The following is a 144179-nucleotide window of genomic DNA, read 5'->3' as shown; positions in this document are numbered from 1 at the left end:
CAAAGGCAAATTCAACCATTTTTATAGAGAGACCGGGGGATGAGAGGGGACAGTGGTCAGCATGGGCATGACATCAGATCCAGGAAAACCCAGCTGGCAGGATACCAGTAGAATGCTGGCAGGCAAGTCCCACTGTGTGCTGGAGATCTCCCCTCCCAATGGACATATGGTAGCCCTAATTTCTACAGTGGATTCATTGCACAGAGGGTAAGCTCTGTCCTTTCTAGCCTATATGAAATATAGTCGAGAGTGCAGGGGCATAGAAACAGTGATTAGGGATACATGCCAATATAAGTCCATAATAAAGCCAACTTTTATTCTTTTCCTTTCAAAGTAGTATTTCCCATTCTAAAACTCTCTATTGGGAATAGTAAATAAACCAGGCATTTTCAATCATCTTCAGGTTAGATATTTGCCCACAAGTTGTGAGCCTCGAAGGGATTTCTTGTTGTTGTTTGGGTCTTATTAAAATAAAATGTGAATGAAATAGGTTTGGCTGGCCTTTTTGTGGCTTAGGAAGAGCCAAAAACAATTTTGTACTGGCCAGCTCTTGGAACCATTTTTTTAAAAAAATATCTGCGTGAAAAGAAGAAGAAAATCCAATCCTCTTCTAAAATGATAAATATCACTATTTTGAAAGAATATTTGAGTGAAATCACCAGTGCTACAGGCCACATTCTTACTAATTTCCATTTTACCATCACTCTATTGTGATAGAATCAATATAAGAAAAGATCCAAACCGCAGTTCTTGCTGTTAAATTAAATAGGAACTATCAGGGGTTGTTTTGTAGAAAAATAGGTGATGGAGCTCATCAGCATAACTCATTAGTATATGCCACCCCCTGGATCTCTAGCCAGCCAAAGCAACCCAATACAAGGAAGAAGAGCCCTGGGCAAGCGAGGTCTGCTTGGGTTGGCTAGAGATCCAGCCAGCCCAAGCAGGCCTTGCTCTCCTGGGCCACCGCCACTGCCACCGCCACCCCCACACAGTCAAAAGGCCAGCAAGATCACATAAGAAGTGGAGAAAGGGTGGTGTGGGCTTCTCCAGGCTGCTGGGGGCATGGCAAGGTTCCTGGGGGCTGGCTGGGTGCCTGCTCTCCTAATCCAGGGATTGTTATGCAGCTGCACTTACTATTCAATGGACAAAATAGGTGGGGAGGAGGAGGGGGAACCCTCAGAAAGGTTCAGGAGCTGTGCTCCTGTGAGCTCCCGCTGAATCTGAGGCCTGGGAACTGCTGTAAAATTAGTGTAGGTTTCAAATAATATGTCACACTGAAGTTGATAGCAATATAAGTTCTTTAAAAACCCTCTGAAGAGTATTTGTTCTAAAGTTTCTTTCATGCTTATTATGATGGCACAGACTGAGAGATGTCTATGTGATCCAGGGATCCCTGATCTTTTGAATTCTGACACAAAACAAAACAGAATTCTGATGCAAACATGGCTGCTGTGAGAGGTGGAGCCAACCACAAAATGGTTGTTGCAGGAAATGGAGCCATCCTCTCAAAGGAGTCCAAGGGCAGGCGAGAAGAAGGGTAGTTTTAAAAATACACTGGGAAAGAGAAGGGAGAGAGACAATAAAACCTACACTGTGCCAACTGCCATTAAACAATATTTTAATCTGCACAGTCAATCAGATCTCTAATGGCTAATCAGAGGTCATGCTCAGCAGTTGCCTACCTGATCCCACCTACTTTCTTGCCAGGAACCCGGTAATGTGTCGGTGGGTGTCATGGCACTCATGGGCACCACATTGGGGACCCTTTATATAATATATGCCTATTGATTCACGATCTATGGAACAGGAGATTTGATTTCATCCTTCTTCAGAATCAGATCAAATTCTATGTAGTTTACTTTGAAACCTTCCATATATGATCTTCACTTTGGTGCAAACTTTCTGAAATGCTTCCATCTGTACTAAATCTGTGGTTGTCTTGCAGATTGGTTTGGGATACAATGAATATCGTATCTCAACAATTCCTTCCTGTCTCAATAGTCTGTGGGAACCACAGAAGGAAAGCATTTAAATATTAGAATGAGATGGAGGAGAAAGCAATTTCTGCAAACCAAGGATGAGTATCTGAAATTGCTTTCTTTGTGACATTGAACACTGTAAAAGACTGAAAAAAGGAAATCTATTCTGCCAGAGTGTGAAGTCCAATGATACAACCAAAAGTTCACATAAGAAATAGCAAGCAAGGTTTGCTGGAAGAATGAAAGTCCCAGTGCAGGTTGAACTCATTACCGAAATTCAAGACCAGACTTCATGTGGATTTTACTAGAAGATGGCTACAAAATTGGCAATGGTGGTAGGACAGCAGTTGTGTGAATCCACCTGAAATACATAGCACACTCTGTGGACTATATTGTGAAGCTAGGGATAAATCAAACACAGATAATGTAAAAGTTGGCAGGTTCATAAAGGTTGGATCAGGTAGATTACTAGGACTTGAATCAAGGTACATAGAAAGTGCACAGAAAACCTGGTCTGGTCTGGGTTGCCAAGTCTCCAGCGTTGCCCGGTGGGGGACTTTTGTGCATGCACAGAGCATGTACGCAATGCAATGATGCCCCTGGAAGTGATGTCATCATGCTGGTGATGTCGCTCATGGCTGCTCTAGGCATTTCTGGGAAAACTCTGTGGTTTCCCCGGATGCTCTAGCCATTTGGGAGGGGAAAACTCTATGGTACCTATTGTACCATAGAGTTTTCCCTCCCAAATGGCTAGAGCATCCAGAAAAAACAGTGTTTCCCCAGAAACACCTAGAGTGGCCACCATGCAACATCATCGGCACGATGACATCACTTCCGGGTGACATCATCATGCCAACGATGTTGGGGGAGGTTCCCTCCACCAGCCCAATGCAGCCCTAGTCCAGAATCAAACTACATTAGGTCTTGAATCCAAAACCTTTTCCTCCAAACTTAAGTTAAAAAAATTAATGGGCATAGTAGTCAAGATACTACCCAAACGCTATGACAATTCCCTTTCCAAATCATTCCCAAATCCCAAATCATTCATATTCCAACATTTTGAATTTTTAAGGGTATATAATATCCTTATTAGTCTTTGAACTGCAAAATGAAACAAAGCAAATCAGAAATTAGAATCAGACATTCTTGGAAACCCTCTACATAATTCGCTTTGTATATAAGAATGTTTCCATAGTCCAACCAGTCTATTGGCTTCTAATCCATCAGATAAAATTCAAATAAGCAAAAGTTATGAATTCTAATTTCCACACAAAATAATACTTTTATTAGAAATGTAATAATATTTTATTAAGCAATAAAACAAATTGTACTTTTGTTATTTCTTTACTTATCTTTTTGAACTATCTTCTCCTTCTCATATTTTATTCTTCTGTAACAACAGGCCACTGAATGTGTCGTTTAAGCATAAATTAAAATTTTAAAATGAAATTAGACAGTGAACCAGTGATTATTTCCTGAATTTGCAACATTTGCCCTTACATTGCATAAGCAATGTCCTACTTTTGGAGTTTTCTAGGCTCAGGTTGATAAAAGAATCTACCATGTATTAGATCAGTTCATAATGCAAACATCTCCATGGTATTTCTCCTGCCAAATTTACAATTAATATCTTTCATTTGCATGGTTAATTAATTCAGACACCATAAAAGATCAAGTATACCATTAAAGTTGTTCCTCAATGAAGTTGTCACAGTTATGCTTGACATTCAAGAAGCAACCGTTTTGAAAAGGCCTGAGCACAACTATACTATAAATCTGTTAAATGTGTTCCAATAAGTAATTGTAGTCAATAGAGTGATATGAAGAGGCAAAGGTTCTGTAAGAAAGGTCTCAGCACTCTTACTAATCTGTAATTTCTGAAGTGCTTTGGAAGAATTTTAAACAAGATCAGAATCGCCATCATAGATGTTGTTGCCTCTTCATATCACTCTATTACTATATATTTTGAGATATTTTTAGAGGCAATAGAGGCCTCCTTAAATTTATCTTTGTCAGCAAGCCAAAAATGTTTTAGAAATAAAAATAATTATTTGATTTTATGTAAAAGTAATAAATTTGTTGTTTTATTTGTATGGGGATTATCATTTCCAGAGAAATTATAAATTTCACTTTTCCTTTAATTTTTTTCTCATATGTGATGTTCTCTGTTGTGATCTCATTCCATTTTATTATTCCTGCTGGAGATAGGCAAACTTCATACTTGACATTAAGGTTGTCAACTCCAGGTTGGAAATACCTGGAGATCTGGAGGTGGAAATTGGTGATGGTGAGGTTTGGGGAAGGGAGGAATCTCAGCAAGCATAATGTCATAGAGTCCACCATCCAAATGAGCTTTTCCCTCAAGGAAACTGATTCCTGTGGTCTAGAGATCAGAGTTCTGGGAGATCACCAGGTCCCACCTGGAGGTTGGCAACCCTACCCAGCACCCTTAGTAAGTAGAGTTTAATTAAGAAAATTTAGTGTCAACTTTGATATTTCTGTTTAGTATTGCTTTCTGTAAATCCTGTACAGCACTGCTCCAAAAAAGAAATCAGTCTGGTAAAGGGCCGCAGAGTGATGACATAGCAGTGCTGCTACTGCATTGTCATAACCTCATCAGAGCATGCTTCACCAGTACATCATGTATTGTTTACAAGATATGGTTGCCATTTCAGACTTCATAGCCAACATGGTATACTGGTTAGAGAATTTGACTCCACCATGGGAGTACGCTGGATGACCTCCTTGGGCCTGTTACACACACTAAGCCTAATCTGCATCTCAGTGTTAGGGATGCCAGTCCCCAGATGGAGGCTGGGGATCCTCCAATTTTGGGGCTCCAGCCTGCTGCCCACCAGCTGGTCAGTGAGGAAGGCTTCACCCCGCAAGGCCCTCTCTCAAGAGTGACCAATGGGAGCCACCCCTCTCCCTATCCTCCTGTGAGATACTTGCAGGAGAGGGAGAGAGGCAGCCATTGGCTGCACACCTGAACTCCAAATAGCACTGCTGAAATTCAGGTTTGTGTGCCCGCCACTACTTGCAAGCTGCATTTAAAAGGTCCCTTTGAATGCTGCTTGCAAGAAGTTGGAAGGAAGGCAAGTGCCTGAACTCCAAACAGCAAATTAGCCACCAGAGTTCAGGCATGTGTGGCCCCTGCTTCTTGCAAATAGCATTTAAAGAGACCCTTAGAATTTAAAGAGACCCTTAAAGAGACAAGAAGCAGGGGCCAAGCAAGCCTGAACTCCAGTGGTGAATTCACTGTTTGGAGTTCAGGCATGTTGGGCACCAGTCTCCAATGTGATGATGTCACTTCTGTGTTATGTCATCACATTGCGGGCATCCTGCTCCCTTCAGGGAGGAGAAAGGACCTGGCAACCCTACTCAGCAGCCCCATAACCAAGATTTTAAAAATGGGGGGGGGGGGCTGTAAATTTTTCAGGGTCCTCACAGTGGCCTTATCTTTTGCTCCCTCCCACCCAGAAAGGGGGGGGGGATGAGGCAGCAGTGACTGTGGCTCTCAAGCAGCTGTTCTCTTTTCTGTTCTCTTGGCCACTCTCCCCTCTACTGCCTCCTCCCCCATAATTGAAATTGTACAGGCAGGGTGGTGGAGCAGCTGCTAACATCCCGTGCTATATAAAGGCCCCACCAATCAGCTGATCGTGGGCCCTTAAAACTGGACAGGAAGCTGGCGGCTGTTCCACCACACCTTACACGCAGTTTCAATCATGGGGGAGAGGGCAGCAGGGGAGAGTGGCCACTTGAGAGCCACAGGTGCTGCTACTGCCTCCTGCCATGAAATTGTGCTGCGGAAAGGGTGGTGGAGCAGCCGCCAGCATCCCACGCTATTTAAAGGCCCTGCTAATCGGCGGGGCCTTTAAATAGTGTAGGACGCTGGCGGCTGCTCCACCACCCTTCCTGTGCAATTTCAATCACAGGGGAGGGAGGAGAATGGGCAAAGCCACAGTGGGCAGGGAAAGGCCTGCTGCGGTCCTCCAGCTGCAGCAGCTGCAGCCAGGGGCCCTGAGTCGGGGGACAGGGCCCCCACAGCCCCCCCATGTCTACAGGCCTGATATTCAGTGTTGTTATGAGGATAACATGGAAACAGGCAGAATGTTATATACCATTTTTGGTCTCCACTGAGGAGAAAAGTGGGGTATAAGTGAAATACATAAATAAAATTATGGAAATGTTTCAATAACACAATCGCATAGAATGTGTTTAATTAGTTAGAAAATAATATATGCTGCTTCTGTAGAGACCTGCTCAAGGCAGGTCACAAATAAAACATGATATAATAAAACCATAAAAAGAACAATATGAAATTTATCATCAATAAAACAAGCTACAAAAACAAACCATAAAAACAAACTATAAAGCCAAGCTTGGGGCACAAAAAAGCAGCATAAAACAACATTCAGCATTTGGGTTGCCATTCTAAGCAAGGCATCCATCAGGAGGTTGGGAACATGGTTTAGGGGGCCAACATCAATGACATCACTTCCAGATAATGGCAGTAGCTCTAGAAACCAACATAAAGTTTCCACAGAATTTTTGGCAACTCCTAGATCTACCATTTGCTGACATCATCTCACAAGACATCAAGTGAGTTTTTAAGAATTTTTTGTTTTATTTTAATTTTTAAGATCCCTTCCTCCTGTGAGGTGCTTTCACTAAAAAAGCCAATTCTCTGGTTAACTACCCATCCTAACCGTGCAAGTGGGGTTACAGAGAATAGGGCTTGAGCACAGGATCTTAACTGGCAGTCTGGAGAGTTCTGTAGGAGATGGTACTTCCAGTATCCCAGTCTTTAAAGTAAGAATTATGCCTGGAAACAAATGGGCAGCCAGTACAGATCTTTCAGCACCAGGGGTGATGTGAACCACACATTTGGCTCTCTAGAATGGCCTGAGTACCATATTTTGGACCAATTAAAGTTTCTGAGATCCCTTCCAACTCTATGATTCTGGGCAGTAATCTGAATGTAATCTGTCCATAGATCACAATGACCAGATCACATGGAACAACAGAGTATGTGGAGGTTCTGACATCAAAACTGGTAGTGTATAGCGGAGGCTGATACTGACACAGGAACTTCCCAAGCAATTTGTCTATTCCATGTGGTTGCATAGTTTAAATATTTCTGTATCTGGCATCAGGGAAGAAAGTTTACCAGTAATATATACAGTACCCAAATATGTTTAAAATAGGATGAGAAGTGTCAATTCAAGGCCAGCATTGCAATACAACATAAGCCTTACAGTTAATTTGCTGCATGATTTGATAAATGATAATGTTGATGGGACATGTATCAGTCCCACTGGGTATTCCAAAAATGGTAACATTTAAGCAGCACACAACTCTATGTCAAACAATATGTTTGCCACAGAAATATACACCAGGTAACCAGCAGTACTCTAAACTCTCTGCAGCCATCTTTGTGGTAGTATAGCAATTTACAATGGGTGTGTTCACACTACACTAAATAATGCATTTTGTTACTGGATATTTACTGTGTAAAAATAGCAAAAATCCAGTTGCAAAACACATTATTTAGTTTAGTGTAGTGTGAATGCACCCAATGTCAGACTAAGGGCACTTCATCTCCCAATTTTATCCCATTGCTTCTTTGGCTTTTTCTGAAGAGACATGGGATTGGGGATTTCAGACAGCCCTTAAGAGAGATACAGTGAAAGAGTCCTGGGTTGGCCTGCACAAGCAAAGCAGTCCCTTCATACAGCTAATTTGTTAGGAGACAAGATCTGCAACAAAGACTCAGGTTTGTAGAGGCAATGCCATGTAAAAGAACAGTCTGGGCAGTCAGCCAACAAATATATTGAGTAACATAGAAACATTGCATCAAAGGTGGCTTGGAAAACCACAGGAAAAAAAGAGGGAGGAAAGGATGAAATGGATTAGACAATTTGTGCTAGAAAAGTACCAAAAAACCCCACCTGTTCACTTTGCTAGTGAAACTGAGGCAAAAAGCCTGTTTGAAAGCACCCTAGGACAAAGGAGAAATCTAGGTTCAAATCTTCACTGAGCCATGAAACTCTCTTGAAGATTTTGAGCCAGCCACTCAGTCACTCAGCCTAATCTACTCCCTGAGATTAACATGGGAATAAAATAGAGGGAAAACCCTGAGCTCTTGAGAGGAAGAATGGAATAAAAATATGACAGTTTCCCATTCACAGAGCACACAAGGTTTAAAAAAGTATACACATGCTTCAAGTGTTCTGATTTTACCAGATACACAGTGCAGATTTAGAATGTTTACCTGTCAAAACCTAATCTGTGAAGGGGTTTTAGTTTTTGCATTGTGCCTCACAGACCTCCATGTTTTCTGTCCTGTATGGAATCCTTCTGCCTATACAACTTTATCTATAAAAAAAGCTTATTGATTGCTTCCCACGAGAACAGCAATTAATGCTGAGTCATTACATTAAAACATTCTAATCTAAAAAAGAAAACAACCTTTCAACATCTTCTGAATTAACTTTTCCCCTTTCCTTTGTTAATACATGTTTGAGGCAGAACTCACTATACCCCGCCTCTCTTTTGGCAAGGCTACTCTGATGGCGTAAATTAACTTCCCATGAATTACACCAATTTAGAATTAATAATAATGGCAAACATTCTACCACCAACAATGTCTCCTCCTTTTACTCTCATTTGCTTACCAAGTTCCATCAGACAAGACTGAGAAGCACATCTCAGATGGTGGTACTTGTAAATAAAACAATTATTTTTGCTGTTGTGTTTGTCTCTTCAGCCTGCTCATGGGAAAAGAGTTAAATTATAGAATCATAGAGTTGGAAGGGACCTCCAGGGTCACCTAGCCCAACCCCCTGCACAGTGCAGGAAACTCACAAACACCTCCTCCTAAATTCACAGGATCTTCATTGCTTTCAGATGACCATCTAGCATCTGTTTAAAAACCTCCAAGGAAGGAGAACCCACCACCTCCCATGAAAGCCTGTTTCACTGAGGAATCATTCTAACTGTCAGAAATTTCTTCCTAATGTTGAGTCGGAAACTCTTTTGATTTAATTTCAACCCAGTGGTTCTGGTCCTACCTTCTGGTGCCACAGAAAACAATTCCACACCATCCTCTATACGACAGCCATTCAAGTACTTGAAGATGGTGATCATATCATATCAATGTCTGCCAAGAGAACCAAAAAGAATATTTGTAAGCTTGGGACAAGGAAAACCATTATCAATCGGTATATTATAGAAAAATGAGCTGTAGATAGTGGCCATGGAAGCAAATGTAGGACCTGGTGGATTCTAATACCCTTAAAGGAGAATTCAAGGTCAATGTTAACATTGGTTCCCTATATGTGCTGGGAAAAACACATGATAAGGCAACAGTGGGTCTTTTGATCTTATGCAGGATATAGTCTATGCTTGTTTGAGACCTGCATCTGCTAGGCAGAGGAAAAGATTTTGCTTGCACCAATAGGGCAGCCAAGCAGACTGTGGGAAGGGCAGAGACTACTGCATTTCCACAAAAGAAAGACTGTCAAAAGATCAGTGGAAAATCAGGGTTCAGTGATCCAAGATAATTTTACTCAGATTCCTTACAAATATATTAATCAATGCCCTTTCAAATGATTCAGACCTTCCTTCAATTTCAGATTTTCCTCAACTGATTTTCCCTTGAATCCTGAAATGAATATCCTGCTATGATACTCCCTATCCACTCCCCCCCCCCTCAGGGGGCAAGAATTTCCCTCTGCTTCTCTGTCCTCTCACTTACTGAGCAGTGCTGGTAATGTATTTTCTTTTCCCTTGAAGAAACTTTGGTTGTCCCACCTTGTCAGTAAAATATATTTTGGCTATTTGCTCAGTTCAGGAACCTAAGGGAAGAAATAGGATCACCCTTTAACATAAAGCCTTGAAAATGGCATGTGAGATGTTTTAAAATTCAAAAATAACAAAAGGTTTTATTTAACATTGAAGGGAAAGGTCAGGTGAAATCAACGGTTGAAATTACTGAGGTAGAACTAGTACAAACACAGACTTTGAATCGTATATATCAGGCTAATCCGAGCTTCTTAAACTTTTTACAGTGACTTAAATCTTTATATTGAGAGGTTTTTGTTCCAATGTTTCCCCAAACACTCTACTATACTTTATTTAATTGCTTACTCTTTTGGTACCTAGAAGGCTGGTAACCTCTTTCTAGTACCAAAACGCCTTCTCTTGGAACACCAGTATTCTTCTTGAGTTGTTTACTGATTTTTAAGGTCTCTACAGGCAATTTCTGTTCATGCCAGACCAGGAAATTCTTTACTCCTCAGAAATAACTCTCCCTTTTTGACCAGGTAGAGAATCTTCTTTTCTCTCTTGAAATCTATCTCCTTTCCTTTGGCCTGAATGGGTGTCTTCTCTGCTACCCAAACTTCCTTGCCAAACTTTCCCCCAGTTCTGTCTGTGTTCAAACTGCTCTCAGCAAATGTTGGATTCAGACTGCATTCAGTCAAGGCTGAAATCTGTCTCTGTCAGCATTAAACCCCTTTTCTGTCAGGGTTAGCCTTAAGTGATTTCAGTACTTGTATTTTCTTGGTTAAGGCAGAAATCTGATAATCTTCCTAGTATCCAGCTCTCTTAAGACTTTTATTTGCTTAGCTGATGCTAACCAATCAGATTGCTTACAGCAATCTGTCATTCATGGCTGTTTGGCTCTGCAAAGAATTAACTCTTCACAGTCCTTTAGTTGGGCAGTTTTAATCCCCTTAAAAAGTGCAGTCCATCACACCTGCTTTCCTTACCAATATTTAAAAAACAGGCAGATAACAATGCAGCTTCTCACTGCATTAATGAAATCTCTAGGATGAATATAAAAGGAAGGTGGTGGCCTCCCACTGCAAGGAGCAGAATGTTCTTCTAATTAGAGAAAGAGAAACTGGCCAATCAGCCATTCAACAGTGAGTGCCACTAATGGTCAGTGCCACTCATGCCTTCTACATCCTCCTGTGTCATGCTCCAAAACAGTTTGCAGAGGCAGGAAATAAGCAAATCCTGTATAGTGCATTTGTGACCCTGAGTGGGCACCTTTGTACTGAAGCCTCATGATTACAACCATCATTTTGAGGGGAAATAAAACTCATTTCATGTGGATTTTTATGGTGGGTATCATCTTTCATTTTTTTCCCCTTTGGTTTGGTTTTGTGGGTAGAATAGTAGTGTAGCACACTAGAAGTAAAGGCTGTAACCAATAGACACACCAGTTCTTTGGAATGTAAGTGCTGGACTCCTGCTGCACATCTAAATGAGAGCATGCATTATGAATTCACATTGCCTTAAAGCTCTTATTTATGTTCAAGTAAAGAGTTATATAACCCTTTCTGATTTCAGCTGCCACTTTCATTAATGCAATAATCTAGAACACCATTATTTATTTCCTTTTGGCTTCTGCCCAGCTGAAACTATGACTCCAGTGCTATATATCCTGCTTAACAGAAAATTCTGGCTTTAGAGTTTATACATCCTGTTTGCATTCTTTCACTTTGTCCATAGCTCTTCTGTTTGCTTAAATAATATACCTTCCTTTTCTATGAAATGTGACCAACAAACACCAGGTGTTGATGAAATTCCATGGTCTGTGGGGGAGAAAAGTCAGTTCTTAATGATATAAAAGTAACACAAAGCAGTTTTGCAGGATATATGACGTGCAATGCTAGCAAAGTCCGTTGTACAAAATGTACAGAATTAAAGCCACATTTTCTTGTGGAAGCAAGCCAGGAAGAAATGTACAGTACTGTAAAAACTTTAATATTGCCTTGCATTATCTCAATAAATATGAAGTCAGGTCATGTTAGAAAAGCACAGTTGCTCTCTTTCCTAGAATGTCTCTGAATAACTCACAGCTGAGGATTTATACCAATAAAAAGGGGGGCAAAGAATTCAGACTCAGTAGGATGAACCTACAATGGTTCTTCTCATTTTTTTTAAAGAACAAGATGGTTCTCTTTCAAGGAACAATTTTTGAATGTAAACAGGAATTCTTAAATCCAGATCATCTGTACTGATGGCCTACATGCCCATTTGGATCTGAAACCCACTTTAATGTAGCTAAATTTAGACCACAGCTGCCTATATGCACTAGAAAGATGGGGAAGAATATCCTTCAGAGGTCCAACCTCCATAGACCTGATGGTTTCCTACTGGTTTGGGTCCCCTGCCCCCACAAACGGCATGGCTATCAGTCCTGCTAAAGCCTAGTTGATAAGAAATGTTACTTCACCATTTCCCTTTGATTTGCTCAATGCCCCTTCTGCAGGACTGCTATAAGTAGGTAAAGAATAGCTTTTACTTCCCATTGTGATGGTTTCAAGTTCCACACTCCAGGATCCTCAGACAATCATTTTTGAATGGTGAACCAGAATGCTGAAAAGAATAAGAAACAGTTCAGTATTTTCACAGCTGGCCAACAGACAGAAAATAATGAAGACTTGAAATGACTACTGATGAAAGTTAAAGTAGAAAGTGCCAAAGCAGGATTACAGTTGAACATCAAGAAGACAAAAGTAATGACTACTGGTGAATTATACATTTTCAAGGTGGACAATGAAGAAATTGAAAATATCGAAGATTTTCTATCACTTGGCTCCATTAACCAAAAGAGACCCTGCAACCAAGAAATCAGAAGGACATTGAGACTGGGAAATGCAGCCATGAAGGAGCTAGAAAGGATTCTTAAATGTAGGGATGTGTCACTGATGCCTAAGATGAAGTTAATTCACGCCTTGGTATTCCCCACTAGTATGTATGGGTGTGAAAAGCTGGACAATGAAGAAAGCTGACAGGAAGAAAGTTGATTCATTTGAAATGTGTTATTGGATGAGAGTTTTACAGAGACTGTGGACCTCCAAAAAGGTAAATAAGTGGGTTCTAGATCAAATCAAGCCTGAACACCCCTTAGAAGCAAAAAGGACTAAATTGAGGCTGTGGTAGATAGGCTGGTAGACGGTGCTGTGGAGGAGCCAGTGATTGTGGGCCATGTTGGCACCAATGATGTGGGGAAATGTAGTGGTGTGGCCCTGAAGGAAAAAGTTAGGTTGCTAGGCAGGATACCCAAGGCCAGGACATCCGAAGGTAGCCTTCTCAGAAGTGCTGCCTGTTCCAGGAAAAAAAGTAGGAGTCTCAGTGCATGGATGAGACAATGATATATTGAGAAAGGGTTTAAGTTTGTTAGGTACTGGGATGCTTTTTGGAACAAGCAGGACCTGTATAAAACAGATGACCTCCACTTGTCCCAAAAAGGAACCAGGCTGCTGGTGCTTAAAATCAAAAAGGTGACAGAGCAGTTGTTAAACTAAATATTGGGGAAAGCCAACAGATTTAATGTCTCTGGTTTGGAATGGCTCATCTCTAAGAGATGAAGTGGTAACTGTTACTGTTCTAGAGGGAAATTGATTAGGACTGGCCCCTGAGAGGGTGACAAACAATATTGACTGCCTGACAAGGTCTAGAGGCCACAGGAGGATGGTTACAGGCCTAACATGTCTTGGGAAATTATAGATGTTTATATACAAATGCTCGAAGTGTCCAAAGTAAAATGTGGGACCTGGAATGCTTAGTGTCGGAGGAGAGCATAGATACTGTAAGCACTTCAGAAACTTGGTGGGATGAGGATAATCAGTGGAATAAAATGATCACTGGATATAAATTATACCAGAAGGATAGGGAGGGAAAGGTCAGAGAGTGGCTCTGCATGTCAGAGAGGGTATACAGTCCAGTAAAATTGAGAGAGTAGGAGAAAATGCTAAGGGTAAAAATAGTATTTTCAAATGGAAGCTTAACTCTGGGAGTTTGTTATTGCCCACCAGATCAATCGGTAGTGGATGATTTAAATACAGAAAAAAGAATTAAGGTGATTTTAACTACCCACTTATTGAATGGGTCAATATGTTTTCAAGTCAGGAGAAAGAGATTGGGTTTCTAGATACTCTCAATGACTGTGCCATGGAGCAGATGGTCACTGAACCTACCAGGGGGAGGCAATCCTGGACTTGGTCCTAAGTAATGCCCAAGACCAGATAAAAGATGTAAATATGAAAGCACTGGTTGGGGACAGTGGCCATAATGTGATTAAGTTTAACCTTTTTTGTAAATAGGGAGTTGTCCAAAAAGATGAACACTATCACTTTTAACTTTAGAAGAGATAAGTTCTTTCAAATAAGCGGGTTTCTGAAAATAAAATGAAAAGAAAGCTAAGGAGGGTCAAATCCCTTTGGGAAGCTTGGATACTATTTAAAACTACAATCCTGGAAGCTCAGATATAATATATACCACAGGTTAGGAAAGGTACAAATAGGTATTAAAAAGGTCTGCATGGTTAAAGAACAAAGTAATGGAAGCAGTAAAAGGTAAGGATTCCTGTAAGTGGTGGAACGCTAGTCCAAGCAAGCTAAATAAAAGGGAGCACAAGCTTTGACAAAAAAAAATGCAAGTCAGTGATCAGTCAGGACTTTGAGGAACATATTGTAAAAAACATAGACTAATAATAAAATCTTCTTCAAATACATTAGCAGCAGGAAACCAGCTGGGGTGGCAGTGGGTCCCTTGATAAAATGATTACTAAAGAATAATAGGGAAATGGCAGAGAAACTGAATGCTTTTTCCCCTCTGGCTGTTTCCACACTTAACAGAAGATAAAAGGAATACTTCTTCATCCAAAGGGTGATTAACATGTGGAATTCACTGCCACAGGACATGGTGGCGGCTACAAGCATAGCCAGCTTCAAGAGGGGTTTGGATAAAAATATGGAGCAGAGGTCCATCAGTGGCTATTAGCCACAGCATATTGGGTCTGGGGCAGCGATGCTCTGTATTCTTGGTGCTGGGGGGGGGGGTAAAGTGGAAGGGCTTCTAGCCCCACTTGTGAACTTCCTTTTCTTTGGCCACTGTGTGACACTGGATGGGCCATTGGCCTGATCCAACATAGCTTCTCTTATGATCTTATGTTCTCAGCGCGCATTTAAAATGTTTGTCTACATTGCACACCATTGTCACTTCTGTCTTGATTGCATTATCTTAAGTCATCTACACTCATTTTCTTGAATTGGCATCAAAAGTGGTTTCACCCCAGAGTTGCTCCTCATTTTACAAGAGTTCTTTTGAACAGGAGATTTCTGCAGGTGGATTCAATGCTCATAACCTGAAATCTTTGATAGTAGAGACTGAAATGACAAATTCTGCCTCACAAACATGGCCTATTGTCCAGATCCAGTAGGTTCTACAGCACTGGGATGGAATAAAAGGGGGGAGGCCGATAACAAGTGACGTCCCCTTCCATCCCTTCTCAGGCTCCAAGAAAGATAGAAGCATTCACAGTGCAGGAGGATGAAGATAGTACCTGAAACTCCCTGGTTTTGCCATCTGAAAGCATCTGTAGCCTGCCTGTGTCTCTTTATTCTCCACTACACAAAATTTCAAGGACATTTGAAATAAAGAAGACAGAATACCTCTCTATAGTACAGAATGTAGGTATTATGGAAGAAGCTGGAACAATTTCACCACATCTCAAGAGAATATTTAATATCAACTTCAGCCCATTGCAATTTCTGAATCCTGACATTATGGTTTTTATGGTGGGAAAGCTTCCTCAAAGGAGTCATATGATGCAAGGATCACAGCTGGAGTCACCACCGGTAGAAGCATCTTCCCAGCTTGAGCTGCCTCCTTCTTCTTTGGCTTTCTTGAGTATATACAAGGCAGAGAAAATCATTATGTATGGCTGTATTCCAAGTGCTAAGATTTTTTTTACAAGAAGACCTCACAGAATAAGTCATCCATTTTCTGTCATGATGACTGTGGTGGAGGCTCAGTTGGGAGAATGGAATGCAGAAGCCCATCAAACCAGGAGAGAAAAAGTTGAGTGCCAGCAGCTGCCACCAAACCTACATTTCTCCCAGAAGCAGGCGTTCAGATGCTGAGTTTCATCAGAGCCTCAAGGCTTTGTTGGCAACCTGTTAGAGCTAACAGTAGGAGAAACCAGGGCTTTCTTTTAGCAGGAATGCAGTTCCGGCTGGCTTGGCATTGGGGTGGGCCTAATATGCAAATGAGTTCCTGCTGGGCTATTTCTACCAAAAAAAGCCCTGTGTGAAACAATGGTGAAGTCAGAGCTGTGTGGTCTAATATGCAAATGAGTTCCTGCTGGGTTTTTCTACAAAAAAAAAGCCCTGGGAGAAATTATGGGCAAAATCTTGCTTTGCCCTCAGGGTATATTTGATAAACCTTTTCCATGTTTACTGTTCAGGGGGCGGAAATGCTGTAACCATTTGTTTCACTTAGAAAAGAAAAAAGTGCACAATAATAATGAATGAAGTGTACAAAAGAGAGGAAAAGGAATGGAGTTTGGAATGAGTAACAGAGGAACATGATGATTCTCCTAATTTTAAGATGTCAGGATACTTCCGCTCATTGACAAGACCTGGTTTTAGGACACTTTCACTATATGTGTGTATCAGCCTTTTAATCAAAGAACCTCAGGAAAGAAACAAAACTTTATAATTGCTTGTAAATCATTTGCCAGAAGGTTACATATCCCCCCAAAAAATTCCAAACCATCCCCAAAACTCCAAATTGTAGTTTGGGTTTCCAACTGCTTGGATTATGAATGAGAACGCAGGAGGGTATTAATAAAATACTCTGGTATCCTTGCTATCTTCCCTCCCTCAGAGGCAAGATTCTCCTTCCATTTTTCTTTCCCATTACTGACTGAGCTGACCTAGTAATGTGTTTTCTTCTTTGCTGAAGAACTTTGGCTGTCCCACCCTGTCAGTGTACAAGATTCTGGCTGTTAACTCAACCCAAGAACCTGAGGGAAGGATCGGGAGCCCGCTTTAATTTAAATAACGCCTGAGGAATTTTGAAATTCAAAAATAACAAAATATTTTATTTAACATTGAGGAGAAAGGGTAGATGAAATCAGGGGTTGAAAATTCTGAGGAAATACCATGCACAGACTTTAATTCTTATGTTTCAGGCTACTGAGCGTATTAATGCTTGTTCTTGAGTTTCAGGCTACTGAGAGTATTAATGCTTCAGACTCCCCTCCCCCCAGGAGCAGTTGATGTTGAGGTGGTAGTGGTAAAGGCAATCCCAGCTCAACCTTCCTCTGACATATTCAACCCCACAAGGAACTTTTTGCAGACAGTGTGGTCCCCCTGCTTATACCCATTCCACCACTAGAACTATGGTAAATAAAGAAGTACCTAGCCACTTCCTTGAGGAATTTGAGCTGGAAACAACAGAGCCTTTGGCACAAAACTTAGCTGACAATCCCCCAATCTGAGTGTTTCCCTTTAAAAGCAGGTATATTTTTGTAGACTGAAACAGGGACTTGGACAGATTAACAGTTATATTTGTTCCCTTGGAACCTCATGGGGTGTGGGAACAAACTCCATGATTCTGATTATTTTCCCTGTGACATTGTTTTCATATTCTATGTTTGTAGGAAACAGGGTCCCAGGAGTCCAGTCACCCTTTACGCTTCAGGGATATCATGCCTTTGTAGTACTGGCTGTCAAAACTTGTGCCAAAGGACAAGGAAATGGGAGTCTGGTAATGTTCATTTTTGTTGACAACAGTCAGAAATGTGTTTGGGAATCTTATGCCCTTTTCAGTCAAACTGTGAACTGCACTGAAACTGATAACCTCCTAGTCCTGGTTCACTGTTCAGAAAGGAGAAAAGTCTAGGTTCTCCTGTTCCAAAATACAACCGCCAGACTTTCAGCTATAACTCTTTCCCCATTTGTCCTCACAGTACTTGTGAGAAATGAGAACGGGAAAGGACACAGGCCCACTAATGCTGGCTTCACCCAACAAAACTTTCTTCAAGGAAGGAGCATGAACTGAGATGTACAATGGAAGGCACAGGATGGCAGTGTTGCACACTGGACTGTTGCTTTCACTAATCAAAATGCCCTTGATCAATGGAGTTTCCACAACAATCTCTCTCTTCTCCACACAGAGAAAAACAACTTTCATAGGGACCTCATCTTGTCACTGTATTCTGCCACACCCTGAATTCTGGAAAGAAATGTCCTGGAATTAGTATACTGCATTCATGCCCCATTCAGGATCATCATAAAACCAAGAAAAAAACTTGGTGTCAGAATTTCTGTTAGGGCAGGAGATGTTCACTTCCACCTTTCCCCAGCAAGGACTAGAGAAGCCAAATCTGGCTTGGGAAATTACTGGAGATTTGGGAGTGGTGCCTAGGAACAGGAAGGTTTGGGAAAGGAAGGGAGCTCAGTAAGGATGTAATGCCATTGAGTTCATCATTCAAAGCTGCCATTCCTTCCAGGGGGACTGATCTCTACAGTCTGGACTTCAGTCGTTATTCCAGGAGTACTCCAGCCTCCATCTCAAGACTGGTAACCCTGGCAGGAGCTCCAGCCCAACTAAACAGAATCCACTTCTCTTCTGTGTAGTTCCTGATGGCCATTTGAGTTGAGTTTCCCCCAAGCATTTTCTGTTCAGTCCAGCTGGAATTCAAGAATGTGCACTGCTCCCTTAGGTTTAAAAAAAAAATAAAATCCTGACACTGCCCCATATAGAAGGGAAGATTTAAAGCAGTCAGTGAGGAGGAACTTTCCACTTGCCTTTGGCTAGTATGTTCTACATTCAGAGAGATAATAGATTCAGGGACAGGTGGGAATAAGGCTCTTTTAAAAACAATTGAAATGAAAATTTCCAGAGCACATTACTGAGTTCATATCAACCAAAATTTATTTTCTTTGGCCCCTAGGTCATTAAAAAACCATAATTTGTTTACCAATATAGTAGCCTAAGTACAGAATTGTGCCTATTATAGCATTATCCCATGAGAACTTTAAAAAGTCAAACAAAATTATAAAATCTCCACAGCACAGCATGACTTGAGGGAATTTGCTATATTCCAGACAAACAAAGTCTTCAAATTTGTGCATGCTTATTTGAGAATATCCAACTGAACTCAGCAAAGATGCAAACAGGCAGTAGAGATAAAATAATTTATTTTGATGGAGTAAAAGATGAAAGAAGGAACTAATGTTTGAAAGGTCAGCTTTTAGCAAGAAGTCCTTTAAAATAGAAAAAGCATCAGAGACATTTTTAAAGGCATCCTCCATGGGGAACCTGATATAGTACATGATATATTTACTGTAGGATGTGAAAGTTTGAGGCTATAGGGATGTAATAGGGAGACCACTTCTCCCTCACCACTACTATAATATTTCAAACAGTGGATTATAATTTTTGGATGATGTTCAAAATGTACAAAATTCAAAGACTGATGACATAAGTCCTCTTCATCTATGGTTTCACTTAATAGGTCTTGGCTGCATTACCTTATTTTTTAACTATGTTATTTGCCTTCTTATTACTCAGCTTGGTAGTCAGTGCCTTTATAGAAATCTATCCCATTAGCAGTTCCATGACTTTATGATAAAGCTGTTATGCTTGCTGATGTTGTGTGTGTATATATATCATAGAACTCATTGTTTGCCGTTTTTAATTAGCCACATGCTTACCTAAAGGGAAAAAAGAACACTCATGCAAAGTGCTCAGTATTTGAGATGTTTTCTTGAATGCCATGAAATAAAATAGGATGATTTATAGCTGCAGTGATCAAGAAATCTGTTCTGAAAGCATTATATCACATTTGTTGACATTGTATGCATTAACCCTGTAGAGCAGTGGTTCATAGATTTTAAAAGTCTGTCAGTCCAAAACCTTACACATGAAAGAACATCAGGAAGAATATTAGAAGAGGGCCACTTTTTCTATCACAGCAGAACAGATTTAAAGACTATTCCTCCTTATAACTTGGACTAAAAGATTAAGATTGCATGGTAAATCTAAGGGCTTCTTTTCCATCTTTTCCATCCCATCCCATGGGTAATAGTTACTTCAGGGAAGAATTTCACTTATCTCCAATGAACTGTAATGATACTGAACACAAAGCAAGGCATCAAAAATGGGGGACTTCCAACTTGGGTCACAGCATTAAACCTCTAAAGAATCCTTTGAAAGCAATTAGAATGCTAATTGAGATCTGGGCTTGTGATAAGTCTTGGTTAATAAGTCTTAGCCAAGCACATGAGTATTGCAGGCATTTTCTTGCATATTATAGGCAGGGGGAAAACTCAACAAAGATGGGAAAGTCAACAAAGATGAGAAAATAGCAGTCTTGTGGCATCTTTAGACTAACATGCTTTGTTAAGGATTTTTTACATGTAGTTACACTGCCTGTTATTTTTATAATGGCCTTTAAATTGTGAGCCTATATTGGCTTGATCCTCCCTAACCACCATCCCCCACTGTAAAACTGTTCTTTGACCTGCTGATCGCTAAGCAACCTTATCTCAGTCAATGGTTTGTTCCATCCCTATCTCCCATGGAATATATATAGAGGGTATATTTTCTTTTTCTTCCTTGAAGGAATGCAAGAGGTACTTTGAAAGGAGGATAAAAGTGAAATATGTTTGATGGAATTGATGGACTTTCTTTTGGTATTCTAGACCCTGAACTTTGTCTATTTTATCCTATAAAAGAAGAACTTTGAATCTTGTTTGGAATGCCAACTTGCTGTCTTCTCAGCATCAGGATGATCATCAAAACTGCATGCTCTGGTAGCCTAAAGCCTTGAGTTAATCTTTTTCTCTCCCAGATAGAACTTGGGGGGGGGGATCATATTAGGATTTTGAAAACTACCCTAACATGTTTATTTGGCATAAGCTTTCATGAACCAGTGCTCTGTTCTTCAGAGGTTATACCCAGGGCTATGAACAGCATAAAAGTAGCAGAGAAAGAAGCGTTATTACAAAGAGAGGCCAGAAGATGCATTGTTCCAGGACAAAGTATACAACTACATTGTCCAAAGATAGGAAAGAGACCCATGCAGTTCTTGGGACAAACAGCTGGCAGATCAGAGGAAGGGGACTCAGAGGGGAAAGTCCTTGAAACATAAGGTGTTGCTCTATTGTCCTTGTAGCCTTATTTAAATGTGAAAGGGGAATGGAGTCATTTACAGCTCTCTCAAATACTGCTTTCCAAAATGAGAAGTGGCCTCGAAAAAGTGGAACAATATAGAACACATGACCTTGAATTGTGGAATGCTGTAAGCAAGGCAAATGTTTTCTATTAACTTGTATTCAGTGCCACCTTTAGCAAACTTTCTTTTTTCATAAAAATGTTAATGTTTTGAGTACAAATACATGGCACAGAGTGGTAAAGCTGCAGTACTGCAGTCAGAACCCTCTGCTCATGACCTGAGTTCGATCCCAGCAGAAGCTGGTTCAGGTAGCCGGCTCCATGTTGACTCAGCCTTCCATCCTTCTGAGGTCAGTAAAATGAGTACCTAGCCTTGCTGGGGGAAAAGTGTAGATGACTGGGGAAGGCAATGGCAAAACACCCCATAAAAAGTCTGCCGTGAAAACATTGCAACAGTAACATCACCCCAGAGTCAAAAACAACTGGTGCTTGCACAGGGGTGCAACAACTGGTGCTTGCACCTTTACCTTTTTACCAACCAAAATTTTTTCACAAGACCACACTGTATCAGTAAAGAAAAAGAAGAGAAGGGAAATGATAGAAATACTAGGGGTGGGGGTGCTTATTTCTAACCTTCTCCTTATATCAAGGAACTCTGATCTCCGTACCATGCACCACTGTAGTAAAAAGTATGTACAATATTTGTTGGCTCTCTGAAAAACAGAAACAAGAAGTCAGGTGAAGAAGAGCCATGCTAGGTCACTTAAAAAGCCAATGCCCAATTACCTAAGTGTAGAATCATAGGATATGATTGTTCATCACTGACAATATTTACAAACAAATGTAGTTCATGCTGCTTCTCAATTAGAGAAATTTCTAACTGCACAACTTTATTCATTGCTTATGAATATGAAAGTTCCAGTTTGGTGTAGTGGTTAAAGTGTGCAGACTCTTATCTGGGAGAACTGGGTTTGATTCCCCACTCCTCCACTTGCAATTGCTGGAATGGCCTTGGGTTAGCCATAGCTCTCATAGGAATTGTCCTTGAAAGGGCAGCTGCTGAAAGAGCTCTCACAGGCCCACCTACCCCACAGGGTGTCTGTTGTGGGTCGGGGAGGGGGGGAGGTAAAGGAGATTGTGACCACTCTGAGACTCTGAGATTCAGACTATAGGGCGGGATATAAATTCAATATCATCATCATGTAACTATCATGGCTAATTAAACAACTAGTGAAGTTACCATGTTCTCTGTTTGCACTAGGAGGGACAAATAGGCTGCAAGGGGGAGGGAAGGAGGCAAAACTGAAGATGAAAGACAGACAAAGGTACAAATACCAACCAGACAAAAGGAAGCAGAAAAGGGGAAGAAGCTATGGGGAAAAAACTAGTAAAGGAGGGAGGGAATAATATTCCCCACTTGTTGAAGTATATTTTTGCATCTCTGCTTCCTGCCTTAAAAACAGTATGGGGTGTTCCTCAGTGTTCAACTCTGAAACACCATCTCAAAATAGATGAGAGACTGCAAGACCTGTGATCATATATTTTAAAGTTTTATCACAGCTGCACAGAGCTCCAGTTCAGATTTGAGCCTTGTGGGCAAATGGTTTAACTCTTTCATACCAGTGTGTTTTTGCAAAGTGAAACCACCTCCACTGGTGCAGCCATTTTAAAAAAAGAAAGCAGGGAAAAGACAAATCACTTGTTCTTTTTTTCCTTTAAAAGGCTAACACCTGTAGGTGCAGCAGGGAGGGTAATTTTAACTATTAATGAAACCATCCATGAGTATAAAAGTTAAACCCTCTCTCCTTTCCATATGTGGCCCTGATCCAACTCATAGCACCAAGCATCTGATATTTAACTGTGAAATCCACCACATCTAGACTAACCCATAGAATTGCATTAAGAATATTTGTTCCAAAGTTCACTCTGATATCTCAGTGTTCAAGAGAGGTATTGCAGTACAACAAACAAGCGATATGCCAAACAGACAAGTGTAACACAGCCAGCTTTCAGCCAACAAAACACACACACTAGAAACCTCTGTGTCTTGCTGGTTGTTTGTTTTCTATGTGCATACTCAGGAGAGAGATATCCCCCTACAAGGATATCCTGCACAAAGCATCTGACTGTTCCTATAATCACACACCCCAAACCTGCCCTTGATTTCACCCACTGAGCACATGTCATTAATCAGAGCATAAGGAAGACCACAGAATCTCTTTGGCTGCAAACATGAGTGGCACGTCTTGTCTGTGCCTCTGAAAGGAATGTAAATTCTTGGCATTGCTGATGCCTGCCTTCTTTCTTATCAGGAGGCAGCATACTACAATGCCTGAACTGGTGACATGGCACGGTAAAGACGGAGACTCCGAGCTGGGGAAACACGCTCTTTTCCCAGGCCCTGGGTAAAGGGAGGTGGAAGTTTCCAAAGAGCTATTTGATTGGGGGTGGGATGATGGGGGCACATTAAGAAACAGATGCTCTCCGTCTCCCAAGCAAAGCTGCTATAATCAGCATACAACATTCTGCTAGACAATCCACAGCCCAGCAGAAGGCGGGGGAGCAGGGAATCTTTTAGTTCAGTGCATCAATGTAAGAGGATTGTCAGACTGGGTTTGCAGTAGTCTATCAGGCTAAAAATATTCTATGAGTTTAAAGTAAAGCATTGTTTAGATCTTAATGAAGGCAACCGAATTTCAACAACAGAAGTTCTGTTCATCCTCCCCTTCCCCTTCCCCCATTCCATTCCTCTAGCCCTGCACCTGCTTCCAGTTTTGGCTTCTTGGCAGCGGTGTTTAGAGAGACATCAGCTGGCAGTAGCAAACAGTTAAAAGCTCCCCTGCAATGCATCGTTGCTAGTGCCAGCCATTTATCCCCTGGCACATGCCAGCTTAACGCAAGGACTCTCTCCCTATCTCTTAGCATATCTCTGGTTTCCCTTCAAAAATGACAATACAGGATTCTAGAAGTGGCTTAGCTTAAGATGTGGTCATTTCTGTTTACTGGAACTTTAATGGGCAGGTTTTTCCTCTGAGCCAAATGGCATTACTAGCGTACATAAAACTATTATGCCACTTCTTCTTGATAGCTATTAGATGACTCTCTCTCTCTCTCTCTCTCTCTCTCTCTCTCTCTCTCTCTCTCTCTCTCTCTCAGCAGATGGTAGGATAAGTGAAGCTTTCAGTATTAACAGTGCTTCCATTTTCCATTTAGAGCCTCTGGAAGCTGGGCACTCACAATACTAAAAGGGAACATGGCTTTTTTCCCTGCTGTATTCAGAGACATTCAAGTGAGCTTTTCAATTGCTTACCATCACAATTTCTTTAAGTCTACATTTTTATGTCAGGATGGGAGCTGAACTACCTTTAAAAGCAGGTGTTGACATGAAATACTTAGGTACGTGAACAAGGAAGGCTCCCTTTGGCAAGGAGCACTTAATCCTAAAAAGAAGGGTTCTAACAAAAACAAAGGACCTGACATGCTGGATCAAGAGCACCATTCTGTCTCTGAGAAGAAAATGGTCAGCCATATGCTCCAGAAAGCTAACCAGTAAGACATGGCGGTGATGAGCACCGCCATGTTGTCCTCAGCATTTACACATGACCACAGAGCCCAAAGCAGACAACTGAACAGACCCCTGCTCCTAGTAGATACCAGTCTTGAGCCTGTAAGAGATGGTCAAGGTTCTCAAGAACATAGCACTGGAGCCTTCCTCTTTGGCACTAGACTGTGTATCATGTCCTCTTATGTTGTTAATGATTTGATTTACAGAGAACTGATAAAGATTATAATTTCCAACTTTCCAGCTAGCAAAACAGCAAAGTGATAAATTACAAAATGTTAATTCAGCCTACAATGAAAACCATTGCCAAATGAAAGGTGTCATATTCTGAGCACAGCTTCATTAGGATAGCCTGAATAGAGGAGCAAAATACTTCCAGGCATGTAAAAAAAGCATGCCAATGTCAGGTACCTACTTTTCAAAATACAGGGAGATAGTGGAAACTCCAACTTTCCCAAGCCAGTAAATTTTTCATTCTCATCCTTTTGCAGACCATGCCAAGTCCTTCAGAACTGTTGAGCCATAGCCCAACTTTCCAATCATGTGTGTGAGGAGAAACACAGCATATTTCCCATCAGCGTCCATGAAAAAAGTTTTATCCTTGTCTTGCCCACTTTTCATATCAAGCAACTGACACACCAAAGGAAAATACATTTGCCATAAACAGAAGTGTTAACAGCTGCTATATTCTGAAAACAACAGCAATGTTCTGAAAGTTGTTGAATATTTTGAAATTCATAGTTGCATGTCAGGCTTTTTAAAAATAATGATTTGGGCTCACTCTTCATCCTCAAAATAATCAAAAAGAGAAATTTTCAGTTGAAAGACAGCATAATAATACCCAGTCACTTTGGAAAGGAAGACCCATCTTGCTTCTGCAGATGTTGGGAGAGAGGACAGTTGAATCCCCTTTTCATTGTTCTAGAGAAGCATCTTCACATTGTCTTCCACTGCTGGGGATAGTCTCCAATGGAAACGAGAAGGGTGCATGTTACAGACCTCCAGACCCAGCTTTTAGACGTTGGGAAATATCTTTTGACCACGCAATATTGCACTGTAGTGTTGAGGAGTCTCTCTCATTTGCAAATAATCTCTTCTTCCCTGCCTTCCTTACTATTTAGGCTTCCAGCACATCTGCATGCCGGATCCCTCTTGTATATGGAAAAGTAATGTGAGAACTACAATGCATGTGTCACCAATTGGCATCTCCATAAACAACAAGGATTTTATTTTAAAAAAAAAAAGTATCCATTTTGCTGGTCTTCCAAAGGATTCTCATGTTACTTTTTGCATATCTTCAGATGAGTCTGTACTGATTTTTAAAAGTAACTGAGAGACAGCCCTTGATTAGGCACTTAAGTTAAGATGGAAAGAATATATATAAATTAGATTCATTTATTTGCAGTTTGCATTAGCTGGAAATTCTGGAAGACACAGTGAACCTTAATTCTTCATCACTCTGTTTGGCTATAAAAGAGAGCAGATCAGCTTGAGACAATGCAGTCTTCCAGAGTAACATATTGATCTCCCAAAGTGCTTTGGAGAAAGAGGGAATCTATAATAACTTAGCACTTACCGCACATAGTGTTCTACATCTTCAAGGCACTGCACAAATAGATGGCATTTAGAGATATAAAAATGAACATAAGCACTCTCAGTATATTAATTTGTACTCAAAGCTAGCTGCATGGCTAAATAGCCTTTATGTAGAGAAGTAATTGAGTAAGGATATTAAAGAATGTAGAGGTTTCATACATGCAGGAATTGAGAACAAAGTGCAATTGATAGCATCCGGAATCAGTATATTACACAAACATTGTTCCAAACACCAAGCCTTTTACACTGTATAACCCAAAAGAATCTGCAGAACTTCAGTGTAGAGCCATGCATTAGACTTAAGCCAAAATCCTTTTCTGAATTGTTTAAGTTCAGATGTCTAACATTCCACTGTGGAGGGCACATACCATGTATTTTACCACCAAAGATATACTTGTTTCTCTCCAGTGGAAAGAAATGGCACATCTTTTTCAAAAAGCTTATAGTGGCATGATAGATGCATTGTTGCTGTGAATTCATGTACATGCTTATTTCAACATAGCCTTTCTGAATAGTTTTTTATTGCATCAAAAATCTGCAAAACTCATTGAAGCAGAGATGAAACTGGGATTACACCCTGTGGAAAATAATGCCTCTGTATGTCTCCATCTCTTTTCAAAACTATTGCCTTCTTTATGATACAGCCACTTTGAATGGTTTGGTAATTGCAAGCTTTGGCTTTGATTGATAGATACACTCAAGCCTGGTCCACATGCAAACCATTTCCTGTGCAAATGCTCTTCACCACCAAACCACATTTAAACTCTACAGAATATAAGAAGTGGTTTGCAGCTGAGTGGCCAAAAAAAAGTGGCGGAGAGGGGTTGGAAGAACTTCAGAACTTACTTGTGTGCTTCTGCTTGCACCTGCATTAACCACCATACTGAATCATGATCAGAGCTCGTAAGACAAGCATGTATTTTGAGGATAGCAGACACAACATATTAGATCCCTGTCCAGATTGGAAAAGGATCCCATAGACACTGATTCTCATCAAGCCAGTTTGGTGTAGTGGCTAAGAGCAGTGGACTCTAATCTGGAGAACTGGATTTGATTCTCCACATGCAGCTAATGGGTGACCTTCGGTCAGTCACAATTCTCTCAGAGGTGTTCTCTCAAGAGCAATTATCTCAGAACTCTCTCAGCCCCACCTACCTCACAGAGTGTCTGTTGTAGGAAGGGAAGGGGACTGTAAACTGCTCTAAGATTTTGAGTGAAGGGTGGGGTATAAATCCAATCTGTTCTTTCTTCATTTCTCATATTCTCCCACACACATTTTCACAAAAAAAGGAGCATAGCTGTATTTCATGCTCATAGTGCACATTGCAATCACCACCAGATATTCCACCAAAATGGACTTTCTGTGGAAAGTAATACCTGGTGGATTTACATACCAGGTGGATCTCCACTATCATTTCCCCATGTCAGTGCCCAGAAGCAACATGCAATAGGGAGTGTGTGACCTTATAATATGGTGGCAGATATCCATGGTGAATGTCATGGTCAAAGCAAGGGTCAGTACCAGTTGTATTTCAACTTTTTTATTAGTTGTGTGCCCCATTTTATTAGTTGTATGTCCCCTTATTGTGTGCCCCCCTTTTAAGTGCATTTTCCCACTTTTCACTAGATCAGAATAGTTCTGTCCAAATGCCATTATAATTATTCTTCTGGTTTAGCACACTAAAGAGATTCTTGTTTTCACATAAGTGCAGAAGTGATTCAAATCTATTTTTCTAGAAAACAGGGTTTTAAAATTGCAAAACCAGAGAGATCCAGAAGGATGTTGGGAGGAGAAAATATTTTTAGTAACTTCACTATTTGCACACCACCACCATATAGTGTATGTAACACCAAATGCCAGAACACCTTATTTCACCTTATTATCTCCAGACTAAATGCCAGAACACCTTGTTTTAAAAGAGTACAGATACTGTATCTAGCATTTTAAAAGTTAGACAGTTTGCTGCAATGGTCTCTGTGAAACCTCACTTAGCACATGGTTAGAAGAAACTCAAGATAGTTTCATTTTCCTTCTAGCACTTCTAATCCCCCTTCCAGCAGGAAGTCCACAGAGGCTGCAATCTGCTAACTTTGTGGTGCGTTAACATTTTTAGAGGAAATGTAGTGAGCTGCTTTAGTCTGATGTTTTGAGGACAATGATCTTCTTTCGTAAATCATTTGTCAGATACTGAGTCATTAAAAAATGACAACATTGTGATCTCAACAGCCTTATGCTATAGAACATCCTGAAACAACATTCTTTATCAAGCATCATATGCATCAAAGACCAAGTTAACTGGCTAATGGGAGTGTCATGAGCCATCTTGCAAATGAAACATTTTTCAGTGCCATCCTTATACTCGGAAGCAAAGCCTTTGGACTTGTTCTGTTGCCCCCCCAGTCGGAATGAAGAGGCTGACACAATATGTTGGATAAACCGGGCCGCTTTATTAAATATAACTTAAACAACTAGAACGACAAGGGGTATAGGCCTAACAGGAAAAGCCCTGGGGTCAAACGCAGGACCCTGCCTTGTCCTTAGAGGGCGAGCCACCCTGCCCCCAGCACGAGCCCAATATTCTGGCTGGTGCTGAGCGGCCATGCCCAAACTCCACTTCCACCTAGGCCAGCATCAATCCCTCTGGAAAAGATCTGCCCCGGTGAGGCTTTGCTGTGATCTGTACTCCCAGCATTGAGCCATACAGCCCATCTGAAGTTCATACAGACCACCTGCAGCTACTGGTACAGGGCCATAAGTGCTCCCCTGAACAAATACTGTGGTCCATACCTCATCCTGCCACCGCCAATGCCAAGCCTCTGCTTAGGTATTAGCGCCCACCGGACGGCCCAGAGCCGACCGCAACCCCTGCCTAAGCTCTTCCAAAAAGGCCCGGTTACCAAGCTCCAATAAATGTACCCCATCTGGCCTATACAAGTCGGCATTCTCTACTCGAATAGCCGGATGGGGCAAAAATATCCCTAATCCCTCCTCCATGAACTTCTGCAAGGCCCAATTGGCCTTGCGCCTGGCGCGTTCAATCCCTGCAGGGGATAAAGCACACCGCCAGACTCTGTGTGGCAGAATTGCTGACCACACCAAAAGAACTCCTGGCCATCTCCGCTTAATAGCCCGCAAATCCTCACTCGCCTGCAATGAAAGGGCCTTTCCCTTCATAAAGCCAAGGTCATTACCACTGAGGTGGATAACCAGGATGTGTGGGGGAGGCACCTGCCTCCCCCGGAACAACAGTGGCATGATCCCTGGCCAACGCAGGCCACGACGACCCAGCCACTCCACTGTTGCCCACTCACTGAGCCCCAGCTGAGTACCCACTGGCGATCACCTGGCCTGGTGGGCTGCCCAGAAAATCATACTGTGCCCACAGATGAGGATTCGATGCCTCTCACTACAAGCCACAGCACCTGAAAAACAGAAAAGAGTCACAACCCAGAAACACATGCCAACAGGCAACGAATGTAACATGCTCTCCCCTCCCACAGCCTTACTGAAATACCAGCGGACGCACATATGACTTGTAGGCAGCTGACCGCCAATGGCCCATCCACTGTATGGCCAGAGGGGTGTATCCCATAACTGCCACAGTGGATGCGGCACCAATTCAGAATGAACGCGTGGCGAATTTAACCCTCCCTAACCCCAACTTCACCAGTGCTCTACCAGTCACTGTCCAGAATTGATATTTCGTTGCGGGGGGGCCTCACTATGGCGAAACAAGGGGCCATCGCCCTTTCCCCTGAGCAGTATATACTGCTCCAATGCAGTGACGGGGCACAGCTCCGGCAATCCACACCGACCAATTGTGATGACTGAGCCTTTCTGATGCTGGTCCGTCTTGGACTGCCGGACTGTCAGCCGCACCTGTCCCCCTTCAAATTTGACGTCAGAGGTATCCTTTTTCAACTGTACTACCAACTCACTAATCCGCAGTGCGCCGAAAAAGGCCACTAGAGAAGCAGCATGAAAAAGAGCGACTTCGTAGGAAGATGAACATATGTCAGGCCAAACCCTGAAAAGCCCCCTCAACACTGGAGATATGGGCTGCCGAGCATCCACCCACGGCCCCCGTTCCCTTGCCCAACCCTCCAGCATCTTCCTGACTCTAAAATCACCAGTGCCCTCTGCAAGGCCCTGTGATTTACTTATAAATGAAAGGGCGGCCAATTGTCCCTTAATAGACTTAAGCCCCAACCCTTTGCCCTTCTGATGAACGCAGAATTGCAATATATGCGCCACCGGGACCGGCCAGCTGTTCGGAAGCCCGGCCTCACACCTAACCGCCCGATCATAAGCTTTCCGGGTGCTAGGTGCCAAAGCTAATCGAATTGCCCTACCGGCTTCAGCTTCCCAAGCTGCCAAAGATCCAGTGGCATTCGCACTGGCTGCAGATCCGCTTCCGGAGCAAGCTGGCGAAAGCGCTTGATCTGTTGATGAGATAGAGCGTCCGCCACCCCATTCCACACTCCCAGAACATGCTTTGCCAGAAATAAAATGTTCAAACGGAGGCATCGCAATGTGAATGCCCGCACCAAGCTCATAACTACTGTGGACTTGGATGACAAGGAGTTGATAACATGTACCACAGCCAAGTTATCACACCAGAAATGGACAGTATGGTTGGCCAGCTGCTCCCCCCAGATCCAAACTGCCACTACAATGGGAAAGAACTCTAAAAAGGTGAGGTCACGACATAGACCCCTGTCCACCCACGCAGTGGGCCACTGCTCAGCACGCCAGTGGCCCCGGAAATATATTCCGAAGCCAGTGGCGCCCACCGCATCAGAGGAAATTTGAAGCTCAGCCTCTATCTTCAAGTCCTCCTGTCAAAATGAAATTCCGTTCAAGGATTTCAAAAATTCCTCCCACACCCCCAAGTCCTTGCACATACCTGTGGTCATCCAAACTCTGTGATGAGGAAGCCGCAAAGACCCCATTGCGTCACATAGACGCCGCAGGAAGGCTTTCCCCGGCGCCACAACCTTGCATGCAAAGTTGACGTGCCCTACCAACTGTTGCAGCTCCAAAAGCAACACCTTGTGCTGCCTTTTAAGGGAAGCTAAACGATCCCTCAGCCCCTCAACTTTATCCGCAGGCAGCCGTGAAGCTTGCCGCATGGTGTCCAGCTCGATGCCTAAAAAGATCATCACCGAGCTGGGCCCCTCCATTTTTTCATGTGCCAACGGAACCCCGAGCTCACTTGCCAGGTCCTCAAATAACTGCAACAACCTGGCACATTGCCCAGACCCAACAGGGCCCACAAACAGTAGTCATCTAGATAATGAACCTCAGTGTTCAATCCAGACTTGGTCCGAAGTGCCCATTCCATGAAGGAACTAAACCGCTCAAAAGCGGCACAGGACACTGAGCATCCCATGGGTAGGGTCCTATCCATGTAATACTTTCCTTCGAAGGCGAAGCCCAGAAGATCAAAATCTTCAAGGTGTACTGGCAACAAGCGAAATGCTGACTTAATGTCGCATTTTGCCATTTCAGCTCCCACACCACAAGCCCTCACCACCTTAACCGTTTGGTCAAAGGTAGTATACTTGACAGAACAGAGAATGTCCGGAATGGAATCGTTCACTGAACCACCCTTGGGGTATGTGGAGAAACGCCATCTTAGTCAATGTTGGCGCTTCATTGGGAGGGATCATTAAATTACTAAAGTAGGCTTTGGCCTAGCCTCCCTCCAACCTCTCCTCCCTTCCAGAGTTAAACCAGCGCCTCTAGGGGGAAAGCCTCCTAGAGCGGCAGGAAGTTCTTTTGTTCTTTGTATTTGAGGTAGGCAGGAAGAGAGGCAGTCTGCAGCTGGCCTTCGAAGGAAGAGGTTGTGAGTCTGTGGGCTCCTGACTGTGGGAGAGGCCTACTCAGGATGAGGAGGACCCCAGGCAGTCAGACCACATAAGTCATCCACAAGGCAGGGCACGTTTAGACCAGGGACAGTAGGATGCGTTTAAAACCACTTTTTATTTGTCATGCTGTTTGCTGTGCGGGTGCTGTGTGGTGCTAACCTTTTACATGCAACTGTTTTTGTTTTGTTCTTCTTTTCTTTTCTTTTTCTCTTTTAATTAAATATTTTTACTGTTTTGAATGCTGGCAGTCAAATTCTGTACCACATAGATCCCCAACCGCGTTAGACCACACTGCTTTAAGAAGGGGGCCCCGGGGAAGGCATGCAGTTGGGTAAGGTGCCAATCCTCCAGGGGTTCCCCGAAGAAGTGCTGTGGTCTCTGTGACACCCAAGTATAGGGTGGCAGAGGACCTTGAGGCCTGGCCTCATAGCTGGAGAGGGGGATTGGGAGTCCTGTTCCTCTCAATCTGAACCCCTAGACTGAGCAGGTGGTGGCAGCGAGCCCAAGTGGCCGGAGGAGAAATAGCTCCCTCCAGGAGTTGGCGACTCAATAGGGAGTTGACGGGACCGGGTCTGAAGGCAGAATCAGGCCAGTTCCATCACAGGGTAGGACAGGTGGTGGATCAAACGGTATTCTCTGGGCGCCTTTTTAGGCACCACCCCTAAGGGAGACACCTGTAAATTAGGTACTGGTGGAGAGTCAAAGGGGCCAAGGACCCTCCCCTCCTTACACTCCTTCGCTATTTTTGCCCTAACCATGTGCTCCATCCCAGCAACTGAACGAAGGTTAGAAGCCATACCAGGAACTCTAGGTCCCTGATACGGAATCCTAAATCCGAAACTAAAACCCTCCAGTAAATAGGCCCTATCGGCCACCAAGGGGTACTCAGCCAGCAACTGCCTAAGTACCCTCAGACATATGGGGCTGGGTCCCTTTTCCAGGCGGTTGCTGATTGCTCCCACCTCCAGGGCACTTGGCAGTACCCTTGGTTTTTGACCTACTGCAGGCTGAAAAGGCATGTAGCGGGCACTCATGTTTAAATTTACAGGCTTTTCTAGCACATACGCCCTTGGATGTAAATTTCCAGCATAGCAGCCGGGGTTAAACCGACTGGCCCGCCGTGTGTGGGCACCTGCAGTATTCTGCTGCCTATGGACCAAATGCCCACTATCAGCCCTATCACCTGAGTTGGGCTTTGCCGGGGACATCAACTGCAGCCAGAGCTGCTGATTAATTTGATCCCAGGGCAGACTGGGGTTGACCGCAGCCCTCATTCTGAAGGCCTCATCATATTGCATCCATGCAGCCCCAGCAAAGTCCGTATATGCCCGGTGCACTATGTCACAATATTGAAAAAGGGCTGCGGCCCGTAAAGGCTGTGCCCTTGCTATCACCCCAGCATAAATCAGGAAACGTGGCAGCCAATTGGACCAAGTCCTGTCTACCCTTCTATGTTTCAGCTTCTCCTTTTCTTTATCGTCTAACTCCTCCTTGTCCTTTTTCTCCAATTCTCTAAAGAGGAGACTGAAGAAGTCTACATATTCGCCCCTCAATATTTTATCTTGGGTGGCCACTGCCAAATGATCACCCAGAGGCAATGCGGTGTCACCGTAGGGCAGGATGGGAAATGGTAAAGACCCATAAGGATTCGGGGGATAATGCCACATACCCCACTGATGACCCAGCCACACCCCCTGTTGCTACAACTGCTGCTGCCTGCCCCATGACAGCACGCCAGGCGCTGACTGTGAAGTAGAGGCGCCTTGCAGTGATGGCGTTGCCGCTACCTGCAAAGGGGGCTGCAAGGCCGGAACAACCGTATTGGGGCTCTGCATCGATGCACAAGGTGCGCTCCAAGCCCAGGAAGGCCCCGCCTGACTATATTGCCCAAAAGGGTGCGACTGCACAGGCAGTGAAACCGCCATACCTGGTACATTGTAGGGAACCGACGGCTGAGGGGGGCTCCACGGCCAAGCTGGAAGCTGATGTTGCAATGGAGACTTACCTGCTACCCCTGAGGGGGTAACAGCAACCGCCGGGGCTGTCTCCACCACTGCCCCACTTCACTGGAATCAACGGGCTCCCTGCCGGGGGCCTCTCTCGTATCCACCTCAGTTTCGTGATCTGATTCCTGCTGCATGTCCGAGCCAATGGCACCGCCCTGTAATGCAGAAAGGCGAGCCAGAACCTCCTTTTCAAACGTTAATCTTGATGACCAGCCCGTCGCCCTATGTCGCCCCTCCCATGTAGGAGCCCCCACAGCACCTCGCTGTTGTTCTAAGACGCCTAGCTGGCTAATGATGGCCTGCCGTAACTGGGCCTCCTCACCCAAGTCACCAGGTGACCTGGATTGCTGCACCCTCTTTTTCATGGGCTGCTTTCCATTAGAGGGGCCCTGACCCTTCTTGGGAGCCATCGCCTAACCTATCCACACCCCTATTAAACACAGCCACACACGGTAACTTATCTCCCCCTGTTTTGTTCCTCCACCACATGGGGGCTGTAATATATGCTATGCGTGTTGGGGGGGAGGGGGCGAGTGGAGAGTTTCCAGCCACCAAGCCGAAACACTCACCACCTGCTTAACAGACAGGTAGGGGTGTGTGTATGTGAAGCAAACTTCGGCACCCACAAACAAAAAAGGGGGGGTAAATAGGCCACCGGCCTGGCCCCTGTGTCCTACGAGCCCCACTTATACCCTTCTCAGCTTCACCACTCCCTCTAATCAACTGACAGAAACCCCGGCACCCGCAGCCACTTGCGCAAAGGGGTGTGTGTGGGGGGGGGGGATAAGGCCAACTCAGGCACCCACAGAAACAGGGGGGGTGGAGGGATGACTGGACACCGGCCTGGCTCCTGCATTCCATGAGCGCCCCTTCTCCCCTTCTTAACTTCACCCCTCGCTTTACTGAAAAACCACAAGAAAACCAAACGCAACCGCCGCTTGCGCGAAGGAGCCAATGACACCTCGCTAAGCATGCCTCGCCATTGCCCCTCACACGCACCGCCGTGCCTGGCCAAAGCGCAAGATCCCCGGAGCTCCGCAGATGCTCTCCTCCCGAGAGCCGAAGGCAAGTGCGACACATTGGGTGGGGCCGGGGCCTTTATAGCCCCAACGCCACGCCCAACGAGCCTTCCCAGCTGCCATATGAGGCGGGGCCAGCCTTCCCTCCTTCCGGGAGGGCAACAGCAGCCCCCAGCCTCTAGCCGGCGATGCCGGCGCAGCTGGGAAGGGGCCGATCTTGCATTCACAATTATATTAAAAATGCTAAATAGAAGATATTCTTCATCTTACTCCTCCCGCATACGCATAGAATTGCCCTAACCTGCTAAATTGTGGAAGATGATGATGATTCAAGATATAGGACAGATTTAAACTGATACGCACAGTACAGGTTGAAACTGATTTAAATTGATTAATAACCATTGTTCCTTACTAGAGAATATAATTTCCTGTGGTAGGACAGAAAGGATAACACACAGTTCTCAGCTCTTTCACCAAAACTTCAGTTCAAAGGAAGTTTTACAGTTAACCATGACACTTAGGCTGTGATCACACACACTAAATAACACACTTTCAATCCACTTTCAGTGCCCTTTCCAACTGGATTTTGCCAGTTCACACACTTGGAAAGTGCAGTGATAGTGGATTGAAAGTGCATTATTTAGTGTGTGTGTTTGTAGTCTTAATATACTTTCATAGCACTAATATACTCTTTGGAGGGGGGTGGGGAATAGCGCTCATGAGGTCTGGAAGCTGTTACCATAGGTTAAATATTCAGAGTTTCCTTTCCCCTTATTGAACAGTGTGGGTTGCAGAATCTGACTCAACATTCACTAAATTCTGTAAGCCAAAGTGCTTTAAAACAATTGGCCCTTTAAAACAATTGGTCCCACCTAAACCCTGTGGAAAGCAATTTGACAAGTTAATCTGGTCTAACTTGTACTGGTGATTTCATTGACAATTACAGTATGACTAACTTTGGACAGATGTTTGCTAGTTGGTTTGTTTTTAGGATTAGAGAGCTGGTGCTGCACAAACATGCCCCTTTCATTTTTGTGTGTGTGTGTCTTTATTGTGCATTGTCATTACCAGTGCTCTTGAATACTCTGGCTTTTTTAATGGCATCTTTGTATCATTTTTATGGTATTTTTACATTGCATGTCAGTTATATGCCACGATAACAAAAGTTTGATTTTTTTAAAATTTTAACAGGGGAGAAATCAATACAAGTTAACAAAAATGGTACTCCTAAAAACCCTATGTCCTGAGCTGGATACCCCAGGCTAGACTAACCTCATCAGATTTCAGAAACTAAACAAGGCCAACTCTGGCTAGTAGTTGGATGGGAGACCTCCAAGGAATGCCAGGGTCATGACACAGAGGCAGACTCTGAATGCGTCTTGACTTGAAAACTCCATGGGGTCACCATGAATCAGCTGTGACTTGATGGCAAAAACAATTACAGGATCAATTAAAAAAAATATTACAGGGAGAAATAGAGATTTTTGAGCTGATATGGTAGAACTATGAAATTCAAAAGCATCCACTATTGTGCAATGGACAGGACAGTTGTTTTAAACATAGGAAAGTTATCCCTCCAGCCATAAAGCTTATTTAGTGGCCTTGAAGAAGTCATTGTTAGTCTTCCTAATCAACTGGAGTATTGTGACTTAAAAATGGCTTTCTAGAGTCCTTGGATAAAGAGTATATGTGATGAGCATATAGATTAAATAAATTTAAGCATCATGGTACCCTAATCTGAATGTCCCAGCTAGTCCAGTCTTATCAGGTTTTGGAAGCTAAACTGGTTTAGCCGTGGTTAATACCTGGATGGTATTAAGTTCCGGGTCACTGTGCAGAGGCTGGCAATGGCAAACCACCTCTGAATATCTCTTGCCTCATGGGGTCTCTCTAAGTCACCTGCAACTTGATGGCATTTTCCACCACTACCAAGCATCATAGCTATGAGACTTATACTGATTTTTCACTAGCATTGCTCTACCCCCAGGCTTCTGTTTTTCTCAGTGCAAGCAAATGATTTCCCACCAATTGTTCCGTGGGTACATTTTGAAGCACTGCTCCCTCCAGTTACCCTTGTGGTTTCTTAATCCTTAAAAGACAGCATCACAAAGCCATGAGGGGAACTAGAGGGAGCTGTGCTTCAAAATGCACCCATGGAGCAACTGGTAGGAAATTGATCGCTTGCACCAGGGGAAACAGAAGCCTGGGAATGGAGCAATACTAGTGAGAAATCAGTCTGAGATTCACACTGTACATTGATGTCAGAAACTTAATATGGGATATTATTTAAAGGCCAACACAGTAAAAGTTATTTGTTACACCACAGCCTTTCTACTGGAAAATGTGCTCTATGTAAATGATCCTTATTATCCCTTATTAATTGGGATAAAGGAAATATTATGAATTGACGTACACTAGGATAAAACGTATACCGTCATTTAACCCCATTATTCTTCCAGAACTGTTAAATCAACATTGCTATATGAACTACAAATGCATAAAAATTTGTTACAAGCACCTTTGACAAACTAGTACTGGGAAACTTTGACTTGTGGAAATCTGTCAGGTCATTTCCCCACTAGCTGTTTAGTACAGAAATGCCATAGAATCATAGAGTTGGAAGGGACCTCCAGGGTCATCTAGTCCAACCTCCTGCACAATGCAGGAAACTCACAAATACCTCCCCCTACATTCACAGGATCTTCATTGCTGTCAGATGGCAGTCTAGCCTCTGTTTAAAAATCTCCAAGGAAGGAGAGCCTACCACCTCCCAAGGAAGCCTGTTCCACTGAGAAATTGCTCTAACGGTCAGGAAGTTCTTCCTAATGTTGAGCTGGAAACTTTTTTGATATAATTTCAACCCATTGGTTCTGGTCCTAACTTCTTGGGCCACAGAAAACAATTTCACACAATCCTCTAGATGACAGTCCTTCAAGTACTTGAAGATGGTGATCATATCACCTCTCAGCCACCTTCTCTCCAGGCTAAACATCCCCAGCTCCTTCAACCTTTCCTCATAGGACTTGGTCTCCAGACCCCTCACCATCTTCGTCGCCCTCCTGCAGCTTGTCTATGTCCTTCTTAAAATGTGGTGCCCAAAACTGAACACAACACTCCAGGTGAGGTCTTACCAGAGCAGAGTAAAGCGATACCATCACATCACGTGATCTGGACACTATACTTCTGTTGATACAGCCCAAAATTGCATTTGCCTTTTTAGCCACCACATCACACTGTTGACTCATGTTCAGCGTATGATCCACTAAGACCCCAAGATCCTTTTTGCAACTACTACTGCTAAGACGAGTCTCCCCCATCCTATAACCATGCATTGGATTTTTCCTACCTAAATGTAGAATTTTACATTTATCCCTGTTAAAATTCATTTTATTGGTTTTAGCCCAGTTTTCCAGCCTGTCAAAGTCATCCTGTATCCTGTTTCTGTCTTCTACTGTATTTGCAACCCCTCCCAATTTAGTATCACCAGCAAATTTAATAAGCATTCCCTCTATTCCTTCATCCAAATCATTTATAAAGATATTGAACAAAACAGGTCCCAGGACAGATCCTTGAGGCACTCCACGTCACTCCTCTCCAAGAGGGTGAGGAACCATTCACAAGCACTCTTTGAGTGTGATCTGTCAACTAGTTACAGATCCACCTAACCGTAACAGGATCCAAACCACATTTTACCAACTTGTCAACATCATTCATTCTGTTTTAATAGAGTATCTAATTGACATAGCATTCCATTGTTTGCCATATTGTCTTCCTGCCTCTTCTCCAGTTCAGCACTAATTGTTAAACATACAATGCCATTGCAGTGCCACATTAACCAGTGTGAATAGTCAAAATGCTATAGAGATGCTTCATGACTACTGTCTCTTTAAATTTTCTTCTTTGCCTTCTTCACCCAACCTTATTTACTGTGTCCTGTTTCCTTTTTGAGTCTCCACTGCTGACCACAGAATTCCTGAATCAATGGATAATCAGTGGTTTTTGGAGAGAGAGTGATTATTAAATATTCCTTTTGTCTCTGCAGTTACTTTCTTCTCTCCAGATGGCTGAATTTCTGTGGAGAATAAAAAATTACAAGTGTCAACCTATAAGAACTTTGCAGGGGAGGGGATTCTGGATTGTGACAGCATCTTGCTGCTGCCCCCATTCTCTTAACCTCCCTCCAACAGGGAGGCCACACACCACCTCCCCGTCTTTCCTCCCCTCAGGCCACACACCACCTCCCCGTCTTTCCTCCTCCAGCATTGCATCTTTGGTGATGGAAAAGGGACAACAGGGGGCAGCAGAGGCTCCCACTCCTCCTTGTCCCTTGTCAACTGCAGCAAAAGGAGTGGCAGTGGTGGCTTTCATCACACCTGCTTTGTTGTCTTCCTGCCTCACCTACCTGCAGAGTCATGGAGGGACAAGCCACAATTCCTGTTCCTTCTTTCCTCCTTTTTCCCATCTGGGGGCAGTATGCAACCCTTGTACCTCTGCACCTTAACCGCCTCAACAGCAGGATGGATGGTAGCAGAGAGTGGTCAGGGGCCCCCTCCTCTTCCCACTGCCAGGACCCTTGCTCACACCTCCCTTTCTTTCCCTACTCATGTACCCCACATCTGCCGGTGCATCTTTGTGCTGCTTACTCACAGCACCTCCCATGCCCATTCCTCTGTGATATTGTGTGTGACTGGGAGTGACATTACTGTGACCATTATGAGCACTGCTTGAACCATCCACATTCTCTTCCTTCGGCACCCTATGTAGCCATGAGCATAGAGGCAGGTGGCAGAGAAGGTATGCACGTTGACAGGCCCGAAGCCCTGGGCACTGGCAGAAGCCCACCTCAAAGCATACTGATGCCAACCCTGTTTGGGGGCAATGATGCAATTGATGGGAGTGTTGTGCAGTGGCTTTGGTCATTTTGGGAGCAATGTTGCTTTTGTGTCTGTTGTTCTGTGTGCTGCTAGGTTGCTCTCAAGTGAGGATACTGGCAATCTTGCACATGCACATACTAGCATAGCAGCAGCCATCTTAACAATAATGGAATTGAAGTGTCCAGAATTCTCTCCTCTTATCAAATAATCCTAATGGGGGGGGGGGTGAAAATTGAGATAGATAAACAATTGCATTAGTCTGAACAATAAAAGCTTGCATTAAACATTATGTAACATATGTTATCACATCAGCACCCAGCTGTAGTGCAATTATCTGTGAATGCCTCCACATTGTTCCTGAACAAGGACTTCCTTGGGGAGAAAAAAATGAAATTCATTGTGAAACATGATCATGATGAAAGCTATCAGTGAGCTGGGAGAGAGGAAGGTGCTGGGTGGAAGGGAGTTTTGGAAAGGAGGGAGCTGTCCAGGCGAGGTGAGGCAAGGACACTGTACAGGCTGACTAGTTCATTAGCAACATTTGGAAGGATGCCAGGGCATTCCAGAGCAACACGTTTGCCTTTAGGTACTTCTTGGTTTTAACATTTTCCCTGCTCTCTCCTGGCTTTCTTTTCTTTTAGCTGAAAGAGTTATAATCCTTCCCCCACCCCCGTTTAATTATCTTTGTAAAGGAGGGGAGGTATGTTCAGTACTGCACATACATGCACAAATGCAAGGTCAGCTTAAGCCCCCCGGCCCCACCCCCCAGAAATAACTTTCCATTTTATCCTCTTGCATTTCTGTTTCTATATCCAATATTCCATTTGCAGTCTGCGTGGTCATTGTACTGGTTTCCTTCCTTCCTTGTTTTTAAAAGACAAAAAAGAAAAGTCCTGCACTCCGGAAGATTGCTAGCACTAGTAAAGCAGATACTTATCCTTGTCTTTTCCCCAAGAGTTGTTCAGTGAAGTTTATCTGTGGGAGGTAATTTTGTAAACAAGAGCTTTCCCCTTGGCCTGAACAGGTAGTGCATGATGTTTTTTCCTTCTTCAGTATACCTCTCCCTCTCCTTGCTCCTTCTGTGTTTCCCACAGTCAAAAAACTGCCTCCAGGACTCTCTAAGTCCATGTTGGCAGGACTTCTTGTTTGTGGTGCAGGTGTGCCGGAGACCTCCTCCGTGTCGTCGCCACAGCAACCTGCCTGTCTAATCTGTTGAATATAAAAAAGAAGAAGCAGATAGACAAAAGCCATCCACCCCCTTCTGCTCCATCCATGAGCCCCAAAGAGGGCGATCGTCTCCGAGCATTCCTCATAATCCCCCAGTCATTGCCTGGGCAACAGGCACAGGGAACTGGTGGGCCCAGACTATGCCATGAAAGCTCTCCCTGTCTGAAGTTTGTTTCACCAACAACACTTACTCCATCACTGTGTTGCTTTGCTTCCACAGCTGTACCTCAGGCTCTTTAGCCTCAAGCCCTCCTTGCCCCAGATTCAGGCACCGAACAAGTGAACACAATGAGATATGAATTAGGGTGACCCACCCTGAGATTCACTAGTCTAACTTTTCACATTTGGTTTCAGCTGGCCACAAAAGTCATAGTTATTCTAATGTTTATACTATCTGATTACTCAGACGAGGAAAATGTATTCAGATATTGGACCCACAAGTAAGCTTCTGAGTTTAATTCAACCCCTATAAAAGCTAACCATAAAAGAGTACCTGCCTGCATTGAAGCCTGTGCAGAGTCCCTTTCCCTCACCTCTGGCAAACTGCAACCAGCCACCCACACCACATCTGGTCTCAAGAGCAGAGCACTGGATTTCTTAACAAAGTTTCAGCTCTGGCACATCTCCTTTTAGAACATCAGCACTAGGGCTGTGCAAAAAAAAAATTTCAGTAGTACACAGATTTGAAAATATACCGGGGGGGGGGGGGGGATACGGAATCCCGTATATTTCTGAATTCCGTAGTCGGAATAGTCGATATATGGTAGATGCACGGCTATTTCCGAATATACGTCCCCATTATACTTTATGGGCCATTGAAATCAATGGCAAATAGGGTATATTTGAAGCCACCTGGAGGGGAGGTGGTTTGAGGGAGAGCCCCCAAATTTGCAGGGGACCTGCAGGGGACTCTCCCCTACAAACCCCCCAAGTCCCAAAAAGATTGAGCCAGGGGGTCCAATTCCTGGGGCACCCAAAGCCAAACCTAACTTCACACCAGAGAATCTCTAAAGGACCCAAATGCACTATATACATCTATCTGCTCTATGAACCCTGCCACACAAAACACAATCTGCTCAAGGTCTGCTCTGCAGACCTGGCTGCAGCAAACCCAGATGCCAGCTCTCCAGCCCTGCCCCAAAGACCGCGGGGAGAGCTGGCCAAGCACAACAAGCATGCTGGCTCTGGGTCTCTCACCCAGGTGCCAACTTCCCTGCCACAGAACACACAATCTACAGATGCCAGCTCTCCAGCCCTGCCCCAAACAACATGGGGAGAGCTGGCCAAGCACAACAAGCATGCTGGTTCTGGGTCTCTCACCCAGGTGCCAGCTTCCCTGCCACAGAACACACAATCTACAGATGCCAGCACTCCAGCCCTGCCCCAAACAACACGGGGAGAGCTGGCCAAGCACAACAAGCCTGCTGGTTCTGGGTCTCTCACCCAGGTGCCAGCTTCCCTGCCACTGAACACATAATCTACAGATGCCAGCTCTCCAGCCCTCCCCAAACAACATGCGGAGGGCTGGCCAAGCACAACAAGCCTGCTGGTTCTGGGTCTCTCACCCAGGTGCCAGCTCCTCCCCCCCCCAAAACCAGAACCAAGAAAAGGGACAACAGGAGAAGGCCAAGAAACTCAACTGTTAAAAAAGTGGCCTTTTAAACAATGAAAATTAGGCCAAACAGCCAAACAGCCGTCCCCCCAAGAACCAGAAGAGAAAAGGAACAACAGCAGCACAACACAGCAGCAACAAATCAAACACAGAATCCTTTTAAAACAGTAAAAAACTTAACTTTTAACAATACAGGAACTTTACCAACCCCTCCCCCCCAAAAAAACCCTTCACCCTAATCCCAAGAAATCCAAGCTACCCAAATCAGGAAAATTAAAAGGACACTGCACTTTTAAAAGTCCTCTCACTAAATTAAGATATGGGCAAATTGGCAAAAAAACACCCCACCCCAGCCCCCCTCCCCCAGCACAACTCCCTAACCCTAACCCCAAATAAGCTACCCACCACCCAAATCTGGATAAGTAAAGGGACTCTGAGTCTTATAAAGTCCTGTTACCAACTAAAATAAAAACAAGAACCCTAAGACTGTCTTATCTTAGACGTCTTCTCTACTCCAGGCAAGTCTGGTAAGGCTGAGAGAGAGCAGCAGCAGCTGAGGCCAAGTTCCAGCACAACACAATCTCTCTCTCAAGCCAACACACACCAACACAGCAACAATGGAGGAGTTCAGCCAGGCAGACTCCTTAAAAAGGTTCTCTGGCCCTACAGAGAGCAGTTTCAAAAAATAGCACTGCTTTGTGATTGGCCAGACAACAGTGCTTGCTTAGATACCCAAGTAAGCAAAAGATCAAAAGAACAACAATGTTGCTGATGGCTGGGGAATCAGCTACACAACAGCCCTGCAAAGCATGCATTTGCAATGCATTTTGCAAATGCATGCTTTGGATAGGCTGCTGGGGCTCCTCTTCCCCCTCCCTCCCTCCCTGATCCCAGGGAGGCTATAGGAGAGGCGGGAAAAGGCTACCAAAGGCGGGAAAGGAGGCAAGCAGCTCCCCTGAGGCTGCAGAAGCCCCTTTCCCACCTTTTCCATTGATTTCCGTATACTTCCAAATATCTATACTCGGCTCCCGCATAATGGGCCCCAATTGGATTTGGCTGTATGCGATTCCGTATACAGCCGAATCACGGGTGATTCGGTTCAGCTGAACCGAATGCACACACCTAATCAGCACTGCAAAAGGTGAAATAAGAAGATGGCATAACAGGCACTCTAAGAAATAATCATCCTGAATGAAGATGAACAAGAGAGAGCGACTGAAAGTGAGTCATGTCTTCAGCTACCTCCATAAGCTATATGTTGTTACCAGTATGTTTATATGATAAAAGAAAGGGCTGGTGGGAGAATTCTCCTTATCAAAGGAAGTTGCTTAAAAATCAGTCCCTGACAGTTACAGTTATGACAGCTGTTTTGGGAATATGAAGGTTTTCAGAGCTGTGAGCTCTCTTTCCCCCATATCCAGCAGTGAAAGCTCTCATTTGTCTTCCAGCCATCATGTTGATGCAGCTGGGGTTGACACTGCTTACTTCAGCACTTTTTTTTTTTTTGTTAAAAGACAGAAGGCTTCCTTGTGATCCCAGCCTTTTCCTATCAAATGACACTCAACCAGAGGTTTGGTGACTTATTTACTGGCACCAGACCAGCAAAAACAACCCCCCCCCCCCAAATTAACGTTCACATCTAATAAATTTTCAAGCATAGATAACTTCAGTTATGCTGGTAGGGTTACCTCAAAACATTCAGGCTGATACCAAAGGACTCCAATGGGACCTGGGATCTCATTAATTTGGGAAGCTTCTTTTGCCATTTTGGTATACCACCCTAGTTCCTTACAACCACACTGTACTTTAATCATGCCATATATTTCATGATGTGTTGACATTCACACAGCTGTTGATATCACCAACCCCTAACCATACACCAGTACTCTTCTTCTGTTAAATTTTGGCATCCCTGTGACTCTTCTATAATCCTTTTGCATTGTCTAACAAATATATTCAAAAGAAGGGCAAGAGTAACGGGGGGGTGGGGGTGGGGAACACAGCTTGTTCCACTCCACTAACAGACACTGTTTTATAGAGGATATCACACCAAGTAAATTTGCCTAACTGTACTGAAAGTTGCACAGTACACAGCACTGGATATTGTCACCAATCACTTCCCACAGCAGGAGAATTCCCTGATAATTTTACATGGTATTACATCACTTCCTGCTTGCCATGTAATATGTATACTGAACAAAAGGTTAATAGTTCCACTGGAATTAGTGGGGATGGGTAGGCATTTCTGCAGTCTATGAAGTCCCATGAGTTTTCCCCCCACTCCCCGCATAGTATTTTGAGTTGTGAGGATGCCCCCAACCAATGCAAAACTAATCTTTTTAAATTGCAACCATACTTTATTTCTCAGAAATTTAGCAGGATACAAGGTAGATCTTTCATAGTATACTGGTCTTTAAAACCAATGTAATTTTTGAAGATGGGTTATCCTGGTTATGTGCTAAATATTGTAGATTCTAACATGCTCATGTGCCTGAAACAAATTCTAAGTAGGGATGGGCATAAACTGGGAATATAGTCATCCATTTCAGTTCGTGGTCTATTTGGTTGCCCAATTTGTTGGTTCATGTTAGTTCATTTTTTCTGATTTCCCAAACTGATTTGGTTTGGGAGGGGTAGAATGGCTCCCAAGAAGCCAAATTTGTGGCAAACTCTTTAGTGGGCTCTCCTCTACCTATTCCCCAAGTCTGGTGAGAATTGGATTTCAGGGGGCTGAGTTAGAGCCTCCAAAGCAGGTGCCCCTAGCACAGTGCACATCTGCCTTCAAGCATTCTTAGAGCCATCCAAATCACAACAGATTTCCATGGGACACACCTCTGCCTGCCCTCTAGGTTGTGGGTAGATTGGCTTCCCAAGGAGGGGGAGATTCCAGGGTACATAAAAGTGCAAATGGGAGAGTGTGCTGAATACCCAGAAAAGCAGGTGGAGTGGAGTAAAATACCTGGCAGAACAAAAAAAAAAAAAAAACAGAGCAGGGGTACCACAGCTGGCCCTGACAGAGGTTTGCAATTGCTTTTGAACTAGTCAGTTTTGGTAACCTGATAGAAAACAAACATTAAAACAAAAATGTTATGATTTAATAATAAAGGCGATACAGCCCAGTCAAGGAAAATGTTTCCCAGAATGGCTCAGCAAGTTGGATTTGAACGTCAAAAAATAAAACAGCCTCATTAGCACAAGCAGAATGACAACCCCCTGCAGAATCACTAAATTTTGAAAAATGAAAGGTAAAGGAAGAAGGTAAAGGAAGACAACAAACACGAACCTCTGTAGCTCAGGTCCCTGAACACCACAGAGGCACAAGGAAATTGGTTTGCTCTCTGTGATTAAAAGAAATCAAAGCCCACCAAAATAACAATTTAGGATGTGAAATTAAATGGTAAAAGTAAGGCAAGAAATAGAGGGGGCACAATATGGCACAAACTACAGCAATAACAAATAAGTTTGGGGGGGGGGGGAATAAAAAAACACACACACACAATCGGCTTCCCCTTGAGGCTAAGGTTCCTTAAACTGCATAGGAGCAATTGGCAACACCTTTCCAGGAGAGGTGTTTAAAATTGTCCCACAATGTGAGGCTGGAGGACAAAGGAAAAGGAAAGGTCCCCTGTGCAAGCACCAGTCATTTCCAACTCTGGGGTGATGTTGCTTTCACAACATTTTCATGGCAGACTTTTTACAGGGTGGTTTACCATTGCCTTCCACAGTCTTTTACACTTTTCCTTCAGCAAGATGGGTACTCATTTTACCAACCTCGGAAGGATGAAAGGCTGAGTCAACCTTGGGCCGGCTACCTGAATCCAGCTTCCACCGGAATCAAACTCAGGTCATGAGCAGAGAGTTCAGACCACAATACTGCAATACTGCTGCTGCCACGGGGCCACTGGAGGACAAAAGGAGTCCCTAAACCCAAGCATAAAACAACAGCCAAATTAACAGGCACACAATGTGATTAATTCAATCTGCAGTGGATTGCAAAATGAAATCAGCTGATTCTGGTTGTGGCAATAAATACCATCTGCTCCCATGGAGCAGAATAGAAGCTCTGTGATGGGCCAATCAAGCTATGGAAAACTGCTGTGGGTCTTTCTAGGGCTCCCAAAAATACACCTCCAGTGTTGCCTAGTAATTGATTGCATCATCTCCAAGCTGTCTGGAAAAATGAACCAATAACGACCCAAGCAAACCACCTAGGAAAACAGCCAGTTTATTTTCCAGTCTGAGCATGATGCAAAGTGAACCAGTTCGAAATGAACCATGAATTGGCCGATTCTGAGTGCAAATCATGATTCACTGTTCATTTCATACCCATGTCTAATTCTGAGTAATTTAGAAATGTAGCACCTACAGTCATTCTAAGTTGTTGGTCTAATAACTACTATTACACTGATACTACTACATTGACACTATTACATTGACATAACTGCCGTTACACTGACCTTATATATTTCTGATTATGGGTTAAGATGATTACAGGCTAAGAGGAGTTAGTAGATATTCCTTATCACTTCTGTAGACTACTCACCCTTATTTGTGTGCTGAATACAGTTGTCAGACTCCCAGTCCAGGCAGGAGTTCCCCCACTTTTATGAGCCTCTTTCCACAAACCCCATCCACAAATGTCCCCAAACATTTTGTAATGCCATCACCCAGAAGTGCTTTAATTGCATTGCCAGTGTTGGGGGGCGGGGGTGACACTCTAGCTTATTGGCAAACTCTATGGTAAAATTGGGCTCAAACCATAAAGTTTTCCCCCCAAAATAGAGCATCATCCCCCTCATGAAGGCAATGTGATGATGTAACTTCTGGGTGATGCCATTGCAGTGCATGTGCAAAATACACATGCCTGATGATCCCAGAACGGACTTTGGACTGCCCCTACTGGCAGCCCCTACTGGCAGCCAGATAGGACCTGCCCCTACTGCCCCTACTGGCAGCCAGATAGGACCTGGCAACACTAATTGCTGCATGAAAATAACTTCCTGGCAGTAAGAACCAACCAGCAAGGTCACCTCTCACACAGGATTCCTTCACTAGCCAAGGTTGTATTTGGACATCCCTTTTATTTAATTTCTATGTTAATTCAGTGGTCCAAGCACATAAGAACATAAGAGAAGGACAGTTCATCAATTAGGGGAGGGATGGTGGCTCAGTGGTAGAGCATCTGCTTGGTGAACAGAAGGTCACAGGTTCAATCCCTGGCATCTCCAACAGAAAAGGGTCCAGGCAAATAGGCCTGAAAAACCTCAGCTTGAGACCCTGGAGAGCCGCTGCCAGTCTGAGTAGACAATACTGACTTTGATGGACCGAGGGTCTGATTCAGTATAAGGAAGCTTCATGTGTTCATGAGAAGCCATTCTGAATCAGGCCAGTGGCCCATCCAGTCCAACACTCTGTGTCACAAAGTGGCCAATATATATATATATATATATATATATATATATATATATATATATATATATATATATATATATATATATATATATATATATACACACACACACACACACACACACACAACGTGGCTAATAGCCACTGATGGACCTCTGCTCCATATTTTTATCTAACCCCCTCTTGAAGCTGGCTATGCTTGCAGCCACCACCTCCTCCTGTGGCAGTGAATTTCACATGTTAATCACCCTTTGGGTGAAGAAGTACTTCCTTCTATCCATTTTAACCTGACTGCTCAGCAATTTCATTAAATGCCCACAAGTTCCTGTATTGTGAGAAAGGAAGAAAAGTACTTCTTTCTCTTCTTTCTTCATCCCATGCATAATCTTGTAAACTTCTATCATGTCACTCCGCAGTCGATGTTTCTCCAAGCTAAAGAGCCCCAAGCGTTTTAACCTTTCTTCATAGGGAAAGTGTTCCAAACCTTTAATCATTTTAGTTGCCCTTTTCTGGACTTTTTCCAATGCTATAATATCCTTTTTGAGGTGCGGTGACCAGAATTGTACACAGTATTCCAAATGAGACCACACCATCAATTTATACAGGGGCATTATGATACTGGCTGATTTGTTTTCAATTCCCTTCCTAATAATTCCCAGCATGGCGTTGGCCTATTTTATTGCAATCGCACACTGCCTTGACATTTTCATTGAGTTATCTACCACGACCCCAAGATCTCTCTCTTGGTCAGTCTCTGCCAGTTCACACCCCATCAACTTGTATTTGTAGCTGGGATTCTTGGCCCCAATGTGAATTACTTTGCACTTGGCCACATTGAACCTCATCTGCCACGTTGATGCCCACTCACCCAGCCTCAACAGATCCCTTTGGAGTGCCTCACAATCCTCTCTGGTTCTCACCACCCTGAACAATTTAGTGTCATCTGCAAACTTGGCCACTTCACTGCTTACTCCCAACTCCAAATCATTTCTGAACAAGTTAAGGAGCATGGGACCCAATACTGAGCCCAGCGACACCCCACTGCTTACCACTGCAAAGATTGCCCATTTATACTGCAAAGACTGCCCATTTATACTCACTCTCTGCTTCCTATTAATTAGCCAGTTTTTGATCCACAAGAGGACCTGTCCTTTTACTCCATGACTCTCGAGCTTACTAAGGAGCCTTTGATGAGGAACTTTATCAAAATCTTTCTGGAAGACAAGGTAAACAACATCTATTGGGTCTCCTTTGTCCACGTTTGTTCACCCCCTCAAAGAACTGTAACAGGTTAGTGAGGCAAGATCTTCCCTTACAGAACCCATGCTGAGTCTTCCTCAATAACTTGTGTTCATCAATGTGCCTACTCATTCTGTCCTTGATAATGGTTTCTACCAACTTTCCCAGTATTGAAGTCAGACTGACTGGCCTGTAATTTCCCAGATCTCCTCTGGAACCCTTTTTAAAGATGGGGGTGACATTTGCTACTTTCCAGTCCTCAGGAACGGAGGCAGATTTCAATGAAAGATTACAGAGTTTTGTTGGAAGATCCACAAGTTCAACTTTGAGTTCTTTCAGAACTCTTGGATGTATGCCATCCGGACCTGGTGACTTATTAGTTTTTAATTCATCTATCAGTTGTAGGACCTCCTCTCTTGTCACCTCAATCTGACTCAGGTCTTTCAACACCCCTTCCAAAATAAGTCGTTCTGGAGCGGGCAAACACTTCTCATCTTCCACAGTGAAGATGGAGGCAAAAAATGCATTCAGCTTCTCAGGCATTTCCCTATCCTCCTTCAGTAATCCTTTTACCCCTTGGTCATCCAAGGGCCCCACTGCCTCCCTGGCTGGTTTCCTGCTTCTAATATATTTGAAGAAATTTTTATTGTTGGTCTTTATGTTTTTTGCAATATGCTCCTCATAGTCCCTTTTTGCCAGCCTGATCACAGTCTTACATTTGATTTGCCACAGCCTGTGTTCCCTTTTATTAAACTCACTTGGACTAGCTTTCCACCGCTTAAAGGAGTTCTTCTTACCTTTTACAACTTCCATTACTTTGTTTGTTAACCATGCAGGCCTTTTCTTATACCTGCTTGTGCCTTTCCTAACTTGTGGTATATATTTTATCTGAACTTCTAGGATTGTAGTTTTAAATAGCCTCCAAGCTTCCCCAAGGGTTTTGACTGTATTTACCTTTCCTTTCAGTTTCCTCTTCACATGCCTCCTCATCTTAGAGAATTTACCCCTTTTAAAGTTAAACGTGGTTGTGCTGTGCTCCCTATTTATACAAATGGTGAAATCAATAAGATTATGGTCACTGCTCCCAAGCAGTGCAATCACTTTTACATCTCTCACCAAGTCTTGGGCATTACCTAGGACCAAATCCAGGATCGCCCAACCCCTGGTAGGTTCTGTGACCATCTGCTCCATAGCACAGTCATTGAGAGCATCTAGAAACTCAATCTCTTTCTCTCGACCTGAACACATATTGACGCAATCAATCTGCGAGTAGTTAAAATCACCTATTACGACACAGTTTTTACATTTAGCGGTCCAGAAAAAGATGAGGTGATAGATAGGATATTTCAAGCCGCAGAAATGGATATTTTATCTAATCTAATGAGAGGGGTGCCGAAAACAGATGCGGATAAAAGATGGCGAAAATTTTATATTTGGTAAAATAAAAATTATTTAGCGGGTTAAGAGAATTATTTTTCTTTGTATCTTATATATATAAATACTACTGTTGAATATAGAATGTAAAACTTTAATATTTGAATGTTGAAGGATTTCTAAAAGCTTTGTTTCAGCCATGATCTTCCTCTTTTAGCACGAATTGCAAGATTTCTGTTGATGTATTGTCTTTTCTCTGTTCTTTTTTTTTCTTTTATTAAGATGTAAGATGTAAGTTATTGGAAATTATAATGGATGTAATAAAACACACACACACACACACACACACACACACACATATATATATATATATATATATATATATATATATATATATATATATATATATATATATATATATATATATATATATAAAAGAAAAGTAACAGCTAACCCTTCATCTCTTTGAGATGAGTCCTCCCAAACCAGAGACATTTCATCTCCTGTTGGCTTTCTCCCAAGATTTAGTTTAAAAACTGCTCTGCCACCTTTTTGCTTTTAAGCGCTAGCAGCTTGGTTCCATCTGGGGACAAGTGGAGACCGTCTCTTTTGTACAGCTCCCACTTGTTCCAGAAAGCATCCCAGTGCCTAGCAAACTTAAACCCTTCCTCCCTACACCATTGTCTCATCCACACATTGAGACTTCTAATTTGTGCCTGTCTCTCCAGCCCTGCACGTGGAACAGGTAGCACTTCTGAGAAGGCTACCTTGGAGGTCCTGGCCTTAAGTCTCCTGCCTAGCAGCCTAAATTTTACCTCCAGGACCTCACAACTGCATTTCCTCACATCGTTGGTGCCAACATGCACCACGACCACTGGCTCCGCCCCAGCACTGTCTATCAGCCTATCTACTACATGTGTAATGTCCGCTACCTTTGTACCAGGCAGGCAAGTCACCTGGGCCAAGGGAGGCCAGATTGAAGGCCACCCGGGATCGGGCCTTCTCTGTCGCAGCTCCACTACTGTGGAATCAACTCCCTGAGGAGGTGAGGGCCCTACGATGCTTAGATCAATTCCGTAGGGCCTGTAAGACTCACCTCTTCAAGATGGCCTTCAACTAGTGATAAAGCTAGGAATACTGCTGAAAATGCTTTTTATTTACTGAATCCCATTGAAGATCTAATGTTTATAACGCCATATTGTTAATGTTAATTTTAATAATCTATAATTTGTTTTAACCATGTTTTTATAAGTATAACTGATGTATTGTGTATTTTATGTTGTGAGCCGCCCTGAGCCTGCTCCGGCGGGGAGGGCGGGATAGAAATAAAAGATTATTATTATTATTATACGGTCAGTACGCGGTTTTGCCACCCAGCTGTCTACTTGCCTAAGGATCGAATCACCAACTACCAAGACCCCTTCTCTCTCCCTGCCCAGGGATGATTCCTTGGTGTAAAAGGATACCCACTCACCAACTGAAGAAGAGGTCCCTTCTGAGGGTGTATTCCCCTTATCCTCAGCATGCTGCCCTGTTCCCTCTCGACCCTCATGCTCCCTGGCAGCAACGGGGTTGCCACATTCAGAGTGGGGCTCATCTAATATGTCCCCGAGTCTTCTCCGAGTGCCTAACTGACTGTCTCTGCTTCTCCAGGTCAGTCACCTCAGCCTCAAGGGTACGAACTCATTCCCTGAAGACCAGGAGCTCCTTGCATCGAGCACACACCCAAGACTTCTGCCCTGTGGGCAGATAGTCATACATTTGACACTCAGTGCAAAACACTGGAAAGCCCCCACCCACCTGCTGGCATTCTACCTTCATGATAGCTTTTTTAAAATATACAGTCCCCTTTTAATTCCTGTTTGTTTATGTGGCTGTCCTTCTGGAGGGTCTATTTACCTTATTGGGAACACAAGGAAAATAAGGATCTGGGTTCCTGATCCTTACACAGCCCCCAGGCTAAGAGCCACAGGCCAAGGCACAGCTTAATAATGCAAAGAGGGTGGGGAACACAGTCACTCCTAATCAATCAGCAACAATCACCCTCAATCACCTTCAGCCCACTCAAACCAAACAGACAGCAGTTCCCCAGCAACCACAAACTCAGAATTTTCAGTAGTCACACAAACTCAGAAATTCTCAGCAACTTCCCCAGCTGCTTAGAAAGCCAAAACCTCACCCTTCTATCACTTATTCTCTGCTCTCTCTCAGAGCTCTCTGAAATGTGCTCAGCCTCTGGCAAGGCGCAGCTTAATAATGCAAAGAATGTGGGGAACACAGCCACTCCCAATCAATCAGCAACAATCACCTTCAATCACCTTCAGCCAACTCAAACCAAACAGACAGCAATTCCCCAGCAACCACAAACTCAGAATTTTCAGCAGTCACACAAACTCAGAAATTCTCAACAGCTTCCCCAGCTGCTTAGAAAGCCAAAACCTCACCCTTATATCACTTATTCTCTGCTCTCTCTCAGAGCTCTCTGAAATGTCAGAACAAATTCAAATGAGGTCATTTTTTTTGATCACACTGTTTTCTTGCATGGGTTGGGAAGCATTCTGCTGTCCTCCATCCAAACTGATTGCCTGGTCACTTTAAAAATAAAAGTGCTACTTTTGCAATGTTATTTATTTATTGCATTTATCTAAAACATTGATTAGCCACCTTTGTCCCTTACAGAACTCATAAAGAAAATACATAAAATATATAAACAAAAAAATTAAACTCACAGACACGGTCCTAAATAAAACCATCTTCATGTATCTTCTAAAGATCAAAAGTGAAGGATCCAGGTGCGCCTCCCTGGGAGGTTGTTCCAGAACTGTGGGGCTGCCACTGAAAAGGCCCTCTTCTGTGTATTCACCAAATGAAGTTCTTTAATTGATGGGACAGGCAGGAAGCACTCTCCTTGTGATTTTAATTCCCAGGCAGGAACATATGGGAGAAGACAGTCCTTCAGATGCCCCTTCCAAGCCAAGTAGGACTTTGATGGCCAAAAACAACACCTTAAAGCAGGGCCAGGAGTAGATCTGTAGCCAGTGTAATTGCTGAAATATCAAGGTCATATTCTCCCAGTAGCTGACCCTGACCAATAGTCTAGCTAGAGTGTTCTGCACAGGGCTATTTTTGTAGAAAAGCCGAGCAGGAACTCATTTGCATATTACGCCACACACCCCTGACATCACCATTGTTTCACACAGGACTTTTTTGTAGAAAAAGCCCAGTAGGGATTCATTTGCATATTAGGCCAGACCCCCTTACACCAAGCCAGCTGGAACTGTGTTCCTATGCGTTCCTGCTCAAAAAGAAAGCACTGGTTCTGCATTACCTGCAGGCTTCCAACACCCTCCAAGCGTAGCCCCATTTAAAACATCTTGCAGTAGTCTAGATATAACTGAGGCATGGTTCACTGTAGCTAGATCTGACTTACCCAGGACTGGGTGCAGTTGAGGCTCTATTATACCATTATGGGATAATCCCAAATGGTATGGTTAAATAGCACTATTCAACTCAAATTTTAAAATATGGATCAGACTTCCCAGTTGTTGCTTAAGCACAGTAGGAAATTTCCCAGTTGTTGCTCAAGCCCCATCTCTCACCTTCTAGAAATTGAGGAGCAGAAGACAATATAATAACACTCTAAGAATTTTCCTTAGTCTCTGTGGGGTTTACCATATAGATTAGGAGAAATTCCTACAGCATCATCCAAATGTGACATCACATCCTCCCCAAACTCCCCCCTCCCCAAGCACATCCTCTTAAAATCTCCCAGCATTTGGCTATGCAGTGGTGGGAATTATATTATGGAAATATACTTTACTGATGAAAGTAAAAAGAAAGGCAAAGATTATTAAGACTTCCAGTATAGGGGGGGTTTTTTTTGCAGAAACTGTCCCTATCTATATGAAGCCCACTAATAATAATAATAAATTGTTCAGATGAATGTTTAATTCACATCCCAATTCTTCAGTATATATGCGACAATATCTTGCCAGCAGCAAATTCAAGCAAGTTACACACATCTTAAATTTATAGCTAGTGTTCCAGCCCTCTTTTCCACATCTGTATACTTTCACAAATTTGTACTTCCCAACAAACATTGAATCCAATCTACTCTTGAGATACCTTAAATGCAGGCAGCAGCAACCTCAATTACATAATTCAAGATGCTGAAGTGCTTGCTGGTGCAGGACGTGACTTAGAATTCAAATCCAGTATCTAAAGTTAGCAAAGGTCAATGAAATGTCCGCACTGCCTGGAAGCCATGCTTACTATCAATCACTGAATGACAGAAAAACTGCTGCCGTTGATCTGGAATTGCTTATTCAGCATGAACCAGAGTACACTGTGAACTGCACATAAAAGGAATCATTCAGAGAATTCAGTGAAAGGAAACAAATTTCCTAAATGGACTTGAACTGACAGAACTTAACATCAGTTTTAAGTGATCAACTGCTAAAGCAGCAAGATCAATCCTAACCCTCCTGCATATCCTCCTATGTTTAGAAAAGGTTAACACAGAAAGAAATAGATCCAGGATGTCCAGGCAGCCAGTCAAAAATGTGTGCCCTATTATTGCGGCAGTGTTAGGATTCCTTTGCAGCTGGACTGGTAGGAGCAATCACCATAGTATCTCATTGCATTCTCTGCAGTTTAATTAAAGCAGAACAGGTAATCCATCTCTGGAAAGGGGTTTATGAACACAGAGAGGAGGGGTTTTGAAAATATTCTTTTCTTAGCTGCTTTTAGCCTTGCAAATTAAAGGAGGCCATGAGGCTGTCTTGTTTTTCAACAAGTAGGGAGAAGGTTATTCATCTTCATTCCGTGTACAGGGGCTTCTGTTATACAAATTAGACCATTTTCAGTCAGTTTATATAGTCAGCAGAATCAAATTGCAATCCCTAGATTGTATCAAACTGGACTGTATGTAGTCTGTAAGAGACAGTGTAGTATAGTGGTCAGAGTCTCAGACTAGGATCTGGGAGACCTAGGGTTCAAATCCCCCACTCTGCCATGGAAGCTTGCTGGGGGATCTTGGGCCAGCCACATTGGGTGCCCATTGGGTAGACAGACAGGGTATAAAGGAAGTAAAACAAATCAATATGTTCCCCCATGTAAAAAGAAAAATTGCCTATTGTTCAGGGAGAAATTTTTGGCTTAGCCTTCTCCCTGAAATACTATCTTTCTAAGTTTGGGAAGCATATTTCATGGAAGGGAATATTCAAACATTCCATTCACTTGTTTGGAGTAATATAGTCCAGGAAAGCTGCACTACTTTAGTATGCCTATTGAATAACTGCTACCTGGATGGAAAGGATATGCATAAGAACAGTTTCCACAGAATCTCTTATGCACTGGGTTGAAGCAGGAATATGAGATTTGCACATATTTTCAAATGTCTACTTGTGAAATTTTTTGCATGTACCTCTTAGCATGTAATGTGTAATCATTGATACATGTAATCATTGATAAATCTGTGCTTTGAATCACGTCACACGTCCAGATGTGAGGATGATCCATGAGCAGCTGCTTCTTCATAAAAGTCAAACTGAGTGTGCAAGAGAGCCTCTGAAAACTCCTCTCACACATTCCTTTTCTCTTCAAAGTAGCACTTTTTAGTTGTCCCTGGCTAGGTACAGACAGGAAGCTTGGGGCAGCAGTCTCCTGTCTTAGAAGAAAGCCGGTTTAGTGGAAAGCACCCCAGGAGTGGTCAGACAGAGCATGGCCCACTGCTGGAACATGGACAGGCTGTGTGTCCCCCAGAGGAGCAGTCACACCACTCAAGCGTATGAACAACGCTTCCTTGGTGCCCCCTGGCCATTCAGATAGCAAGGAAAGGTGCCCAGGAAACACTTTGGTGGTTTGCTACCACTTACTACCTGGTAGCTCTTTGAAGTGGCAGAGTGATGGCAGAGGACAAGGTAAGGGTGGGAATGAGGCGGGACCCAGATGTGCATGTTTGAACATGCTATTTAAATCTGGACATGGGCCATTCCTGTGTCAGCCCAAATTGGCTGTCTGAATTCAGCCCCTGGTTCTTTTGAAACAGCTGTCTCTCTGGATTTTACTAAGAACCAGTTTATACAGATGGCAGAGTCAATGCATACACACAGGGGTATCATAAGTAGCTTCTGAATTTATGACTCCTGAAGCCTGATATGCAAATAGGAGTGACTGGAGAGCCACAGCATTACAACAAAGACGTGTAGCAGCTGGAGGTAAGCAGATCTCTCCACAGTGGTGTCTTCCTTTGCTGTGGTAATGATAAAGATTCCAGAACCTCCACCCAATGAATGCTGGGTTTGATTTCCGCTCCAAGCACTTATTCACTGATTGTTTTTGTATTATAATTTTTATTATTATATATTACAATTATACATTGTATATAGAACTGTATGAGTTTTAAAGTATATACCTGAAAGTATAAAGTATGCATGGTTTTTGGGGGTGGGGAGATGCATTATACATTGCACCACATAATGTAAAAAGTGGGGGACCCATTACACACACAGCCTCTATTGCATAGGTAAACTGTGTGACACAAATGATTTCAAGTTACAGTTTTGAAGTGCTAAGAGGCCCGAACATAGACTAAAGCTATTTGTAGCTCCAAAATGGAGGGAGGGAGAGAATATTAGGATCCTGTGAAGATATATTGCTTTAAGGCAGTCAAAATGATCCTAGACTGCCAATATATAAAAGACTGATAACTTCTAAGCTGTTTGACATTCAACTCAGCATCTGGAGGGGAAAAAATATGTATATGAGCCGAAACTAAAGGCAAGTTTGGATCCTGGGATTCAAATCCAGCCCTCCTCAGAAGTTCAAAGAAGCCTGGAATTCAAAGTTCTGGTGGCAGTCCAACTCACGTTTAAGCAAAGTTTTTGCAAGCATGATTTCAACCCTAATGGGGATGGGATCTTTCATTCCAGTCTGAAAGTTTCTAATTTCATTTTATGCCTTGCCCCCGGCTTTCCCTCTGCTCCTTTTTACCCTGAGTTATGCTTCCTCTTGATCACCAGAAATGGAGCTGAAATAATAAATCTACGTTAAGGAATCAGATGAAACAAAACAACAAAAAAGTGCAGTGACTAATAAAATAACCAAGAGCAGCAGCCTTCATTAATAAGAAGTCAATGTGGACACCAGTAAATCACATAGCAAAGAGGGAATGCTAGATAAATGGAACCAATCTCACCTGTCCTTTGTAACACAATATGCTATTACCAAAAGAGAGAATATATGTATATAGAGAGACATGTTTGTACATTTCTCATTCCTCTGACAAAACAAATCTTGCGTTAGTAACAAGCTTCTGCATCTGCTAGTCATATATTGCTACTAAAACACAAATCTCACTTCATTGTATTTCCATTTTTAATTCATTTCTTAGGACAAAGGTGTAAGACTGCCCCAAAAGTAGTGTAATTAGTTGATGTGGTGTGATCAAAACATTATATAGAAATCTTCTTTTGAGAGTTATCAGTAAGTCACTAATGCCAGAGATATGGGGAGTTTGGAGATTGCTTTCCTGCGGAGACCTTGACAACATTTGGAATCTGGCTTGGCATATTCAATTTAAAGTTAACACTTGGCAGATTTTGCTGGAGTCAAGTTTGGCAGGCTGAGCATAATAAACAAAGGGGCATTAGCTTTAATTATATTTTAAAATATAGCTCCCTGCAGCTTAAAGGGCTCGGTGTGGAGAGAGGCCCAATGTTTGTTTGCCCACTTTTTCTGGGAGGAGGGAAAAGGGGAGACCAGTTTACACAAACGAGCTTTGTTTTAATTAGTGAAGCAGCAGCCCCCTCTTTCTAACTCAGTTGTCTACAAACCCAGTCAGCTAAAACTGTCCCTTAGAAGAAAATTCCACAGAGATGCAAAGAAAAGGCCTAGCAAATGAGTCCACTTTGAATAGGTCCCCCCACCCTGCCCTGCAGACAGACTCTGCAAAGCCTTCCACAAAAAGTGAGTTGTTGAGCTATTATTACTTGAATGGTTTTTGGATCCAGTGTGATGTCCCTTCCAAGGTTAACAAGATAGGTCAGTTTAAAAATAACATGATATAAGGGGGGCGTAGAGGGTGAGAAGAAGAAATCCAACATTTCAATAACATCAACAATCTGGCTTAAACATGACAAAAGCCAGGAAATTCAAAGTTAAGTCTAAAGCTCCATCCCCAGATCATGGGCATTGTTGTAGGGGGAATGAAAAGCATAATGGGGTGAGTGAAGAATGAAGTACCAGCCAGGACTGTGAATTTCCTGAGTTTTGTCCAGCTGAGCCAGGCCCTACACATTATTTAAGCAGAGGGCAGTTTAATAAAAAGCAGTACTAAGTGAGCTTACTATTCAAGCCCTCTGTAGGTACATACATAGCAATACAAATAAATGTTCCATTATATCTGATTTTTCAACAGTAATTCAGTTGTAAAGCTAGTAGCGTTTCTGACCCTTTCCGCCAAATCATTGCACACTCCCTCTAAACACCTAGATTTCTTGACCCTTGAAAATATACCTGTTGTTTACTTCTCCTGCTGTGTTCCAAAGCACTTGCAGAGCTCCAGTGTTTGACTGGTGCTCCATGAAGTGGTTCCCTTCAGTGTTAGGAAGCACCTACCCATTGCACACGTGGTGTTCTGGGTGATACTCAGGGCTTCTTTTGAGCAGGAACACACAAGGATGCAGTTCTGGCTGGCTTGGCATCAGGGGGTATGGCCTAATATGCAAATGAGTTCCTGCTGGGCTTTTTCTAAAAAAAAACACTTCTGTGTGAAATAATAGTGTGTCCTAATATGCAAATGAGTTCCTGCTGGGCTTTTTCTACCCAAAAAGCCCTGCTGAACATAATGGGCCAGCTAGTGCTATATTGCCATGTTTAACTAGAGAATATTTATTATTTACAAAGAACGTCTAATATCCAGAGCAATCCTTAAGGCCAAATAAGATGTAATGTTGAAGCTCTGGTGTTTCCAAAAGGGAAATAACAGGCATATGAGTCCTTGACTCTGGGGCTGCAGTACAGCAGAGAGCTTTAAATCCCTCCCTCCTACACAATTGTACCAACTGACAATTCTATGTTTTGTCATTTGCAATCATGTAAGGGGGAAAGTCAGGCGTTTTAAGAACTAACAGCCACCTAGGTGAGATGGAGCTAGTTTTTGCTCTATTCCTGTTCATAATATCCAGGGATGCTTAATTCCTCACTAATTCACTCACGTCCTGCTTGTGAAACTGGGACATTTGAAGGACTGTTCATCATCATCCAAACAGTTCAAATGTGGGGAAAACAGAACTGAGCAATTGTGATTCCGTGCTGCTGCCCCCTCCCCCTCCCCGGTCTCTGTGCACCTAATGACAATGGCTGTTGAGCTGTCCAGGTCCAGACTAACTCATTAACTAACATTTTTATTTATTTGTTTTTCCTCCCCCTGCATCTGTAAACCCCCCCCCCCTTTTTAAACTTTAAAGCTTCTTAAACTTTCAGGATTTGTTGCAATTAAGTGTTTCTGCCATGTGGGGCCCACACTGACAATTAAAATTAAAAAGAAAAGCAGCTGAACTGTCAAAAGTGGGAATAAATTTGCACAAAGAGGAAGCAAACTGTGAGTGATCTGTGCTTGAAAAGCAGACCATTTAAATGACCAAACCATGGCTCCAAAACATGCCTGCCATCTTCTCCAGTCATTGAGAAAACTGACTTCACTGTGTTTAAAAAAAAATATCAGCACATTACAACAATTAAATATGTCTACCAAGGAATAACTAATTTTATTTATTTTATTTTATTGGATTTATATCCCACCCTCCCCGTTGAAGCAGGCTCAGGTCAGCTCACAAAATGTAACTTACAATAAAAACATTTATGTTAAAAAAATGGGATGCCCCCGTTGAGTGGATGGATTGCAGCCAAGGCAAGGGTGTCGTCCAGTAACTTGCTTGTTGTCACCTGCTCTTTTTGTTCTTTTTGAGATTTAATTAAAGTTTATTGGATATAACAAAAAGAAAACCAAATAACAAATAAAAACACTTGACAAAAAGACAAAACAAGACTAATAATAAACTAACACAACATATAACAAAAAAAGGAGCTTAAGGTTTGTGACAATATGTAAATCATTTTCCATCATTTCAGTTATTATACACTTTTGCCCAATCATATAACGGTTTCCAGGTTTCTTTATATTTCTCTATATTCCTTTCTCTCAGTTTAGTCGTTAAAAAGTCCATTTCTGCTACTTCATATAACTTTTGCAAAAATTCCTCCTTCCCTGGTACTTGCTGAGTTTTCCAATATCTAGCATATATTAATCTAGCCAAAGTTACTATACATAATAGAAGTTTTCTAGTTATTTTGGGGATAATGTTCTTACATATATTTAACAAATATAGTCCAGGTGTATGTTGTATGGTTATTTTCAATATTTTTTGGGCCCATGCGTGAATCTGGCCCCAGTATTTTTTGGCTTTTTCACATTGCCACCAACAATGATATAGAGTTCCCTTTGTCCTATTACATTTCCAGCATTTGTTAGAAGAATTAGAGTAAATTTTAGCTAGTTTCTCAGGTGTGAAGTACCAATGATATACCATCTTGTAGATGTTTTCTTTAAATATGACCGATTTAGTTAATTTAAGATTCTCTTTCCAAATGTTTTCCCATTCCACTAATTCTATGTTATAGCCAAAGTCCTGCATCCATCTTACCCAGGTTTCTTTAACTACTTCATCCTGCATTCTTACCTCTAAAAGCCAATTATAGATTTTGGAGATCAGCTTTTGATCAGTACTTAAAATTAAAGTATCAAATTCGTTAAGTTTCTTAAGAAAACCTATTTCTTTGTCTGCTTTATATCTTGATCTAATTTGTAATTTAATCCACCAATCTAGGGATTTTTCATCAAGTTGTAAATTACCTTTATCATCTAATAAGGTCCCATAATTAAGATAATGTTCCCACTGAAAGAGGTTCGGATGAGTTCATGCTTCTACCGGAGATAGCCATACAGGCGTGTACTTGTAGAATTGGGATTTTACTCCTATCCAAAATTTATAGATTGACTTTCTTATTTCGTGTCTAAAGAATACACTATTCTTCTGGGGGGGTTGGTACCAGATATATAAGTGCCACCCCCTTATAAGATCTGCCCCTTCTAATATCAGCAATCTCTTATTCTTTAATAAAAGCCAATCCTTAGCCCAAGTTAAAACACATGCCTTGTAATATGTTTGCCAGTCTGGCAATGCAAACCCCCCTCTTAGCTTACTATTTTGTAGTACCTTCAGTTTTATTCTGGGCCTCTTATTTTGCCATACAAACTTACTTATTGTCTTGTTCAATTGTCGAAAATAAAATGTTGGGATTACAATCGGAATCATTTGAAATAGGAAGAGAATTCGGGGTAGCACATTCATTCTAATCGACGCGATCCTTCCTAATAGGGAAATTTGCCGATCATTCCATCTTTCTAAATCAAATTTTATTTCCTTCATGATCTTATCAAAATTGTCATGTTTCAAGTTTTTCAATTCTGCTGTCAAGTAAATGCCTAAGTATTTTACTCTTTTTTTCCTGTCCAATACCCGATTTTTCTTCCAATTCGCTAATTTGCTTTTGTGACATATTTTTCTCAAGGAACTTAGTTTTTTGATAATTTATTTTGAGGCCTGCTACATCCCCATATTGTTCCAATCTCTTTTTAAATTTTTCAATTGAGTGTATGGGATCTTCTAGGATGAATAACATGTCATCTGCAAAGGCTTGTATTTTAAAGCTTTCACCCTTTATACTTGCACCTCTGATCTCTTGGTCTTCTCGTATCGTGTTGATCAGAAACTCCAATGCTAAAACAAAGAGGAGAGGTGAAAGCGGGCAAACTTGTCTGGTACCTTCTTCAATATGTATAGGTTCTGAAAGATTCCCATTAATATTTATTTTAGCCTTTTGAGTAAAATAAATAGCCTTTACTAATTTACTAAAATTTTCTCCACATCCGATAGCGTTTAGGGATTTTAGGATAAAGTTCCAGTTCACGTTATCAAAAGCTTTCTCAGCATCTAACCTTATACCTGCCATTTGCTTTCCAGGATGTTCTTGATAGTATTCCAATATGCTCAATATATATCTTATATTCTGGCTCATTTGTCACTTCGGTATAAAACCAGTTTGGTCTTCGTGTACAACATCTGATATAATTTTCTTCAGTCTATTCGACAGGATAGTCGCAAAAAATTTATAATCTGTATTTAGGAGAGAAATTGGTCTGTAATTTTTAATCTCTGTTGGTTCTGACCCTTCTTTATGTATTAATGAAATTAAAGCATCATTCCAAGAGTCTGGAGCTTTAGATGTTTCTTTTATCACTTCTATCACTCTCTTGTATGGATCCAGTAAAATGTCTTCAAAACATTTGTAGAATTCTGCCGGTATACTATCCGGTCCTGGCGTTTTCCCACTCTTTTGAATTCTTATCCCATCTACAATTTCTTGCATTGTTATTGGACCATCTAGGATTTTTTGTTGTTCCCTTGAAGTTTGCTTTATATTGGCATATTTAATATACTTATCTTGTTGTGCTTCCGATTTTTCCTGTTTCTTATACAGCTTTTGATAGAACTGTCTAATAATTCCCTCAATTTGTGGTCTTTGGGTAACTTCCTCTTGATTTTCATTCTTTAACGATCTAATTATTTTCCTTTCTCTTTCTTTTCTTAATTTGAACGCCAGCCATTTGCTAGTTTGATTTGCATTTTCAAAGTAGTTTTGCTTTGCCCACTTCAGTTTTTTCTCTAATTCTTCGTTCAATAATAGGTTTATCTGATGTTGAGTATTTTTAACTTTCATTCTAATTTCCTTTGTATCTTTCACTTTTAACATATTCTCTTGTTTGCTTAGTTTTTCTATCAGTTGATTATACCTTTCTGTTCTTTCTCTCTTCTTTCTTGAGGAGTATCTTATTGCAATACCTCTAAAAACAGCTTTAAAAGCATCCCAGATTGTTTGCATGGGTGTATCTTTTTCCAAATTATACTTAAAAAACATTTTTATTTCTTTTTGTTTGTTTGTTTCTTCTATAAATGCTTCTTCTTTCAAGATCTGCAAATTTAAAGTCCATCGAGGCCTATTTATCCTACTCTGTAATACAATTTGTATTGGACTATGATCTGCAAACGTTCTTGGTAGTAGTAGTTCTTTATTCACGGTCATCCGACCAGCTTAATACAAACAAAAACAAAATCATAAAAACAAACCCATCACCAATTCCTGACTCCTACTATTCCACATATTGTTAAAACTCATAACCAAGATTTACATTCTCAATTTCCCTCCTTTCCAACTGAGCAGCATAACAGAAATGGTAGTATACTTGGTAGTATACTTGCTTCTCCCAGTGGCAGCGCTAATGATGTGAAATCTATGCCATATCTATCCTAGACCAAGATTTATGCATATCTGAATAAAAGGTGAAATCTTTGGTTTGGGGATTTTTCATTCTCCATGCAGCAATTAGATTTAACTCATCTGCCATTCTGCAAAAAGTTCTAGGAAGTTGGCTATGTGATTTTTTGGCGTTCTTTTTCCCAAATTTCTTATCTTTTTCCAAGTAAAAAAACGGCATTGTAGTCACCAACAATACAATAACTTTGGTAGTCAAATTCAACAACTTTCTGGTGAGGAGTTTTGTAAATTTTTTCCTGGTTTTTGTTAGGCACATATATGTTCCCAAGCAACATTTTTTCCCCATTATGACCTATTTTGTTCTACCAGAATCATCATTATACAGCAACTTTGCTTCTATCTGTTCTTTAACATATATCCCAACTCCTCTCTTCTTCTGGTCCACCGAGATAAAAAGTTGACCCAGTCTCTTATTTTGAAGTAGTTTAATATCTTTTTTTTTTACATGAGTCTCTTGCAAGCATATTATGTCAGAATGTAATTTTTTAAGTAGATGAAAAATCTTCCTTCTTTTTTGTGATACATTTAGGCCGTTGATGTTTATTGAGGTGATTTGGAGTCCTGCTTTCCCCATTATTTCATCAGTATGTTACTATCTGTTATCCTCTCTTGATCCTTCCATGTTTGTAGCCTTGTCTTCATTCTTTCTTTCTTTTTTCCCCTGATAATCTCTTCCCCACCTGTACATAAATTAACTTCTACTTCCTCACCCTCTTCCATCTCAGATTCTTGACTATCTGCTTCAACAAATTTGTCCCAGAATTCTTGCAGCTTTGTTAATGAAGTTATGTTAAATCTTCTACTTTGATACGTGAAAAAGATGCCCTCTGGCACCAGTCATCTGAATTGAATCAATTGTTCCACCAGCCAAGAGGACAGTTTCTTGTATCCATTTCTTTTTTGTCTTACACTCCAAGGTACATCTTTCAATATTTTTATTTTATTAGTCTCTCATTTTAATTCTATTTCTCTGGCTACTTTCAGAATTGTTTCACAAGTAGAGACCTTCATAAATTTAACGTGTATTTCTCTTGGAAGGTTGAATTTCTTTGTATATGGAGACCCTTCTGACCCAATCTCTTTCTTGTCTTATATCTTTTATCAATTCTTCTTCATCCGATAAAAAAACATAATTAATTTTCTTGTATAGGTCTTCTCCCCTTTCTTCAGGAATATTTTGGAATCTTAGAATGTATGCAGCTTTATCCATTTCCATTTTGGCCATTCTATCCTCTAAATCCAGACACTTGGTTCTATATTCTTGCACTGTATCAGTCAATACATTCCCTTTATCTTCTAATATATCCACTTTGGCTGATAATTTCTGTGTTTGTTGACTGTTGACTAAAAGTTGCTTCTGGAATTCCTCAAATTTATCATTCATCTTTCTAATTTCCTCCTTAAGTTCTATTTTAATTTCCTCTAAGGCTTCCTGATTTTGCTTAAACCCAGCCATCATTATGTTTTGAAGTTTTTCTATAGCATCTTGGTTCAACATTGAAGTTACAGACTTAATCATTCTTGGTGAACCCCCTTGACCTGGCTTCTTTATCTTTGCATCCATTATTTCTGAAAACCAATAATCCCTATTGTCTTATTATCAATATTGATTATCCCCTCCCCCTCCTTTCCCCCCCTCTGATGAACCTAGTTAACACTTGCAGATCAACCCTTAATTAACACACATTATCTCAGAAGCTATTATCTAGTCTACATCACAAAACAAAACAAATTAACTTAAGTCTGTTAAATTCATCAATACAGCTCAATTATTCAATTAGGATATATCTTAAATACATTCAAAATAGTTAGCATTAATTCAGTTTAAATTCATCAACACAGTTCAGTTATTCAGTTATTATATGTCTTAAATTCATTCAAAATAGTTCAATATAATTATCATTAATTTAATTTATCAGAGCAAATCCAAGCCATTAGGGTAAGTTATAGCATCCAATGTCCACGTTGCTACCAATCCACGCTGTCTCTGCCTTACACCCACTCTTCAAGAAAGAGGTAGCCGCACTATGCTAAAAACCACCTCTCTCTCTTTTCAGCAGTTAGAGTTGGCAGTTCAAGTCCTTCTCAAAATCTTCGAATAAGAATTATTTTCCCCCTCCTTCCTTGCCCTGCCCTTCTTCTTCGCAGTAGGCTTTGCAACACCATTCAGAGGTAATCCCTCTGTGCCATTTTAACTAGACTTAAACTAAACTTTACTATGGAAAAACGGTAGAAGAAAAGTTTACAATAAACACAATAAAGACATTATTTCGCATCTGTATCAAAGTTACTTATCCACAAACTTCCTTTCTGGGCTTCCATTTCACGCCGCTTCAGCCTCGAATATCCACCCTCGGATCTGCATATTTCCTTTCCTCTCTTGTTTTCCTCCACTCCATTCTATCTCTCCCTTGGGGCTCGAATTACCACCTCTTTTTCGACAGTTTCAATCCCCCTCCTTGCATTCTCCTGCACTTCGCTTACTTTACTTACTTCCCGTCTCCTTCGTTCGACTTCACTCATACCTTCCATTCACCACCTCCACTTCGTCTGCGTCTGTTCTTCTCCGGCACTATCCAGGATGCTTCAGTAAGTCAATTTATCCTCCTCTCCCTTTGTCCGTTATTGTATTTAGTTGTAATTAATTTCCTCATTATATGCAGACGGATGGAGCATTCTGGTGTCCTTTTGGCTCCTTAATCCCGGCGACCCAGTTAAAACACACAAGGCATTTACAAGCTTCAGAATGGGGAAGGCAGAAATCTGGAAAGGAAGCCTCCGCTCCTCTCCCAAAAAAAATTTCTACCAGCTCCCTTTGCTGTGGAGTGTCTAACAGACACTCTTTTAAGAGGTGCCTTCTCAGGAAGACCCCCTCTAAAGCTTGTAAATTGGGGTGCCTTCCAAGAGCACTTGGTTAAGCCCTCCGCTTCACTACGCCATCTTACCGGAAGTTGTCGTCACCTGCTCTTAAAGCCCTTTTGTATTCCAGGCCAGCACTATTTACCCTCCTCATTCACCCCCTGCCACTTCCTCCTTGCAGAGGCGACGTCAAGCCAGTCAGAAAGCCCAGTGCTGCCCGCTATCCGACCCAGACGGCCAGCCAGGAGGGGGCTCAGACCGGTGCCCACCCGCCTACCAACGCCGGTCAGGGCTGGAGATCGCACTTCTTCCCCTCCGCCACCCGGCCCGGTTGCCCAATGCCACGGGGGCAGCCGCCACCTTAATGCCCAATGGCCGGGCTCTCTCAGTGGGGAACTGCACCCCTTTCCTCTTCTTCTCAAAGTTCAAGAGCGCTGACCGCGCAGTGCTCACAGGCCTGGAGATGGCAGTGCTGGGGCTGATCTTCCTGCTGGCACTGGCAGCCAATGCATACGTCATTGCCCTGCTGGCCCGCCGCAAGAGCTGCCTGCACGCCTCGGCCTGCCTGGTGCTCAACCTCTTCTGCGCCAATGTGTTCTTCAGCAGCGCCATCCCCGTCATCCTGGTGGTACGCTGGACCAAGAGCTGGATGCTGGGCGAGGCCACCTGCCACCTCCTCTTCTACGCCATGAGCCTCAGTGGCAGCATCACCATCCTCTCGCTGGCCGCCATCATCCTGGAGTGCATGGTCAACAGGATGCGCCTCCGGCCCTTGCAGCCCTGCCGGAGTCAGGTGGTGGCTGCCGTCCTCCTCACCATCTAGGCCTTCTCGGCTCTGGCCACCCTCTCGCTCTGCCTCTTTTTCACCGTCATGCCCGTGCACCACAATGGCCAGGTAGGAGAAGGACAGAGGAATCGGGAGGGCCACCAGGCCCAAAGCAGCTTCCTTCTCAAGCCAACTTCACATGGTGGGGCCTGCTCTCCTCCATGAAGCCTTCTTTGAATCAGTAGGAAGCAGAAGTCCTTTTGGCCATCAACTTTTGGTGACCCCGGGAGGTTTTTCAAAGCAGGAGACCAACAAGAGGTCAGCGGAGAGCTTTCAGGGCAGGTGAGAGGCGGAGATGGTTTGCCATTGCCTGCCTCTGCCTTGGAACCCTGGACTCATCTGGTGGCTTCCTATTCAAATACTCACCAAGGCCAGTCCTGTTTAGCTTCCATGATGGGGCTAGTCTGAGTTATCCAATCAAGGCCAATATGAGGGGGGGACACAGTGGAAGGGCTTCTAGCCCCACTGGTGGACCTCTTGATGGCACCTTGTTTTTTGGCCACTGTGTGACACAGAGTGTTGGACTGGATGGGCCATTGGTCTGATCCAACATGGCTTCTCTTATGTTCTAAAATATTAAACCGTTTAAAATAATTTGTTGCTAATTTCAATACAGATTTAAGATGGTGTTCAATTATCTTAGCATCCATTGTGTCAAGCATCTTGGTGGTAGTCAGCATTTCAGTTAAATGCTAACTGAAATAGTGTCTCTTACAAGCCTTGAGGAACTGGGCAAAGTCCCACAAAACTCTGACCTCCTCAGGCAGTTGGTTCCACCAATGAAGGGCGGCAATTGAGAAGGCTCTTTCTCGTGTTGCTTTCAGTCTTGCCTCCCTCAGCCCATAACAAGTTTTGTGTTCCCAATCGAAGTACCCTCTGGGGAACATGTGGGGAGAGTCAGCCCCTAAGGTAAGCAGGTCCTCAGCCATAAAGAGCTTTAAAGGTAATAACCAGCATCTTGTAGCACATCCAGTATACCACTGGCAGCCAGTGCAGCATCTGCAGCCTAGGCTGTATGTGCTCACACATATAGACAGCCCCAAGAGCAGCCTGGCAGCCACATTCTGCACCAGCTTCAGTTTTCAGATTCAGGACAAGGGCAGCCCCATGTAGAGGGCATTACAGTAGTCCAGTCTCAAGGTGACTGTAGCATGGATCACAATTGCCAAGTCACTGCACTCGAGGGAGGGAATCAACTACCTATTTAAGGTGTAATGTGGATTTGGCAGTAGCTGCTATTTGGGCCTTCACCATTAGGGAAGGCTCCAGTAGCACTCCCAGGCTTCTAATCCTGGGTACTGTTGTAAGTGGCACTCCGTCAAAAGCTGGTAAGGAGATTTCCCTGCCAGGACTGCCACAACTCAGGCAAAAGACATCTGTCTTCGCCAGATTCAGCCTTAGTCAACTCAGCCTAAGCCATCCTGCCACAGCTTGCAACGCCAGGTCCAGATTTTCTGGGACACAGTCAGACCAGCCGTTCATCAGTAGATAGAGCTGGATGTCATCTGCCTACTGATGGCAACCCAACCCATAACTCTGGGCAATCTGGGCATGGGGGTGCATGTAGATGTTAAACAACATTGGGGAGAGCACTGCTCCCTGAGGCACACTGCAATTAAACAGGTGTCTCTGGGATGACTCTCCTCCAATTGCCACCCTTTGTCCCCAACCTTGAAGGAAAGAGGAAAGCCATTGTAGAGCTTATCCCTGAATCCCTGCATTGGCAAGGCAGTGGGTCAGTAGCTGATGGCTGACTGTATCAAATGCAGCTGACATGTCTAGCAACATCAGCACTGCAGAACCATCCCGATCCAGATGCCGTTATGAGGCCGACCAGTACTGGGTGGAAGCCGAACTGATAGGGATCTAGGATGGAAGCATCCTCCAGAAAGCTCTGCAACTGTAGCGCCACTCCCCTCTCAATAATCTTACCCAGGAAGGGTAAGTTTGACACCAACCAGTAGTTTGCCAATTCGGCCAGGTCCAATGGTTTTTTCAAGAGAGGGTAGACCTTTGCCTCTTTAGAAGGCAATGGAAAAAGCCCTTCAGGGAGGGATCTATTTACAATAACTATGTGACCTTGTCGCACAAATGTCTGCTACACAGGCATAAAGCTACTCATCATGATGTTTTAGACATCAAACGGTAATGCCAAAGCAATCAAGGGGAGTGGCTTGACTTCTGCATAAGTGAAACATTCTGTCAAGGTGTGTTCATCTGCCAGTCCCAATGTTTGCATTGATGCTTTCAGTATCCCTGGCAGGGTTTGTTTTTGTTTGTTTGGTGTTTTTTTTGGGGGGGAGGGGTTTAGAAAAAGCCCAGCAGAAATTCATTTTCATATTAGGCCACACCTCCTGACATCAAGCCAGCCGGAACTGCATTCCTGTGCATTCCTGCTCAAAAAAAGTCCCAATCTCTGGTAAAATCCCCATAGCCAGACTTCTCCTCAATGAATATAATGGGAAATAGCCATTAGCTTCAATAGATTAAAAAAACCCCAGCAAATTCATTTCTGGTGAGGATTAATAATAATAAATTTTATTTATAATAATAATGTGCAGAACTGAGGCCATGGAGGGTCCCTTGGTTATCCCATGAGCAACTTCTAGAGACAGTAAACTGTTAATTGTTGTTTGTGAACCCTAATGCTGACCCAGAACTGCAGCAGTTCATATTTTCTGAAAAGCATTTTGAATAATGGAGCCCAGATTTACAAACCTCAAAACCTATAAGAATGGATAATGATAACTATTTTGATTTGTGGTTCCTATTCGTTGCCAATAGTTCTCTCACATTCAATCATATCCAATGAAACTGAGGAAATCCACTGTGGATCTGTGCCTTACATATAACTATAGATACATTCTAATTTTCTGAAAAGAAAGCTCTATTCATTTCAACCAAATGTACTTCCAAGTCATTGTGCTTAGGATTGCAATCATACATCCAGGTCTTATTTGGAAGAAATCCCACCGAATTCAATGGAACTTATTCCCAATTAAGTATGGACTGCAGCCAAAGACTCTATTCCCTGGACCACACTTGCTCTTGGAAATGCTAATCCTTGCATGCAAGTTTAAATATATTATTAAAAAATATTGCTTTTACAATAAAATGTTTAAAAGGGAGATTTAAGTAATTATTTCTTTGCCTAAAATTAGTTCCCTATGGCTAAAGTATAATCTTTGGATATAAGGCATTTGTAAGAGAAATAACAAGCTTGCAGGCAAATTGGAGCTGGTTTTTTAAAGAGAAAAAAACCCCTGTTCTGGCTTTAACCTTTGCAATATCTTTTTAGAATTCACTCTCAAAATACATCAAACCTGGTCCACATTTATGTATTCAACATAAAGGATACAAGAGGGTTGCAAGCTCCAGATCTCTCGTGCAGTTCTAGAATGGGAATGATGTGTTGTGTGACCTTGGTCAAGTCACTGTAGTCATTCCCTTCACTGTAAAATCACATTTTTAAATGGCTCTGTGGTTTATTAATGTGGACACAAGTAGTCATTGGCATACATTGCCTTTGGTGCTGAAGACAATTTTAGAAAAAAAAATCAGACACACTTTTGGTGATGGAAAGTGCTGCCACATCACAGCCAATTTATGATAACTCCATGGGGTTTTGAAGGCACAAGGCGTTCAGAAGTGGCCTGTCCCTGCATAGCTACCCTGGGCTTCCTTTGTGGTCTCCTATCTAAACACTAATTAGGGCCAACCCTGCTTAGTTTCAAGGATCTGCCAAGATAGGGCTAGCCTGGGCCATCCAGGTCAGGTGACTCACTTTTAGTTGGATTACTTTGCAACTCCCTGGATTCAGTTTGGGTCAATTTGTGCATTCCTGCAATCTGTTTTGCATCAATTTGTCCACCCCTGTGATTTAACAGAGATCAATTAACATAACTCCTGCAATTTAGTTGTGCATGTAAGAAGTGCTCCACCGGCAAGGAACTATACAGAAGTATAGGTATCTCAAAATTAAATGTGACTGGTTATGGAAAAGTCTGCAAGAAGAAGAAAAGACACTGGATTTACATTCCACCCTCCACTCTGAATCTGAGTCTCAGAGCAGCTCACAATTTCCTTTATCTTCCTCCCCCACAACAAACACCCTGTGAGGCAGGTGGGTCTGAGAGGGCTCTCACAGAAGCTGCCCTTTTAAGGACAAGCTCTGCAAGAGCTATGGCTGACCCAAGGCCATTCCAGCAGTTGCAAGTGAATGACTGGGGAATCAAATCCAGTTCTCCTAGATAAGAGTCTGCACACTTAACCACTGCACCAAACTGGGTCAAGAGATTACAGTTAGGATCTCTACCAAAGAGAAATCTCTCACTATGGTTCCAAGCACTTAAACGAGCACACAACTAATTCACTATCACATATTACACATATATTGTGGGACCATATTACATATATATGGTGGGAACATTGTAACCTCATGTAGGAGTTTTATAAGAACATAAGACAAGCCATGTTAGATCAGGCCAATGGCCCATCCAGTCCAACATTCTGTGTCACACAGCGGCCAAATATATATATATATATATATATATATATATATATATATATATATATATATATATATATATATATATATATATATATATATATATATATATATATATATACACACACACACACACTGTGGCTAATAGCCACTGATGGACCTCTGCTCCATATTTTTATCTAACCTCCTCTTGAAGGTGGCTATGCTTGTGGCCGCCACCACCTCCTGTGGCAGTGAATTCCACATGTTAATCACCCTTTGGGTGAAGAAGTACTTCCTTTTATCCATTTTAACCTTTCTGCTCAGCAATTTCATCGAATGCCCACGAGTTCTTGTATTGTGAGAAAGGGAGAAAAGTATTTCTTTCTCTACTTTCTCCATCCCATGCATTATCTTGTAAACCTCTATCATGTCACCCCGCAGTCGACGTTTCTCCAAGCTAAAGAGCCCTAAGCGTTTCAACCTTTCTTCATAGGGAAAGTGTTCCAGCTCTTTAATCATTCTAGTTGCCCTTTTCGGGACTTTCTCCAATGCTATAATATCTTTTTTGAGGTGCGCCGACCAGAACTGCACACAGTACTCCAAATGAGACCGCACCATTGATTTATACAGGGGCATTATGATACTGGCTGATTTGTTTTCAATTCCCTTCCTAATAATTCCCAGCATGGCGTTGGCCTTTTCTATTGCAAACGCACACTGTCTTGACATTTTCAGTGAATTATCTACCACGACCCCAAGATCTTTCTCATGGTCAGTCTCTGCCAGTTCACACCCCATCAACTTGTATTTGTAGCTGGGATTCTTGGCCCCAATGTGCATTACTTTGCACTTGGCCACATTGAACCGCATCTGCCACGTTGACACCCACTCACCCAGCCTCAACAGATCCCTTTGGAGTTCCTCACAATCCTCTCTGGTTCTCACCACCCTGAACAATTTTGTGTCATCCACAAACTTGGCCACTTCACTGCTCACTCTCAACTCTAAATCATTTATGAACAAATTAAAGAGCATGGGACCCAGTACCGAGCCCTGCGGCACCCCACTGCTTACCGTCCTCCACTGCGAAGACTGCCCATTTATACTCACCCTCTGCTTCCTATTACTCAGCCAGTTTTTGATCCACAAGAGGACCTGTCCTTTTACTCTGCTATAAAGATCCACAAGAGGACCTGTCCTTTTACTCTGCTATAACTGCTATAAAGACATAAGGGTTGTACCTCAGTGGCAAATTCCCCCACAGACTGTAGCCAAACATGAGTAGAAAGCACTGCAACAAAAATATACCAACTACCTTCATCATTAGAGTCACTGATTTGGATTACATCTTCCATGCTGATCATATTAGTCCTTTTGAATTCTCAGATATCAGAATGAGTATCAGAATGGTGTGGGTGTCAGGTGCACCAATTTAGCACACCGAGTACTTTTAAACTCATCTGTCTCAAATACCATAGCAAACAAATTCTTATCATAAAGCAAAACATATCCCTGAGACTCATATTATCCTTGCACGCAAGTTCTTGCATAATACATGTGCTTGTGTAAACTTGCTACATATGTTTGGTACACAGGCATATGATTATACTGAGGGGGGCATGTTTAGCCATAATTAAAGGTTAGTTCCTTTGTGGCATTGTACATTGTGGATTACACTGCACATTGTGGAGGTTTTATGTACATGATGTCTCTAAATGGCATGAAAATGTGAAGATAAAAGGCTGTTTTATTTTCAACAGCTGTTCCACCACTATAGCCATAACCTATGTCTATGCCATTATGAACTAATCAAAGATGTCAGTGCTACTGTAGCCACAATAAGCAGCCGGTACTGAAATGCATGGTGCAAATGAGTTGAACCAACCAATCATACAGCACAGAACTAGACATAGAAGGAGTAGTTGTGGGAGGATAAGAAAGGTGAGAGCTGGAGTGAGTCACTTAAATGCTGGGGCTATTTCAGCAACAACAGATATAACTGCATTGCTGCAACCCTGCTATTTAATATGCAGACAACACAATAAAATATAAGTTTCAATCTGCTTGTGTGACAACTACAAACAATCACTGTATCAGCACTCTCAACATCTTTAAAATCGCCAAATAGGTATTAGCACTGGAAATTAGTTTTTGGAAGACTTAACCTCATAGTAATTCTTAGCATTCGTATAGAAATCAACAAACTACCTTACCACAGTAATCATTATATCAGTTCTATAACTGGCTAGTATTGTTGTCTGGAAGAAGATAAGGCCATACTGGCAGGTAGACCAAAAGAGGAGCAAGATGCAAGGTTGAGCAGTTTTATTAGATCCTCTAGATCCCTACATGTTTCACTATATGCTTTGAGGATCATTCTAATACAATGGGGGCTAAAACCAAGATGTATGCTTTAAACCACCCACAAGTGAGCTGAGATTTGATTCAAGCACTTCTCCGAGATTACAGTGCACTACATTAACTTTGTTAATGTACTAGATGTTAATGTACTAGAGGGATGCTGCTTTCAGGATTCAGGCAACACAGTCATGTTGAAGTATATATCTTTGTGCTTACACTTGGAGTGAACTGGGAAATATAAACAGCCCTTGAAAAAGCTAAGCTGAGTAGCCCCTGAAGTCTTGCTAGTTAGAACGGTTTCTCAGTGGAATAGGCTCCCACAGGAGGTGATGGCTCTTCTTTGGAGGTTTTTAAACAGAAGCTAGACAGCCATCTGACAGCAATGCTGATTCTTGGAGCTTAGGCTGATCATAAGTAGGAGGGCAGGAAGGGCTGCATCAGTGTTTAGTTCTCAAGGCCCTTTCTTTCATGTCCAGGGAAATGCTGTTTGCTACTTTGGGGTCAGGTGGCAGTTTTTCTCCAGGCCAGCTTTGCCAGGGATCCTGGAGAGGGTTTTAGGGGGGCAATTTCTGAGCTTGGAACAGGTGTCACTGGGTGTGTGTGTAGAGAAAAGGTACTTGTGAATTTCCTACAATTTGCAGGGGGTGAACTAGATGACCTTGGAGATCCCTTCCAACTCTATGATTCTATAGGGGAAAGTGTCTGAGCCACGTGGTGCCTGGGGCACTGGCATTGTTGCTGGAAATTGGCTTTGCTGGGTCTAGCCACCAGTGGGTCTCTAAGACAGTGACCCTCCAGGTAATTTCCCTGTAAGTGAAATGGCCAGTCAGCTCCTGGTATATGCTCTGTTCCTGAGGCTATGGTTTTAATGTGGCAAAAATTCTTGGACTTCATCTACCACTGATCTGAGATGCACCTAGCAAAATGGCAGGAGGCAAATAAAATCTAACTGAAGTAAAACCAGGGCTTTTTTTGAGCAGGAACGCAGTTTCGGCTGGCTTGGTACCAGGGGTGTGTGGCTTAATATGCAAATGAGGTCCTGCTGAGCTTTTTCTACAAAAAGCCCTATGTGAAAAATGGTGATTGCAGGGGGTGTGGCCTAATATGCAAATGAGTTCCTGCTGGGCTTTTTCTACAAAGAAAGCCCTAAGTAAAACAAATGAATACCACAATCATTTCCTTGATCAGCATTCCTTGCCTTTGTTCTCTTCCTTTTCTCAAAATTTAGGTTGCACGATCTTTGGATCTTCTTTTTCTGGTTAGATGACACTTTGTCAGATACTTATCTGCTGAATCATCACCTCCCCCCTTCTTGTATTCTATAAAGCATCACTCATATTGAGGGCACTATGCAATTATTAGTGGGTGATAATTTAAAAACTAGATTTTTGCAGATGCTAAATAAGCTACAGTTTAGGGCCTCTAAATTTAAAAAAACCATACTAAAATTACCAAATTACTTGGGGGGAGAGTTAAGGGGCCTTTTAAAACTTGACATAGCCTTGGCATGTCTTAAACCAATCTTTTACACACACATACACAATCACTGTATTCTTCTACATACCAAATGCTTTGCAATTTGCCCCTCATTTATATTAAATATATATTCATTTCCTCTTTGCTTTTTACAATATACACTAGCTACCCTTAATGAGGTCATGTGATTCAGCAGATAAACTGGTTATTGGGTTGCCAGCTCTGGGTTAAGAAATACCTGGAGATTTCAAGGGTAGAGTCTAAAGAGTGCAGGGTTTGGGGCATAATGCCATAGAGTCCAACTTCCAAAGTAGCAATTTTCTCCAGGTGAACTGATCTCTGTGACCTGGAGATCAGTTGTAATAGCAGATCTCCAGTTATCTTCTAGAGGCTGGCAACCCTAATTTGCCACTAACCTCTCTCCCACAACTCTATTTGAGCTCTATTTTTCCATTTCACTATTTAAACTACTGAAAGCCACTAAACAAACATAATTAGGCCTATAACACTTCAACATATAATTTATATGACTGAATGATTCCCCCTTATCTAAGCTCCCTGTCAGTCCAAAACTAGCTTCTAGTTAGAAAGATCCCAATTGTTCAGTTGGATCTGATCAAGGACCAAGTTAAATCTGAATCTGATCCTAGTTGCATGTCCAGGTGAATCCTAGCTTATTATACTTAACAGTTTTCAGTATCATATCTCTAAAAGCCAAGTATGCCTACCAAGTAGAGGGGCACACAAGGCTAAGGTAAATATTTCTGCATACCTGTGTAAAACCCCAAGTTTGGAGACAAATAGCAAAACGCAGGAGTACAAAGGTGGCCAGGAGAACAGAAAACACTAGAGGAGGGGAGCAAAAGTGAGCAAGGGAGGTGAACAGCCTGTTGGGAGGAAAAAACAAGTCAGTGAGGAGGGAAAACTTCAAGCAGAAAAGGATGTCAAGCCAGAAATGAGAGAGAAAAGGAATGGCGGGGATTGGGCAAATGAGAAAAAACAGAGGCTGGGGAAAATAGGAATCAAGAAACAAGGGGAGATTGTAAGGACGGTTGGTGAGAGGAAGAATAAAGCAAGCATACAGATCAGAAGGGTAAAGTGAAAGAAAATAATTGGAGAAGCAAGCATAACCAGAACTAGGGTTGGCAATCCTCAGTTGGGGGCAGGAGATCCCCAAGTTTGGAGACTCTCCCCCCACTTCAAGATTATCAGAAAGTGTGGGGGGGGGTGTTGAATGTCTGCTGGGCACTCCATTATACCCTATGGAGACTCAGGGTTGCCAAGTCCAATTTAAGAAATATCTGGGGACTTTGGGGGTGGAGCCAGGAGACTTTGAGGATCAAGCCAGGAGCAAGGGTGTGACAAGCATAATTGAACTTCAAGGGAGTTCTGGCCATCACATTTAAAGGGACAGCACACCTTTTAAAATGCCTTCCTTCCATAGGAAATAATGAAGGATAGGGGCACCTTCTTTTGGGGCTCATAGAATTGGACCCCCTGGTCCAATCGTTTTGAAACTTGGGGGGGGGGGGGGTATTTTGGGGAGAGGCACTAGATGCTATACTGAAAATTTGGTGCATCTACCTCAAAAAAACAGGCCCCCCAGAGCCCCCAATACCTCCAGATCAATTCCCCATTATACCCTATGAGAATCCATCTCCACATAGGGAATAATGAAGTGCCCAGCATATATTTCCCTCCCCACCCACCCACCCCCGCCCCGTTTCTGGAGACTCTGAAGCAAGGGATTGGCGTCTCTACTCACAAGTTGCTGCCAACTTCTTCAAAGTACCACAGACACACCATTCCAAGAGGAAGCCTTTCAATCGGAGACTGAAGCCTCCGGAGGTGGAAAGTCACATGGTGGCTGTGGGGACAGGGCTTCCCCCTGCCAGCCAGCTGACTGGGGGCGGGAAGGAGCCTGGGAAAGCAGGAGAACCCCCGCTGGGACCTGGTGATTGGCAAGCCTGAGACAATGGTTCCTATAGAGGAGAATAAATCTGTGGGTATCTGGGACTCTGGAAGGGGGGGCTGTTTTTGGAGCAGAGACAACAAATGTTTAGCATAGCATCTGGTGCCTCTCTTGAAAAAAAGCCCCAAATTCAAAAAGATTGGACCATGGGGTCCAATTCTAAGAGTCCCAAAAGAAGGTGCCCCTATCCTCCATTATTTCCAGTTGAGGGGAAGCATTTAAAAGGTGTGCAGCTGCTTTAAATGTGATGGCTGGAACTCTCTTTGGAGTTCATTTGTGCTTGTCACAATTTTGCTCCTGGCTCCACCCTCAAAGTCTCCTGGATCCACCCCCAAAGGCTCCAGGCATTTCTTGAGTCAGGCCTGGCAACCATAACCAGAACAGAGCGGTAATCGAAGGTCAGTCAAGTGTGTGTGAGAGAGATTTCCCCTTCCCTTTGTGGGTCTCCAGTTTACATTCTGTTAATTCCCCTTCAAGCCTAATTCAGACCCACAATCTTTGAATTTAAAGCTGATTTTTGTTCTTACCTTACACTGAAATGGCTACTTTCTCACAAGCTAACACTTCCCCACCATTTCCACACACTGACTATCTTATTTTAGTGGAGCTTTGTGTAGTGTGATCTGTTCTTGATCCTGTGAGAAAACCACAATCTAAAATCCGTATATCTTCTTACCATGCTTAATACCAGACCTCACCAAGTTGAGAGCCTGGTGAAATGAAATATTCACCATACAAAATTGACATAGTGAAATTATCCCATGAAATGCTAACCATATCAACAAGTAACATTGCCATTAGACCAATGAAGGGGTTAGTGATATAATCAAAATCTTGCAGGTGAGGGTCTGGGCCAGGGAACTGAAAGATCTTTTTGAGGCTCTCAAGAAGTGAATTAGCTGTGAATAACCACAAATAAACTTTTTTCATTGTGCTGCCGAGTAACCCTTTGGTGGCATTCCTTGGAGTGGAGCTATTATCCATTCCTTAATCATGAAAGTGTATTTTAAATAGTTTGATGAATATTGCAATGCCATTTGATTTGGCACATGTTTTATTTGAACAATACTTAAAATGAGCATTCCTCTAAAACACTTTGACTTCTTTTTGTCAAAAGCCAATACCTTTCCATTAGCCATACAAGTTCATATTGTAATTGCTTGGGGAATAACAGAAGCTGAAATATCTCCAACAACAGAGTAAAAGTAATCTTTGTTCAAGGCTCACCAAACATTTCCAGGCCAAAAATTAAATTATTTTATACTCTTTCTTTCTTGGGAAAAAATTTACACCCTGCTCCTCCAATTGCTCATGGCAGCTTTTTTTTTTTTTTTTGGGGGGGGGGGGAGAAGAATACATCCATGATTTTTAAAAAGGAAAGAAAGAAAGCCTAATCCCTACCCGTAAGCAGAAAGGAAATAGGCAAACACACAGCCCAAGCATAAAACTACAAAAGCTGCCAAGGAAAACATAATCATCCTTCCAAAAGACCGATAGACAAGCCTTAATGAAGGCTGGTAAGGAAGGAGCCCTCTTAGAGAGTCCATTGCGCAGGATGGAAGCAGTGATGGAGAAGGTTGTGATGTGACTTTTTGCAAGACTGGCCAGCTGCAGTTAAAGCACCAGCAAAAGAAATCACTTGGCTGAATGGAGCTGATGCACATGCTGATTCAGAAACTGGCAGTCCTTCAGACATGTGGATCTCAGGCCATGAAGGGATCCTAAGTATCACAGAAGCAAACTGGCAGCCAGCTGTTTCAATGCTGACATCATACAAACAGTCCCCTTGCTCAAATCACTAGCACAACAGGAAAGAAGGTGCTTGTGATTGGTGCCTTTTGGGTTACCAGCAATAGCTCAAAATAGTGTAACTAGTATGTAACTCTTTTCATCCTATCAGTTCAGAGGCACACAGCTGTTCTATGCTGCAATTTTAAAAAGTACTTGAAGATTTAAAACCCAAAGAAAGCCATAGGGGCTGAGAACATTTAGTGACAATTTATTTAAAAATCATTCCTTTTCTGAACAAACATATGAAATCAATCTTTAAGAGGGCACCAAGGAGATTATTTTAGCTGGTACAGGTTGGATACAGATGGGCGGCTTGGGGCAGCAGCCTCCTGGCCCAGGAAAAAGCTGGCATAGTTTGAGGCACCTGGGGTGGTCAGACAGCATATGCCCCATTGTTAGAAGAGCCATGGCCTGCATGTGCCCAAGAGGAGTGGTCACACCACTTAAGTACATGGGACACACTTCTCTGATGCTCCCCAGCCATTCAGACAGTCAAGAAAGGTGTCCCAGGAAGTGCATCAGAGATTTGCCACCAGTTAATATGGTGGCTTTATAAGGCAGCAGACAATGAGGTAAGTGTGGGAGCAAGACAGGGGCCAGATGTGCACATATGAATGTGCCATTTTGATCCAGCTGTGGGAGTGCCTGTTTTGGCCCAAATTCAGCCATCTGAATTCAACCACAGTATAACTAATGGTCAGTGTAGATAATGCATCCCTGCGTATGTTGGCCATTTTAGAGCCTTCTCCCCCCTTATGTTAAATACTGGGTTCGATACATGAGGAGGCTTGCAGCATAGTGATCGCAGCCAGTGTTCCCTCTAACCTGAGTCAGGGTGAGCTAGTTCACAGATTTTTAGCCTCCAGTTCACACATTTTTGACTTAGCTCAGGAAGGATGGCCCCAGAGCAGGAGCTAACGACTTCAATGCCAGTAGCTCACTAAGTAGATTTTTTGCTCAGAAGACTCCATAGCTTAGAAGGAACATTGATCACAGCTCTTTATTAGTGATTACAGCATTGCACTGGAAACTGAGACTGGCTACTGGGCCAAAGGGGCCAATTTATATACAGATCGGGTTTCCACTCAAACCAGCAGAGGGCTATCTATTGATCCAGGGAAGTGAAGATTTGGATCCTGCTCCCAAGGGCTTTTTTGTGGGAAAAGCCCAGCAGGAACTCATTTGCATATTGAGCCACACCCCCTGACATCACAATTGTTTCACACAGCAGTGTTTTGTACAAAAAGCTCAACAGGAACTAATTTGCATATTAGGCCACACACCCAACACCCAACCAGCTGGAACTGCATTCCCAATAAAAAAAAGCCCTGCTGCTCCCCATGGTCTCGGTGTCCCCAAACTCAGTCCTAACGCCTCGAATAAGCCAGGCAGGAACTAACAATCACCATAAATTCACATACATAGCACCTTAAAAGCATTCACAGGCCCAGTCCTGCTGGGGACAATGCTGCTGGGGCATGAGGGGCTCCTGCCCCACCCTTACATGCCATTTTCAGGATCCAAAATCTCCATGCTGCAGTGGATACAGTGTTATCTAGTATGGCCATGAGATAAAGCAGTGGGAAGAATACACTGTCAGGCAAACTTCTAGGGCTGACTATTTTCCTGCCACATTGTTTTCCTTATGCTGTTGCTTTTGAATAAAAGTTGCTTTTTTAAGTAAACATTTTTCCTTTACAAAAGTTTTTTCACGTCGAATTGTCTCCTATGAAATCCCTATGTACAGAATAGTGAAAGATGTTCTCAGACATTCTTCTAGGTCACATGCAGGGCTTTTTTTGTAGCAGGAGCTCCTTTGCATAATTGGCCACACACCCCTGATGTAGCCAATCGGGCTCTTTGTACAGGGCCTACTGTAAATTCCAGGAGGATTGGCTACATCAGGGGTGGGTGGCCTAATATGTAAAGGAGTTCTTGCTACAAAAAAAGCCCTGGTCACATGGAATGCTGTTCATAGAACATTTGACTTATGTTGCCCTGCATATACCAAAGGTATACCATAGAAAACACACAGTGGCTCCTTATGTCTACACACCGAAGGTATAGGTTAGTGGTGGTGTGATCATTGCCAGTCTTCTCTTTGAGGAACACTAATAAACTGTCAAGGAACCTCAGGGTTCCTATGAAACACTTCTTGAAGATCACTGAGTAAAGTAAAGGATTTTATATATCCTTTACTTGAACAGATAAATATAAATAAGAGACAAAAAGTAGACAATGCACACGAGATGAATATAGTAGAATTTTTGCTGAATCTACTATATAAGAACCTAATCGAGTATATTGGTTAGCATAACAGACATGAATCAGAAAATATCTGGGTTTAGAAGTTTCTAGTCAGCCATATCAATCAGTTGACAAACTTGGACGGTTCAGTATCTCATTCTTTCTCAGAGGTTGGTGTAATGCAACACTATATATGCATCCTGAGTTCCATGGCTATGGACATAAATGTGATTATATAATTATTTCATTCTGTAGTAGTTACTTCAGTTTCAAATTGAAGAGTATTTTCTTTATTTGCTTATGAACTACCATGGTATCCTTCTGGACCAACCAGGGATTGGAAACACCACACTCCAGTAATTCCATTTCTACCAATCTAGCAGGTACTCCAGTAATTCCATTTCTACCAATCTAGCAGGTACTAGAAGATGGTGATGGGGATAATTTAATCCATGGTACTTGCTCTGTGGCATTCCACAAAGTTTTAGCCTATGCTGCTTTCATTGAGTTTTCTTAATCTTATTCCACTGTTCATGCTGCTGTTAAAATTTAATGTTCTAGCTATTTTGTGTGTGTTTTTTGAGATATATATATATACACACACACACACACACAGTGGCTAATAGCCACTGATGGACCTCTGCTCCAAATTTTTATCTAACCCCTTCTTGAAGCTGGCTATGCTTGAAGCTACCACCACCTCCTGTGGCAGTGAATTCCACATGTTAATCACCCTTTGGGTGAAGAAGTACTTCCTTTTATCCATTTTAACCCGACTGCTCAGCAATTTCATCGAATGCCCATTTCTTGTATTGTGAGAAAGGGAGAAAAGTACTTCTTTCTCTACTTTCTCCATCTCATGCATAATTTTGTAAACCTCTATCATGTCACCCCGCAGTCGACATTTCTCCAAGCTAAAGAGCCGCAAGCGTTTCAACCTTTCTTCATATTATTTTGTTTTAAATCTGTAAGCTATTTTAGGAATCTTATAATTGAGAAACAGTACAGAAATATTTTAAATAGTGAATAGCATAAATAAGACTGTATGATATCCCAAAGGTCAGCAATTATTTACCAGAGTGGTATAGTAGTTGTGCATGATGGTTCAAATCCCCAGTCAAACATGAAGATGACTTTTAGGCCAGTCACTCTTTCTCACCCTAAACTACTTCACAGGGTTGTGGGAACCCTATGTCCACAAGTCTGAAGTCCGAAGAGGGCAACTTCCAGGCACAGAGAGGTATTGTCAAATATCTCCAGTGTTTTCTTTTTATGCAACACTTTAAAAGATTAAAAGATCGGGGGCAGCATTCTTGAAGAAGAACTGTAGATGCCAAACATTTATACATGGTTCTCGGTAAGGTAGCAGCACACAGAATTACAAGAAAAATAAAGCCTGGTATTCTCTCTCTCTCACACACACACACACATTCCTTGCTGCTGCTTCTGAATACTTCAGTGCATTGCTTGTGGTTGTGATTTTTAATCACTTTGGGTTGTTTTCTTAAACAACATAAAAAAAACTCTCTTAACAATTCATAAGGGGAGGGGGGACCTCATAAATCACCAGTGCTTACAATTGGATTGGAAAGTTTGGAAGCATGAATGTATAAAGGATCAAGTGCCAAATGAAAAAAAAATGTATTTATTTTAGGGAGGCTTGGTACATGATTTAGGGGATGGTAAATCAGGTTGTAATACTTTGCTGATGAGAAAGGTGAAGGCGGGTATATTCGCTGACATTCATTCCAAAGCACTGCAGATAACTCATCAAACAATAAATAGGGTCGTTTTAGAAGAACTTTATGCTTTCCTCTCATTTCCTTAAGCCAGATGTGGAAGTGGCTGCTAAATGCATAGTGTAGCTTTTGAACACTGGGGGGAGCCATGGTCACCATTGAAAACTGCAGTGACAAAAATTCAATTGCCTTATTGAAGTATTGACAACTTAGAATGGAAAGTACACAAAGAGCAAACAGTAAGGCCTAATCCGTAGTAACCACATACAGGGTTTCTAGAATTTCTGCCTCTTCTAAATGAAGAAGGAAAACCTGTTTTTCAACTGCAGGCATACAGTTATTTATATACGTATCAGTTAAAAGTTTTCATTGCTTGTTAAAAAAGGCATGCCGGTGGAGAGAACGAAATGAAATGGCAAAAGGAAAATGCTCTGGACATTTTTAAAGGGAGATGGTTTGATGCATGACCTGATAGCCTCATAGTGGAATAGTGAATTCCTGTAGACACAGCAGATGTGCAGTCTGCAAGGATGATAAATGAGCCATGGGGAATGGGTCTGCACAGGTATCTCACCTTCTGTAGAGAACTTTTTATCTTTCTCCCAAAATACTAGAACTCAAGGACAACCAATGAAGTAGATTCAGGACAAGCAAAAGAAAATACTTCTGTATATAATGTGTGATTATGTGATGGCCACAAGCATATATAGGCTTAAAAGGAGATTAGAAAGATGCATGGAGGACAGGTCTGGTCTACTATGTAGGGTTGCTAGGGATTTCTCTGAGTTGCTAGGGATTTCTCTGAGTTGAGAAATCCCTGAAGATTTTGGGGGTAAAGCCTGAGGATGGCAAGATTTTGAGAGGGGAGGGGCTTCAATGGGGTATAATGCCACAGAGTCCACCTTTCATAGCAGTCATTTTTCCAGGTGAACTGATCTCTATCACTTGGAGATCAGTTATTCTCTCAGGAGATCTCCAGCTACCATCTGAAGATTGGCAACCCTATCAGTGGCTACTAGCCATTGCAGCTAAAGAGAACTTCTACATTTAGAGGCAGTAAGCCTCTGTATACCAGTACCAGGAGGCAACATCAGGGGAAGGCCTAGGCCTCTGTGCCTTTTTGTTGGCTCTCCAGAGTCATTGCTTCACAACTGTGTCTGATCCAACAGGGCTGTTTTTATGTTACTTATCTTCAAGTGATTATTCCCATTCTAGTCAAGATTAGTTTATGTGGCTCCCCTAATATTATGTTTAGCATACCTGGTAAAGTACACTTAGCACAATCAGAGGCATAGTATTGCCAGCTCTGAGTTGGAAAATATCTGGAGATTTTGAGGGTGAAGCCTGAAGAATGTGGGTTTTAGAGAAGGGAGGAACATCACCAGGGTATAATACAATAGAGTTTACCCTCCAAAGCAGCCATCTTCTCCAGGGGAAGTTATCTTGGTTGTCTGGAGGCATTATATCTGAGTGATTACTAACAATTATGTCAGAGGTACCAAGGGGAAAGAAAAGGCTTCATTTGTAGTGTGGTACCGATGTGAGATCTACTCCAAAAACTGAGATTACCATGCCAATCAGGTTCTTCCTGAATTCAAAATAATTGCTTTGGGTGTCAGGTTGTCAACTACTTAAGCAAGGCATTCTGGACAGAATGATTCAAAAGGAGGGAGATCTGGTACATAACTTCATCATTAGCCTCATAGTGGAAGAGAGGCCGCTGGGAGGCATAATAAGATAGACACAGCAATCTACTCCTTGCCCCACAGCACATTTTATCTCACTATCTAGTTCATTTTTATCCCAGTCTTTCCAAAGAATTTGGGACAGCATACAGTCCCAGTGGTTCTCCCTTCTTTTCACACCAACTGTGTAAGGTAGGATAGACTGAGGGAGTCTGATTGGTCCATGATCTTCATGGCAAAGTGGGAATTTCACCATTTCCTCCAGGGCTTAGCCCAATACTCTGACCACTATACTATACTGTTCCAACCACAAGTAAAGTAACTTTCATGGTGTTTAATGGCGTATAACAGCTATTTCTTTTTCCAAGTCTTATTCCTCATGTGTTTTTGTTTTTTGGACTATGGTAAAGTTTTCCAGGTGTTGAAAAGAAACAGAGTTGCAGAAAGAAAACCTAAAGATTCTGGAGGCCTGCCATCAAATTCAGAACCCAGTTTTCCCAAATCCCTTTTATGTAACCAACTTTTCGGTCTTCTGTCTGAGATTAATCTCCTCCAAATAGCTCAGGGTTTAGTTAACACCGGAAGACTCAGCAGGCATTCTGATGTTCATTGCTCAAAGACAGCTACGTTGAACCTTCTCCAGTTCCTAAACAGGCACTATTCTGTCATGATACACTTCTTTGGTAAGAACAAAACTAAATGCACAATGATACTTAGAATCTCAAACACTGTCCTGTTCAAAGATTTCTTTTGCAACACAGAATTTTAAAAATACTGTGCAAGATAACCTTGGACATCTGGCAGCCATAACTGTGAGTTACCCTCTGCCCCACTGACTTCCATCTCAAAACCTTTTTTCCCCCAGGGGGTGTCATAAGCAGTCACTCTGCTTGCTAGAAGCTTACTATATTGCTGGGGTACCCTGTTACAGAACAGATATGCTTAGATAGCTGGGACAGACTCCCCAAACTATGGACTTTCTGAACAAACATACTGGATTGCAGAAAACCCTGCACTGACCTCATCTCCATTCCGATAGCCCACACTTCAACATTGAGGGAGGCATCTGCTGCAGATTTAACATTCAACAGTGGTTCTGGCATCACCGCTGCTTCCAATTTTTTTTTTCCTCCTCAGTGCAAATAAAGTTTTATGGCTACAGGCAGAAAGAATTCCCGCACCATCGCTACCACTGTTTGACTTTGCAAGCTAAATGAATCCACACAGGCAGAGAGGCACCAAAATGGGGGTTATTTTTCCTCCAGCAAAACTCACTCGCTGTATCAAGAGTACATAAAGCACAGAGAGACAAAGAATGGAGAGAAAACAGATGTGTTTCTAACCTTTCAAACAGGAAAACGAAGGATGGATGCAGATCATCATTATTTTTCCCACTGTTAACTTTTTAGGATTGCCATGAGGTAGGCTCCACAGGGGAACTCTGTTTGCATGAAGAATTTATGTAAGCCAATTGGCAGCAGAGTTCTTGAAGCTCTCTGGAAGCCTTCTAGACAGGGCCAGATTCTCAAACAATCTTTGCATATAGGCTGATGCTTTTTAGATCCTATCATGTGGCAAGCCTCAAAATGATGGGGAAACTTGTGTACCCATGAGAACAAATCTATCAGGATACTTTAGTGCATATGCCATGTGCACCAAGAACTGGAGCAAATAATCTGTGCAATGAGCAGGGCTGCCAAATCTCCCGTGGTCTCCCAAATTCCCATATTCTCTACCATAGAGTTTCCCTCCCAAATTCTCTACCATAGTTTTCCTCCCAGATTGCTAGTGTCTGGGAAAACCATAGATTTTCCCCAGAAACTCTAGAGTGGTCAGCACACAATGTCACTGTTGCGATGACATCACTTGCATGTGATGTCATCGCACTGCTGACATTGGAAGGAGATCCCCCCGCTGGCCCAATGTGGGCTGGCAGGTTGGGGACCTCTGGAGTGGGAGAACCCCTACCCCGCCTGGGAGATTGGCAGCCCTAGCAACGAATCTGCAGGTCTGAAGTTGTAGAGGCATGATGGTTGCTATCCTCCAGGTGGTGGCTGGAGATTTTCCACAATTACAGCTGATCTCCAGGCCAAAGAGATCAGTTCCCTTGGAGAAAATGGCCACTTTGGATGATGGACTCTGTGGCATTATACCCCACTGAAGTCCCCCCCCTTCCCCAAACCCCACCCTTCTCAGGCTCCATCCCCAAAATCTCCAGGTGTTTCCCAACCCAGAACTGGCAACCCTAGGTTTAGGGCAATATGTGGTACTGCTTCTTGCCACATGTAATGACGTAAGCACAAAGCACAGGAGAGAAAACTTTGGAGGATGTTATAACTTTGTGCTGTGCAAACAGAACCCCCTTGCAAGAAAGCGATCCTTTCTTCATTTTAGGGTTGCCAGTCTCCAGGTGGGGCCTGGAGATCTCCCAGTTTTACAACTGATCTCCAGCTGGCAGAGATCAGCTCCCCTGAAGAAAATGGCTGCTTTGAAGGGTCCACTATATGGCATTGTACCATGCTGAGGCCCCACCCAAACCCTGCCCTCTCCTGGATCCACCCCCAAAATCTTCAGGTATTTTCCAACACAGACCTGGCAACCCTACCTCATTTCGATGGTAGCTATGGATTCTACCACTCCGTAAAGCCTATGTTAATATGCAGCATACATTCCCCAAACAAAAGTGAATGGAAAAGCCTTTGCTTAAAAGAAAGCTCCATGCATACATTAAGGAGTTAATGGAGCCGGGCCATACATACGCTAACATTCTGACACACCTGTACCTTAATTAAATGGGAGTTGACTATTTGAAATTCAAAGCATTCTTAAATTCTTCTTAACCTTTCAGTCCTGCAAGATGTTAGGCATATGCAGGGCTTTTTCTGTAGCAGGAACTCTTTTGCATATTAGGCCACACATGCCTGATGTAGCCAATCCTCAAAGAGCTTACAGGACTCTTAGTACAGGGCCTTCTGTAAGCTCCGGGAGGACTGGCCACATCAGGAGGGTGTGGACTAATATGCAAAGGAGTTCCTGCTTCAAAAAAAGCCCTGGGCATATGACAGTGACTAGAAGAGTAGCTCCCATGAAACAAATAACAATGCACATTTAACAATGCCATCTCAAGCACAGCTGCACCTTGCTTACTGCAGTTAATGGATTTAGGAAAGTGTAACTCTGTTTGGGATTGCACTGTTACTGTTCCAACACCAGAATCATTGCTCAACTAGGACTTTTATTTTCAAAGGCAGATGACATAGAATACAATCCTAATCATGCTTACTCAGAAGTAAGTCTTATTTAGCTCAGTGGAACTTACTCTTTAGTAAGTAGGTTTTGGAGTGCTGCCATATGCAGTGGGCAGCCATACAAAATGCAATCACACAGGAGACACTGAATACATAGACTCAAAGACCCAGGTAGGCCTGACTGTTTACTTGAATTCTTGGTAAAATTATGTAGCAAAGCATGCTGTAATAAGGTCACATTAACCATAAATCAGTGGAGTTGAAGTCTAATAATTTAAAAGCATAATGTGTAAATCACACAGCTGAGATTACAAATTTATGGTCAAATACTTGAATGTAAACTCCACTGAAGTTAGTGGGACTTAGTTCCAAGTAAACATCCATGAAGAAAAGAAAGTTAGAAGCACAAGAGACAGAGGGCATTATTCTTGGGTAGGAGGGGTTTGATCCTGGGAACAAAGTAATTCCAAAATATTTTTACAGAAACTCTCACTTCATTATCCTCATAAAACTTTAAATTAATTTCTGTATTAACTTTTGCCATTTTGTGTGCATTTATTTATAGCTATGCCATATAGATATTGGCTGCAATCCTGCACATAGCCGAGTTATTTAAATCCTACTTACTTCAGTGGAACATAAGCAGCCCAGTTATGCCCAGCACTGCAGCCGCTCTCAACGCCCAGAAGTTGGATTATGTGAGTATGTTCGTTTCTTTAAAACACAACCTAACTTTCAGCCAACTGCAAAAAGTGCTTCATTTAAAAAATGCTATTCTGACCTGTTTTAGCCCTATAATTGCAGGGGGGGAGGCTTTATTAAGGATGAGCTTAGAAAGACAAAGTGTAGATAATGTTGTGGCTTTCTTCCTGCCTCCCCACCATTGTTCGCATCTGGAGAGCAGAACTGTGAGGGGAAATGTATGTCTCTTTGAGCTGTCATATGGTGGGGAATGCTCACTTCATCCTTGAGCTATTTTTTCCTCCTAAATAAAGATGGAAATTGCTTCTCTTTTGTTTAAATAAACAGCATACATATTTCCCAAGTGGAATGAGTGTGCCTTTGCACAGGAATCATAAACTAGTTTTACAGTTCCAAAAACTATCATCGTATAAACTTCCCATTCAGCAGGATCGTTATAGGCGAACAAAGAAAATGGGCAGAGTCCACTTCTAGCACATTCACAGCCCCTTGTTCATTACCCAGGTTTTCCAGTGCATGCTTCCACAAGAAGGAACAAAATGAAGAGTGCTGTCTTAGTATTTTAAGTAGCCAGAAATAGATGTGTAGATTACCCCTATTATGAGGTCTCTTCATTGCCTCTCTTAAGGCCCCCCCCCCCCCCCCAAGTCTAATACCATTTATGGCTGAGCAGCAGTTGCATCCTGTCAACCCCCAAAGCATTCAGGCCCTCTAAGTCAGTCTGGAAGTTACAGGTTTACGAAGCTTTGCTTGCTCCATTTCAGGTGCTGTAGAAACATTGCCTCATTTAGATATGCATACCACAATCAATTATATGTTCAAAGAGACTCCACAGAGCAACTGCTTACTAACGCAGCTTCAAAAAAAATTTTAAATAAAAGAAACCTCAAGCCAGGTGCAGAGTTAATGTTAAATGGGGCCACCATCTACCAGAACTGCAGGCCACCCCTGAAGCTTTCTGGCAGCTGAATATGTACACGTGCTGTATTTCCTATGCTAAGTTCTTGTGTACTGTGAAGCACATGCTGCATCAGATATCTACTGGTTGGTCTAAGGAATTCTTCGGCTTGCTTCTTTATTTAGCAAAATATTATTGTCCACCCAATGAAGGATTGGTAATTCAGGCTCTTTTACAGTTAGTTAGGAGATATTGTTTGGCAGTACTGTTCCCTTTAAGCTGTTTTTTAGTCTCTGGCTCACACATTTTTGTCTTAGCTCAGGAAGGATGGCCCCAAAACAAACTAAATTACTCAGTAGCCAGATTGCTTGCTGACAACTTTAATGTCAGTAGCTCATGAAGTAGAATTTTTCTTTAGGATCAGCAAAGTCACAAGACTCCACAGCTTAGAAGGAGCATTGTTGGCACATAGCCCAAGTCAGTTCCCTGCTCCAGCTGTCACTTGGAATACTAGCTTGTCATTGGGTCTGTTAGCGCTCTGCTACTGGCATCAAGGGAGGCTGCAATAGGTATAGCTTGCACCTGCCGGCACCTCGCAGAGGCACACTACTGGCGACAAAGAGAGAGACCAGTCCCAGTGGCACTGTTAGTAGCTCCAAAGGTAGGGCTGCCAACTTCCAGGTGGTGACTAGGAATCTCTTGGGTTTTCAACTGATCTCCAAGTGACAGAGACAGTTTAGGGTTGCCAGGTCCATTTCAAAAAATATCTGGAGACTTTGGGGGTGGAGCCAGGAGACAGGGGTGGAGCTAGGAACAAGGTTGTGACAAGCATAACTGAACTCCAAAGGGAATTCTGGCCATCAAATTTAAAGGGACCGCACACCTTTTAAATGCCTTCTCTCTATTGGAAATAATGAAGGATAGGGGCACCTTCTTTTTGGGCTCATTGAATTAGACCCCCTGGTCCAATCTTTTTGAAACTTGGAGGGTATTTTGAGGAGAGGCACTGGATATTATGCTGCAAATTTGGTGCCTCTACTTTAAAAAACAACTCTCACAGAGCCCCAGATATTCACAGATCTCATATGCTGGAAATTATTAGGAAGGGAACTGAAAACAAATCAGCCAGTATCATAATGCCCCTGTATAAATCGATCGTGCGGTCTCATTTGGAATACTGTGCACAATTCTGGTCACCGCACCTCAAAAAGGATATTATAGCATTGGAAAAGGTACAGAAAAGGGCAACTAGAATAATTAAAGGTTTGGAACACTGTCCCTATGAAGAAAGGTTAAAACGCTTGGGGCTCTTTAGCTTGGAGAAATGTCGACTATGGGGTGACATGATAGAGGTTTACAAGATTATGCATGGGATGGAGAAAGTAGAGAAAGAAGTACTTTTCTCCCTTTCTCACAATACAATAACTCGAGGGCGTTCAATGAAATTGCTGAGCAGTCGGGTTAGAACGGATAAAAGGAAGTACTTCTTCACCCAAAGGATGATTAACACATTGAATTCACTGCTACAGGAGGTGGTGGTGGCTACAAGCATAACCAGCTTCAAGAGGGGATTGGATAAAAATATGGAACAGAGGTCCATCAGTGGCTATTAGCCACAGCGTATTGTTGGAACAGTCTGGGGCAGTGATGCTCTGTATTCTTGGTGCTTGGGGGGAGGCAAAGTGGAAAGGTTTCTTTCTAGCCCCACTTGTGAACCTCCTGATGGCACTTGGGGGGGGGGGTTGCCACTGTGTGACACAGTGTTAGACTGGATGGGCCATTGGCCTGATTCAATATGGCTTCTTATGTTCAGATCAATTCTCCATTATAACCTATGGGAATCGGTCTCCATAGGGAATAATGGAGTGCCCAGCAGACATTTCCCTCCCCCCCCGCCTCTTTCTGATGTCCCTGAAGTGGGGGGAGGAGCTCCAACCCAGAGGATCCCCTGCCCCCAACTGGGGATTGGCAACCCTTAATCAGTTCCCCTGGAGAAAATGGCTGGTCGGGAAAGTGAACTCTATTGCATTATATCCCTGCCTTCCCCAAACCCCTCCCTCCTCCTATGTAGGGGCTGCTATAACCACCAAAGCATTAGTCCAAAATGAGGCAAATCACTCCACGCAGGGCTTTTCCAGCTGAGGAGCTGTATAGGGGAAGGCAGTAGCCCAAGCAGAATTGGGACCAGTTCCCTTCTTCAATCAGCAGCCCTAATGGTGTGTGATACTGTGGCTCAATACATGGTTTGGTTCAAGCCCTTCAATGCCTGATCTATGCATAGAACAAAGTTGGAGTACAGTAGCACCTTTAGGACCAGCAAAGTTTTATTCACAATGTAAGCTTTACTGGACTCCAACTTTGTTCTATTGCTTTAGACTATCACAGCTGCTCACCTGGATCTGATCCATGCATACTAAGTACAGATGCCATGTTGCTGTAAAGCAGGGGTGGGGAACATCAGGCCCGAGGGCCATTTACAGCCCTCAAGATCACTTGGTCTTGCTCTCAGGGATTGCTGGGCCGAGCAGAGCCACATGGTGGCCTCCCTGGGGCCCGGCTAGCCGGCAAGTATTGTGCGGCTTAACCACACTGTGCAGCAGCCTCCCCAGGGCCTGGCCAGCCAGGATCGCAGGGCCCAGCCGTGCTGTGTTCTCCCTGGAGCCTGGCTGGCTGCCTGCCTGTCACAGTTCAGGTAAATTTCCCCCTCATTTCTTTATTTCCCTTTCTTTCTATTTCTTCCCCCATTTCTTTGTTTCCTTTAATTCTCCCCATTTCTTTATTTCCTTTATTACCCTTTCTTTCCTCCATTTCACTTTCCTTTCTTCCCACACCTTCCTTTTCCTTCCTTCCTTCTCTGAGAGCTGGGCATTGTGAAGGATTGCTGCTGGGGTACATGGGTGCCTTTAAAGGTCTGCTGGGAGCAGCTGCAGTTTCCACATGAAGGGAGGGAGGGGTGGGAGGTGGGAACCAGCTACCACTTGTTAAATTTGCACATGATTATCCCAGATGGCATGCTCTAAACAAAACATAAGAGAAGCCATGTTGGATCAGGCCAATCGCCCATCCAGTCCAACACTCTGTGTCACACTAACTTGACATTTTCAGTGAGTTATCTACAACGACCCGAAGATCTCTCTCTTGATATGCTAATGATTGTGTGACCTCATATGCTAATATTAGGGGATGTGGTCTAATATGCCTGGACCTAAGTATTTGCCTAGGACAGTGGGCCATGTGTGTGTGCAGAATTAGGCTCTCCCCACATGACTTCAAATAGAAAAACAATTATTGGCATTAATTTTGCCGGTGTGGATCATTCTCCCTCAGCAGACCACTGTTTTTTAAGTTGATAATTCTCTGTGGCCCATGAATGATGTTATAAATATCCAAATGGCCCTTGGCAGAAAAGAGGTTCCCCGCCACGGCTGTAAAGCAACAAACAGAACCCCAGAAGGAGACAGTAAGAGCTCTGCTTTCAAAAACATACAAATATAGGTATGAAGGCTATGCCATGGCAGTTGCTACAAGTTCCAGGCCACATCAAGGGTTGAGCTCTCCTACTCTTTTAGCAACTCTGTGAATATACATTGAAAGTTGGTGGCTGGGATGGGATGTTGGTTGCAGGATGTTAATTTGACTCATCAACAACTGTTTAGAGCTCATCTGTAAAAGTGATTTCCATTTCCTTTGGGCCATTAGTACAATAATCAACTGAGAACAAGAAAAAGATGAATGGAAGGTAGGAGAAAACTGGTTTCAGACAGTAATGTTCCTAATGGCAATACTTTTAATCAGGCCTTCAGCAGGAGCTCACAGGAGCACAGTTCCTGAACCTTTCTGATGCCCCCTCCTTCCCACCTACCTACCTTGTCCATTGAATAGTATATGCAGCTGCATAATAATTCCTGGATTAGGAGAGTAGGCAGCCAGCCAGCCACCAGGAGCTTTGCCACACCTCCAGAAGCCCTCATTAACCCCTGGAGAAGCCCATGCCACCCTTTCGCGACTTCTTTTGTGATTTTGGGTGGTGGGTGGCTTGCTGGCCTTTTGACTTTGGGGGGGGGAGTGAGCAAGGGGAACCCCAGATGAGCAAGGCCTGCTTGGGGTAGCTGGATCTTGTAGATCTAGATCTCCTAGATTCTTTTTAAGCCAAAGGTGCCCACCTGTCAATTCCCCAACCTCTTTTGAGGGCATTTTGGCTTACAATCTCTAGCCAGCCCAAGCAGGCCTCGCTCGCCCAGGGCTCTCCTTTCTTTTGTCGGGTTGCTTTTGGCTGGTAGGGAGGGCAGCATATGCTAATGAGTTGTGCTAATGAGCCCCACCACCTCTTTTTCTACAAACAACCCCTGTTTTTAATTCAGCATTTCCCCTCAAATATATTTTTTCATAGCAGTAATCCCCTGATGCAGTAATCCTGTGGTCCCCTAAAAACAACCAATTTTCATGCATGCTCTGTATTTAAAATAATTACCTACTAGTCTTCAAAATCACAAGTAAGAATGGATCCTTATAATACTATGATACTGTCAGAATGAAACAGAGTTGATTTGACCTCTTATTTGATTTCTGGCATAATTGCATTTGTATATGTGTACGCATGCGTGCATGAACATGTGCATTTCAGCTCTTTGTTCTGAGTTACAGAGCCCTACAAATGACTTCCTCTGTTTAGTCTCTGCTGCTTCAGGTATGGTGCAGACAGCTATAATGTAAGTTTTGTCACTTAGTCTTGTCATTGTCTCTAAGCTGACGGTAGATCATTACCACATGGCCTTAGCATTCCCTATGGGAATAAGAGACATTCACTGTGTTGACTGCACTGTGTTATATTAAATAAGGTAGTTTTATAAAGTGGGCTACAGGTTACCAGGGAATTTGTCCAATAATCAGAAATTTTGCTCCAAATTGTCTTTTGAACAATATTTCTTCATACATAAACCTTTCCCTCATTCCATCACAGACATGCAAGCAAAAAAAAAAATGCAGGACCTTTGTGTACTCTTTTGCTGTAATATGACAGCAGCCAGAGTGGATTTGTGATATGACATGATATCAAAATGAGGATTTTTATATGGTATGTTATAGAGAGCACTGAAGATTAGTCACAGGGAAATACATCAAAAACATTAGAATATGCAAGAAAACAAACTCCAGTACATTATATGAAGCCAGCCTAGCATTATAGACCACCTACCATGTTATTAGTGACAATTACAAAATGCAATCTTAGTACCATGAACAAAAAATATAATAGCATCTTTGCCTTAGGAAACTGTGCTAATGCACCAGTGTTCCAGTCATGCACCAGGGAGGCAAAAGGTATGAGGATAACAGGCAAAGAAATTTTATTCTTATACCCCTTGAAAGCCCACAGAGAAGCCTCAGGTCAAAGTGGAAACCAAATAGTTTTGCATCTATTCTGGTTGTAATGTCAGGCTACTATGTATACATCCTGAGATATTATTTATTTGGTTGATGGGTTGGATCAAGCCAGCTCTTTCACTCAGGTAGTTTCCCCATTGTTGCCGCAGCGCCAGGATGGTGCAGCAGCAGGGTTTCCATGGCTGGTTTTCTAGCCTTCCTCCCCTGGAAGCAGCCATTCCTAGTTCCCTTTCCCAGGCCACTAGGGCTTCTGAAATATTTTCAGAAATTGCAAAGAAATTCAAGATACCAATCTAAGGTTACAATAATCTTCGAATTCCAAGCTTTAATTTTTTATTAAGTAAGGCTCTATCCCCATTGGTCGCAGACACATAGGCTTCCCAATCCCCAGGTCCCAGCGGGGGATCCCCTGGTTTTACAGGCTTCCCCCCTCCCCCAGCCAGCTGGCCGGCGGGGGAAGCTCCACCCCCATAGCCATTATGCACCTCCAGGAATGATTCCCATAGGGAATGATGGGGAATTGATCCGCGGGTGTCAGGGGCTCTGGGGGGGCTGTTTTTTGAGGTAGAAATGCCAAATTTTCAGTATAACATCTAGTGTCTCTCCCTAAAATACCTCCCAAGTTTCAAAAAGATTGGACCAGGGGGTCCAATTCTATGAGCCCCAAAAGAAGGTGCCCCTATCCTTCATTATTTTCTATGGAAGGAAGGCATTCTAAAAGGTGTGCCGTCCCTTTAAATGTGATGGCCAGAACTCCCTTGGAGTTCAATTAAGCTTGTCACACCCTTGCTCCTGGCTCTGCCCCCAGTGTCTCCTGGCTCCACCCCCAAAGTCTCCTGGCTCCACCCCCAAAGTCCCCAGATATTTCTTGGACTTGGCAACCCTACAGACACAGGCCTTTCCTTTTCTATCTCCACAACAAAAGAAGCTAGATACTTACTTTTTAAAAAATGAAATCTGGGAATTCAGAGATCCTAGTGCAAAGACTACACACTGTACTTAGTACACTATAGTGATAAACGAATATTCAATTGCTGATTTTAACAAACAAGAATGCTCCTAGTGGCAGGGAAGGAAATGGCTGCTGCAGGAATGGGGAAAATGGCTGCCATGTGGGAAAATCTGAAATTTTCCACCCACACAGCCAGTTTCACTGCAATCTTCAGCAAAAGATCAGAGAAAAATCCAGTGAGCCCCTGAGAGTTACACAAATGCTCCACAAATGCCATCAGAAGGGAGGTAAAAAACCCATTTCCCAACAGGATCAAACTCAGGACAAATTATCTAAGTAGAAATTGTCTCAATCTTGTCCAACTCCTGTTCTCACTCTTCCCATACAGCTTTTGTCCATGCAGGTTCCATGATTCACAGTATAGCCTTTTTTGCTGCTCACAGTCAAGAAAGCTGGTTGGATCCAACCCAATATATTTTTATTTTGCCCTTCCTCCAAGGAGCTGCCACATGTTCTCTGTCACCATTTTAAAGTAATCTAAAAATGCTGTGAGGACCTAGTCTTCTCCCCACCCCATGGCTTTTAAAGTGCCAAAAGAACCTAGAGTTGCCAGGTCCAACTCAGAAAATATCTGGGGACTTTGGGGGTGGAGCCAGGAGACTTTCCCATTCTCTAAAATAAATAAATAAAAATACAGCAGTACAGTTCTCCTGAACAAAGTCTCCATTTCCTCATCCCCCAGCAGCTGCACTTCCACTAAATTAAAGTAAACACACACACAATCTCACAAATTAGTCAAAATAAACACAGCATGTACACACTTTTGTGATATCACTGGGACAATTTACTCATGAGAGTTGCTGAAGGTAACCAACTGCTGTATTTCAACCAACTTGTTCAGACTAACAGAAAAATAAAAGGAGATCAGCCTAAGGGGTGGAGTTTTCCTCCATCCCATAATTAGGTTCCACTATACACACAACTTCTGAAACCAATGCAAAACAGACAGAGGGACTATACTGACTTCAGGGGGCAGAACAACAATAAATCTGATAATTGTGATTGGCATGACATAACATTTTAAAATAATTAAAAATTAAAGTGACCCCACAAAGTGCAAACAAACAAAAAAATGAAAAAGACCCCTTTTATAAGGTATAAGGCTTGATAAGAGCTACCATTAAAATATTAAGAATGGAAGCTCAGAATAGAAAAATATATGTTTAAGTGCAAACTGTTGAGAATATACAGAGGAAGAAAAAAGTATTCAAAGAACAGAATTGTTTAAATTATAAGTCGTGACAGGGCTGATGGAGACAGTGTTTACCAAGAATAGTGGATCACTTTATGTGACTCATATGCAGCATGTCAAGGTTTATCAGAGAATACAGTTGTAGCATGAAGAATGGAGAATACATGGTAACTTTGATATATACTGTTTTGCCTTTGAATAAAGTATCTAAATATTCACAGCCATTCACTGACTTGATCTCAGATCCTGCTGACAGTTTACTATATTTTACCAGTTTTGAAAGACCTATTGCTGAATTATCAGCATTTAATCTGACATTTCTATAGAGTTATGCTTATTAGTGAGTAATAAGCTACCAGAGAACTAAAAATAACTGGGGAAATGTTTAATGAATATTTAGTGTATTCAGTATTCAGACTGATGGCAGTGCCTGCAAACAAGGGAAAGAAAGCAAATTCGCTAGCTGTAGAATTGCAACGCCAAATGGCAGTCCGAGAGTTTTTTTTCCCTATGAATAAATTTTCCAGAGCAGTAAGAAGCCAAAAGGTTTACTAGAAAGAGCAAACAAGGTCTTGAAATATGTGATTCAAATGTCAAGAATTTGACAGGATTTATTACAGATGGAAATCAGCAAACAGAAGGAGAGACATCTCTAGGAAACTTCTGAGTAATCAATACATGACAGTGATTTTGAGTTTTAGATCTTGGCACAGAGGCTACAGGTGTTAAGTTCCCAAAATGAAAATTTTGCAGGATCTCTGTGTATTTTGAATATCTATTTCCATACATTAGAAAACAGAATTAAGTGATCACAATCTGTCTTTTCTGCAGCAGAATTTCTATGAAATCATGATGTAAAATTTTGCGAAATCAGCTTCACTGATACTGTGCTGTATGACATACATAGTTCCCTTAAAAAAAAAACACTTAGAAAATTTCAGAAGGTTGGAGGTGTGCAAACAAATTTGGCTAATGGGACATTTGGGAGACATTTTAGATATCTGTCAGGTACTACAGAACAGTGGCACCAGAAGAACTTTTATTCTCTCTAACTTACACAATGATTTTGGAAACATGAATCAAAAATTCAAATTTAACATTGGCAGCTATACTGAAAGTAGAAGACACATCATCTAATGAGTTTGTTATAACCAACAGCTGAAATGCCTGGGTGGCTTTAGAGAAGAGCACACAAACAGCAGAACAGTTTTGGGAGAACATCACCTTGCTGAACAGGACATCTATTGCTGTCTGATATCCAAGATCTGCTATCAACACAGGCGCTCACACAGTCTGTGAAGACAGGAATGGTGTTGTCTGCCAGGCTCTCTCCGGGGAAAGATGGTGAATTTGCTAGTGGAACAGCAAAGGGACTGGAAATTGATTTCTGAAGTTCTTCATCTCCCACAGGGGACTGATACAGGAAACACTATGTCTGTGTATTTTCTGGCACTATACAAAAACTTTTGGCAAAAATTGCAATGCTCTTACAACATTCAGTGCAACCTAAAGGAAGTGTGCCATTTCATAACACTTGAATACGTATGACAACACAACGGTGAAATGTTGCTGTGAATAGGGCTGGCACATCCTACCATGATCCATGAACTGTCACATATTCAGCCAGAAACAGGAGAGAATGCCAACCTGATACAGAGATTTATGCCCAGTGGGATATTGCAGCTATAATTATTTTGGAAACTTGGATATTTTTAGACAATTTATCTGCTGAATTACTTTAAACTACAAACATTTAATTTTAAAATATGTGTATTGTAGCAAAAATGCCCTTTGAGTTCATTCTCAGCCATCCAGATTTTTAAAAATATGGGGGGAGGGGGGGAAGAAGAAAGAATTATCTAACCAGTTTAAATGTGTGGTGTGTAACTGCCCTTAATGTGTTTCTGTCGGCAGTTTACACTGAATGAAAATATACATTTGAAATATACATCCAGTTTTTAAATCACTATCCCTCTATTTTCTGTACTATATTAATAATATTCTATCTTAAGTATGCCAGATTGGGGGTAATTCGAGAAACAGCCCATTGACTCTTCAGCATGACTTGTGTGTAGAATCTATATGCAGGCTATGTTGATCTCTGTGCTTGTCAACACTAGTACAAATGACTAGCAGAAGAGGCAGGGAAGGGGCTTCAGGTAGTGACTTAGATTAAGACTGAGCCAAAAAGTTCAGAAACTGTTTCAACACTGATAACTGGGACAAACATCTCTTCTATGCCACCCTCTAAAAAATCATCCCAAAAGAGGTTCACATATTTGCAGGCGCTGAACAAGGTGGCAAGATGCTTTGGAGTCATTGCTACACACCTCGGATTAGATACTTCTGCATGGATCTAATGCTATGTGATCTCTGGAACCAAATCTTCAAAATGTTGCAACCAGGGGGCTCAAAACATGGCCTTTAGGAAAACCTGCTGCTCTATTCCCCACTTTCTGTATTTTCATTGTCTTTATTTGGGCTGCCCACTCTGAGTCAACTAGAGGAGATCTGGAGGGCACATGCCACCTCATGTACAGTGCATCTTGTTCACTTTTGGGTTTGCTATATTTGCAAAGCTGTCAATGCTTAACAGCAATATTTATTCATTTAATCTTGTTAAAGCTCCGATTATTTGTTTTAAAAGCTTCTTCTTCCTGACTGTGTAGTAGCAGCCTCAGGCATTTGTACACAAACTCTCCCACTCTATTCTTTGCTCTAACCTAGAGGCAAGTACAGGCAAGGCTGTCAGGTTTTCTTCCGCCTGTTCAACTAAAATACCACAATTACCCCCATTTACCCTCAAATGCCCTTTCCTCTAGACATGTAGGAAGCTTTCCATATTTTAAAGCCATTCTGCCCTGAAGGGACAATAGGCCATTGTGACAATGCCATGAAGGTCCATGAACTTTCTCACTGCAATGATATTCCATTGGTTTATAGGATCACAAGAAAATGAAGTAAGAAGAATTACATAAGCTACAAACAGCCTTATAGTTCTCAATAACTTGAAATGGAACTTCTGTCCCCCACAGGACACAGCATGGTCCAATGAGTGATGAACAGCAGCAGTGCAGTGTGGTGGGTAAGCACAGACACCCATACATATTCACAGACACAAAATAGGGATGGTGAAGCCAGTGTTTTCCCCAAATGGGCTTTCCACATTTCACCAGGTTATTCCTGATTCAAACACTGATTTGATAATATTTCAATGCACCTTTCCATTACACATATCCAACTCTGGATCTGATAAATGCATAGTTTCTAGGCATAACCATGAAGAAACCATTTGTTCTCAAGGCAAGTGAAGAAGCCTCCCTACAAACATAATTTTTCAACTAACTAACAAATTCTATTCTATTCAACATGTAGATAAGAATCAGCTTCTATGCTGGGATTCCTGGACACTAGTTCTTTTTTGACAGCTCCATAAGAAAATATAATTGAAAGGAATGTGTGCATAATTCCCCAAATATCTTTCTCCCTTGAAAAGGCCTTGCAGAATATCTCACACAGGACTGGCTGGCAAGTACAGCAGCCAAGATGGTAAAGCTTTTCCTAGCTTGTATCATGAGCTCCTTTGCATATTACACCCCTGATGTAGCCAATCCTCCGAGAGCTTACAGGCCCTGTAATGACCCCTGTAAGCTCTTGGAGGATTGGCTTCATCCGGGATGTGTAGCCTAACATGGAAAGGAGCTCCTGCTACAAATGAGCCCTGCCTCAGAGTATTAATGGAGATCACATGATTGACTCTTTCTACATTTATTGAAAAAAACCTGACTGTCCATGGAAAACTAGGTTTCTAAGAAAGTGTTCTCGCCTGTTTTTTCTGCTTTGCTAGACTGGCATGAGCAGAAGAAGTATTCAACATCACCTGTAATCCAAGTTATAGTCCAGCAGCATTTTTTCACCTTGTTTACTGTGAGTGTAAAAAGGGTCAAAGCAAAGTCGACAAGAAATATATTTATAACATCCAGAATAGTGTTTTCCTCTCCAGTTTTAAACAGTTGTAGAAGATTGTTCACCTGCATTTCTTTCCCTCCTGTTGGAAAGATATTAGAAGCTTAAATGCACCCGCCATTCTCAGGAATCACATTCTCCCTCTTATCATTGCTCCACACAGCCTTCCTGCCAAATCATTGGGCCAGGCAGGCTTATTTGTACCCACCAAAGGAGACAAATCTTCTGACTCTTATTTCTCCAGTTCTGTTCCCTCCGATAGGATTAGTGTTGCCAGCTCTGGGTTGTGAAATTCATGGTGATTTGGGGGATGGCATCTGGGTGTGGTGGAGTTCGGGGAGGGGAAGGAAAGGTACAATGCCATAGAGCAAGAGTGTCAAACATGTGGCCTGGGGACCAAATCAGGCCCCCAGAGGGCTCCTATCAGGCCTGTGAGCAAGTCTGCTTCCTTCTCCCTTTCTCTTGCTTCCTTCAGTTATCAGAGACTATTAAAGAAAATATTGCAAAAGTGCCAATCTTTTAAGCATGTTTTATTTAAAGTTTTTTTTAAAAAAAATTAATTGTGTCTGTCGTTTCCTTTATAAAGTTTATGTCTCCACTACCTGACATTACATTTTATGACACACATGGCCCGGCCCAACAGGGTCTCATTTATGTCAGATTTGGCCCGCAAAACAAATGAGTTTGACACCTCTTCCATATAGTTAATCTTTCAAAGCAGTCATTTTCTCCATGGAACTGATCTCTGGCACCTAGAGATCAGCTGAAATCCCAGGATATCTTCAGCTACCACCTGGAGGTAGCAACCTTTGTAGGATTGCTCCCTGCAGTATTCTGTGGTGCAAGTGGTGATACAATATTGAAGCACACTCCTTCAGAGTACACCCATTTCTAGCTAATGATGACACTGATGACCTAGACTTTGTCCTTGTGTGCCTGGTTTCCATGGCAGCATGATGGCATTGTGCATGTACAGTCCTCTTTAGCCCATTCTACTGCTTGGGTATGAAGAAATGAAGGTATGAAGAAATCTTGCTTGTGGTTGATTCCATTTTGATGGCTCAGCCACTATCCATGAGACCAGGCACTTTATTATTAGAGGGAATGATAGGATACTCAATGACCAATTTGCTGTTGGCCTGTGAAGCAACTTGTAAAGAAATTACAATCCTATAAAAATAATGCATAGTAATAAAGATCCATCTATATTTAACAATGATTCTCATTGGCAGTTCTTGAGCAATGTAGGTCATATTTTTACAAGAATGCACCTGAAAATGCAAAACGTTAGGGGAAACTCCAGGATACTAAAACATGACAGAACAAGAAGAAAGAGGAATGTATGCATTTGTATGCTGAAGGAACAAATCTTTTAAAGATAGATTACTCCATTTCTAAATATAGTCTGCTAAGAATTTACATAAAACATAATGAGGAAAAAAAAAGCTAAAGCTCTTTGAGCTCTTAGATGGCTTTTTAAAAAAACTATTTTTTAAAAAAATTCTTGTCTTTTTTTTTAATACAGAGGGTTTACTTATTCCTGCTGCATCAAAATCATTCAGCTGCACAGTCTACAGAAAATGTTTTCTAAATTCTGATAAATGTCATACTGTAAGAAGAAATTTCAAAGGGTAGGGAATGGGAGATTTTGATTGGTATCCAGGTTTTCTCAAAGTAAAAGACTATATGGGACATCAAATTTCTAGACCAATCCTAAACTATGTGTAACTTGTGATCTCAAAGAGGCAATGAAGTGTAGTGGTCAGAATGGACCAGAGAGATCAGAGTTCAAATGTCCATTTAGCCTTCCTGAGTTCCTTGGAAGAAGAGTAAGATTTTAAAAACCCTACTCCTCTCCCTGACCACTCTGGTCATCTTCAGCGGCGCTGCTTTGGGTACGCCTGCCATCTGAAGGTAGATGTGTGTCAACCCAAGCCTTCTTGCCCATGGTGCCAATATGTCAGAACTTCTTTCCTTGTCTTTCTCTCTGTGTCATTGTCATCTGCCAAAGCGTTAAGACTTTTTTGTTTAATTTGGTGTTTCCACCTTGAACCATAAGGGAAGGTGGGAAATGTTTTAATAAATTAATTAACTCTTCTTAGTCCTCTTCCTTTTTCTGTATGTTTGCTTTAATGTTTTATATGCTTTAAGTAATGTGTGTGTATATGTATTTTAAATATTTTAATATCTGAAATGTTTATAATGTTCTGATGTTCATCGCTATGGGGACCCTGTACTGAGTGGAAAGAAATGTTTTAAATAAATAAAACAATAAAAATGTAGAAAAATCTAGAAGGGTAAACTCAGTCATTTCCTGTATTTTCAATTAAAGGGGCCAACCAATTGAAATAAATATTTGTATAAGATCTTCTATTTCTAATTATTCCCTTTTTAGCAATTTGAGTCACAGCATACTTGACACCATGTTCAGCATCATGACAATCCACCTCTCTGGAAGGAGCCCTATTTAAGAATAAAAATAAAAATCATGGGTATCCAATTCTGGGTCTCTATGTACAGATCAGACCTGCATAGCCTTCGGTAAAGACCAGTTTGAATTCAGCATGGTTGGACAATGATTGCAGCCTTCTCTTATTATAAGGATGTTTGGACTTGAGCTCTCATTAAGATAGCAAAGGGAGGCTTTTTAACCTGCATCTTTTCTGCCCTTTAATGATATGAAACACTGTATAGTAAAACATGGAACAACATGGCACAGGTCAATGTGACACTGTTCCTTCCAGAATGTAAACAGGAACAGAGCATAGTACACCAACACCTACCTGCCCTACAGGTCACTCAGGCATGTGATGTGCAATTAGTTCATGACACTGAATAACAGATAGTTTGTGCCTTTGATGAACTGTGAATCTGTACACATAAAACCATGCTGGGGCAAAAAAAAAAAAATAACAAATACTTTTATACTGCATTATATTCCTAGGATCAAGGGGCAATATGAAGTATATTCATACTGCCCCTTGATCCTAGGAATATAATGCTTGTCCATATTACTGCTTCTTCCTTGCTCATTGTTTCACTCGCAAATGAGTTCCTGCTGAGCTTTTTTTACAAAAAAGCCCTGTGTGAAAAAATGGTGATGTTATGCAGTGTGGCCTTATAGACAAATGAGTTCCTGCTGGGCTATTTCTACAAAAATAACCCTGCTTGTTTTCTTTTACCTGGAACTCTCAGCACACACTGGGCTTGAGAATCATGGGATATTTGTGAATACATCTGACCAGCACTGCAGTCATGTGGGGTCAACTTAGAATGGAGCCATGATGTAGGGAGAGAAGTTTACCCCTCCCTGCTGGTGTAATTTTGCCAATTGCCCCCCCCTCATTGGGGTTGTTATTAGACTGGGGGAGGGGGAACCAGGCATCTTCACTTGGTATGTTCCCCCCTCCCTTTCCATGGCAAATAACAGACTCCAGATCAGTTTCAAGCAATGAAACCATGTGGAAGAGATGTGTTAAACAAATCCTTTTGCCCTCCTTATGCTGTAGCTCCAGTTCAAACCAGGCTGCAATTTACCTTAATCAATTGGAAATATAAATCCATAGATCTACCAGGATCTTGCTTGGTTTGGGTTTGATCCTAATCACTCTTCCATGATTTGTTCTCTTTTAAATGTAACTCAGCAAAATAGCAGCATGACCTCAGAAAAGAGACTGTTAATCTAATTCCAAATGGAAAGTTAATCTGTGTTGGAGTCTTCTTCTTCCCACTCCTGATAGGTTTTTAAAATGCAAAGGTATTTTTATTTCCCCAAAGATGTCAATTTTTTAAAAAAGTCTCAGCAGAAAGATGATCTCAGATCCACCTTACCTCTAGTCTGCAAAAGTGAAATGGAAATCTCCTAAAGATCATTTTTTGAACTTGAGATTCCCGTTATTTCCTTTCTTATCCATCTGCAAATACTATTAAGAACAGGTTTTCTCAGCTGCTTTCACCTTCCAGAGCAGAGTAGTAATAGAGGCAAATGAAAACAAAGGTGTTTGGTGCTATTTTGGTTTGCCTTTGGGCAACCTTCCAAGTCATGTCACTTCAGAGGGAGTTTTTGCAGCGTTTTTTTAAAAAAATACATTTTCAAATATTCGCCTTTGAATGAGGGAAATGATGCACATCCCTTTAGATTCTTAAAAGCCCCAGCATCAGAGAAAAATCAAAAGTTGCATACCTCCAGACTATGTCAGTGCAAAAATATATCTTTTCTGAAATACTCATAAAGTGCATTTGTAGAACCTCATAAATCTCTTTCATTTTAAATCTCACTCTTTGCACTCTTGAAAGACAAATTTTGTCCCATACTTAATCCATATTTACCTTTGCAGAAGTGGTATTTACATTCTCTGTACTTTTCCACAGAATGTGCTTTATCGCTTTGATGTGTGACTACATTGGCTTGGCACTTGGGAGTGGAAGGAGCTTGTAAAAGAAAAACTGTAATTGAGCTGTAAAAAAAATGGTAAAAGTTGATTTGCATACATTTAAAGTAAAAGCATCCAGAACACTGACAAAGGTTGTAGCCAGAAGTCATACCCAGACCCAAGTAACTCCATGTTTCCACATCCTTATGAAGAATGAGTTTGGGGTAGTGGTAAGGAGGCCCAGAATGTGGTAAGGATGTGGGAGGCCCAGGTTCAAAAACCCCACTCAGCCATTCAGCCAACTGGGTGACACTGGGACAGTCAGTTTTAGTCTAACCTACCTCACAGGGTTGTTGTAAGGGATAAATGGAGGAGGGGAAACCACATATGGAACTCCTGATCCTCCTCTACAAGCCTGCAAAGTTATGTGCAGACTGGACTAAGGGGGTCCAACTTACAGCCTCCCCCCCAAGGATGGTTCCTCCAAGAAAGTGCTTTTGGGGGAGATGTCAGACACAGGCTTAAAAGTGTATAGAATGGACCCTCTGCAAACTACAGATGCCAAATGCACAGGGAACTTCATCCTGCCACCTGCTCTTCTATGGTCTACAAGCTGGGGACAGATTTCTGGGATCCCAGTTACAACCCCCCAAAAAAGATCTCCCCAGTGCTTTTTCTGGAAAAGACAGCTGCAGTTATGGGAGTCTGTGGAATAGCTCAGGACAGTAACACCAAACACAAAGGGAAACTTACCTGTGCAGACCCCTTGTAAGCCAAAATGCCCTCAAAACGAGGTTGGGAAATTGACAGGTGGGCACCTGGCTTAAAAAGGATCTTTGAATCTATGTATGCAGGATACACATCCAAAAATTATTGCTTAAATTCACCAGGGACACTAATTAAGTAAAACAATTAAAATTTATTATAGAAAGATATGGAACACACATACAAGACAATAAACTCATAAAACATACATATAGTCCTAAGCAAATAGAGAGAGATGCAGAGACAACACAAGGATGGACAAACAGGGTGATAATTACTAATCGTAGTCTTTAAGAAAGGCTCCAATGGCGACAAACGAGGACTAGGAGCAGGGGACCCTCAACTGATCAGAAATCGGGGATGTATCTAGACAGCGGAACTGGGTTACTGCTAGATGCACACCTGTGAGGAGTTGGATTACAGATTATAAGGACTATAAGGACTACCTTGAGCCCTTAGGATATGGGAGGTACAGGGGCGGATGACAGTGGTCAGCTGGTACATGACCTCAGAAAAAGGGGAGGCTCTGCAATGACCATAAGGGCTGGATTTATGCAGTAGCCAATAGCCAGTTAACTGGTGATCCCTGATTGGATGCTCATAGCTAGCCAATGAGCAGACTTAGCCTTAGTTACCTGATTGGACTTCCAGGTAACAATGGGTTAAGGGGGAGGCTCCAGGATGACCATTAAGGGAAAGAATGGAAAAAAAATGTTAAGGTGGGGCTACTTAAGTCTATCAACCTTATCTAAAAAGACGACACTAGATGGCCAAATTGCTACCTAGGTAACACCCCATCTATACAAAGAAACTTGGCTCTGGGTGAAGATGTTCTTCCTCCTCTTCAATCTTCTATTGGCACCAGTCTTCGTCTTGAGTTCCGTTGGACAAAGGCTTAGGCAGTCTGACAGGATCCATGCCTAAGATAAGCTTGATGGCTTTATGCATAGCTGACATCTGGTGAGTACGTGAGCCTCCCGCTGTTATGGAGTCTGGCACTGCAGGAAGAGAGCTGCCGGTGGTGTTAGCCTCCCAAGATGGATTCTATGGTTGAGAATGGAAACTGCTTGCCTGGACAGTTCCTGGCGGCACACCTTCTTCCGTTACAAGGCCAAGATGGGGATTGTACTGAGCGACTGGAAACCATCTGTTCTCCTGGTTAGCACTCCTCCAGAGACACGGAGTGCTGCTGCAACATTGTGGCTATTAGTACTCATAAGTCCCTTCCAGTTTGGTAGACAAAACCCACGTTCTCCTGGTAGATGAATGTGAGGTGAGTCTCCAGGCACCCTGTCAACCAAGCGGGTGACTACAATGTTCTGGAAATAGGGGTATTTTCCTCACAATTCCCCCCCTTGAGACCTACGTCACCGGATAGAGACAAGGTCTTGAATAACACAACAAAAGTCCACAGCAGATCTTGACAGGCGACGTTTTCGTGGAGAGCCAAGTATCAACCGGGGTGTACCTCCTATCTACAAAAGGTGGAGCCACTAGTCTAAAACACTCAAAAATCAATTTGAAAAATACAGTATCCAATGGGCCAAAAGCTACTACTTCGAATACTACGATGGGGATGCAACAGACATTGGCAACATTGTTTGGCATACAGTATTTAAAACACAAGGTTACAATCATTGATATAAAAGGGTGATCAAACCCAAGGTTGATCCCAGATCCCAAATTCCCCAAAAGGAGGATGCTTCGCAGTCCTCCCCTAGCCGCATAGTGCCCTAAACCCCCAAAACCTGCCAACTAAAGTGACCACCTATTTAAAAGCACCTTCCCTAAGCCAATTCCACAATCCACTGCACTGCTATGCAGGGTAGGCGAAAAACACACCCCAGCAACAGCCAATCAGCCGAGGCGTAAAAAATTCCTACCCAGCTCCTCAAATGAGGCAACCAGCCAAACCTACATAAAAGACAGGGTGGGTGGGAGGGCCGATCAACGAAGGACTAACAGGGGGAAAGGTGGAGCTAGCCGTTAAAGCGGCTAGAACCCACCCACCCACACATTGCACGCCCAATGGGCGAACTCTGACTCCTCCCTCCCAGGGAGGCAAACAGAGCCGAAGCAGCCTAGCAGCTACACTGCAGGCTACAAGCTCAGGATTGCCCTTCAAGGTCGGAATAAAGAGTCAGACACAATGCATTGGAATAAAATTGGGCCACTTTATTAACTAACAGCATAAACAGCAAGGGCACCCCACCAGCAGCCTGGCCAGGGCTAGGGGTCACCGCAACCGCTCCCCTGGCATTAATGAGTGAGAGACCCAGCCCCCCAGCCGGAGCTGAGCGACTCAGCTCTCTCCAGGCAGGCCCAGCAGGGAGGCCCGCACCAGAGGGACCAAACCCAGACGCATGTCTCGATGGAAAGGCACCCTCTAGCCGAGCCTCCTGGACAGTCTGCAATCTCCAAACCCGGGTCTCCAAACAAGGTTGATCATGCCAGACCCCAAATTCCCCAAAAGGGGGATGCTTCGCAGTCCTCCCATAGCCGCATAGTGTCCTAAACCCCAAAAACATGCCACTACTAAGGCCAAGTCTCTACTCAGGGCTTAGCGCCCATTGGGAGGCCCAAAGCCACCCGCAACCCTTGCTGCAAATCTGTCAGGAAAAGAATATTACCCTTTTCCCAGAGATGGACCCCATCCCCCCTGTAGAGGTCAGGAAATTTCACCAAAATTTCCAGATGGGGCAAAAAGTGGCACAACCCCTTCTCCAGCACTTTTTAAATCTCCTTGTTAGCCTTATACCTGGCTCTTTCTATAGCTGCAGGGTCCAGAGCACAACACCACACCAGGCGGGGCAGCATGGCTGACCACACTATGATGGTCCCCGGCCATCGCTCCCGAATGTGTTGGAAATCATCACGGGCTTGCCAAACTAAGGCCTTGCCCTTCAATAACCCCAGATCATTACCTCCCAGGTGAACAATTAAGATCTGAGGAGGAGGACCCGCTCTATCATTAAACAATAAAGGCAGCAAGCCCGGCCACTGAAGGCCCCGGCACCCCTGCCATTCAATAACAGTATGCTGGCTGAGTCCCAGCTGAGAGACAGCCGCAGTTCTCCATGCCTGAAGAGCGGCCCAGAACACGTGGCTATGGCCGCAGATGAGAACTCAGCTCCGGCTCCTCTGGCCAGGCACAACCGCATCTAAAGAGAAAAAACAGTTAAACACAAACAGAATCAATAACCTTCCAACCCCAAGTCACTCACGGCCTGAAAAAAGGTCACACATATGCCTTATAGGCCGATGAATGCCAACAGCCCAACCTCTGAATAGAGGTGGAAGGATATCCCATGGCGGCCGCCGTAAAAGCCACCCCAATCCTAAAGGAGTGGTTCCCAAACCGCACTCCTGACAACCCCAGCTCACTCAAAGCTCGGGATGTCACAGCCCAAAACTGGTGTCTCATTAATGGGTTACCATTCAAATGTAGAAACAAAAACCCATCCTTAGGCCCCCTGACTGCTAAATAAGCAGCCAACATGCTAACCGGACACAGCTCAAGCTCTGAACAACTACCAAGCTTGAGCGCAGTACCCCACTGCAACTGATCCATCTTGGAATGATGGACAGTAATGACTGCCTTACCCCCAGAGAGCTGCACATCTCCCAACCACAGAGCCCTACCAGAGACATCATTTCTAGACTGAGCCACCAGCTCACTCACCCTAAGAGCCCCCCAAAAGGCTAACAAGAATGCAACATGAAACAAACAAGCTTCAAAAGACGAAGCACACACCACATCCCATACCCTCTTCAAACCACGCAGAATCGACGGAGACAAAGGATTCCGCATATCAACCCTGGGACTGGCCTCTCTAGACCACTCCTCCAACATCTTTCGCAGATGAAAGTCTGCTGTATCCTGCTGTATCTATAACCCAGCGCCTTGCTGGCAAAAGCCAGAGCAGACAAGTGCCCCCTAATGGATCGCACTGCCAACCCCTTACCTCTCAGTTAGGGATGTGCATTCAGTTCGGCCGAACTGTATTTACAGCCGAATCACCACTGATTCGGCTGTATATGGAATAGGCTGAAGCCAATCCCCATAGGCGCCCATTACACGGCAGCCGAATACGGCTCGCCGTATGCTTCCGAACAGCTATTCGGCTGTCAATTCAAAAGGCGGGAAAGTAGCTTCTGCAGCCTCAAAGGAGCTACTTGCCTACTTTCCCGCCTTTAGTTGCCTTTTCCCGCCTCTCCCATAGCCTCCCTGGGATCAGGGAGGGGGGAGGGGGAAGAGGAGCCCCAGCAACCAATCCAAAGCATGCATTTGCAAAATGCATTGCAAATGCATGCTTTGCAGGGCTTTTTAAGGAGTCTTCCTGGCTGGACTCCTCCATTGCTGCTGTGTTGGTTGGTGTGAGAGATTGTGCTGCTGCTGGCTGGCCCTTGGCTTCAGCTGCTGCCTGCTGCTCTCTCACTCAGCCTTGCCAGACTTCCCTAGACTAGAGAAGACAAGGTAAGACAGTCTTGGGGTTCTTGTTTTTATTTATTGTTGGTAAAAGAACTTTTTAAGACTCAGAGTCCCTTTACTTATCCAGATTTCAGTGGTGGTGGGGTAGCTTATTTGGGGTTAGGGGGTTAGGGGTTTCTGCTTGGGGAGGGGGCCTGGGATGGGGGGGGGGGTTGCCAATTTGCCCATATCTTAATTTAGTGAGAGGACTTTTAAAAGTTCAGTGTCCTTTTACTTCTCCTGATTTGGGTGGCTTGGATTTCTTGGGGTTAGGGTGAAGGGGTTTTTTTTGGGGGGGGGGAGGGTGGCAAAGTTCCTGTATTGTTAAAAGTTGAGGGTTTTTTACTGTTTTAAAAGTATTCAGTGTTTGATTTGTTGCTGCTGTGTTGTGCTGCTGCTGTTACTTTTATCTTCAGGTTATGGGGGGGGTGCTGTTTGGCCTAATTTTCATTGTTTAAAAGGCCACTTTTGTCCCCCTTTTCCTGGTTCTGGTTTTAGGGGTGGGGGTGTTGTTGTTGACTGATTTGGCCTGAACTTTCTTGTTGGTGAAAAGGCCACTTTTTTAACACTTGGCCTTTTGTGATTCTGCTGGTTTTGTTTTGGTTTTTTTTAATTACCTCTGGTTGGTGTGGGGGTTGGTGAGGGTGTGTGTGGGCTGGGTCACTTTCTTGTTTTTATAGAGTAGATTGTGTGTTCTGTGGCAGGGAAGCTGGCACCTGGGTGAGAGACCCAGAACCAGCAGGCTTGTTGTGGTTGGCCAGCTCTCCCCGTGTTGTTTGGGGCAGGGCTGGAGAGCTGGCATCTGTAGATAGTGTGTTCTGTGGCAGGGAAGCTAACACCTGGGTGAGAGACCCAGAGCCAGCAGGCTTGTTGTGGTTGGCCAGCTCTCCCCGTGTTGTTTGGGGCAGGGCTGCAGAGCTGGCATCTGTAGATTGTGTGTTCTGTGGCAGGGAAGCTGGCACCTGGGTGAGAGACCCAGAACCAGCAGGCTTGTTGTGGTTGGCCAGCTCTCCCTGTGTTGTTTGGGGCAGGGCTGGAGAGCTGGCATCTGGGTTTGCTGCAGCCAGGTCTGCCTCAAACCCCCTACCCCCCCCCCCCCCGTAGCCTCTAATTATGCTCTATGTTGCCATTGATGTCAATGGCCCATAGGGTATAATGATGGAATAGGGGCACCCTCTTTGGGTGCCCCTGGAATGGGATCTCCTGGCCCAATCTTTTTGGGACTGGGGGGGGGGGGGTTGGAGGGGAGAGTCCCCTGCAGGTCTCCTGCAAATTTGGGGGCTCTCCCTCAAACCCCCTCCCCTCCAGGCAGCTTCAAATATACCCTATTTGCCATTGGTTTCAATGGCCCATACGGTATAATAGGGCCGTATATTCGGAAATAGCCATGCATCTACCATATATGCAGCTATTCCGAATGCGGTATTCAACAGTATACAGGGATTCCGAATTTTTTTTCCCCGTATACTTCCGAATCCGTGTAATGCCGATTTTTTTTTTTTTGCACACCCCTACTCTCAGTGACACACAGTAATGGAGCAATTCCTCCACCGGAAGGGGCCAAACCCTGTGATACCCTACCTCAGCCCTAAAGTCTTCAAACTGCCGCACAGCCCGTTCGTAAGACTTCCGAGTGCTAGGCGCAATGGCTAGACCTATCGCTTTGCAGGCTTCGGCTCTCCAATCAGCCATAGCCCTAGGGCATTGGCACCGGCTCGCCAGCTGCCTCCGGGGCCAGCTGATGAAATCTCCCCATCTGTTTACGAGATAGAGCGTCAGCCACCCCGTTACTTACCCCAAGAACATGTTTGGCTAAAAACAAAATATTAAGCCGCAAACAATGCAGAGTGAAGGCCCTCACCAATCTCATAACCCGCCCAGATTTGGATGAAAGGGAGTTAATGACGTGGACCACCGCCATATCATCACACCAAAAATGAACAGTGTGATTGGCCATATCCTTCACCCACAGCCAAACCGCAACTAAAATGGGAAAGAACTCGAGAAACGTAAGATCCCCGTTCACTCCTACCCATGCCCACAAATCAGGCCAACTATCCGCGCACCAATGTCCGCGGAAATAAACCCAAAAACCCAAAGAACCAGCAGCATCAGACATGACTTGGAGCTCAGCCTCGATCCTCAAGTCCTCCCTCCAAAAGGAGACTCCATTAAAAGACTCCAAAAATTCCTTCCAAACCCTCAAATCATCCCTCATGCTGCAGGTAACCCTCGTTCTGTGCTGAGGCAGGCGTAGCCCTGCCATAGCATCACACAGCCTCCTAAGAAAAGCCCTTCCAGGAGCGACCACTTTGCAGGCAAAGTTGAGGTGTCCCACTAGCTGCTGCAATTCCAACAGAGTAACCTTCTTCTTAAGAAGAAAGGTACAAATCTTAGCCCTCAACTCCGCTATCTTCTGAAGAGGCACCCTAGGCAACTGTGTTATACTATCAATCTCTATCCCCAAAAAGGTCAACCTCTGGGTCGGACCTTCCGTCTTCTCAGGTGCTAAAGGGACCCCAAGCTCAGCTGCCAGCTCAGCAAAACCAGCTAGCAGCTGCCCACAACACCCCGTCCCCTCAGGACCCACAAACAGGAAGTCATCCAGGTAATGAACAACCTCCAGCAGACCCACTTTCTCCCGCACAGCCCATTCCAAAAATGTGCTGAAACGCTCAAAAGCAGAACATGACACAGAGCAGCCCATTGGCAGTGATCTATCCATGTAAAATTGGCCCTCAAAAGAAAACCCTAAGAGCTCAAAATCATCGGGGTGGACAGGTAAAAGGCGAAACGCAGACTTAATATTGCATTTTGCCAATTCTGCCCCCACCCCGCAACGCCTAACCACGGCAATAGCCTGGTCGAAGCTGGTGTACCTGATGGAGCACAAGTGCTCAGAAATCCCATCATTCACAGACCTGCCCTTAGGAAAAGACAAATGGTGAATCAAACAAAATTCACCAGGCATCTTTTTAGGCACCACACCCAAAGGAGAGACTCTAAGAGTACTCACTGGAGGATGTGAAAAGGGACCCAAAATCCTTCCCTCCGCCAGCTCCTTAGCAATCTTATCCCTAACAACCTGTTCCAAACGCTGAACTGACTTAAGATTTCTTGACATAAACTGAACACAAGACCCCTGAAAAGGGGTCCTAAAACCAAATTTAAAACCTTCTAACAAATACAAACTATCAACCCTTCTAGGATACCGTGCCAGCCACCGCTCAAGAGGTCCCACCCTTATCGGGCTGGGTCCTTTTCTTGGCCAGAAAGGCTCCTCCACCCCCCCCCCCCCAAGCTTCTTTGCATTCTTACACCCCCGGGCTTTAGGGCAGCTGTCAAACTAGTGGGATCCCCCACACATGGGGCACTCGTGCTTAAACTGGCACGCTTTCCTGTTGCAGACCCCAAGGGATCCGAACTCCCAACAGAGCAAGTGGGGTTGAACCGCCTGCCCAGCTGCACTGCGAGGGAGAGCCTGATGAAGCAGAAGCTGATGTGGACGACCTACTTACCAAGTGACTGCTATCAGAGTGATCACCCAGATTAGGCCTAGCCAGGGACATCACTTGCAGCCAAAGCTGCTGATGGATCCGATCCCACTGCAGAGACGGATACAGGGCGGCCCTCATCCTAAATTCCTGGTCATAATTCAACCAGGCTGGACCACTAAAGTCCGTATAGCCTTTATAAATTATGTCCAGATACTGGAACAAGGATGCTGCCCACCACGGCTGGGCCCTGGCAATCACCCCAACGTAAATACAGAACCCAGGAAGCCAATTAGCCCAGGTCCTGTCTACCTTTCACTTTTTTAACTTCTCTTTCTCCTTTTTGTCTAAATTTTCCTTGTCCTTCTTCTCTAACTCACGATAAAGAAGAGAAAAAATGTCCACATATTCTCCCTTTAAAATTTTCTCCCTGGTGGCCGGTAGCAAATGATCCCCGAGTGGCAAAGCAACCCCCCCAAAGGGCAAGGCTGCAAAAGGCACCATCCCATATGGAGAAGGTGCCCCCACAACGGGACTTGCCAAATTCATCTGCCCTACAGCTGGACACGCCCAAGGTATACCCTGCCCCCCTGGCCACAACCAATTTTGTGGTAATCCCACCCCAGAAGAATCAGGCACCCCTGAGTGCACCCCTGAAGTACCCTGCCTGGCTGCCGAAGCAGGCCCCCATGTCCTCCATGGCCAAATCTGCCCGGACCCAACTTGCAAGGTATCACCAAACCTACCTCAAAATCCAGCAGGCACCAATGGCAAACTGCCGCCGGACATCCCAGCCGCCACCGAACCCGCATCAGGACCACAGGGACTGCCATCCCTGCCAGGCACAACTCCACCAGACCTGCCCTCAAGAATAGACAGTCTGGTGAGAATATTAGCCTGCTTCGCCTTTTTGGATTGCTTTCCGCTTCCCCCCCCCCCCCCCTACTTAGAGAAGGGACACCCGACGTCTGCTTCAGCGCCCTCAACCTGCTCAAAATATTAGAATCCACCGCTGCTTCACCTTCCTCATAGGAAGAAGATGACGGGGGAGGTGGCCTCCTAGCAGGTACTTTAGCTGGCCTAGGCGCAGGCTTCTTACCTTTAGGCTTACCTGAGCCCTTACCCCCAGCCATCTTTTACAGGATTAACTGCACCAACTAATGCCTAAGAACACTTCTAAAATGGCCGCCACCCTCCTCCACTAGGAAGGGACTTAAAATGGCCGCCCAACTGTCTTTCACCCCTTTCCTTCCCCTTCCAGGGACCTAAAATGGCCGCCACTCAAGCAGAAGCTCAACTACAAACTGTAAGAAAAACAAGACCCAACTGCAGCCTCCCAAAATGGCTGCCGCCCTTTCAACAAGAAAGAGCCTCAAAATGGCCACCCTCCGATGTCTTCAATGCCTCTTTTACCTCCAAGCAAGGGCTTAAAATGGCCACCACCCACTTTCTCCCCAGAGACAATTAAAAGGAAACAGCAAAGGCCCCCTATCAGCCCACCAATACTGGCAGCAGCTCTCCAGAGTCTCAGGCTGATGTTTTCCACACTACCTGCCTGAACCCTATTCTAGTTGGAGATGCCAGGGACTGAACCTGGGACGATCTGCCTACCAGCAGATGCTCCACCACTGAGCCCTGTCCCTCCCAGGCCGTCTGCTTCCTGATAAAAAAGGGGGGGGGGACATACAACCCCCACTCCCAAGTACAGCCCCCCCAGTCAAAGCCCGCCACAAACACACCAAACACCTGTCTAAAGAAGGCCAGCCCAGACAAACTAGGCCAGAGCTGCACTAAAACCCGAAAGCTGCAGCTAGTGCAGAATGCCACGGCCCGGCTGTTGTTAGGGCTCCCAAGAAGGGAGCACATCTGGCCGGGACTCCGGGATCTGCACTGGCTGCCGATAGCTTACCGAATCCGGTACGAGGTGCTGGTTATTACCTTTAAAGCCCTATATGGCCTAGGACCTGCCTACCTGAAGGACCGTCTCTCCCCACATGTGCCCCAGAGAGTACTGAGATCAGGAACTCAGAATCTCCTGGTTATCCCCGGGCCAAAGGAAGCCCGCTTAAAATCCACAAGGGACCGGGCCTTTTCTATTACGGCCCCCTCCTGGTGGAACCAGCTGCCGGAAGAGGTGAGGGCCCTGTGGGACCTCGCCCAGTTCTGCAGGGCCTGTAAGACAATCCTCTTCCGGCTGGCCTATGACTAGCTGGTACAAGAAACAAGAAACTGAGTATAGTTACACTGAATGTCTGCTGTCCCTAATGTTTTAAATGGTCTAATATTTTAAATGGTTTAATGTTTTAAAACTTAAATGTATTATTATTCTAATGTTTTATGCTTAAATGTTATTTATGCCAGATTTCTGTGAGCCGCCCTGAGCCACTTGTTGGGAAGGGCGGGATATAAATAAATAAATAAATAAATAAATAAATAAATAAATAAATAAATAAATAAATAAATAAATAAGGGGGGAACCCAATGGCCCTTCCCCTACACAACCAACCACCCCAGCCCAGCCAAGACTCAGCCAACTTAAACTCCCTGCGACTCTGCCGAAAGCCACCGTCGCCACCAACAATGCCGTCCGCATGCTCCTCAACCCGACAGGGAAGCCTTTGACGCCACGCCAAGCTCCCGACCGCGACAATGATCCGAAGACGATGCCGATCAATGAAGGACTGACAGGGAGAAAGGTGGAGCTAGCCATTATAGCGGCTAGACCCCACCCCCCCACATTGTGCACCCAATGGGCGAACTCTGACTCCTCCCTCCCAGGGAGGCAAACAGAGCCGAAGCAGCCTAGCAGCTGTGCTGCAGGCTGCAAGCTGCAAGCTCACGATTCTTCATCACAACTCCAGAAATCATGACTACTTTTGGGAAGCAAAACATCATTTTCGTTGTAATTGGACTTAACAACTCTACATAACATCACTTCCTTATGGTTTAGACTGTTTTTACATCTCCAATGAGAGAAGGGGACCACAGTTTTGTCTGTTAAACAATTTTGTGGACCGGTGACCAAAAACATAAAATAAAATGACCATCATATCAATCTCAACTTTCCCTTCTCGATCTCTTTTTTGACATAACTCCCCATAGTGTGTACCTGGGATAAAATGACAACAACTACACTGTTGACCACTTTTTGGTCATTTTAGTCTAGAGATAGTAGAGGGAGAAAGAAGACATAGACTGGGAAAAATAAAAAAAAATTCAGTGTAAGTTCTAGGGTAGTGTTTTTCTGCTTGCCTCTATCACCCCCCCCCCCCCTAGATTTCTGTGTACATATGCATGTGTTATCAGAAATCTCTTACCACTAAATTCTTCAGGTTGCATCTAGGGTCATGAATGTGTCTGCTATTGAGAAATCCACTAAATCTGGGCAAGGCATGACTGAGATTTGTCAGATCTCTACTCTCCCAGGAGGTGGCATGGTTTCTGGCTGCTGAAGCTGGGCTGTATTGTTGGGCATTTTCCCTTTCCATTCCTTCAGCTGGGAGCAATGGAAATATTTGTACCAAGTCTCTCCTTTCTTCTTGGTGATTGCCACTTGGTATACAGCAGGGCTAATTATTTGCGTAATTGGGACAGGACCTTGCCACTTAGCTTCCAGGGAATGCTTGTCCTGTGAGAATTTCCTGTACAGTACTGGTTGCCCGGTGTCCCAGATGCGAGGTTTTTAACCCAACCCAACCTCTGGTCTATGCTGAGCTGTGCTTTTACTAGCTGCTTGACTACCTCCATATGGATGTTGTGGATTTCAGAAATTAAGGATTGCACCCATGCATCGTTCACTACCACTGGCACCAGATCAGAAGGAAGTTGTGTTTTAAGCCAAAATGCTTCAGGCAACACCATTTTTCTTCCTGTCATAACCATGTGCGGTGTGTGGCTGTGAACGGCAGTAGTTCCCCTGATGGCCATAAGGATGATTGGAAGTTTCTCATCCCAATACCTGCCTGAGGATTTAACTACTTTGCGGAGAGCTTCCTTGATGGTCCTATTAGTCCATTCAATGGTACTGGATGCTTGCGGGTGCCCAGCAATATGAAATCGCTGCTCTACTCCTAGGGTTTTACAGAGTTCTTTGGTTACTTCCCCAATGAAATGTGAGCCCAAATCGGAGTCCATGACTCTAGGGATCCCCCACCGAGTTAATAGATGATTGAACAGAATTTTAGCTGTGGTAGCTACAGTGTTGCATTTGCATGGGAATGCTTCGACCCATTTGCTGAATGGGTCAATTACAGTGAGGCAGTATTTGTTTCCCCTAGCAGTACGAGGGAGGGGGCCGATAAAATCAATTTATATACGTGCCCAGGGCCCTTCTATTCTCTGGTGTTGGATGGGAACTTTGGGGCCGGTGGAATCAGCATTTACCATGGCACACGCTAGGCAATTGTTAACCCATTGTGTGACCTCTTGGCGCATGCCTGGCCACCACCCTGTTTCTCTCACCCGTTCCAGAGTTAGATCTTTTCCTCTGTGCCCTTGCTCATGTACAAATTTGATTAGATCACCCCTGACTTGGATTGGTACAATCCAGTGTTGTTCCCCTTTGCTGTCAACTGCCCAGTAAATTCCGTCCCATTGCTCTATCCTGTATCTGCCTGTGCTTTTCCTTCTGAGCTTGGGCTAGCTGGATTACTTCTGGGTCATCTTTCTGGAGCTCTGCCAGGTCCATTAGGATCTCCCATTTGCTCTGCATTCTGATTGTGACTGGCTGCAGATGAAAAACCGGAGGATAGCGGAAAGGGTTGTTGTCCGCAAAGGCAGCTTCCTTTGCTATGCGTCGACCCGATTGTTCCAAATGCTGACTTCAGTGTTATTCTCTGATATCCTTTTACATGTGTAACATGAGTAGGGCTTGTCCTAGTTTCTACCTTGTCCTCTACCCGGATTCATTTCTCAATATATGCTACTGGTTTCCCCTCACTATTTTTCCACTCTTGTTGTTTCCTTATGGGAAGCCAAACTGCTACTGCTTGCACCGCCCAGTGAGAGTCAGTAAAGATTGCCAATGGAAGATCTAGAGGTTCAAAATTGAGGATGGCTAGCACAGCTTCCACTTCTGTGGCTTGACTAGAGTGAGGACGGACTGTCTCTTTAAGAATGAAAGAGTCCTGAACCTGGATGGCTCTGTAGCCGGTTCAAGCAGAGCCATCAACATGGAAGGAAGACCCATCACAGAACCAACACACAAATCCTTTTTGTTTGGCTTCTGCTAAGGTCATTCCTCCTGTTGCTGGCCAGGGTGCATGTTGTACAACGGGCACTCGTGCTCTTCCCCAGTTACTATGAGACCATACGGGGAGAGAGGCTCTTTTTGCTCCTTGTGGAAGTCTACCCCTCTGTTAGTCAAGGCTAGTGTCCACTGGGCAATGCGCTTGTTGGAAACCAGCCCATCTTTCACTTTCCCTGACAGGATGTATTTAAGAGGAGAATGCGTGGTCTGCACAACTACTCTAGCTCCCCCTATGATGAATTCCCAGTGAGTAAGGCTCCAGACAAGCGCCAGACAGACTTTCTCACACGGGGAAAACTTTTCCTCTACAGCAGAGAGGTTCCGACAAGCATAAGTATCACTCGCTGGGTTCCTGTCTGCTGTTGGATCAGGGTGGCTCCTAAGCTGTGTTCAGAAAAGGGGTGCGCGAGAGCAGGAGTTTTTGCTAGGCTCATCTTAAGCTCTACAAATGCTTTCTGCTGCTCAGGCCCCCAGCGCCAAGCCACATCCTTTTTCAACTACTCATAAAGAGGGCGTGCTTTCTCCGAAAACAACTCAATAAAATCTCTAGAGAAATTGAAAGTTCCCAGTAGGGCTCTCAGTGAATGAGTGTCTGTGAGAGCAGGGAGCTTGGAAATTACTTCTACTCTTCGGGAGTCTGGTGTTCTGCCTTCTGCCCCTAGATTAATTCCTAGGTACTCACCTCAATTTTTACCAATTGAGCTTTTTTGCGGCTTGCCTTGATCCCAGTTTCCTGAATGATACTGAGCACTTCCTCTGTGACTTCACGGACCTTTTGTTCTGTTTCTGTGTGTATAAGAACGTAATCAATGTAGCTTAAAACGTGGTCCTTTGAATCAGGTTGCAAGTGGTCCCACATCTGCACAACATGTGCATGGCAAATACTGGGACTGGAATGGTAGCCTTGAGGTGTCCGCTTAAAGATATACTACTGGCCGCGAAAAGTGAACGCAAATTTGTACCAGCAGGACTCATGTAAGCGGATAGAATGGAAAGCATTGGCCAGGTCCAAAACGCTGTAGAATTTGGACCCTGCAGCAATGGCAGCCACAATCTCATTGTCTTTGGCAACCACGGGAGCAACTGGAGGAGTTACGGCATTCAGGGCCCTAAAATCCACTGTCATTCTCCATGTAATCCTGTCTGCTTTCAAAACTGGCCACAAGGGGTCATTGCAGATGGATTGCATTGGAAGAATGGCATCCCATTTCAAGAGTCCCTCGATGGTTTTCCCTATGCCTGCCTCTGCCTTGGCTGGGTATTTGTACTGACTCTTCGGAGGGAGATCCTTGCCTTCTATGAGGACACAGGCTTTCTTTACAGTCCCACACTCGGCTTTGTCAGTGATCCATACCCTGGGAAACCTTTGGATCCATTCATCATTGGAGAGGTGTGCTAGTGGGAGGGGTGCCTTTAGAGCTACGCGCTGGTGAATAGCATTAATGAATTCTGGCCCTACTGGAAACTGCCAAAGGAGGCAGTTGGCCATATCAATAGTTAGCTTATTCTTGGTTAGAAACAGGGCTCCTATCATGCCATCACCTTCTCCCTGATTGCTACAGGATTTCATGACAGCTTGAAGCTTGCCTATGGTGACTGGGATATTCTTCCAGATACGTGAGGCATGACTACCGCCTGCATATCCTGCCAGTTCCATGGTACTCTCCGTTGGAGTCCCTTGAGTCCCTAACCTAGGATGGAGCACATTGATGGAGGCTCCGGTGTCCACTAGCAGAGTGGCAGATTTACTGTACTCTGGAGCCCCAATGCCTGCCTTTACCATTGGTCTCCCCCACGTATCAGGCTGTAATCTACCTATGATTCCATTGGGGAGATCAGTGGGCTCCGGGCATCCCTAGCACAAATCCGGACTCTGGGAAAATGGTTTGTGCATGCAATCCTGTGTTTGCACAACAGCCATGGGATTGTAAGGAGCTGGCGATGGAGGGAGAGGAGGTACTGACGGTACTACAGTTCCTCTTTCCTTCAGTATCTGAGCTTCTCTCCAGAGTAATACGGAAGTGGCTGCCTTGTCGTATGGCTCCATGTTCTCTCCTGCGTTAACCAGGAATCTCCATCAGGAATCTCCATACCTCCCTTCTTTTCTCCCTTTTAGCCTGAGTCTGCTGGTGGACTGCACTCAAGTCTGGGTAAAGGCCTTGCTGCGGACCAGATTGATTGTGTCCTTCCTAGAGGGTTTTTGGGGTCCCCTGGCTTGCTATGCCTTGGGATTCATCGCCATTGTTCACAAAGGGGTTATTGCGCTGAACGTTGGCAGATTGCATGCGCTTCCCTGACTTTCCTCCTTGCTTTGCTTGGCCCCCTCCGCTCTTATGTGGTGGAGCCTCTCCAGTGTTTGGCACCAAATTTTGAGCGTCGGCTTGCCTCTTTTGATACTGGGAGTGAGGTCCATTGTTTGCATATATTACAGTATTAAAAGCCTCCTTTCCTTTCTCTTCCTTCCCAGCTTTACTGTGTCTCCTCAGCTTGTTCATGAACCTGCTAACGTTGCTAGATAGTTGACTGGATCCTCATCATGACTCTGTTAACTAGGAATCTCCTTACCTCCCTCGTTTCTTTTCTCCCTTTCAGCCTGAGTCTGCTGGCGGACTGCACTCAAGTCTGGGTACAGGCCTTGCTGTGAACGAGATTGATTGTGTCCTTCCTGGAGGGTTTGATGGTAGAGGTATTTTATAATATCTCCATCCCACATGGCAGATATTATATCAGCCATCCACTCAAGGGTGGTGAGGGCATCTATGTCCTTGCAATCTATGGTTTGTACTATGGCAGTCAGCTCCTGACCGGTTGCAGCTATTTTTAGGACCTGGTTCAATTCACTGATTGAAATGCCCAGATATTGCTTCCGAGCCCGAGCCATCCACATGATGGATGTGTCTCGTGTGTATGGTCCTGGAAACTGGTGTGCCATTTTGTCATCTTCCAATCGCCAAGGTCTAGTCTCCCTCACTATTCTCGCAGAGGGGCGTTTTCCAACACCCTTGAAAGAGGCTATGGTCCTTCCCCTCCTGAAAAAAAGTACAGCAGACCCGGCCGAATTGGCAAATTACCGACCGGTCTCTAATTTAACGTTTTTAGATAAAATTATTGAGAGGGCAGTGGCATTGCAGTTGCAGGGTTTTCTGGAGGATGCTTCCATCCTAGACCCTTGCCAGTCCGGCTTTCGTCCGGGTCATGGGACGAAGACAGTGCTGGTCGCCTTGGTAGATGACCTCCAGCGACATCTGGATCGAGGTGGCATGGCGGTGCTGATGTTATTAGATCTGTCGGCTGCGTTCGATACAGTCAACCATCAGCTACTGACCTGTTGCCTCGCCGACATAGGGGTTAGGGGGTTGGCCTTACAATGGCTTTCCTCCTTCCTCAAGGGACGGGGACAAAGGGTAGCAATTGGGAGTGAGCTATCCCAAAGGCACACACTAGATTATGGGGTGCCGCAGGGAGCAGTCCTCTCCCCGATGTTATTCAACATCTATATGTGCCCCCTTGCCCAGATTGCCCGGAGGTATGGGCTTGGGTGTCACCAATATGCAGATGACACTCAGCTCTATCTGCCAATTGGCGGCCAGCCTGGCTGCGTCTCAGGGAACCTGGACCTGGCTTTGCAGGCTGTGGCAACTTGGCTTAGGCTGAGTGGGCTGAAGTTGAACCCGATGAAGACAGAGGTCCTTTGCGTGGGTCGCGGCGCTCTGGGGAGGGAAATTCCTCTCCTGGTTTTTGACGGTGCACCACTGAAAGTGGTGCACCGAGTCAAGAGCTTGGGGGTTCTACTGGAGCCTTCATTATCAATGGAGGCCCAGATAGCGGCCACTGCCAAGTCGGCGTTTTTTCATCTGAAGCGGGCACGGCAGTTGGCCCCCTTCCTAGAGCGCCAGGACCTAGCAACAGTTATTCATGCACTGGTCACCTCAAGATTGGATTACTATAATGCCCTCTACATGGGGCTGCCTCTGTGCCGAACCCAGAAGCTGCAGCTGGTGCAGAACGCAGCGGCTAGGTTGTTATCAGGGCTCCCGAAGTTGGAGCACATACGGCCGGGCCTGCGTGGACTGCACTGGCTGCCAGTTATATATCGGGTTTGTTACAAAGTGCTGGTTATTACCTTTAAAGCCCTATATGGCTGAGGACCTGTCTACCTAAGGGACCGTCTCTCCCCATATGAACCGCAGAGAGCACTGATGTCAGTGGGGAAGAACCAGCTGACTATCCCTGGGCCAAAGGAGGCAAGACTTCAAAACACTCGAACACAGGCCTTCTCTATTGCAGCGCCACACCTTTGGAACCAGCTCCCGGAAGAAGTGTGGGCCTTGCGGAGCATTGAACAGTTCCGCAGGGCCTGCAAGACCATCCTTTTTCAGATGGCCTTTGCCAACTGAATGATTGGAGGATTTGCTTAAAATGACTTGCCATCATATTCGCTGATAGAATAGCACCAGAAATGTTGATTTTAACTTATAATTAGAATGTTTTTAAGATTAATGTTGTTTTAATATCCATTGTATAACTTATTGTATGAAATGCTGTTAGCCGCCCTGAGCCTGCTCCGGCGGGGAAGGCGGGATATAAATAAAATATTATTATTATTATTATTATTATTATTATTATTATTATTATTATTATTATTATTATTATTATTATTATTATTATAGCCTCAGATCCATCCTCCCTCATGGTTGTGGTTTTCTTAGTAACCACAGGACAGACTGGGACTGCCTCTTCTAAGTTGTGGAACTCAATCGTTTCATCCTCTCCTGATTCCTCGTTTGATGAGAAATCATACAAGGCAGAGGGTGAAATTGCTGAGATCAGAGCTCCCTTTACTTCCAATTTCTTTTTGAGTTCTGCTATCTCTTTTTGGCAAGCATCGTGACTGGCCACGTCATGTGTCTTCTTGTTTTTCTCTGCCAAGTACTCAGCAGCGTGCTGTAGCTTGCTGACCTGAGCTTGACTCTCTTTGAATTTGTGCTCAAATTTGGCTACTTGTTGCTGCACTCATTTTAATGCCAGCAACGTATCTTGTTGTGCAATGGTTAGGGTGCGCATTTCCAATCTAAGGTGGGACACCTCTTCCTTCAAATCCTCATTCTCTATCTCCAAGCTATTATTTTCCTTTATAATTTCTTGGACATATGCATCATGGGCCTTTTCCAGTTCTAAGATCTTATTCTGGGCTTGGGCCACTTCTCTCTCACATGTTTTACGCATGTCTTCCTTTTCAGCTTCATGGCTTTTACACAACTGTTCTGCCTCCTGCTCCAGCTGTTCCTGCAGCTAATAACAGTGGAGCTATTAAGGCTCCTCCTTTAAGGCTGTGAACAGTCCCCATGATGCAAAAAGGTCTCACTTGCAGGGGCTAAGCTTTGCCTTGTTGCAATGGTCTTGGAACGTATCGCAGAAGAGTTGGTAGGGATCAGGACTGGTAAACAATCCCTTTAACCAGGGGTTAGTCCCCTTCTTCGCAAGCCATTTCTCTAGCTTTAAAAGTCCCTTTTCTTTTTTTGCAAAGAATGCCATGGTAAACACATGGGTTGGTTTCTTGGAGGAAATTCAATGCCCTAACACTAAGGTCGCTTGCAATGGCGAAGTGGACCCTGGGACTTTTGGGGGGAAATCAGTGCCCTGACACTAAAATCACTTGCAACATCGAAGTGGACCCCAGGACTTTTTGGGGGAAATCAATGCCCTAACACTAAGGTCGCTTGCTACAGCAAAGCGGACCCCGGGACTTTTGGGGGAATCAATGTCCTGACATTAAGGTCGCTTGCAATGGTGAAGCGGACCCCGGGACTTTTGGGGGAATCAATGCCCTAACACTAAGGTCGCTTGCAACGATGAAGCGGACCCCGGGACTTTTGGGGGAATCAATGCCCTAACACTAAGGTCGCCGTGGTAGCTAATTGCGGACCCCAGGACTTTTTCTTGTGAAGTGCCTAGCAAAAGCTGATCCGTTTAACTTACCCAGCCCTAGGACTTTTTACATGTGTGGATGCGTGTGCAGTGTACGTGTGCGTATGTATAAGATACGCGGTGCTCAAAGTAAAAGAAAAAGGGGAAGGAGGGCCCTATCCAATCTTAAACAGTCCTGACCTATCCTCACGTTCCCTCCCCAGATAGACGCATTCAGAAAGGCCTTGGGATGACGGCCGGACTTCACAAGATTCTCCCCTTGTGATCCAGGCAGGCTGAGCCCCTTTACAGGTGGTATCTGGCCCTCTGGGTGCAGCTAGAGAATCTGTGCTGAATGATATAGTGGGAGCAGCCCAACCCACAATAAAGAAATGCTCTCTAGAGCCGTTCACACAAGTCAAAAATCACTCATTCATTCACACAACAGCCTATCTAGCAAGATCTTCTGGATGGTGTATTCCCACATATGGCTGTCTGAAGACATGCGTGTCAACTCGCATGCATTCACACAGTCAAGGTTCTGCCCAATGCTTTCTCCACCAATATCTGTAAGCCAAACTGCCCTCAAAACAAGGTTGGGGAATTGACAGGTGGGCACCAGGCTTAAAAAGGATCTTTGACTGTATGTATACAGGATACACATCCAGAAATTATTGCTTAAATTCACCAGGGACACTAATTAAGTAAAACAATTAAAATTTATTCTAGAAAAATATAGGCACTCATACAAGACAATAAACTCATAAAACACACATACAGTCCTAAGAGAGAGAAATTCAGAGATAACACAAGGATGGACAAACAGGGTGATAATTGCCAATCATAGTCTTCAAGGAAGGCTCCAAATGCGACGAAGAAGGACTAGGGGGAGGGGACCCTCAACTGATCAGGAATCGGGGATGTATCTAGACAGCAGAACTGGGGTACTGCTAGATGCATACCTGTGAGGAACTGGGTCACAGGTTATAAGGACTACCTTGAGCCCTTAGGGAATGGGAGGTACAGAGGCGGATGGTCAGCTGGTACATGACCTCAGAAAAATGACCATAAGGGCTGCAATGACCATAAGGGCTGGACTTATGCAGTAGCCAATAGCCAGTTAATTGGCGGTCCCTGATTGGATGCTCATAGCTAGCCAATGAGTAGACTGGGCCTTAGTTACCTGATTGGATTTCCAGGTAACAATGGGCCAAGGGGGAGGCTCTAGGATGGCCATTAAGGGAGAGAATGGGAAAAATTGTTAAGATGGGGGTACTTAAGTCTATCATATTTATCTAAAAAGGTGGCAATAGATGGCCAAATTGCTACCTAGGTAACACCCGGTCTATACAAAAAAACTTGGCTCTGGGTGAAGATGTTCTTCCTCCTCTCCGATCTTCTATTGGCACTAGTCTTTGTCTTGAGTTCTCTTGGACAAAGGCTTAGGCGGTTTGACAGGATTCACGCCTAAGATAAGCTTGATGGCTTTATGCATAGCTGCATCTGGTGAGTATGTGAGCCTCCCGCTTCGCTGTTATGGAGTCTGGCACTGCAGGAAGAGAGCTGCCGGTGGTGTTAGCCTCCCAAGATGGATTCTATGGTTGAGGCTAGAAACCGCTTGCCTGGACAGTTCCTGGCGGCGCACCTTCTTCCGTTACAAGGCCAAGATGGGGATCGCACTGAGTGACTGGAAACCGTCTGTTCTCCTGGTTAGCACTCCTCCAGAGACTCGGAGTGCTACTGCAACATTGTGGCTGTTAGAACTCATAAGCCCCTTCCAGTTTAGTAGACAAAACCCACATTCTCCTGGTAGACATGTGTGAGTTGAGTCTCCAGGCACCCTGGCAACCGGGTGACTACAATGTTCTGGAAATAGGGGTATTATTCTCACACCCTCCAGTCAGGCACTAAACAATGCAAGCATCCCCCCTACACTTGCAGCCACCCCCAAGCCTCCAAAGACAGGTTCTGAAAGACAGAAAGGCACACACAGCCAACAGGGGCTCCTCAAAGTAACCCCACAGCAGCTTGGCAGGCACCATAGCCACATCACATGAGCAAGTCAAGCAGTACTACAAAATATGATTTATGCATTTAAAAGTGTTTTTGAAAAACCACTCCTCTGCTTGCTTCAAATTCTTGAACACCTCTGTGTGCCATGAGAGTGAAAGTAGGTGTAAAGGGTGCTTGTCATGGGGAGAAGTTCTCCATCCCCTGCATACCACAGGCCCCCATCCCCAGACACCAAACCCATCCTGCCAGAGTCCAGCCTTAGCAGGACATCACCAGGGGTCTCAGAGCCTCCTTCACTTGATCTGTTCCTGGGACTCCCCACAAAGGCAAAAGAGTTGTTAGTACTGCCCAGAGACACCAGTAGTTGCTAACACTCTTTGTAGAGGAAGACTCTGACAGCAGTGATTCAGAGGTGGGGGGAAGTCCACAATTTGGAAACATTTCTGCACCGTACCCAGTGACTGTTGTGTTGCAGAGTGTCAGATGTGCCACATCCATGTCTGGAGGGGTACAAACCCCCGACACATGTCCTCCTCTGTCCTCTGCAGGCACCTGCAAAGGGTGCACCCAACTACGTTGCTGCTAGAGGAAAGAGTAGCAGCCAGCAGAAGGAAGAAGATGCTTTCTCCCTCTCAGCAGAGAGAGGTGAAAGAGGAGCAGGAGATCCCTCCAAGAAAGGCTCCACAGGCTGCTGTGGGTCCTCAGCAGAGGCATTTGGTGTGAGCAGAGGCATTTGGTGTGAGCAGAGAAACAAGGTGGTTCAGAGCCCTGGAGGAGAGAAAAGTTCACAGTCAGAAGGGCATGAAATGTGAGTCCTCTGCCAAGGCTCCCAGTAGCTAAACCCCACCGCTCAGCATGAGCAGAGAGACAGGGTGGCTTAGAATTCTAACTTCACCTAATACCCAAACCCCAGGAGGGCAGAGATGTTCACAGTTATAAATAAATAGTAGATATGCTCTGCTTTTATCAAGTACCCTGCCTCTCCGTCTGCCTACAAATAGCCAACAGAGGAGAGGCTGCAAAGCTGAGCTGATATGTAGCATTCTGATCCTACAGAGCAAAATGGGAATTTTGTTATTGGCAGCCATTGCCACCATTGTTAAGATTTGGAGGGCTCCTATTGGTGTTTTCAAGGCTGTAGAATTCCATCCAACTTCATTCCATCCAAACTTCATTCCCCCTTGAAGTTTTGTAAATAGTTTAATTGAGCTGTGACAGTCTGCCTGGAAATGTATTCATTCACAAACTGTCAGAAATAGCATCAAAGTTTGTGAAAAGTTTGTGCTGGTCACTCTTCTATGAACATCATTTTGTGAACTACAAACTGGCCAACATTTTTGACAAACTTTAGTTTGTGAGTCAGTTCATGCCCATCCTTAGTTCTTTTCTCCAGCTTTCCCCTTTTCCTCAGAATTCTGGGGTGGAGAGAGAGAAAGCCATTTCATGGTTTATTCAAGCCAAGGATTGGGTGGGAGGAGAAAGGGATTTTTAAGAGACATTGGATAATTTCTAACATGTATAGATTTACATCAGTGACTCATGGCTAGACTAGAAGTCCATGAACATACGTGTTTATAGTAGTACAACAAAGGAAAAGAAATCAGAAAATACCAGAAAGTTGAAAGAAAATTATATCCACAGCAGAATTAATTTTCAGTTATTGCATTTGCTGTTTTAAGGGGTTTGCCAAATGGAACCAAGGGCATTGTATAACATATAACACAATATATTCAGCCACTCACTATAACATAATACGGTGAAATATTAATATTCTGAAACCAAGATTATATATACCATAATCTGTATTAGATATAACTCTTGTAAATTTTTCTGGAAAATAAAGTAACTAACAGTAACCTGATAACCCTTAGCCTGTAATAAGGCTAAGTTCAGATACACCTATCACTTACTTCTGTGCATCATTAATACTCAGTTTATGATGATTGACCTGAAATAGCTATTTCAGATTCATTTTGTCACTTGAAATTGTAATATGATTAAAGTGGAAGGGTCAGCTTACCCTAAGACTAGTATAGGGTCCCCCAACGTTTTCAGGTCTGTGGTCACTTTTGCCATTTTGAGAAATGGTAGTGGATGTTTTTGCAGACTCTCATTCCTAACCACTTATCATCCCAACTATCTCTGCCACATCATCCCTGCTATCGCAGAGTTCTACCTCTGTGCACAGCTGCTAAGAATAAGAATCCCACCTCTATAGTATGGCTGCTAGGAATATAATGGTTTTAAGATTCTTCTTATTGGCATTTGGTAAGATCAATATTATGCCAATACAAATATTGATCCAAGTAGTTTCTGTTTATTTATTTTATTTTATTTATTCGAGATTTATATCCCGCCCTTCCCACAAGTGGCTCAGGGCGGCTTCCAAAATTGATCAAACATGAAAATTAAACAATTTTAAGTATAAAAACAATTAAATATTTAAGCAATTAAAACCTTAAAAACCAATAATATTTCATGTTCAGCCCTTGTGTTTCTTTATAATGTAAATGTGTGTGTGTGTTTGGCTTTTCTGTTCCTCCCCTTTTCCCTTGTCTCTGCTGGCCTTGTCAGCACCTCTTTTAAAAGTATGGTAAGTTAAGTCACCCAGACTTCCCAGATCCAAAATCACAAATTACAGCCTCTTCTCACTGATATGGGATAGCTATGGGCCCTTGGCTGTGCTGCACCACTTTGCACTGCACATGACTGAATATTAGGGTTACCATGCCAGCTACAGGAAATGCCAGGAGATATGGGGAGCAGTGCCTGGAGAGGATGAAATTTGCAGGGGTCACATCATTTCCTTCAGATCCACCTGGGAATTCTCCAAATCTCAATGGATGTTATCACAATGACTGGTAAATTCCTAGAAAGTTATCTGGAAGTGACATCACTTCCAAGTGGGCCAGTCACTGGATTGGGGGAAATTCCTACAGTGTCACTTGATGCATTTCTTTCCCATTTTCCCTGCCACTAGAATTAGTAAAGACAGAGGACTGAGAAAAGGGCCAGGAGATTGCCCTACATCAGCAAGCAAATGGCAATAGTACACTGTTCCTCCATACAAAAAAATTCCATCATACAGAAGATTAGATGATGGGGGGAAAGAGGTCTAGCATAGCCTTCTCCTTGACACCCATTTTTTATGTGGGCAAAGTATATTTTTGTACAACACTCAATCATGGCAACTATCCATGATTTTTGTATGGGATAGCATCTGTCCTTCGTTTTTAATTTGTAGTGGTAGAGTGCATACATTGGTTTATCACCTCAGTGAGAAGTAGGCCCAAATCTCTTCTTACCAAAACAGACTAAAACTCTCCCTGGCATACACTGTAAATTTAATGACATCACTGGAATTACACTAATGACTACTCTGGCTCATTAGCAATAAAAGCTCTAACTCCTCTGGGAGACTCTAATATCATCCGGTGACTAGTCTAACTTTAGAATTGCTCAACTTAAACCTTTACTTTCTAAAATAATCATGCAATTTTCTAAATATCCAAAGCCTGTTATTTTCTTTTAAAAAATCTTGTTCTATTTTTCATTAATAGGATCAATGAAGCCAACATTTATAAAAGTCACCAAAATGATAATTTTATTAGTCCTTGCCAGTTAGCTATACCAGTAAATTTCATTTTAAAAAAGAATGCAACCATAAGGAGGAAAAAAGTTTGCACAATCTGTTCATCTGCATAATTAATAACTGAGGACCTGAGAACAGTTGGAACGTTTCGAGGCAAGCCTAGATCATACCACTGATAATATAAATAACAAAGACACAGATTTCCAAGAACTGCAAACATCTGAGTATAGTTTGCAGCAAACCTAATAGGAACACACAAAACAAATATATAAAGTCATGAAAGGCCATCAACCTAATGCAAAGGCCTGTTGTTTTCCTGAGAGGATCTTTATCAAGCACGTCCTCCAACCTCAGTCACTGTGACAGGGTTTCAGAGTTAAACAGCTCCTGTTTCAAGGCTTAGGAACTGCAAAAGAAAAGCAGCAACTGATCATGAAGAAGAGATCAGCAGTGGTGGGAGAACTGATGCATTGGGCTAGGGCTACAATTACCCCCAAATTTATTTTGCTGAAAGCAAAATTTCAAGGCAAAAGTGGAAATTTGTTCTTGGAAAATATATCTGAAGAATTTCAAGAAATGTACAAACAGTAAGACCAGTGGAATTTCTCAGGAATGATACACATATCCTTACTAGAAACCCACAGCAAGTATTAATGCAGAAAGTTACTCCCATACAGAAGACAACTCCATGCAAACATGTGGGGAAACAGAATGCCAGCCTTGTCCTCTATCACCATACAATTGCCTGGTCATCTACAGGGTGTGACCCACACAGTGGAAGTGGACCTCCCATGACTGGTGACCCTGCTTTTCTAATATCACTGAATGCAGGGAGGAACAGTTCACATGCCCACTTCCTCTCCCAGTCACCCCTACAGACAAACAGGTGATCATGCAGAACCAGGGGGTGGGGCCAGCATGCTTATGCCCTCTTTCCCTCCCCGCATGTTCAATTAATACGTTGAGCTGTCATCTGTACTGGGCTAGTCACACTGTGCCATGAGTGGAGTATCTTCCACCTTTCACTAGCACTGGATGTCCTATTGGAAATTTGGGACTATTGAAGAAAACCTCTATGCAGTGAAGAAAGTTGATTACACTTAGGGCAACAAATGCTCTCTAAAGAATCTCCCCTGCAATTAAATTTCAAGGCAAATGCCCAAGAAATTTCAAGAGAACAAAAATACTTGGAAGTTTCTTGGCAGGATTTCTTAGCTAGGGTTGTCACCAAAGTTTTGCCTGAAGTAAAACTTGAAGTGAATTTGAGAGGTCCTGCCAAGGCCAAGAGAAGCCAGAAGAGTTTCAGTACAGCTATAACTAGGACCAATAACTGGTCCTGGGGTACACAGACTGTGTTCATGCATGCATGCAAATACAGAATATCAGGAGAATGATGGCTGCCATCTTTATCATTTGTTAGCAGCAAACCTATATATAGTCTCTCTCCAAAAGAAATTTCCTTTTTTAACTCAAGAATATGATTACTCATTCTACTGCAGATGTTAAACTACACATCCCATTATTTTTAAATATTTTAAAACTACCTATAAAAGCCTGTGTGTGTGAATGGATTTGCTTTTGCTAGTTTTGGTTTTCCAACAAGTTCTTTTCCTTCCCCACTGTTGAAATCTAGACTAGAGGTATTGCAAAAAGTGGGCTCAAAGCACTTACTTCAGCCAAGCTCCAAGCTTGAGGTAGTAGGTGGAAAGGAAGCATGGCAAGGCTCCAGGACTGGGCTATATCCCTGTCCATTGTCAGCCTTACTGTAAGGAGGGAAATGGATTGGTGGCAGTGGAGGAGGGCAAGCTTGGGGTGGGAGATTTAAAGGGAAGCAGAATGACTGGCCAGGGAGGAAGAGCCTGGAACTCTCACTTACTACTGGTCCCAGAGAGGCAAACGATTGAGAACAGTGTCCAGAAGTGAGAGAGTAAGAGTGGGTGTAATTTCAACTCTCCACCTCTCACAAGGTTCTGAAGCCATATCAGCTCTCCCTCCAACAAAATTAAACCCTGGAACAGCCCAACCACCAGACCCAGGATTTCCAGGACATGACTTTTTGCATGGGGAAAAAATCAGCAGTCACATAGAGTCACACTAATGAAAGGAAGGTGTCCATACGGAATAGAAAGCCTTAAAGAAATCAACATACAGTTGCTTATGAGATAGAACAATCAAGCCTCTTTTCCTTCCTATTCTTAGAGGAGTTTATTCACCAGATTTATTATCAATTTAGTTTTCATTTGTGGTTTGAAACTACATGTTGGAATACAATCACCATTACATAAAACAACATAAACCTAACAAAACAGTTATTTACCCCCCTCTCCTGATCATCACACAAGGCAATGTGATGCAAATCATGGAAAGTGTGTCTTGCAAAGTGTGTGCAATCAGGCAGCTTGCCAGTTATGAACTGGAGAAATGTATGGATGATGCAGAAAGCTGTGCATGCTGGAACTGGGCACCCCATGCAGGGAAAGCAAAACACAGTTCTGAAGGGAACAAGCTGAGACTATTATAGGAAAACCTCACCACAGGCAAGCAAGATGCAGTACCATGTTAGAAAAAATATTGGACGGAAACAAGTTGGTATGCCATGTCTCCATGAGATGTTATTGCCCTCTAGCCGGGTTCTGCAGTTGGGCAAACATGTAACTTTTCCAGCTGTCCATTAATGATTTTCTAAAAATACCTTTAGTATATAATAGAAAATACAATTTGTTGCCAGGTAATTCTGAAACAACATTTTTAACATTTAACCAAGTGGAGACCGTGATTTAATCAAGTGGGGACCACAGCCAACTACCAACCAACCACCTCACCACCTCTTTTTCATCTAGATTCAGCTTTAGCCTCTCATCCCTCCCTCTGTTAGGCCACAGTTGCTGGATATTAGTTTAGGATTAATTTATCTGCAGTGCGCCTATGATAAAGATCCTTCCCCATTATATTCTATCTTGTCCACTCTACAATGCACCCAGGGTTAAATTTCTGGCCGGAATACTAACCACCTTAAAAGCACATTCAGAAACGGAATGGCCCTGTTCACATAGTGTGTTGAGTCCATGTTAAACTGACCCAGTTCTGTTACGAATATCTTTGTTCCAGATATTATCGATCAGACTGCCATACTGCAATTCGAATCACTCCACGGTGAAACTGTCTTCTGCCATCCACACGATGGCACCATGCAGTTCTTTTTTTCCTCCACTATTGTGCACATGTGCGCATAGGTTAAAACATTATGTGGTTAGGTGCATATTGCTAAGTAGTAAAAAAAATGGCGACCATAAATCAGATGTCTGAGGCTCCTTTTGCTCTAGGACAGCCTTCAGACATCCGGAAGTTGGTTAATATTGCAGCAGACCTATCCAGTCCAGGGGTGAGGAGCAGTGGCTCTGCAGATGTTTTTGCCTACAGCTTCCATCAGCCCCAGTCATTGGCCATGCTGGCTGGGGCTGATGGGAGCTGTAGGCAAAAAACATCTGGAGAGCCACTGTTCCCCACCCCGATCCAGACGGGGAAAACTACGAGGTGAAACCGGAGAACTCAAAAAACACCACAAAGGAGCAGGTCACAAAATAATCCGATTCAGAGAAGGATTTGGGGGGGGGGGCTACCATGGGTTAATATCGGGAGGCAGATATTTCTGTCTGATCAGCCGCTTTAAATTTGGAAGGAAACAGCAGCGATATCTGATTATACTGTGCATCTGAACGGGGCCAATGTGTCCAGGAGTGAGAGAGTAAGAGTGGGTGTAATTTCAACTCCCTACCTCTCACAAGTGTGGGTTATTATCTAACAATAATACTCATGTATCCTATAGAGTCTCTTTGTTCACCCTTGCAGCTAAAAAGATAAGAGTAAGAGTGATATCAAACATCGTAATTTCTTGAGGTTGGCCCTTCTGGGGAACTTTTAAGATGTCATCTGGGAACTTTGGTGTTTCTGTTCTGTTTTGTAATGGCCAATGGCTGTACACAATAAAATTTTTGACTGACTTTGCCAAAGCTAACTTGATCTTGTTGGATCCGGGAAGCTCAGCAGGGCCAACCCTGGTTAGTACTTGTGTTTCTAAGGCTGGAGAATTTGCGCCCCCCCTCTCCTTCAGTCACTTTGAAGTTTCTTTGTTGCCTTGAAGTTTAGCAAACATTTTGTCTGAGTGGAGACAGTCTATCTGGAAATGTATCCATTCACAACCTGGCATGAACCACCATAAACTGCTTGAAAGCACATAGAAAGTTTCTTCTGGTTGACCAGCCATGAACTTCAGTTCACAAACCACGAACCCGCCAAAATTTGTCATGAACTTTAGATTGTGAGCCAGTTCATGCCCATCCCTGTTATTCACTTGTAGAGAAAAACACAGGGACGACTGCATTTTCCACTCAGAACAATGTGGGGCAGTTTGCAACAGGAAGAGATAGGATTAAAAGAGTTAAACATGTCCTCCCCAGTGTTGCTCCCTGAGGCAAATTGCTCCGCCTCAGACTTTCTTTTAAAAGCAAGTCAGATATCCTGGTCAGGGATTTGCAGTATCACATACAGTTATCTGGTAAGGTCAGTCTGGGAGATTCAGTAAGGGCAGTTTTATTTCTCCTGTGAATCTCTAGATGTCAGTGAAGACTGCCATAGTCATGTGGGCCTGAAGTCAACTGTTGGGTGCCAACCAACATGTATCTATACAAATAAATTTCTTCACTCCATCTTATTTCATTTTACCCCACTTCCCCAAGTGGTATGTCATTCCTGGGACAACCATTTAAAAAGAAATTTCTTTGTGAATACAGTATGCAGAAATGTACAGAGTAGTAGAGGTATTGAGGAGGGAAAAGCTATACAGATTGTGCTAGTTTTTAAAGAGCAGCATTTCCTCAAATTAATTAATCAATTATCATGTGGTGCTGTGTGTGGTATAGCCAGGAGATCATGTCTAGCTGCCTGAAATACTAGCTCTTTTTAGCATTATGGTGGTGAGGTAGAGTTTTGGGGGAGGGCTGAGAGAGCTCTGAGAGAACTGTGACTGACCTAAGGTCACCCACCTGGCTGCATGTGGAGGAGTGCAGAATTGAACCTAGTTCTCCAGATTAGAGTCCACCACGCTTAATCACTACACCACACTGGCTCTTTAAGTGTTTCCTCAGAAGCTTCATCATTCATTTGCAGCTCCTGACAAGGATCCTTACAACTGCCAGAGACTGAACTTATAACTTTATGCAAGCAAAGCATTTGCTCTATAATTGAAATATGTACCTTGAATTCCTTCTTGCCACCCGCCTGAAAAAAACTCATACCTGTTTCTTTCAATGAATATATTCACATTTCAGCCCTCACAAAAAAAGTGTGACATGTCCAGCAACCAGGCATCAAATTTCCATAAATGCTCACTGACTATTTAACTTCAGGAAGAGAGACAGCATTCTCTTCATCTGTTAGAAGTAGCATTCCTGTTACAACAGCTTCAATTTTCCATACAATTATGAACAAGTGTTAGAATCCAACCCATGCATAGTTTCAAACTTGCTGTCCCGTAGCTTTATGACTTCTTCAGCTAGAGACAGTCCCCAAAATCCTACATGAGCTACGCCCTTTCTTTAATGTAGGTAATTTAACTAATATAACAAAAACAATTCTGACATTCAGTAATGATAGGAAATGTTCAGAACTGACAGTAATTCTGGTATTTTACAGATTAATTCCAGCAAGGGAAGAAAGTGATTCAAAGATCTGAACCTACAGAGATCTCTAGGTAGTACAGTTAGCAAATATACCCCCTGAACAGAACCACCAGGTCTGGTGTTGCTATTTATTAAAAACTAATAAGTCACCAGGTCCGGATGGCATACATCCAAGATTTCTGAAAGAACTCAAAGTTGAACTTGTGGATCTTCTGACAAAAATATGTAATCTTTCATTGAAATCTGCCTCCGTTCCTGAGGAATGGAAGGTAGCAAATGTCACCCCCATCTTTAAAAAGGGTTCCAGAGGAGATCCAGGAAACTACAGGCCAGTCAGGCTGACTTCAATACCGGGAAAGTTGGTAGAAACCATTATCAAGGACAAAATGAGTAGGCACATTGATAAACACGAGTTATTGAGGAAGACTCAGCATGGGTTCTGTAAGGGAAGATCTTGCCTCACTAACCTGTTACATTTCATTGAGGGGGTGAACAAACATGTGGACAAAGGAGACCCGATAGATATTGTTTATCTTGTCTTCCAGAAAGCTTTTGAAAAAGTTCCTCATCAAAGGCTCCTTAGTAAGCTCGAGAGTCATGGAGTAAAAGGACAGGTCCTCTTGTGGATCAAAAATTGGCTAATTAATAGGAAGCAGAGAGTGAGTATAAATGGGCAGTCTTCACAGTGGAGGACGGTAAGCAGTGGAGTGCCGCAGAGCTCAGTATTGGGTCCCATGCTCTTTAACTTGTTCATAAATGATTTGGAGTTGAGAGTAAGCAGTGAAGTGGCCAAGTTTGCAGATGACACTAAATTGTTCAGGGTGGTGAGAACCAGAGAGGATTGTGAGGAACTCCAAAGGGATCTGTTGAGGCTGGGTGAGTGGGCATCAATGTGGCAGATGAGGTTCAGTGTGGCCAAGTGCAAAGTAATGCACATTGGGGCCAAGAATCCCAGCTACAAATACAAGTTGATGGGGTGTGAACTGGCAGAGACTGACCAGGAGAGTGATCTTGGGGTAGTGGTAGATAACTCACTGAAAATGTCAAGACAGTGTGCGTTTGCAATAAAAAAGGCCAACGCCATGCTGGGAATTATTAGGAAGGGAATTGAAAACAAATCAGCCAGTATCATAATGCCCGTGTATAAATCGATGGTGCGGTTTCATTTGGAATACTGTGTATAATTCTGGTCACCGCACCTCAAAAAGGATATTATAGCATTGGAAAAAGTGCAGAAAAGGGCAACTAGAATGATTAAAGGTTTGGAACACTTTCCCTATGAAGAAAGGTTAAAACGGTTGGGGCTCTTTAGCTTGGAGAAACGTCAACTGCGGGGTGACATGATAGAGATTTACAAGATTATGCATGGGATGGAGAAGGTAGAGAAAGAAGTACTTTTCTCCCTTTCTCACAATACAAGAACTCGCGGGCATTCAATGAAATTGCTGAGCAGTCGGGTTAGAACGGATAAAAGGAGGTACTTCTTCACCCAAAGGCTGATTAACATGTGGAATTCACTGCCACAGGAGGTGGTAGCAGCTACAAGCATAGCCAGCTTCAAGAGGGGGTTAGATAAAAATATGGAGCAGAGGTCCATGAGTGGCTATTAGCCACAGTGTGTGTGTGTGTGTATAAATTTTTTTGGCCACTGTGTGACACAGAGTGTTGGACTGGATGCGCCATTGGCCTGATCCAACATGGCTTCTCTTATGTTCTTATTGTTTCCCCTTTCTACCAGTCATTGCCAGGTGTCAAGCTTTCTGATTCTATATAAGCACATGTCCTGTTTAACTGGAATTATTAACTGGGATTATACCTGCGAGGCAGTGACAAAACTCTATTTGTATGCTCTGGCAAGCAGGCAGTGCTTTGCCAGCTGAGGGAGTTGACAAAGGCAAGCCTGTCCTGCTGGAAATGACAGTAGCAAATGCAGTTCTTGTACTAGCTATCAGGCAGGGCTGCACAGATGGGGGAACGACAGAAGCAGAAATTCCTATATACACTTGGTAGACAGCTTGCCTGCTTTGAAGACTGTGTGGGGAGAGAGGCAAAGACTTAGGCTTCACCCCCTAATCAGTACACATGTGGAAACACCTCGGACCAGATGAGACATGACAAATCAGTGATAAGGATCGAATTTCACTATGTTAGAGAGAACTGCTGATTCAGATTCCACAATCTCTCAATATCTTTTTCCCATGTAAAAGCAGTCACATTGATTTCCAGATACAAATCGTTTCACATACACACACCCAGTAAACTGTTAAACTCAGTAGGGAAAATGTGTGCATTAAAAAAGCAGGTGTGAGGAGGCAGTTTTAAACAAATATGCACAAGTGAGGGCCAACGTAGATATTACAGCATTGATGGCAACACCATTTTAGAGCTTAATTCAGCAAAAAAAAAAAAAAAACCACTGCAAGGCCCTGATCAGGCACAGCAGGACCAGATGATCTTGTCCCCCTCAAGGCCCCCCATGTGCCTTTTCAGGTACTGAAACAATATGGGGGAGGGTGTTCAGAACTTGAAACAACATGCAAGGGGGAAACAAGACCACCTTGTCCTGCTGTGCTGAGGGCTCGCAGCATTTTTAAATGGCCAAATTCATTTCTAAAATGGTGTCAATGGCCATGGGTTGAACCCATGGATGCTGTAACATCTAGTTTGCCCTTAAGAGAAGCAAATCTATGCTCCCCCATCCCATGGTAGTTCCTGAGGCATTTTGGTGCTTGAGAGAAATTCCCAATTCAGCCTTCTGCTGTAAGGTACAGGGGATGGGGATGAGGCAGAGTTGAGTGCCTCTTGCCTTCTTGCTCCATTTTTGTTTGAAAAAAGATCTCATTCCACCATCTTGAGGATCTCTTTTTGAGAGCAAGCCAGTTTATACTTCCCCATGCCTAGTGAGGAAGTGACAATTTTAATTGCTTATCATACTTCTCTGCCTGAAATATGGAATGGAAGATCCCTTGGGTGAGGGACAGTATTTCATCCAACTTGGGTGGAAAACAAAAACAAGCACTGAATTTGGTTGAAATGAATCCAAAATAAAAAATAGAACCTGAACTGGTATAATAACTGTAATAAAGAAAAGAAATGCACACTGTTAAAGAAAAAAAGAACTAAACATTAGCTGAATAAAATGTTTATGCTCATCCCCATTAGTGAGTAAAAGTCAGTGCAAGATGGCTAAAAACTGTGGCTGCCACAGCATGTGGTAGTTGTTTGAATGGGCCCTCAGTGAAGGCTGGCAGCCAGACTGGAAATGATTTTGTAAAACTGCATGACCGAGAGCCATCTGGCTCTTAGGCACAACCACACATTCAGTTACATTTCCCAAAATGGAAGATAAAACACAGGCCAATAGCAGGATTGTTCAGGTTCTTTTTCAAGAGAGTTCAAATGACTGCCTGCTTAAGGAAATTTGATTAATATCTCAACTTCTCTTCCAATTTCTTTCAGGTGGTCTCTACCATCCAAAAGAAGATGGAGGAGAAGGAGGAGGAAGAGAAGAAGATGAAGACCACATATTTATGAATCAGAGCAGCTTACAATCTCCTTTATCTTCTTCTCCCACAACAGTCACTCTGTGAGGTAGGTGGGGCAGCTCTGAGATAGCTAAGACTGACCCAAGGCCATTACAGCAGCTGCAAGTGGAGGAATGGGAAATCAAACCTGGTTCTCCCAGATAAGAGTCCATGCACTTAACCACTACACCAAACATGTAGTGGTTCTTCCCCACAAATGACAGTGTGCACCTCATCAAACCAAAGGACCAGTCAGTCATCTGAAACAGATTCAAGTAACAGCAGAGTTCACTGGTAGCATATCCAGCACTGACTATCCTAGCTAACTAAATAAGATGCTAGGAGATCTGGTGGTGGTAGTGGAAAGTGCCGTAAAGCGGCACCTATGAAGGTAAGACAGGATGGCTTGCTGTTGTCTGACTCTGTAGAGCAACCCTGGACTTCCCTTGTTTTCTCCCATCTAAGTAGGACTTTTTTCATGAAAAAGAGATGCAAGAACTCTCAAGAAGGAAATGAAGGAGAAACACACGGGTGCCCCTCATGAACTTTTAATTATTATTTTTTTTAGAATTTTGTTTCCACAAAGAGGTTCCAGAACTCTGTTCTGCCACATTCCCTCAGAATAAAAGCCCTGCATGTAAATACTAACCAGAACTGACCCTGCTTAGCTTCCAGGATCTGATGAGATTGGGCTAGCTTGGACTATCCAAATCAGGATAAGGGATCTCTCACTGATTTTTAAAAGTACACAGTAACTATGTAAACCCTAATTCAGATTAAGGCAAGAAATGGAGGAGGGAGGAACAAAATCCTGCTACTTCCCATACCACACAATTTCATCTACTGAAATTACACCTCCCCATGTTGCCATATGCTGGCAAAGCAGTTCATTGTTAAGCGTCAGGACAAGTAGGCCATCTTGGTCTCTCTTCCTAGTCAGCCCACTATCTTCCATTCTCATGTGGCCCTGATCTGAAGCATGCCATGAGTAACTGCAACATACCTTTAGCAAAAATCTGGAAAGATCCATTCAGGAATCTCCCAGTTTCTCATCCATTTTAGCCCTAAATAAGACCAGATGTAATATACCCTGCAAACTATCTGTAATATACCCTGCTGCAATTTTTAAAAATATTCTGGTCGTTCTCTCCACCACCATCCCAGACAGGATGTCATTTAATCAGATTGAACTGGCATATTGGCTGTTTTGAGCACTATTTCCACAGTCCTCCAACTGTGCTTCATAAAATTCTGTCAAATTTGGACCAAATCATTCATCACCATTGCAGGTCCCTTCCCTACCGGCCTCAGCATTTCAGTCCCTCAGCAAATTAGAGAGAAGGCAACACATGCATGTATTTACTTAAGGAGCTGCTGTTGCCCAATTGGTCCATTAGAGAAGCTTCAATGAGCTGTTCTCAGCTAAAAGGGAGAACCTTGTGTGGGAAGCAAGTGATAATTCTGAGCAACTGGGCAGGAAAGTTGGTGGCCAGGGAGAGGAAACCTTTCACTGCCACATAAATTTTACATATACAAACAATCTCCATTTGAGGTTGATTTCTCCAGTGTGTTGCTATGTATGGGTTTTTTTAGGGAGGAAAAATCCTAACTTTTCTTTCTTCGTCTCTCACACACTAAGCATTAAGTGATCACAACCTTCTTGATTTAAGAAACAGACTTGGTGGGTGGTATTTTTTTTTTTAAGTAGCTTAACACAAAACACACAACAGAACTGTACCAAAAATATTCTGGTTGAGCTGTTTGGCACATAATGATTTGGATGCATCCCAAAGCCAAGCCACTGAAAAATCCTCCCACTCACAGGGTTACAGAAGGTGACAAAGCCTCCTCTTTTAAAAAAATGCAAACATAAACTTTGCTTAGTTGCTTACAGTTCTCAGTCTGCCAATTGTTTTCCTGCTGTAAATCAGAACTTCTAGGAAAAGCCAGGAAACAAGTTGAAAAGAAAGGAGGAAAGGTGTGAAAAGTCAGATTGACTCCTCAAAAGCCATGTGCTTAGCACCCCACATATAGTAAACATTCTTTTCATACACTTGGCTCATCTAGTTATCAGACAGTACAAGAGGAGAGGCGGGGGTAGACATTTTCCAATTTGTCAGCAACTTTCAGCATCATTAGCTTCTATATCAGATTTGCTACCATTCAAAAATCCATCAAGAGGCAATGCAGGAAGAGCTAAATATCTTTTCCTGGAATCTGAGGTCTATGAGGAGATGAAATTAGATTAGCTCCATAGAAATGGGGAGGGTTTGCGCTGCCCACAGAGGGCCTACCTGTCTTGAGGCTTAACAATGAACAACTTGGCCAGCATACGGCCTGGCAATGGATTAGTGATTGAGGATTATTCATCCTAATATATCCTCTTTTGAACCTCACAATTACTCATTAGGTGAAGGAGAGGCTGCTGCACTCACCCATGTGACAGGTGAGACTCACTCGAGGTAAGGTGACCATGTAGAGATGGGCCTCCATCTGGTGATGTTCTTTTGTGACATTCAACCAGAAGGTGTTTTAATGAGCCCTTTATAGCAGGGACCACCTGCTACTGATCTCTCCTTCTCCAAAAAGGTATAATTGAGGGTTGGCTTTACACTGTGGCTTGGATTATAACCTTGGGAATTCATGAAGAAATCCAAACCCTTGTGGGATGTAATCATTCCAAAAATGCCATTTTTTTGGCTTTGGTTTTGGAGTGAAGCAGGTCATTTGCGGTTGGCTAATTGCAACCAGCTCTATGGTAGCTTCCCCTTTTCCACATGGATTAATAAGTGCATCATCTCAAAATTAATCATCTCGGCTGATGGTGACCATAGGTCTTAGTTCAGTTTCCTTGCATATGCAGTGGAACAGCAGAAGTGCCACCAGAAGGCAAATACTAGAAGATTTATTCCTCCTTGCTTCAATGGTTTATTCTCTATGTACAGTTGAAATTGTAATACCACTGTATTATAAAATTCTGTTCTATAAACAGTAATATGAGTGAAATAGTTCATCTTTATATTAAAACCAACAATAGCGTATCTGGCATATTTTCT

This window comes from Heteronotia binoei, chromosome 4 (genome assembly GCF_032191835.1).
Source record: "Heteronotia binoei isolate CCM8104 ecotype False Entrance Well chromosome 4, APGP_CSIRO_Hbin_v1, whole genome shotgun sequence".
In the NCBI taxonomy this organism is placed as follows: Eukaryota; Metazoa; Chordata; class Lepidosauria; order Squamata; family Gekkonidae; genus Heteronotia; species Heteronotia binoei.
This window is presented reverse-complemented; position numbering follows the sequence as displayed.